The following is a 121896-nucleotide window of genomic DNA, read 5'->3' as shown; positions in this document are numbered from 1 at the left end:
TGACTGGATTTTGGCTTGATGCATGAGGCTGACAGTTTGTGACAGCTAAGGTTACAAGATAACTGTATTTTACCTCAGATTCAATGGTACAAATTTGGGCTTTTCTTCTACAAACCATTGTTTTCAACTGTGTAATTTCAGCTGGGTCAAATTTAGTGAACCAAGACTCCAACTCTCAGGGTTAAACAAAACTAAAATAAAGAACAGGAGCACTTTTAGTTGCTACGGGTAACCTAGTGACAGCCAATATTTTGTAGGTCTTGCTTAAAGACAGCTTTAGCTGTTGATATCAAACACCTGTTGTGAAAAATATGCACATAGAGTTGGCTTTGGGTCAGCCACTTATGAATGAATGAATGAATGTATCTCAGTTTTCTGCTCCTGACTCGTTGGCTTTTCTCCCTAGTCTTGTGTTTGTCTCACCCCAAAAAATGGTAATTCTCCCCACCACCCGGTTAGTGCTTTGAGCACCGCCAGCTGCTGCTGTCAGTGGGCACCATCTCAGTATGTTTTTGTTGTTGTTTTGTTTATGGTTTTCACCAATATAGTATATACATGTGAATAGTTACGCCCCGCCCCCCGCCCCCTCCAAACAAGCTCTGTTACAGCCAGCATTCAATATGGGCCCTGAACCAACATCCCCTCCACCCTTCCTGAGTGTTCCTACTTTTCAATTCTGCTCTTATATGCCTATAAAAACGACCACGGTTACTCTTTCTCCTCTTCTTTACCGCCCACCTCAAGGCAGTCTGTTTTTTAGGTGGGCCAAAACTTCTGGTCTCTGATCATTCAGCCAAATGTTCTGGCACCTTCTCATCTTATTGGATCATTTTAATCTGCTATTCATCAGCCAGTGCACAATCTTGGACATCCGTTTTCCATTTACTAAGCTCTGGGGGTCTTGTGGAAGCCCAATGAATCGCTATTCACCTTTTTGCCAACATCATCTTGTTTTTTTAACCTAAGATAGCTGTCCATATCCGCGGGTTTTCTTACTCTCTAAGAAAATTCGTTTGAAGATGGCCCCCGCGGATATGTATGCAGTTATCTTTGCAGGGATTTTCCTATACTTTGAGAAAATGTATTCCAAGATGTCTGCCATGGATGTGCTAACATCAGCGAGGGTCATCTTTTTTGGGATTTTCTTAAAGCATTATACAATTCATTCAAAGATGTGCGTGCACCTACAGCAGACGTCTAGAAGCGTAGTACTCACAAAGCCAATAGGTTTCAGGGGCGAGGCATACTGACTTTGACAATTCTTGTTAAATCTTTGCACCTTCATGACACCACAAGGCAGGTAGGTATGTAGGTAGCTGTCTATTAATAAACATTTTTTAAGTTGCCCTTTAATTTAAACCAAGTGAATACACAAGCATGTACTAACAAAAGCTCCTCATCGGAATTAGCATGGGTTTGCTTGATCTTTTAATGTGCCACTTGTGTTTGTTAAGTGTTCTATTGTAACAAAAAGCAAGAGCATCTCTTGTTTTAATCTGCTGAAGTGCAGAAAACATGCACAGACTAGAAAGGCTGACCACATTATACATTAAAAGATGTGTTGCATTTAGAGTCCCCTTAGAGAGCTGGTCATTTACATCATTGATACAATCTGAATAGATGTCCCAATCAAAGTACTTTCCAGACTAGTCAGCACGCTGTGAGACTGAGCTTAAGGAAGAAAGTGCAGATATATGTAAAATATGTCTCAGTACAACAAGGTCATTTTCTGGGTCTAACTAGGATTTCCAGATCAATAAATTATAAAATGTACAAAGATAAAACGGAAAGACATTTCCATGAGTACACACACATTTCTATCCAAGAGATGATGATGCTCTCCATCCTTTGGACTCTACAAGCTTCTCGCACATGTCATAGAACTTGTTGGCACGCGCTGTTCTTCAAATCATGAACATGCCAAAGTAGGTGTACCCGGCCATGTAACGAACGTGAGTTGAGTCTGTCACATTCACGAATATTGCCTCACCCTTCTGGAAATCAAATATCCCGCCTAGATAGATAGACTGCTGAGTGCAGTCAGAGGTTCTTAGTCCATTGTGTGCACTCGTGCCCCTGAGTAAAAGCTTGTCGCTCTCGTGTGGATGCTTCAAGAACATGTAGTGGACGAAGGGGGCTGCTGGTGTGCTGCTTCCATTGATGCAGAAGGTCACTTGAGAGTAGACATAGTAAAGCCCTGGCCTTTCCACCTTCAGGGCATCCTTCTCATAGGTCAGATGGCTCACAGTTGAAGAGCCGACCTTTGCCCACTGTAAGGCTATAAATAGAAAAGCATTATTCAGTTTCACAAATCATAACAAGCTCTATGTTACTGTAATTACTGAAAAGAGACATTATAATGTAGGAATAAACAGAATCAAATACTTTTTCCACAACCAAAGTCCCAAATCAACTACATCAGGCAAAATCCTCCCACAATCAAGAAGAATAATAATTTCTTGCAAAATTCCAAACATTTTAAAGACTACATCATACAACCAAGCATCCAAGAGATTGGGTTGGGGATTAAGGGGCTCGTTTGCCCACTATTTGCACCATCCATTTCAGGTGAGATACTCCTCTGGGCCACCGGTATCATTATCCCCATGTGCATTGAAACTAAGTACTATAACTAAGATATATATGCAGTATGGAGGTTTATTTCCAAGGGGCATATCAAAAAGGGCTTTATCTCTGCTTTTTTGGCTTTAAAAGCCAAAAAAGCAGAGATAAAACTAGCGCCCTATCAGCAACACGGTGCTAACACGCAAATTCTCATGTTAGCACCCTTTTACTCTACGCTTCCCCTTGCATCTCTAATGAGATGCAAAGGGGCATTCCAGAGTGAAATAATAGGAGAAATGTCGCTAAGTGACATTTCTCCTATTATCAAGGATATCGCTAACCCTGTTAGAGATAAAAAAAAAGCAGCGCTAACCGCGGTTAACGCTGCTTTTTTACGTCTGGTATTTTTCTGACTTAGCCATGATATTCTATGTAAGGTGGATATCATGGCTAAGTATGTCTATCCCTATCAGCAAGCTATCGCCAAACCTTGTGGGATTATCGCTGTATTTCCAGCGATAATCTCACAATTGGCAGCTTGCGCTCTGAATTTTATCGCTTTGGAGATAAGCGTTGCTGATAGCACGCTATCTCCGCGATAAAATTCAGAGTTGGCCGGCGATAATTATCCTCACGCTAAGAGCGCTGAGCGATAATTATCGCCGGCCCTTGCTGCTATGCCCCCAAGTTATTAAAGCAGCATGCTTCCACCACTGGCTGAGAAGGGGGGGCTCAGTTTGTAAAGGTTATTGACCACCAAAATGTGTAGCAGTTGCTTTTACTAATTAAATTAAATTAATTTTAAAAAGTCCTATTTGGGAAATGCTGGCAACATGCTGATGACTTACAAATCTTGTCTAATGTAATCCGTTGTGTCTACATAGGAACATTACCATATAACTAAAGTTCTTTCTTGATGTGGAGGCCATGTCGCCATGCATCACATTGTACATATCAGGGAAGGGATCCGTAAACTCTTGAGAAGATGATGACAGCAGGTTGTCCAGCTTAAAGGTCCTGATGCCAATTGATCTTGGTGTGTACTAGATATTTTCCATAACAGTTCAGATATGACATTTTCTCAAAATGTTAACTATTTTTCTTCATCTCTCAGATTCGTAGGGAGCCCAATCTTGAACAATGGGCTGTATTTCGTGTCAGTATGGCCACTAGCTTTCACTCTCTACGAACCAGCCTGTGGCTATCCGTGATACACTTGAAGGAGCTACTTGGATTGGATCTTCAAAAGGCCCCATGAAGTTGAAACGACACATTTTGAGCTATGGATAGCACATTGAACTGGATGTGGTTGACCCTGAAAAGTCAGTGCACCTTCTTCACTTTGGGGACATCTCTAAATTCGGAGCGCAGTTACTCCATCAGTGGGATGGAGTATTATACTGCATCATTCTGAAGGAGTAACTATTGACTCAGGACTGTAAAGCCGGCCCTTAGTTGTTTCGTTTGTCTAGATCACATTGATTTAATTGTGTTTTTTAAGGCATTGCATTGATTTAATATATGCCTATTTACTTATTTTATTAAGCTACTTTATAAAAAAAATCTGATTTAATCTGGCAAATATCACCAAACACATGCTGCTTTATGTGCTCCTTACTGTGTGTCGAGATAATGCTTGTATTTCTACAAAAAGTCTCAAATAGGCAAACGTCCCACAGACTTTTCAGGAGACACGTATGCTCCTAACTTCTTCATGTCCAGTAAACAGGCTTTGTAACAATACCATGACTGACGGTCTTTTCCTTGACAGGATAGCTCGTACAACACACATTATGAAGCTAAGTGATAAATTTAACGGTGTTCCGAAATATCATTCTTTCAGTTAACTTGTGCAAAATTCCCAGGGGCATATTTTCAAGAACGGCGTTAAAATTATCGCTGCTTTAGCGGCCGGAGACTGATAATGGGCTTGTTAGTATGCCACAGAGAATTCCAATAGAAGCCCATGTTGACACCAGAACATGGGCTTCTATTGGAATTCTCAAGGGTATATTATCAAGCCCATTATCGCCGCTTTAGCGGCAGTTTCCTGCCGCTAAAGCGGCGATAATTTGAACGCCGTTCTTGATAATATGCCCCCCAATGTCTTGTGCAAGTTGAGAAGTTTGAGAACTTTGCACAACTTCGTCTGTGAGTGATTTTTCCTGCTTATGTGACAATTTTCCTGCAGACACTATTTTTGTGAGAAAATTCACCATCTAAAAGTATTTGTTGCGTAGATTTGGAATGTTTTCCACGCGTTTTTTTTGCTTTGCAAATTTTATGACGTTCATGAAATTTGTAAACCTAAAGAAATATGTATAATACAATCAAGCCTGATTAATAGCAAAGGAAAAGTGAAAACCTGGGGTTGTTTTTTGATGAGTGACTTTCTATTGGCAGTCAGGTGAAAATGTTATCTGGAACTCCAGTTAGCATCTTATTTTTTGCTTGAAACCAGATGCCTCCTTCGCAGAAAAATAAGTCTACCATTGCAAGAGCCATTATTGGCTCAAACGTTAACTATGACAATGTTTTTTAGTAGGCTCATCCAAAAACAATGTGAATAAATTGCAAATGGTGCAAAACGCAGCTGCAAGGGCAGTTTTCAATGATACCTATTTCCCTTTATTATCCCACTGTCGGGAACTTGCACTGACTTCCAGTTTTTGCTAGGATTCAGTTTAAACCTTTTTAAGAGTGCGTCTGTATATTTTAAACAGTGTTTTAGGCCTCGCTGCTTTAGTCTTCCTTTTTGGTTTGTAAGTAAACACAATCTCGATCCTGTTGTTTTAAGGAGAGTATTTGACCTCTAATTGTTACGCGGCCGTGCAGCGCAGGCCTGGCGGCAGCAGCGCTAAATGACGGAGACCACACCAGCTTGCTGTGTCGGTGCGCGAATGCCCAAACGGGGCACGCCCCCTTTATTTATCCTTCGCGCGTACGCCACCGTCGTGGCGTACGCACGTCGTGGGTGACAAGGGCGCACTAGCGGCAAACGCTAGAGCGCTGACTGTAACATCCCTATCCAACTTAGATAATGAAACTTGGACCAGGAGTCCCTCTTTTCAGTCACTTACTTGGCAGGCAAAGTCTTTGAGACGGCTGCTTGGCGGAGGGTTCCGTCGCAGCTCATACCTGGCCGTCGCTCGGGTGTTGGTAGTCGCCGGGCCGTCACGTTCCGCCTCCTCAGCTTCGGAGCTGGGCCCGCCCCGGGCTGCCGTCTCTTCGGGCTGGTCGGGCGGTGGTGATTGTTCTCTCACGGGGGCCCGGACGTCCTCCTCTTCCTCTCCCCCGGACTCTAGTCGGTGTCTTGTGGCTGTGGGGATGCGTTTGAACCACGAGATGTTTCGGGTGGCTGATTCGTTTCCCCGGCGAGCCGTGACCATTGTCCCCCGGCGGCGTTCTACCGTCCAACTTCCCGGCTCGTATCGTGGCTTGAACTTTCCCCCCGGTCGTCGGTCCCTGATGAGGACATTGTCCCCCGGCCCAAGGGCGCGCTCCCGACACCCTCTCGCCCGGCTCACTTGCTGGTTTCGGTGTGCTCGTCGTCGCAGCGCTTGTTCCGCCTCAAATGGTGGGGGGGCTCATCCTGGGTCTGTGGGTAGACCATCCCGGCGGGTCCCCTTCAGCATGAGGGCCCAGGGGGCTTGCTTGGTGGAGCAGTGGGGTGTGCTTCGATACTCTCCGAGAAAGCGCTGAACTTCTTGCTCAGGGTCCAGCTGCTCGGCACTGGCAATGCGGAGGATCTTGTTCAGTGTCCTCATAAAGCGTTCGACCTCGCCGTTTGCCTGAGGCCACTGTGGGGTGATCCGCCGGTGTCGTATTCCTTGGAGGGCGAGGAACTCCTTAAACTCGTGGCCTTGAAACGGCGGCCCATTGTCACTTTTTAGTTCCGACGGGCGTCCGAACATGTGGAATATCTTTTCCAGTGCTGGCCCTACAAATGTGAACGCGGTGGATGGCAGCGCCTCCACCAGGGGGTACTTGGAGAAATTGTCCATCACTACTAGCGTTACTCTTCCATCGGGGAGGGTCCCAAAGTCAACGCTGATTTTGTCCCAGGGGTGTCTTCCTGGCTCTTCAGTTGCGATGGGGGCTGGATGTTCCGGTACGCTAGTCATCTGACACGCTGGACAGCTCCTTACGATATCACCCACCAGGACGTCCAGTCCTGGGAACCACACCTTTTCTCGCATCCTGGCCTTCATTTTCTCCGTCCCTTGATGTCCCTTGTGGGCAAGAAGGGTGGCTTGACGGCGCTGCACTGTTGGCACGACGATCCTGGCTCCTCTCAGGACTATTCCGTCTCTGGTGGTGCTGAGCTCGTTCCGTACTCGCCAGATCTGCTGCAGGTCCGCCCTTTCTTCCTGTGTCCACGTGTTGGCAGACTGTAGGAAGTTGGCCCACGACCCTCGCTGTAGGGCTTCCTTGGTCTTGGTCATCACGGGGTCTTGTTCCGCGGCTTGCATAATCTCCTGTAACGTCAGTACTTGTGGGCATGTTAGTGCCGCGATGAAATCGAGGTGTGCTTCGGCATCGTCTTCCTCCGTTTGTCCCCGCCGGGATGTGTTCGCGATGGCCCGGGTGCCTGGACAGGAAATCGGCTGGGTTCTTGGCGCCAGGCCGGTACGTTATGTCCATGTGGTACTGTTGCAGTCCGATGGCCCACCGTTCTATTCGCCGCGGGGGGTGTGGAGCTGTTCCTCTGAACAGGGGTACCAGCGGTTGATGGTCCGTCACGACCGTGAACGGATGTCCACATTCGTACAGGTGGAAATGTCGACAGCCCCATCTTATGGCTAGTGCCTCCCGCTCAATCTGGGAATATCTCCGTTCGGTCGCTGTGAGGGCCTTGCTTGCGTAGGCCAACGTGGCCCACCGGCCTGGTTCTTGCTCTTGGGTGAGGACTGCCCCAAGTCCTACTGGGCTGGCGTCAACTATCAGCTCTGTCTTCCTTGCCGGGTCGAAATATACTAAGGTGGTCTGGTCGAGGAGCGCTGTCTTGACGGATTGGAACGCCGAATCTTCTTGGGGCCCCCATTGCCATGGGGCGTCCTTTTTCGTGAGTTGTCGGAGTGGCTCTGAAATCGTTGCTAGGTTCGGAATGAACCTTCCACAGTACGTGGCCATCCCCAGAAAGCTGTGCACCTCTGCGGCGGATGTGGGTGCAGGAGCGTCCTTGATGGCTTGGGATTTCCGGGGGTCCACTTGGATGCCGTCGTTTGTAAACGTGTATCCGAAGAACTCTATCCGCTGCTGAAACAGCTGGCACTTGTCTTTGTGAAGTGTAACTCCGTACTCTCTGAGGCGTGTCAGTGTGGCTCTGACCCGCCGATAGTGTTCGTCTACGGTTGTAGAGTGAATCAGGATGTCATCACTCACATTCATGACCCCAGGCAGGCCTTGTAAGATGTCTCTGATAGTGTTCTGGAAGATCTCCGCCGCTGACGATATCCCGAAGTTGAGTCTCCGGTATCGTCTCAGTCCTAGGTGTGTGCTGAAAGTGGTGATGTACCTACTCTCCTTGGCCAACGTTAGCTGGTGGTAGCCTGCGTTTAGGTCCAATTTGGAGAACCACCGCGCGCCGTTAAGGTCTGCAATGATGTCATCCATGGTAGGCGTGATGTGCCTCTCCCTCTTGATGGCTTTGTTGGGGAGCCTCATATCGATACACACCTGGATCTTGCCTGGTTGACGAGGTTTTTCCGCGATTACCATCGGGGACACCCACGGAGTGGGGCCGGTGACTGTCTCTATGACCCCTTGTTCTTCGAGTTTCTTGAGTTCTTCCTCTACCAGAGGCCGTAGACAGAACGGAATTCGCCTGTGCTTCAGGGCTGTGGGCGTGACGGAGCGGTCGATGTCGAGTTTGACCGGTGGGCGTTTGATGTTCCCTAGGCCGGTGAATAGTTCGGGGAACTGATCCAGAAGGTCGGCCGTTTGCGTGTCTTGAACTTTCCGGAGGAACATCAGGAGCCCCAGGTCTTCAGCGGCATGCCCACTCAGGAGGGTGTCTACCTCTTGATTGATGATATGCACCTCAATGGTGATTTCGGCATCCTCCGTCCCCACCGGCACTGTCATTTTCCCAAGGAGGGGCAAAGGAACATCGCTGCCGTAGGCATAGATCCGGGCCTTCGAGGTTTTGAGTTCTGGCTTTGGTCGGAGGCGGTTGTACTGCTGCACTCCCATAACAGTGACGGATGCTCCCGTGTCGATCACGGCGTTCACCTTTGATCCAGCGACCATGATGTCGCACCGAGGCTGAGGACGTCTCGTGCTTTTTAAGGCCCTGGTGAACGAGACCACGTATGTCTCTTCTTCGTCGTCGGACTCCGAGTCGTCTTCTTGTAGGGCTTGCGTGTGTCGAGGCCCTGTGTCGGTTCTGGAGGAGAGGGATAGTTGGGATAGTTGCCTCACCATGCCTCTTGTGGGCCTCTTCCCTCGAGCATCCTTCCTTGTGGCGCGCTTCCTGCAGACGGAGGAGAAATGGTTCAGTGTGCCACAGTTGGTGCACGTCTTCCCTTTCGCTGGGTAGGTTTTCCCTTGATGTTCTTCATACCCGCAGTAGTCTAGCTGCTGGTCTGCGTTTCTTCTCGTGCGTCCGCACTGCGTCTGCGCGCTCCGTTTTGATGGTCACGCTTGGCCCCGCGCCTCGCGTGAGTGCTTGTTCCATCTCTTCCGCCCGCGCGTCGGATAGATCGTGGGAGCGGGCTAGCACCAGGATGTCAGCCATTGGAATGTTCGGTTGGCGGAGGATGAGGCTCCGCAACTTCTTACTACGGATGCCGTAGATGAGCTGCGCTCTGATTTCCTCCTTCGCGCGGTCGCCGACCAGGTGGGTGTCTGCAAGCACCCTCAGCCGTGCATGAAATGCGTCCACCGACTCCCCTTCTTTTTGCTTTGCCTGACGCATTTTGAATACCTCGAAATCCGGATTCATCTGGGGGTCAAAGTGCATGTTGAGGGCCGTCACGGCCGCGTCGTAGTCGTCTGCGCCGCCAGTGTTAGGGAGGTGCTTGAATAGCAGGTAGACCTCCTCCCCCGCGTAGTGAAGAAGGAGTGACCGCTTCACCGCGCCATCCGTCTCCCTGGAGCCGATGAAATAGTTGTTTAGCCGCCCAATCCACGTCTGCCAGCGCGGTGCGGCTGTCGCAGGGTCAGCAGTCTCACTGAAGGGTGGCAGGACGCCTGTAGGCCGGTGGAATGGGTGGTTAGGCGGCGGGGGGTTGTCATCTCCCATGGCACTGCAGTGGAGGGTGGCTCCGGGCGGTGGATTGGGTGTACCAACGCCGGACGACGGGCAGCACAGCCGGGGCCCCAGGCAATGGCTGGCACGTGAGCCTGGTTAAAATCAGTGGCGTGAGGATGCAGGCCTGAGGCAGGGCTGGAGGGTGGGAATCTTCATCCGCTAAGTATTGTAGGCCGTGGTTGGTGCACACGTGCTCACCTCGAGGAGCAGGCCTTGGCAGTGCTGTGACAGCTGGTGCGGCCGCAGGGCAGGCTCGAGGGGGGTCCAGTAGAATCAGGTGCGCGATCGCGGGGCTGCGGGGCTGCCGCGATGCGCTCAGCGGGAGGTGGCGCTGTCACTGGGTCACGCGGCAGGTCCGGCCGCCTCGTCGCCAGTGTTACGTGGTCGTGCAGCGCGGGCCTGGCAGCAGCAGCGCTAAATAACGGAGACCACACCAGCTTGCTGTGTCGGTGCGCGAATGCCCAAACGGGGCACGCCCCCTTTATTTATTCTTCGCGCGTACGCCACCGTCGTGGCGTACGCACGTCGTGGGTGACAAGGGCGCTCTAGCGGCAAACGCTAGAGCGCTGACTGTAACACTAATAACCCGACATATTCTGTATGTCTTCTCTTACATTCCCACGAGGCAAATCAACAACGAGGCGATAGAAAATTATCGCTGCTTTTGCGGCCGTTTTCGGCCAAAAAGCGGCGATAATTTTATCGCCTAATTAGCAAGGTCACGCTAACGCGTGAAACCTTGCTTTAGCGTACGAAATCTTAACGCCCAGCTTTGCATCTCTAATGAGATGCATAGTGGCTGTTCCTGACCTGACATGACAGGAGAAATGTCGCTAAGCGACATTTCTCCTATCATCAAGCCCCACGCTATGAAGCATGGCGGCAAGAAAAGTAGCGATAACCCCTGTTATCGCTACTTTCCTTACGCCTGCTTCAGGACTGACTTAGCCATGATATTCTATGGAAGGAGGATATCATGGCTAAGTTTGTGAGTCCCTATCAACAAGTTAACGCCCCATTTCGTGAGATTATCGCTGGGTTTCCAGCGATAATCTCACGTTAGGCAGTTAGCGCTAGGATTTTTATCGCTTTTGAGATAAGCGTTGCTAATAGCACTCTATCTCAGCGATAAAAATCCACGCTAGCCGGCGATAATTATCCTAGCGCTAAGTGCGCTTAGCGATAATTATCGCCGGTTATTGTTGATATGCCCCCACATCTTTTGGTTTAGCGCATCGTCATCTAGTGTAGTGTACATACATGTATGCACAAATAATTCCTAAGCATAATTTACATATATATCACTCATTAATTTCAACTATGTGAGTAGGCCATGATCTAGACTGCTAGAGAAATGCTGAAACATTCTTTTGGAAATACCTTTACGTTATATAAAAAAGTATTTCACAACGGCCACCAAGTTGTCCTTGAGTGACTTCGTAATTGCATTTTCCTTGTAGCTGCTTCCACTGCATATTTTCCACTCGTTTCTTGAGCTGACATTTCACTTCACCCGACCGACCTCCGACAAAAACACAGAGGACGCGCAGACCGGGCCTCAGACGCTCACCGCGCGCGCCTGCCAGCTAGGAGCGCCTCCCACTTCCAATAACTTTTACATCTATAAAAATACATGCGCAGCTTGACCGGGCCACTGGTTCTCGTGCAGCTCAAAAGATTCATTCGTGCAAAGGCATCACAGTCATATAACGAAACCAGAAATGTTTGTGGAATTTTCCTGCTCCGAGATGAGGCGCTCAATCTTACTTGTTGTGGTTTTGCTCACAAGCTGTGGCATTCGCTTTCAGATGAGATTCTTGTCAGATTGACAAAGCTCGACAGAAAGTACAACGAACAGCGTGAACAATAAGATGAACCAGTCTGGTCATTGGCTGGAGACATAATGGACTTCTCTTACCAGCAATACTGAAGTTTACACAAAAAAGTGATGGATGGAATGCTTGAATTAATCTCAGTGGCTGGTAAATACGCGGAGCCACATCCTAGCCAATGTTATTTTGAGCACCATGCAACCTCAGTTTAGACCCAGCCATATAAAAATCAGTTTTGACCCTGCTCCAATAGGAACAGTCCAGCCCGAACTGCCAGGCCAAGTGCTCTCTAAACCTGAACAAAAACAACCCAAGACTGCTTTCACTCTTATTAGGGTTCATCGTTTGGGCATACCTTAGTTCCAGTAAGACAGTGTGCAAGGGGCCCACATCTGGGCATACCCATCGCACTTAGGGCTCCCCGATGAAGTACGCAAAAAAGGAATGGAGTGTATGCTTGAATTATTCTAAGACACTGGTAATTACTCAGGGCCACATCCCAGTCCTTGATATTGTTCCAGTTTATGCCCCAAGTGGGATGTGGGTCCCATTCCCACTATGTCATAGGACTCAAGCTGTACCTCATTGATGAGACCTATGTAGGTCAACACCAGTCTAGGGTTGCTTGTGGTCCCTTCTGGAGGGTTGTCTTATCTAGCAGTTCGGTACAAACTATTCCTATGAGGAGCAGAGCAGTACTGAATTGCATACGGCAGGGTTTTTTCTAGAGTGGCACGGTGAGGGCGAGAAGCGGTGGACTAGAATGTGGCCTGAGCGATTGCTATTGGCTTATATTAATTCAAGCATTCCATCAATCGCCTTGCTGTTGTTGCAGCTTATGCCCTAAGGCCAATGGGTATGCCTACATGTGGGTCCTGTGTTCACTATAAGACTCAACCTATATCTCACTGATGAGACCTAAATAGGACGAAACTGGATTGGGGTTGCTTGTGGTCCCTTCTGGAGGGGGTCTTGCCTGGCAATTTGAGACAGACTGTTCCCCTGAGGAGAAGGGTTGGTACTAATTTGCAAAAGGTGGGCCTTTGTCTAGAGTGCCATGGTGCTCGAGAAACGACGAAATGGAATGTGGCCCAATGGTTGCCAATGGTTGAGATTAATTCAAGTATTCCATCCATCACCTTGTTGTTGTTGGATTTCATACAAGAAATGCTGCATTTATAGTACTTGGGCTTCCTCATTACTTTAATCGAGGAGCTACTATCATCTGTTGTGCATGAACTACACATAGACTTAGTTAAAAGAAGATACTGCAGTATTGTATTATTTGGCATTGGTAGAAGTGAAGTGAATGGTTGCTTCCACCAAAAAGTTTGGCCTCTGCTGCACTCTGATCTCCGCAAATCTGGATTCTGCAGTGGCCACTAACAACAAGCATTTTTAAAGCCAATAGATCTGGCATTAATGTGCTAACCTGTGCAAATTCCTCTGTTTATGTCATTTGTTTAGTGCTGTTTTGATGAGAAATTTTGAGTAGAGAGGGGGAAATCTTATGCAAATTTCCACTAGCAGAATATTGTGCCTTTGGTTCAAGAAATTTGAAGGATGATGGACGCACAACATATTTGTTTAATTTATTGTGCTGCCTCCCGTTCCGATACTTTTCTTGGTTAGGATATTTTATGGCCGTGAAGACTTCTTTTTTATTTGTCCTTCTTAGTGCCAAGAAATCTATTGCACTATTGCTCGTGTATCATACAAGATTGGTTCCACATTGTTTGTGTGAGAAGTTGAGTGTGGCAGCTACTTTCATTAGTTTAGTTTGCTGTGTTGAAACATTTGAATAATAAAACGCTTTTGTATACGTTTGCCAACCATCTCCAAATTGGAAAAAAGTTATAAGAAAGTGCTTAGGAAAAGACTGCACATGGCACTGATGTCACAGCCCTGTGCTTTCTGCCACATCAGGAAGAACATTGTGTTTCCTGAGGGTCATGAACTGTCAACTTCATAATTAATGCTAACTAGCATCAACAGGGAGCGTTACTCTGTTGGGTGAGACACATCGACTTGTGCTGCATGGTTTAAGGACTGAGACACTTTAGGGACATTGTCAGATCTAGAGGGTGGCTGTGCTGAGGATAATATTAGTTTGTATAAGAGTCTCAAACATTTAAACGTTTTATTTGAATATAGTAAAATTGCTTAACAACTATGTGGCAAGACTGAGGAGGTTACAAATGTTAAGCAAATGTGTTGTAATATTCAAGGTAAGCAATGGCAATCCCAGAGCCCTCCATCAGTAGTTAGTTTATCCATAGCCAGGAGGTGGCAAGGTAGTGTATAGGTCTGATTTAAAAACTAAAGTGAAGTAAGAATAGTTGGTCATAAAGTTGAGGAAGACTACCAAATAGTGGGGTCAGCGACACATAGACATGAGTGGCAGTTTGTCGAATGGACGTAGAATGTCAAAATAGAAGGAGTAGGCATTAGCTTACAGATCAATCAACCATACAACAGAAGTTAAAGAGTGCCAAGCGAGCAAAGGCATTTGTACGAAAAGCAGCAAAATCATCTGTCATTATACCAGATGCACTTGTAAATGAACCATCAAGAGTGGTAGCGCACAACGGAGTGGAGTAATTTATGTTGAAGAAGGGGGTATAGATGCATCTGTGTGGTAAGTATTGTATATTTCATCAGATGAGGTTGAAGAACAGCAATCAAAAGCCTCAAGGGAAAGGTAGTTGATGACTATTTGTAAGATATTCTATTAGTGGACTCATGATCAAGCGATACCATTATCAAACACAATTGTCGACGTAGGTGGGATGGTAAGATCAGAAATATCGCTGTATCTAGCAGTAGTGGTGCAGTTGGTGTGAGATATATCTTAACCAGAATGGTGTAAGAAACTGGATTATTTGTTGAAAGGGGTGAGAACCCACTTTTATCATTACAATCCTTGTCAGAGTCGACCAAAAAAGTCACCAAATAAACTGTTGCTTAAGCCTCTGATAGCTTGGAACAAAGTAGAAGCACAACAGAAGAAAAATCCTGAACCTATTTTGAAAAATAGAGGATAATTGAATAAATAAAACAACATTAAAACAACAGAAATCCAATCAGTAGAACTGGGTGACATGAATTTTAAAGTTTAAGGATATATATAGCATAAAAAGTGCCTACTTCAGTTATCTTTTCGTGCTAGACCGGGTTGAAAGCTTTACCTTCAGACTAAGTCTCTAGGATGGGAGTCACAAATACTCAGTGAGGCAAACCAGCAGGCTGTGGCCAAAGAGGGCTCCAGATTGTTGGATTGCTGCAGGATGATGTCTCTGTGAAGCCATTTTCATTTCACAGGAAAGCTAAGAGTGGGAGAAATTAAAAGTTTGCGCCAGGGAAGGTCCCTTGCCGACCGGATACTTTTTGTGCGATCGCCTGGTGAAGCTTTCTACCTTCAGCTTAGTCACATTTTTAGAGCTCAGATTCTTCCTGTGTGGCAAGGCTGCAGGCTGTAGCAGACAAGGGCTCCACAAGGCCAGATACCTTCTCTGCGAAGTCCTGCTGGATTAAATTGGCTGCTGAAGAGAAGAACATAGTGGGAGCAACTTCAATCTTTGTCCTAGTGGAGATGAACCTTCGTCAGATCGGCTTGGCAGCTTGGTCCAGGTCCCCTGTTGCTTCTAAGAGCAAAAAGTTGGCAAAAAGTATCTAAGTCCCAGGTTTCAGGAAACATTAGGAGGAGTACACTTTGACACCAGCCCAGTGTCCAGGACTTTGGGGACAGCACTTCCAGAGTATCACTCCAGCGGAGTCCAGCAGCAAGGTCCAGGGCTGGCCCAGTTGGAACTGGTCAGCTGAGCAGTTGCAGGAAAATGCCTCCCGCAGCTTACTGTGTCCCAGTAGCTCAAACAGGAGGTCAGCCAACTGGCCTGGGGAGTCTCTTATGGTGTCCTGGTTTCATTCAAGGCAGGCAGTTCTAGTCTTCCTTCCAGATTGAGACATCAGTGCAGTCCTTCTTCTGATCGTCAGAGGTCCAAGAAGTAAGTGGGGTACTGGGGGATGCCACAATTATGGGCAGTGACACCCTGTGGGTGAGGGAAACACCTGGTTCTTCCCTGACCAATGGGGTAAAAGTTCTCGGGCGACCCTACCCACCTTTGCAGCATTTCCTGTGTGTTTTACTGTAAGCTATCCCACAGTGCCACTTTCTTCACAAACCCAACTATCAGAACCTTTCCTCTCCTAGTCAGAGCTCCCTGTACCCACCCAGAGGTGTGGCTATGATAATGGGGAAACCAATATTTTTGGTCAATCTAAACCAGTTCTGGGACAGCCTACATCCACCCAGGCTTGGAGCCAAGCAGACTTGAAAGGCAAAGGGAGGCAGGCCTTGGTGTGAGCTACATCTGCCAGTGATGGGGTAGACACTTATTAAAGTTCAGGAAGGGCTAGCAAAATCCCCCAGGCCATTCTGCATGAGGGATAAAAACACCTCTCCCCACCCAAGCCTATTGTCCACTGTCTGGGAGCAATACACATAACACCTCATGAGAGCTATTATCAGTCAGATGACCTGGACACAGACAGAAAATCACATTAAGCTTAGACAGGAAAATACAACTTTCTAAAAGTGTAATTTTTAAAATAGTAATATAAAATGCCATTTTACCATTACGTTGGATTTTAAATGACTATTAAAATAAATCCTTGAATAATATTTCTATCTGCTTCCTAAGCACTGTAAGAAATGATGATACTACCTAGTATTTCCCTATGAAAGAGCCAGCCTTGCTACAGTAAAGAACAGCTTTTGGAGAGTTTTACTGCTAGGACATGTAAAGCTTTCACTATACTTGTCCTACTTTTTAAATACCACACACCCTGGCCTATGGACATAAAGGGACCACCTTCAGGGTGACCTATACACATTAGAAAAGGGAGGTTTAGGCCTAGCAAAAGGTTTCTTTTAACATGTCGAAATTGCAGTTTAAATTACCCACCCAGGCTACACAATGGCAGACCTCGAGGCATGTTTTACAGTGCTACTTTGAGAATGGCAAAATACGTGCTGCAGTCCACTAGTGACATTTAATTTACAGGCCCTGGGTACATGCTGCATGCTAGGGAAGTAAATTAAATGTGTCAATCAGGTGTATGCCAATGTCATCATGTTTAAAAGGGAGAGCAGAAACTCTTTAAAACTGGTTAGCAGGAGAAAAGTGTGCAGAGTACTATGGACAACAAATACTGGTTCAGCTACAGAAGGCAACAAATCTGGGGTAATACTTTCGCAAAAGATAGGCACTTCTAACAGATGTTGAATGTTTGTTAATTTCAGATTTGATATTAGTCTTTGGAATAAAGGCTGAGGAACACAGTGCCAGGGTGCACAAGGCATTTATGAGTTTGGAGAACAACGGTCCCACTTTCAAGAGTGAGAAATGTAATCTGAAGACGAAAAGGATAACATACCTTGGATACACCATTGACCAGGATGGCATACAACTATGAGAGAAGTTGGTCAACACTATTATGAAAGTAATTTGTCTGAATGATAACACTGAGTTATCCCTGTATCTAGGTTTGGTGTATTGCTACTCCATAATTGTGGTAGACTTTGCTAATAGGATGAGAAACTAGAAGAGGAACAACAGTTTAAGTGGACTATGGATTTCAGAAGGAGTTCATGAACATTAAGGCAGATATTAACAGGGAACATCAAATAGATGTAACATTTTATATCTATTTGATATTCAGAGCTCTCTAGTTCACATTATTGAAGTTTGTAATCGATTTGGGGGAAGTGTTGAGACAAGTTCAAAAGGGACAGGAAGTAATCATATAGTTTGTGCCAAGTGCACTCAAGAAGGCACAGAAAAAGTATTTTTGGATTGCTCTGGCCATGAACAAGGCATCAGTGCATTTCTGCACACAAATGTAGGCTGTACGATACAAGGTGAAGACTGACTACAACCCATAGTTCATTCATCGTTTCAGTGCCTGGGTTTCTGGAATGACCACATGCAGAAATGCTTGATGGTTCTTTAAATGCAAGAGTATTATTTTGTGGCAGACAGATGTGCCAGGAAAGAACTACAATATCTTAGGCAGCTGGTAAGCTGTTTAAGTCATCTGCAAGGTAAGTCAAATATGGGTGACAGTGGTACAGTCTGGTGGAACGCCCATTAGTGAAGGAGAGTGGAAGGACACTATGGAAATAACAAATGTCAGAAAATGGATGGCCAAGCTTTGAAAGTGAAGAGAGATGAAGGGTAATGCTATTGGGAAAGATCTGTTTAATTAGTGGTGCTAAATTAATTTCACTGACTAAAATGAGGTTAATGTCATTAACTTTAGCTCATCATAAACTCCTAGGTCATAGTATCATGAAGAAAACTCTACAGGAATTATATTGTGACCATCAATTAATGCCGATGTGAAACTGGTGGTGAATGAGTGTATACTGTATGAACAAAGTGATAACGATCATAAAGCAGTCTACCGGTTTTTGGAACATATAGAAGCCTTGCAGGAACATCACACTGGATGATATTGGTCTGGTGGAAACCTTGGGGAAAAGAGGTCAGTTTGTCCTAATTTTTTTGTATTATCACTGCATTTGAGCCTAGGATTAGTTGGTTGGGAAGGTTAATTTTGTTAAAAGATTTTCATAGAGGGTTATCAGCAGCAGTCTTTAAACCAGAACTCCACATCAATTTTGCCTGTGACATCACAGATGTAAATACACCTCTCATCATTAACACCAGCACTTTCAACCTCATCTGAGACCTTAACTTTCACCTAAAAGACCTACCCAAACTCTATGGCCCTTCTAAAAAATGTTGGAAACCTTAGCCTCACTCAGCCTGGTACTAAATTTAACCACACTGCCAGACACCTATTTGACCTGATTTTCTCCGCAATCGGCAACATCACATTCGACCTGGAAAGACCACGCCCTCAGCAGTTTCAGCATACTCACCCTGCACCAGTACAGATCTACCACCACAGACACACCCGCTGCAACTGGAAAAGAATTACAGAATAGGACTGGGGTACCACCATCTTCGCACACAGTCCCTAGCACACCAGCAACTTGCCAAAAGCTATCAAGAACTTGGGTCTCTAGTTGGCAGAGGTTTGCACCCTGTTCAAGTAGGGACCGCAATCCTAGTCAGGGTAAGCTAAATACACACTTTAAATTAACCTGTGCTCATCCTCAGGTAACTTGGCACAGAGCAGCCAGTCTCACCTTAAGAGGCAATGTGTTAAGTATTTGTGCAACCAAAAAAAAAACCCACACTCACTCTAACACAATCAAAACACCAAAAGAAGGCTCTGCACAGGTTTAGAAAAATAGAGATTATCTGAGGAAAATAAGACCAAAACAACAAAAATCCAATCAGTAGAAGTCGAGATATGAATTTTTTAAGAATAAATGCAAAAACAGTGCTTAGAAGTCACTACCGGTCAAAAGGTTGCTTGAGGTCACTAGGGACCGGTACTAATCCAAAGTTCTGGCCAAAGCAATGGAGGGAAGGCCAGCTACAAGACTCACACCAGTACCGTTGGAAAAGTACCCTGGGTGGAGAAAGTGGCAAGGTCTAGATAACAATGCTTTGGTTCCGATTCAGGCAGTGGGTACCTGCTTCGTCATCCAGCTCTGTAGAGATGAATGCACTGCATCGTCGTTGAGCTGCACAGAGCGTCGTTGTGGGACACGCAGGCTGTGGAACCCCTGTTGTTGAACAGCCTCTGCGTCACGTCCAAGGGCGATGTGTCAATTCTGACCAGGGCAGTGGTGATGATGTGTTGGTTTTGTAGAAAAACAGCTGCATTACCCACTTCTGAGGCCCAGGACTGGGGATGGGGCATCTCAGGCACGGGTAGGACACACAGATGGCAGAGTCCAGTAGCAACAGTAGGATTTCAGGAAGTATTTTGTGTCCATGAGACCTCAGAAAAGAGGAGGCAAGCCAGCAAGTTCTTGGAGTGACCCTGGGTTCAAGCACGATGTGTCCAATCCTGAGATTCTACCCTCAGCGGATGTGGAACACCAACCACACAGCTCTTGCGGACCACATCAATGCTGGCACAAACAACAGCAAGGAAATCTTCTTCATCATCAAAGATTTTGCCACACCTTCTGCCACCTCCAGCAACATCAACCCCTCACAAGACATTTGCAATAAGTTTTCTGAATTCTCCTGTAAAAATTCACTTCCATATACTGCAACTTCGACCCTCAACTGAACCCCATCATCATCGCAACTCAACTTCGCAACACTGCCAAAGAACGAACCATGAACTTGTGACCCGCCGTCACCATTGTCAATACCGCTACTACCATGAATACAATTCACTAGGGGGCCCTATCTGACCCTTGCCTAACCATGCCTTCACTAAAGCACACTTACCGATCCGTAAAGCACCAACGCAAATCCTTAATGCCTTCATCGACTCAGCCCCATTTCATGGACACCTACCAGGAAACATGCCACCATCATGCTCCTCCTCAAGAAACCATCAGTTGACCCAACCATGCTCTCTCCCTCCTACCATAACCGGCCAAGGTCTTAGTGAAACTGATCAACCAAAGACTCACAGACTGCATCAGCAACCACCAGCTTCTCAACGTCATGCATTCTGGATTCAGGCCCAACCAAAGTACAGAAACAGCACTTATTTCTGCCACAGACGCATGATCCTTGACAGATGAGACAGCGCAGCCCACATTCTTCTGGACCTCTCTCCAGAATTTGACAAAGTCTCACTTTCCATCCTCATCAGGTGCCTGTACGAGATTGGCACCCAAAGACCTACTTGCTGCTGGATCTGATCCTTTTTAAAGGATAGAACTCAAGCTGTCAAGCTGGCACTTCACTCCTTGGAAGCCTGCAAACGTAGCTACGGAGTGCCACAACATTCGTTGCTCAGCCTCAACTTCTTCAATAAATACATGATCCCTCTAGCCAAAATCATCTACACATATGACATCAATATCCTCTCCTACACACAATTCATGCGCTCTCTCTTACACAAGACCCCCAACACAAGAAACAAGTTCACTGCCTGCATAACTGAAGTCACAACACCGACAAGATAGAAGTAGTGATCTTTGTCAAGAACTCCTCGCCATGGGACTCTAACTGGTGACTGGCTGAACTCAGACACACACCAGGAACCCACATCAGGAACCTCGGACTCATCGTCAACAAAAAACTGGACATGACAGCACAAATTAATGCAGTCACTCCATCCTGATTACACTCGCTGAAAATGCTGAGAAATATCTTCAAATGTCTTGCAAGCAACACCAGAAACACCATCACTTACACCCTAGTCACCAACTGGATGGACTATGAGAACACCTTTTATGCTGGCATCACCAAGCAACTCGCCTGAAGACTACAAACCAAGTAGAATTCTGCAGCCATATTCATCTTCAACCTCCGAGACAAACTTCAAAAGACATCACACCTCAGGGAGCTCCACTGATTTCCCATACACAAATGTGTGCATTTCAAACTCCTCACTTACACATTCAAGGCACAATACAACTTAGGCCCCACATACCTGAAAAGTCGTATCTCCTTCCACCAACCACCAAGACACCTCCGCTCCGAAGGACTTCATGCTGGGCACATCCCAAACATACAGACAACCACATCATGGCTTTCTGAAGACCTGCATTTTCAATCAATCAACCTACCCTAGGCAAGGCTAGTCACACACACCTGCTCAGTGCCAGGACAGCAACGCAGGAAACAGTGGCCTTAACAAATACACATAGCACAACACATGATTACTTCAGCTTTTCTCAGTAGAGATGCATGAGTACTAGAGAGAGAGTGATAACATGCCCACTGGCTAATCAATTGGTTGACCAAATGAATTGAGTTATCAATGCAGTTTGCAATTAGCAAAGGCCACACTGCTAACAGAACAGGATTTGATTGAGAAATCGTTGCAAGCTTCCAGGACCACAGAGTGCTCCACCATTTTGTCAGTCCTTCTATTGTCATGAAGAAATAAAGACAAGAACAACATTGAGTTTTCAGCAGATAGGTGGGGATAGTTGTAGGTAGCTTGTTAACATGGATGCAGTGAGAAATTATCTAAACAGCAAAAGTATAGGATACATAAAGGTGTACAAATGGGTGTGAAAGAGGTTGAATTCTAACTAAGAGTATGTGTGAGGGTGAGCATATTGAAATATTTTAGAGGAAACACAAAGTAACTTCATCATCTTCAGAAGCGCAGATGATATGAAGTGAGGAATCATAGTCTCACCCTCGATGATGGTTCATGGTGGAACAGGGGAAGGTTCTAATAAGTAAGCGTGTGTGCTGAAAACTATGCAGAAGAGGAGAGAAGTGGGAGAGGTATTCAGGGTATTGAAGAGGGTTCAATAAGGAGAAGGTTGAAACATATAAACTTAGCTGGCTATATTTTAGGATGGTCTTCTTAGGTTTCTATCACCCTTCAGCCTTCTTTTTGCAACCTCGTGTGTACATGTTTTGTGACTGCTTTTGCTTTTTCCCATTTATATCAGTTCAATTTGTAATTTGTGCTTTTGATAAGCAATGAGGGAGATAAGTTTTAATTGGACACCTAATTCCCTATGAAGTAGAATATGAGGTCATAGTATTACACCCTGACTTTTGTTGTGTTTAATGGCTCATTGCTTTAACCTCTGAGACAACTTACCAGAGGCAGCTGAGTGTGCAAAAACATCTGTTAAACTACACAAGAACCACAATTAATTGTTAATCTGCACAAAATGGCCAGTTAGGACTAAATGCACACGAGGAAGGAATTCCAAGGGAGCCATGTGCCATTCTAGCAGAGAAACAATCTCAGAGGCATTATGTAGACATCAGTCAAGATGTCACAAACGATATATAAAAAATTAGGAGTTCTCACAGTAAACAAGTAAATGACAGCAGGTAGCTGAGTCACCATGCAGCTTCATTGCAATTAAACAACAACCCACATTCCTTTGGGCCCAATTTGGTGTGTGGAGAGTGAGGAGTAACAGCACCTTATCAAGGAACACAAGCAAACACCAGTGGAGCGAAGAGGCAAATCAAGCCAAAGAAAGCACAAAGCAACGCTGGGTACTGCCTGATCCTTCCCCTTGGGGTCAGTCGACTTTCTAAATAAGATGTGACCATCCTGAAGAGTTAATGGTTGCTTTCCTTCTTTTTTACAGTCAGGATCTTGAACCATAATGTCATTATTCTCCCAGAAGTCCAAACTCTGTAAGTAAATAAGTGACTGTCCTTTCCTCAGAATATTTTTCCTTCAAATTAAATTAGTAACATGCAGTTTTATATTGTTCAATAAGTAAAATAAAAACATAAACAGATTCAACATTAATGTTTTACATTAACCCCTTCAGCGCGGCGCGGATTACCGCGCCGTGCTGAAGGTTCGTTGCACGGGCGGGGCCGTGACGGAGCGGTTCCGTCATCCGCACAGCACGACCGATGCGCTTGACGGAACCGCTCCGTCATGCGTATCGAAAGGGTTAAAATACTTAAACATTTTGTTCTTTTTATTATAAAGAAAAGTTGAATAAACATTTAAACTTTCCCTATACTTTAGCATACACAGATATCTCACCTGGTGGGAGAAACCTCTGCCTGCATCTGGAAAGTTACTAGTAGTAAAGTTAAATTGTTACCTTATTTTGTAAATAATGATTACATTAATTTAAATATATTGAATAAAACATACATTTTTTAACAAGTTAAGATAAATTATTTATATTTAACATTATTTCCTACGGGGTTCTACTTTATATCCCTACCTTCATTATATTCTATGGGAAGGTGTTGCAGTTTCCGTGGTTGGCCATGTGTGGTGCTTTACTCATTGCTGCACTTGTTTGGCTATAGAAATGTAACCTTGTAAATTTGGCTCCACTCCCTGTTTCTGGAGGTGGAGACATGTTTGTCTATACTTTTGAGTAACTTTACACTCATAAATGGTGAATAGACAAAAGTAGTAATTTACTCAAAAGTTTAAGAGTAAACTTATACATCTAGATTTACTCATGTGTAAGTTTGCCTTTGTGAACTGGTCCCTTAATTCCCACAGCACTTAGAGATGTGACAGGATTTTACATAAACATATCCTACAGAAGTCTGGAGAATTTCTTGTTCCAGTATTTCTGGGTTGCTGAGACGAATCAGCAGCTTCACTTTCACACTGAGATTGGCATGAGGTACTGTATTAACATGCTAACTTGTCTATATTTATGTTTGATTGAAATGATTTTTTCAGAAAGTGCGACTAGTGCAGCCGCACCAGGCGTTGACCTCAGGGGCACTGTGTTTAAAAATTACTTATGAATTGAAAAGCACTTACTGCAAGTTCCATTTGGGCCTAGCAGTTTTCCGGCAACAATAAAAACGTCAGAATTACTCTGGTGATTAATGTTCCTGGTGAAGAGAGATCGGAGTTTTCGCTTAGGCAGTTTTGACTCATCCTAAAGTAGCGGAGAGAGTTAATGTGCCTGCTGCAAAGAATGTGTTCCATACAGATCACAGAACTGAGTGAACGATGAGTAGCACTATATATAAAATGAAAGGTATGTCAGAGGGGAGCTATAGAGAGATGAGGGGCACTGTTAGAAGGTGGTAGCGCGGGAATTCGTCGAGAAGGAGGCCATGTTGTGGGGGTGAGGGGGAGCCAAAAAAATGAATGCACTTGTGCCACCAGTGCTATAGCTAGCCATGTTTTTTTCAGACATTTGAGACACATATCTATATAGTTATACAGAGAATGTTAGCTGAAGCCATGGTGACGGTATGACTAGTTATATGTTATTGACTATAGCAAATTTTCTTACTACTTGTCATGACCAGACCAGGGGCACTAGGACCCTGGGGCAAAGGGCAGAGGCCAGAGGACACTGGACACCAGGTCCGGTGAGGGGAGGGGACAAGGGGGACAGGGGACAGTCGAGGGCAGGACCTCAGGGCGCGAGGTCAGGGACGAGGAACGGAACAAACCCACGTGAAATAAAGAGTACCTGAACGATCCTGTGCCTCTCGTGTCGTCTGTGGGATCGGGAACACGACAACTGGCGACTAAGGTGCGTGATCGTATGCCCAGCAGAGGAAAGAAGAGCGGCGGTCCGTCGCGTTGAAGGACACCGTCATTGAGACCAGGAGCCCACCCTGGCTTGTGTGCGCGGCCACACAAGGAGACACGGCCCGGGAGCCCACCCCGACCGTCATCGAGCAGAAAAAAGACCGTCCTGCACCACCCGGTAAGGAGACTGGAAAGCCGAGTGAACTCGCGCTGTGAGCAGTTTGAAGCGCAAAATATCACGAGAAGAGGGGCAGCCACTTTGGAGTCAGGCAGAAGGAAAGACAATAAGCATTAAAAACAGCGGGCGGCCATTTTTAAGTCAGGCAGCACCCCGATTGGAGAAAAAGTACCACGAGACCACCGGCGGCCATTTTGAGGGCAGGCTAAACAGACCAATAAGAAGACAGAACAGCGCGACGGCCATTTTGAGGCCAGGCAAAGGAAAAAGTGCCAAATAAACCACCGAAAGGAGAAAACAAGCATTGGCAAAGACAAAAAAAAATTATAAATAAAGAGGGCCAGAAGTGACAAAACAAGCATTGGCAAAGACAAACAAAAGGGCCAGAAGTGAAAAACAAGCATTGGCAAAGACAAAAAAAATAAAAAAATAAAAAATAAAGAGGGCCAGAAGTGACAAAACAAGCATTGGCAAAGACAAATAAAGAAACACCAGAAGTAGAAAACAAGCTTTGGCAAAGGCAAATAAAGAGGCAGCAATAAAAGAAAAGGATGGCAGAAAGGCAAAGTGCGCAATATCGGAGACCATTTTCAGGCGTGGAATTCAAAAGGTTCATGGACTACCTCGGGATCAATCATCGACGAATAACTCCCCTATGGCCACCAGCAAATGGGATGGCAGAACGGTTCATGGGGACAATCAAAAAGGCAATACAAAGAGCAAAGTTGACGCAGATCTCAATAGGACAAGCTCTGTGCCAGGTCCTAAGGGACTATCGAAACACCCCTCACAGCTCCACAGGAAGGTGCCCCGCAGGACTGGTGTTGGGGCGATCGAGCAGGACGAGGTTGCCACAAGTGAAAGAAGAGGAAAGCACAGAGCGACAAGACATAGCAACGAGAGACACCGAAGCGAAAGAAAAGATGAAGGCATATGCTGATCGAAGAAGACACGCGGCAAGCTCAAATATGGAAGAAGGGGACACCGTGGTAGTACGGCAGAAACAAGTGCGAAAATCAGACAGTGTTTTCTTAAGGGACTCATTGACAGTGACAGGAGTGAAAGGGCCAATGATAACGGCTTCAGCAGGGCCATACCTCATTACTCGCAACAGCTCGCACTTCAGAGAATTGAAATCAAAAGAAGAGGAGCTGCCAATACATGGGCTGAAGGAAGAGACACACGAGGAGACAGCTCCAGCAGATATCAGAACGCAACGACCAAGAAGAGAATGCAAGAAAACAAAAAGACTAATTGAAGAAATGTGAGGAGACAGAAGTCTGTAAAAACTATCTCTCTCTCTCGCTCTCTCTCTCTCTCTCTATCTCTCTAACTACAAAAAAAAAAAAAAATTGTTTGCAACAAGGGGGGAGATGTCATGACCAGACCAGGGGCACTTGGACCCTGGGGCAAAGGGCAGAGGCCAGAGGACACTGGACACCAGGTCCGGTGAGGGGAGGGGACAAGGGGGACAGGGGACAGTCGAGGGCAGGACCTCAGGGCGCGAGGTCAGGGACGAGGAAAGGAATAAACCCATGTGAAATAAAGAGTACCTGAACGATCCTCTGCCTCTCGTGTCGTCTGTGGGATCGGGAACACGACACTACTCTTGTCAATTACTTACTAAAATATCCTCTTACTGTCAGAGGGATTCTTCTCCTCCCCACTTATACCACATCACAACTCAGAAGAAGATGATCCTGCCTAACCGGGGTTGTGTTTAGCAGTATTTCTCAGCCAATTCTCCTTCCCCTGGGTTTCTGTGGGAGTTCTGTTGTTACATTGAACACCAGAGATTTCAGTAGGCCACTCAGTGTATTATCTACCTCCAGGGCATCCCTGCAGAGATACTTAAAATTTGTCACAGAGCAGCATGTTCCTCGTTGAGACTCTTTGCCACATTACACTTGCTGCTTCATTTCAAGGTTTTTCTTGAGTTTAGAATATTGAGTGCTGTCTCATTTGTTAAGAAGGCTGCAAGGGCTTCCGCCCAAGATGGCCATCTTGGAAGTTGGAAGTCACCACGCAAGACACAGGGCAGTGAGCTCTATCGGCCCACAAGACAGCAACCAGTCTTGGACATTGATGATGTTAGCTGCATGATAAAGTACCAATCGAAGGCAACTATAATAGTGCTAGCAGGACCTCAGAGGAACACAGTGGTGTAGGTGCGGTAGATGTGGTACTGTCTGAGAGTGTCAAGGCACTAGGCAAGCTAGCATTGTAATGTAGTGATGGACAAGCTTTGCGCGCTGAGCCACCTTTGTGGATTGAAGATTGGCAGGTAAGCTGCCCGTGGAAGAAGTTTGCATCCTGCCAGTGACGGAATGGTAACTATAGTGCTGAGAGGCAGAAAAAGATGGGCCCAGGATAATGCAAAGGGATTCGGTGGAAGACCACAAACACCAGTGGAGGGGTATTGTGAGTGGAGGCCCTAGAGGGACTGCTCCACCGAGAACATTAGGCACCCCAAAAAGTCAAAAATCAGGTGATAGTTGTGTTGTAAACTGTCTAGCTGTAAAGGAGCGAGTGGCACAGGTAGAAGACCTGATCTGCTCCACTGGGTGCAGAGTGCAGGTGAAAAAGGCAAGGTATATGCTGAAATGTGCAAAGTAGGCAAGATACGACCTATAGATCACTTCCTGAAAAACAGCAACAGCAAGACTGAGAAGCTAGCGCCATTGCCATACCCAGAGGACATGTCAACGAGAGTCCCACCCTCCCTCACAAAAGACGACCTGAAGGATTGGCTGACCGCCTGGATGAGATTGAAAATCGTGTAAGGGACGCATCAGTGTAGCTCATACACGTCTCTTTAGCACTCATAGAAACAGGCACAACACTAATATTGGAGGACTAAGAGGACTCAGAAAAGAGGTCTCAGAGTTTGAAGGAGGACGCTGAGGATGATGGACAAATATATCTTTCGGGTTTAATGAAAACAAACCAAGAGATACCAATCAGAGTAGCAAGAGCACAGAGTGGGAAAACTCACATTTGAGCCTGGAGGGAGACTGAGAGATATACAGGTCAAAATGTCAGACTTTACTCTGAAAGAAAAGATAATATCGTAGGCCAGGAAAATTACTTGTCTCAACTATGGAAAGGGAAAAGTGCTCCTATACCAAGAAATGTCAGCAATGAAACTGCATTGCAGAACAGAGCTCAAGATACTCGAGAGCTCCGCAAAGGGCAAAGAAGCAGGGGCGGCTCCTACCTTAGGGTGGATGAGCGTCACCCCACTGCTCTCTCGTAGTGTGAGAAGCAGAAACATAAAATGGTATTTTGAATACCATTTTATGTTTCTGCTTCTTGCGCTGCGAGAAAGCAGAATGGTATGCCTGGTTGGGGGCGGGCGGGAGTGTATGCCTGGTCGGGGACGGGCGGGTAGGCGGGTTGGAGAGGAATGGCTTGCCCACTATTGTGGGCCCTGACTGTATTGTCAGCCCTCTGGGGCTGACCAAACCAGTCATGCCCATACTACATTTTCTCTATGTAGGCTGCCTGCAGCCTACATAGAGAAAATGGCCTCCCTACAGGCGCCCGGCTGGGCGCCGTCTGCACCAATCACCACGCCATTGCAGCATTGTGATTGGCTGAGGGGAGGAAGGATGCCTGCTTCCTATTCTCCTGAAGCAGCAGGAAAATGTGGGACCCGGCCAGCAGCGGAGGTGGCGCGGGACCCTGTGAGGTAAGTTTTTTCTTTTTTAATTAATCCCCCCACCCCCGCGTGAACCACTGCGCGACCCACCTACCCGCAAGTCATGCGAGCTGCTACTGCTAAGAAGATATAAGTGGACGTTCCCAATAGAAGTGCATTTCTCATGACAGGGGAAAGAAAGGACATGTAGTGATATGAAGATGGTCAGTGCTTGCCGAACCCAACATAATATACATGGGGATCCGATGCACCTATGGGAGAAGTAGATTCTGGAGTGGAAACCCCCTAAACCTCAAAGAGACAAATCAGTTGAATAAAAAGCTGACATGCATGACAGCTTTAAAGGAGACTATCACCAATGGGCTGGAACAAATGGCACCAGGCTTGTGGTGTCGCCCTGAGAGTGAAGGTGGGTGTATTCTGAAGACACCCTTACTTCAACGCTACAAAGGGCAGTCAGTGAGTTCAAGCATAATAGTGGAGGTGAGATCCTGGGGGAAGGGAGTGCTGATGGAGAGAAGTCATATCTAAGCTGAAGCGTTGGTATTGCAAGTATTGTTAGTGCTCTGTAGGTCACCTGGAGCTGGGGAGATCCGTGGCCCCCTGAGGGCACCCCAGTGTGCAATGTCCTGAGAGAGTGCCAATGGCCCAGGTGACCATGGGTAATTTTGTTCTACAGGGTTTAATGGGTTCATCTAGGCCAGGAACTGGTAGGAGTAGGGTGAGTAAGATGGTTGACACGTTGTTACTCCACACAGTGCACCAATACCCTTCCAAATAATATCTCTTAAATCATGAACTCGTCCAATAAGAGGCCTGAACTCTTCCAATAAAAGACAAAGAATATGGCACTATTTGCATGAACACAACTCAGATGTATTATTCCCAGTGGAAACACATCTGTTAAGGGCGCACCACTTTAGGGTGGGACAAAGGGCCCAGCTCCTTGAATGCTAGGTTTTCAGGCCCCATGAAGCGGTGTGAGTAGCCGTCTTATGTACAAACGTGTTATCAGGAGACAGGTCGAGAATCTACGGTGAGTCCCGGTGGGATATTTTTAAAGGTGCAATTTAAGTGAAGGCAAATTCAGTTCACCCTCATAAACCTTTACACCCTGAACGTGGTACAGGAGGAGTTCCTGAAAGACACTATGAAGGTGACTAATCAAAGATGTTGTAGGCGCGTTGGTTCTCCAAAGCAATTTTAGTCTAGTCTGGGACGGGCAAATGGACATGTCAGGCAGGATGGACGGGTGTCCAGCGGTAGTAGCAAAAGGTCGGTAAACAAAATTTAAAGAGACAGACATTGAAGATGCTTGGAGTAGATTATTTCACAATGAAAGGGACTTTTCCTTTTTTCTCACGTCCTCAGAGATCTAGAGAAATAGGACAAGCAAGAGAGCACTAGGGAAGGCCTTCACAGGTTGGCCAAGCTCAAGGACTAGCTGAACATAATGAGAATTAACTAGAGAAAACTCATTGTGTTGCAACTGGGACAATCCTTCTATGAGGGGAAACAAGGTGGGTACACTTTTAGTAAGAAAACTGAGATCCCAGACCATGGGAGTTGCGACAACACTCCACGTGTAATACTGAAAATGTCATCTATCTACTCATGTGCCCCTGTGAGATGCAATATGTGGGCATGACGACTCGAAAAATAAAAACCCGCATATTGGAACACATGAGTACGATACGATGTGGAAAGACTAATACAAAACTGACTGCTCACTTCTATGAACATAAACATAAGGAAAACGAGTTGAGGTAGTTGGTGCTAGATAAACCCTTTATTCCGCCAAACACGGGCGATATTTCAAACTACCTTCTGGTGAGAGAACAAAGATGGGTTGAAAGACTTAGAAGCAATGTAAAGGGGTTGAATGATGGTATACCCTGGTTCCAATTACATGGTATAATGAAAAAATGAACCATATATGCAAGTAGAAATGAAGCTGGTCAACAAAAAATATTTTTCTCTGCAAGATCGATTATATCAGGCCTTTGAATATGATTGCCATGATCGTCACGTATACAAGATGAAAAAAGACGTGCCCTAAGTATAATCTAGTAAAAACATATACTGACTAGGACAGATTGCGGGTTTGCCCTCCTAAAAGGAGAAGTGTTCCCGTGGGTCTGTACTGATAGAACAAGATTGGTTCTTTTCAAAAACGTTTGTTTCTTTAGCATATTTATACAACTGGGGATTTAAATTTTGCAATTATAATCGAAGATAAATATATACATAAACAACCTTGCGAGTATGTCCGAAGAGAAATACACACATGAATATCGTTTCTCTGTTGGCAAGACGATATAAGACCTGTGCCTAATAAGGAAAAGATCTGTGAGAAATGGCCGCCATAATAGTCACTTTCTGGAGATGCTCTAGACGGAGTATCCCTTCTCTATGTCGGCGAGTTGCTAGGAAACATGGGAACTGACGTAACGCCCCAGGAAAGGAAGGTAGGACTTAGCCTTCCTGCCCCGTTATAGGGAGATTCGAGATACCATGACCGGCGTCGACGGAGGACGCGTGAGGGGCTACCAGAGACAGTGCTTCTTTGGAGTTGTGAGTAGTATCGCATTTAAATTTAGTCTTGAACTAAGCAGTGATTGGGTGTGTCTTAAGAGTATCCCGAACTCGCACCACAGAGGGACCCTAATGTGTTTGAGAAATGGAGATTAGGTGGAGGATGAAGGATACGAAGGTTGAATTTCAACCTAGATAAAAGAGTTTCTAGAGGTAGAATAGGCGGGGGCACATAAGGATCTGTGTTTGCTTAGCATTATAGTAACGCTACTGTCCTGGTCTCTCTTACCTTTTTTTATTATTTTTTGTATGTCTCTTGGTAAATCCGATGAATCATACATTTACAGAGTGTGACAACAAGAGCACCTCCCCTACCGTCCCGGGTTTAGAATATAAATCCGTAAACTCTTGTAAGTAACTATGAATATGGATTACGATGTGGTGCACAATTTTAACCCACTGGGATTGGTGTTTTGGGGTTTTCTAAGCCATAAAGTATAGATGTAAAGAATATACATAAAGGCTTGAAGCCGACCATTTGATCCACGGTGTGTTGGAGCTATTAAGCTCACGTATTGTTTGGTGTGCTCACGGTGAGGGGTTTAGGTGTGTGCTTAAATATATTGGCTGCGATAAAATCTTTTTTAATAATGCATGGGAATTTTGGTGTGAGGAAAGGCAATGAAAACTAATGATGAGTATGAAAATCAAGGTTGTTTTTTTTCTTTTTTGTCTCTCTTTCATTTTAGAATAGAGATTCCTCCTGGTATTTTCCAGAGAAAAAAGACGTTGGGACAAAGCCCACGTTTACAGAGTAATAAGGTAAAAAATACCCGAATAGGGGTTCAGACCGCAAAAATAAGGACCAACACCCTGACGAATGCCAGTGCGACCTTGTTTGGCGCATAAAAAGCTGGCAGAAACATGTTGGTAATTGCAGTGGGGATAGAAGGGTCGTTACCTTCCCTGATTACCCCATATTGATAATTTTAACTCTGTCAGAGGTTGACACAGAATAAATAGGTACGGGTTAACCCCTAGGTAGTTTTAGAAGTATATCTGCACCTATCTTGGTCCCCCTTCTTTCTAGGAGAAAACTTATTTTCCTTTATAATTTGAGTGACACTTTTTGTGTTTTTGTCTTTCTTTATCACACTCTACCTTCACCACTGCTCTTCATCTTCTTTCTTTGAAAAAAATCGCGCTCCACCCGGTGTGTTGGTCTGCACCTGGGTGTATGATGCGGCCCAATGATGAAGCATGACACTACCAAGTGTGTGAGGGCAGTAATAAATTTTTTTTTTGATTTTCCCGTCTCTATTGTATAGGATTTCTATTTGTACCGTGAAGTCTTTCTCTGTTGTGTGAGATTTACATATTGCTAAGGGAGTCAGAGAAGACTCAATCCCTTGTCTCTTCTTTGCTGTGATATTTAGTCCCAACAATTTGTGACTACCTGCGATTATATTCTTAAATACTGTGAGGTTTCATCACCAGTGCTAAGACGCCTGTTTAATAATTGTGTTTATTCACATCCAAACCTGGTTAGTTAGGCGAGTGAAAACAAGTAGAATCGCCTTTTTCCGTCACGAGTGTTGGTATGCAGCTGCAGCATGCCCTGTCCTATCCAATTCAAAGGGACTCTTGCAGAAAGTCTACAATGCAAAGTGTTCCTTCTTGAGAAGGTCTAATGTCTGAGGTCGGAAGTGTGGGCAGCTGTAGTCAGTGGCTGGGACGGAGAGTTATATTATAATGCATCAGTTTCTCTTGAAGCGCAAGAACCACAATTGCCAATCAGGTAACTGCAAATGTATATATGGGAACTATCATAGACAAATATATTCACAAAATACACAATTCACACAGCCCATACACAAGCATACGCAACACACAAAGATACAAGCATTCGTTCCACATGCAGTACACAGACCACCTGCCTCTGCACATCAGGTTCAGGTACCATGAACTGCTGTAGATTTATGAAGAACTGACAACTATCTAATAATTAGATGCCTCTTCCAAACTATGTTGTTGCTGGTCTTTTCACCAGCTTTTTACAGTCACACATTGTAGATCTATTTGGCGTTATCATTGTTTTTTTTAAAGATTTTGTATGGCTGCGGCGACTGTCCAACATAGCTTAAAGTAAATAAAAACAAAGCGCTGTGGCACGGCCAGAGTTGCCCGCGCAAAACTACTTCGTTTTTATTTACATTGAGCCATGATGCACAGCAGTCTGCGCTGCTGTGCAACACTTTTAAAAACATTGACAGCGCCAATAGGTCTTGCATTGGTAAAACCTGCTGGCTTTGCCAATGCTTGTTGGTTTTGACCATCTTCTTCCAAGCAGGGTATCACCATGGACAGAGAGCTATAGCCTGTGGCTCAATTTAAGTTATCTCCTCACTCGTATCCTTTCTGAAATGCACGCAGGGACTTCACCTTACTTCATCTTTCTGAAAGAGATGATGGAGCATTTCCTTCACTTCACTTAATGTCAATTCTGCAAATGGAATCTACATGGACATGCCTAATTACCTGTTGCCCTGATATAGTGCCTGTAATGAGCACTGCTATGTTCTTTAGAGGAACTGAATGTCACGTCTACATAAACTTGATTCTAGATCAGCTTTACTGGCTTTCTGCTGACGAGAAAAGCGTTAACAATTGATGCCTCCTTTTCAGACTTTGAAAGTTTCATCGCTCTGTTCCAATTTTTCAGCTTGGAAATTTGCTCGCACTGTAAAGGCATGTTGTGGGAACATGCATTGTCAATTAGAGAGGATGCGCCATAACAATCAGAGCTTCTGACTTTGGAACTAGGGAACCGGGTTCGAGTCTCGGCATCGGTTCAACACCCTGTGATTCTGGGCAATTTACTTAATCTTCCCGCTCCTATAAAAACTTGAATGTGTCTTTGTGTAACGTAACTGGTACTCATGTAAAGCGCTCCAATGCCGCCGTGTCAAGTTAGCCCTATATAAAAACGGCAAAAATAAAATCACTGCTGCATTGCTGTGGGATTGACTTTGATTGATGAACAGAGCGGCAGAAAAGCATCCTGCTTTTAACATGCTTATAAGACAAAGCTGATTCTGCCAACCTATGTAGTCATCCAAGCTTTGGTTCTGCTTATAGGGCAGCACTCTCACTCTGGGCATTGTGGGTGTGGCCTCTCCATCGACGAGCCAGTAGGGTGCTGTTTGAAGATGGAGGAGTAGGTAGTTCCAGGTCTTGGCAGCAATATAGCAGAAAGAGTGGCTCCCCCTGCGGCTGCAATAGAGGCGGGGGATGTGCGCAGGGGCCAGTGAGGAGGAGCGCAGGTGTATTGCGGTTAGGTGGAAGTTCAGTCATTGGTTGATGTAGGCTGCTCCTTAATCATGCAGAGCTTTGTAGGCGTGCATGAGGATCTTGAACTGGCATCTCTTCTGGATGGGGAGGCAGTGGAGGTTTCTGATGTGAGGGATGATGTGAGCCCATTTGGGGAAGTTCAGGATGAGTCTGGCTGCAGCATTCTGTATGGTCTGGAGTCTTTTGAGGAGCTGGGTGGAGATGCCAGCGTAAAGAGCGTTGCCGTAGTTGAGGTGGCTGGTAACGAGCGCCTGAGTGACGGTCTTTCTGGTGTTGACTAATCTATCTGAAGATTTGGAGAAACTTGATAAGGGTGTGGAAGCAGGAGGATATAACTCATTCCCTTAACTTCTGAAACTATGGAAGCATCTTCCTCATCCGAAGCTCATGTAATTGTCTGTTAGAAAGGCTAAGAGGCAAGCAGACACTTGATGGTGAGAGCTCACTTCGACAAAAATAAAAAATTACAGCAGCTTAGCCACATATCTGGCAACATTATTCAAAATCATATTAGATGGACTTATTTATAAATTAATTGACGGGGCCTGAGGAATCATACCAAAGACCTTTGCGCTACCTCCATACTGTTGGGTCTGACACTACAGTTCTGGAAAGCACTAGCTGTGCTTCTAGTCATTAGTGTACTATTTTTAAAGGTGTAGCATGAAATGGCTACCAGTTAATGCGGGTGGTGCACTTGAGCTGAAACCTTGAATTGAGAATTCTGAAATCAGGGACAGGTTTGAGTTATATCCTTATTGATTTAAAAGTGTATGGTGCAGGAATGCAATATATGTAAATATTATTTCAATATTTACCCATAATACACAGACAAAATACATTTATATCTGAAAAAGATGAGCTAGTAGATAGATATCTATACATAAAACCAGCAATGTTCAGAACATTCTCTAAAAGACTGAGATCAAGAGCTGTAGTAGAAGTAAAGTTCTAAGAGTGGGTTCCATGAGCAACACTTAGTGGTTTACTGAAACCACATTAAAATCAGTCCTCTGAGTGAGAATCTCACTATCTCTGTATCTTATACAGCTGTAGGATATAAATTGCACATTACATAAAACATCACAAGCTGTGGGCCTCAATCACACATTGCACTTTGTAATATGTCAAGTAGTACTACAGTATTACTACTACTTACTACAAAATGCAATTCATAGACTTACAAGTGGAAATCTGCATGCCCAGCTCTCCTATCGTTTTATGGGGAGACCTGCACACATGTAAGTTTTACTATTTGTTATGAAATGAAGGACGGATCTGAAGGAGTGGTGGGAAAATGAGGAATAACTACTAAAAAATGGAGGGGTTCAGGGAAAAGCAATGAGAGTTTTATGGAGGGATAGGTTGCTACAAACTCACACCTGCAAAATAGTAAGACGATTGCTATTCACAAACTACACATCTTAAGTTTCTACAGCTTAACGGTGAAAACATATTAGTAAAGGTACTCCAGCGCAGCCTTTGTGTGAGTCGAGAACCATATTTGGCCAATCACAGGTACTGCTACACACTCCCAAAGAAAATAATTGTACGCCGGCACTAAAATACCACCCCATAGTACATTTTAAATAAATCAAATTTATTAGATGTTAAATAGATATGTATAAATATAAATATATATATTTATATATATATTCACTGAAAAAACCATAGGTTTCACACACGTTATATTTAGGAATTAGCATTTTAAAAACCTTGCAAATTCACTTAAAAAACCATAGGTTTCACACATGTTATAGTTAGCTGGATATTTCACTCGTGAAAAACCATTGAAATTCCCCCGTTATAGTTAGTGCAGGCAACTATAACTCACGCGACCGCAGTCCTCTGCTGATGACGTCAGATATTACATCACTGTATTTAGACACTTATTTACCCATGTCTTCTTCCATTAATTTTTAGCTATACATATATTACAAATATTTTTTTTTCAGAAAGACACATATGTCATCAGTGATGTAATATCTGACGTCATCAGCAGAGGATTGCGGTCGCGTGAGTTATAGTTGCCTGCACTAACTATAACGGGGGAATTTCAATGGTTTTTCACGAGTGAAATGTCCAGCTAACTATAACATGTGTGAAACCTATGGTTTTTTAAGTGAATTTGCAAGGTTTTTTAAATGCTAATTCCTAACTATAACGTGTGTGAAACCTATGGTTTTTTAAGTGAATTTGTATGGTTTTTTAAATGCTAAGTTATGTATTTTTTTTGTTTTTTTTAAGGTTTTTCACCGTGCGCGTACCGTACGCGCACGGTGCGCTTCGCGCACCGTGCGCGCGCTGTGGCCCACGTTACGCATTTCGCGGAATTTTTCCGTTTCTACCGTACGCGCACGCTACGCGCACCCCGCGATTTTTCGAAAAAAAATTTAAAGAAATTTTGGCACTTGGGGGTGCTTCTGGAACCTCCTGACAAAGGCTAGGGGGTCAGGAATTGTCCACCCTGCCCCATTTTCACGTTCTCCACCTTTGTTTTTCACCCCCTCCGACTGCGAGAGACAAAATGGCGGCCGACACTTCCTGGTTTCGACCGATTCGAATGTTTACTAAGATCTAACAACCAATCAGAATCGCACTCGCGCACGGCAGCGTGCGCGTACGGTAAGCTTGCCGTACGCGCTCGGAGCGTGCCTATAGATATATATATTGATTTAAATGCTATTTTCTCAGGAACTACTTAACAGATTTACACCAGACCTGCAAAAGGCACATCCCTGACCTGAGGACTACCTCTCTGCCAAATTTCTAGTAATTCTGTTCAGCCGTTCGGTCTGTAGCTTGGACTAAAGGTCCTATGGAAAAATGCATGGGGAAAATGCGTTTTTGGACCCCCCCTTTTTCTCAGCCCCCGCTTGACGAATCCTCCCGAGACTTTCAGGGAAGGAGCGGAGCGGAGCGCCCCACCTATTTTGAAAATTTCGCGAGGATTTGACAATCGGCGCCAAAGTTATTCAAAATAGAATGTTGCGGATTTCCTATGGAAACACGGTCCTAACTATAACTATCTACTGGCGACCGCCAGTAGATAATGTGTGTATATATATATATATATATGTGTATATATATATATATATATATATATATATATATATATATATATATATATATATATATATATATATATATATATATATATATATATATATATATATATATATATATATATATATATATATATATATATATATATATATATATATATATATATATATATGTGTGTGTAAATATATATATATATATTTTTTTAAATATTCTCAAAACACCATCAAAACAATCAAAAATTAAGTACAGGCACTCCGGAGCGCGTGATAATTCAATTTCTTTATGACTCCGGCATTGAAAAGTATTAATACTTTTCAATGCTGGAGCAATAAGGAAATTGCATTATCACAATACTTTCCGATGCTGTAGCATAAAGAAATCGCATTATCACATGCTCCAGAGTGCCCATACAAATTTCTAACATGCACTATATATATATATATATATATATATATATATATATATATATATATATATATATATATAGTGCATGTTAGAAATATGTATTATTATTAAACAATGATTTTATTTCAAAATGAAATACATGTAAATTAAAAATAACATGAAATTTGTAAACATTTGATAAAAAATATTTTAATTCAACACAACCTTTATCAAAATATAATACATATTAAATAAAAATGTAATAAGGGTAGGATTGTTTTTAGTTATTATTTAAGAAATATTATTTCTAAATTAAATAACTATTTAAATGAATGATTTAATACTAATTTAGTTTGATTAGTTATTGTGCTGTCTGATTTCCTTACATTAGATCTTTGTTACTAATACATATTTTAAAATGTTACATCCATATTTTATATGGAAATATTTGTAACATTGTTTTTTAAGAAAATAATAGTAACCTTTAATAATTTTCCCTATATTTCCCCATAGGGAGATGTACACCACAGTGGTGGTGATCTCCACCTACTTGTGAAAACTAGTAACTTTGCAATTATATATTTACCTGTAGGTACACTAATATATTTACTCATAGGTGTCTCCATCCCCAGGTGCCAGAGGGTCAAGACATGCAAGTCTAAACTTAGGTGTAAATCTACATTTGGATATGGTTAATAGCAAAAAGTGTAGACTTATACTTCAGAGTAAATTTACATGTGAGCAAATCTAGATGTTTGAATTTGTCTTTGTGATTTTACCTTTGTTATAACCATCATCATCAAAGAAGCTTTATTCGACTGTAGAAGTCATAAAAGCACATACAAATAAAAACATGTAAGTTATCAACAATACAAGAATTAAGAGCTGAGTTGAAATCTAAGTTTAAAACATTTGTGCAAAAAGCAGACAGTGCCATCATTTCCAAGAGTTACATATAAAACAATGTTAGAAAAATGTTCATTGCGAGCTGTCAGATGCACCATATTAGACATTGGAGAGCCCCACTTGGCCAGATAGACCCCCGAATACATGTTAGATGTTTTCATTGTAGGCAGTTGTTAGCCTTGGTTGATTTAGAGCAAATCTGCCACATCCATCTCAAAAACCTAGCCACAGGAATTGCGTACCTTGGTGATGGGTCGGAGCATAGAATTCGCATAGCTGTATTATGTGATCGTGAGCTCAGATTCTTACAGAGCAGGGCCAGCCAAACTTTCCGTGGACTCACATAAGTAGGGCCGGCAAAAAAGACATGCAAATATGATTCTACTTGTTTAGTGCAAACATGACATTTGTTATCCTCGGAGGAAGACCATTTAGATGAGAAAGACTTTAAGGGAAAAGATCCAGATCTAAATTTGAAGTACAGTTTCTGATCCAAAGGCTTTTTAATTATATCCCAGTTTGGCTCAAGGCTCGGGCATAGTTTGAATTGAAAAAAGATCCCCGTAAGTGAGGTAGGCTCATGGAGTCTAAATTCTTCGTGTGCGACCATTTCCCAGTAGGTTTCCTTAAGGATATTTTTTGAAGGGAATGTCGAGGTAGAGTGCAAATCCCACAAGTGTGATACGCCCATTTTATAAAGCACGCCTCTCAAATCTCGCAACCAGCTAATTTTGTGGAATTGATCCAAATTAATGACATCATCTGTATATACCGCTAGTTCCTGCATACTCCATAGTCTTCGCCAGAATAGAATTGGGCAAAGCCTAGCTAAATCTTTTAAGGATGATATCTCCTTGATATTTTCATATCAGAAATATTATCTTATGACATTACATGTGAAAGAAATGTTGTGGACTAAAATACTATGTTAATTCGATACCTGTTTTTTGCCCATTAGATTGTTGTCCATATACGTGAGCAGCAATGGTGTGCTTCATATCCTCTGAAAAACAAAGATGATTACACTAGATATTATGTATATTATTTTAAAACCTGGGTGATTTCCTAATACATAATCATTAAGAAGTAATTTAGTAGAGAGTATCTTATATCTGGAATGATTTATTATCAACAATAATTAAGATTAAAAACATTTTGAAACACCTTTACCTTAAGAATCAGACTAATTTTGAACTGGAAACAAAATATATAGTAATTCTTCTAAAGTTAAGCTACTCATAGTTAAGATTTCTTTGATTTTTTTGACTTGCTTCTCAATATGTCAAGGAGACTGGCAAGTGTTGCAAAATAATCACTCTTTCATTCATTCAATAAACACATCAAATACAAATAGCCTTAACATCAAATATATTGACCTTTAGTAGCCTTAAACATCTGTTTTGTTTCAATTACTTTTGTTGCAGTTAGAAGCGTCCATTTTTTAATACAGGAACCTTCCTCATTCTGGAGAAATTAAGAAAAATGAAACCCACAGTTGTTTCCGCACAGTTGCCAGTGGAAAATGTGACTTAGACCTGGTGGAAAGACTGCAACCAAATAGAAATGAGTGAAAATCTTATGCCTCTGACTTGTGAATATTTAAGTCTACTTTTGCTCCTATGTGGGTGCAGGGCTTCATTTGCATTTGCTTTCACCACTACAGAACTCCTCCCTTAGCTATGCCTCAGAATTTTCATTTGCCTGTTTTCATCTCAATACCATCCTATTGTATGGCCTGGCTTGACAGCCCAACTGTAGCCAGACAATTATGTGAGAATCTCAAGGAGAGGGGCTTTGACTCCTTCCACGTGATTTAGAAATACATGTTTCAATTGAGAAGAAGTTGTGTACTTACATGAAACAGTGCTTACTCTCCATGCCTCTGTGATCATTTTGTTTATTTATCCAGATGCCTGAGCTTGAACGTTCAAGAGGACAGACATGACATTGTAATGTTATTAAAGTATCTTAGAGAACTAGATAATTTATGGTGTTTTTCTCTGGCAGCAGCACAGATGGGAATGGGACACAAATTAACCTACATGGATTTTAGGTCTAGAATGACAGTGTAACTGTCACCTAACCTTGACGGATTGACAAAAATGAGTTTTCAGAGTACTATTGAGAGAAAAGCTTAGGCTCTACCCACATGTTGATGCCTCTAAGTACAGTATTTAATTGGGTAAAATGTGTGTGCTTCTTCCAAATAGACTGAATGTATTGCACTTTTTGACTTGTGGCAATGTTTGTACTTGATGCAACAGGACAGAATTGGTTATGATAGGACGCCAATGTTCATGGCTATGTGCCTGATCTGTATTTTATGAAATGTTATGATCAAGGAACTAGGCCCGATATATTTATTGTGAAAAGCATATGTTAAAGTTAATAGGCGAGTAAATGTGTATTGTTAACACTCTATATTAAAGCCTACAGATAGGTATTTTGTTGCATGGAATCTCTTACACTACCACAGTAGGCAAGCATTTTGAGGTTTGCCACCAAAGACAAAGCCTGGGCGTTTCACTGTGCTGATCCTTGTTAGGCCCTGTTGAGAAGGGTTGAATATTGTTTTGCAAGTTGTATTTTTATACAAGCTTGTAATTTTAAAATTGTATGCATGTTGGTTTCTAGTTTATGTGCACTTGAATAGTACTGTGTTGCGTAAAGAGAATGTTACGAGGTAAAGGCTTCATTAGTTCATTAGGAAAAGCATTTCAGATTTCCTAGGTTTTATCTGTTTATTATATTATAGTAAACCACAACACGTACAGCAAATCATGTATTCCTACAATGATTTTAGAACATTAAGACTATGATTTAAGGCAAACAAGAACCAAAAAAATGAGATTTGGATGGAAAGGTCTAATTCACTCTTTGTGGTACGCTTCGTCAGCCAGTCCCCCCCCCCCCCCCCATGTCACGATGATACCAATATGGCGGTCTCAAACTCATTAGGGAGGGAGGTCAGAATAAATGTTTTCCATGCATGTATTGTCCAGATATTTGTATAAAACAACTTCAGTGTAAACCCAAGTATTTCCTTTATTCTTGGGTGCTGGATTAAAAATACATGTGAGGATGTTACCGGTATTTATGTCTCAATCATCTTCTCAACTTATCATCTACCAACATGTTTCAGCCTCCATTAGATCCTTCATACGAGGGTCTAGGGCCTTCATCAGGGCAGTCAAAGGAACCCTACTGTCTGTCCTTTCTGTACTATTTTGCACATACAGGTAATAATAAGTCTTACCTGGCATCCTCCGCTTCTCACTGTGGGTAAACATCATAAATATTATAAATGTCTGTCTTGTGCGTTAGCAAGTAACTTTTCTTTACCTTTTCTTACTTGTTCTCGATGCAAACAGTGTAGTTTATTGTTTCATTTTTGAGAATGTACAGCAAGTAGACCTCTAGCTCTCTTGTTGTGTGAGCCACTCTTTATCTGTTTACTATCAAATGTTATGACAATGCCAGTGGGCCTGACCTACTTATTGTGAAGAGCATGTGTTAAAGACAATAGACTTTTATGGATGGACTGTTATTACACTGTGCTAAAGCCTGGAGGCAGGTACTTTGTTATATAGAATTTCACAGATTACTGTAGTAGGCAAGGGTCTTGGAGATAAAAGATATACACTACAATATTCCTTATTAGTCTCTCTTAGGAGAGCTAGTATTTTGCTTTGCCAGGTCTAATTTTGTATACATATGTACTATTATGACTGTATGCCAGATGGTTACTTTTTGGAAAGTTTACACAATGTGTTTACGGAGGTTATGCTGACAAGCCAACGATAAAGGATATATGCCTGCTTGTTTATTATAAAAAAGTTAAGATAAAAGCAGTAGGCCCGACGTGTCGATCGTGAAAAGCATAAGGTTAAATCAATAGACATTTAAGGGGGTATTGTTAATACTCTGACTTAAAGGTTACTGATAGGTTTTATGTTACATGGAATCTCATAGATTACCTTAGGCGTTAAGGGTTTTGGTGGTGGTTTCTCCTCTAACAAACCATAAGTGTAGAAGATTTGCCTGTGAGAATCTATTTTAAGCCCTGTTAGGAGACATGCTCTTTTTCTTTACCAACTGTAATTTTGTATATATTTACAATTTTATGACTGAACACCTCATGGCTGCCTTGTGCAAAAGTTTATGTTCAGTATATGCTGAATTGAGCATGAGTTGGTTATGGTGGCAAGCTAATGATAACAGCTATAGTATTGATGATATCAGCTATAGTATTGATTGGTGTGCAGAGAAATGTTATGCCCGATGCCATAGGTCTGGTCCAATGGTGCTGGTGTGCCGTTAAGTCAGGAAGGTCTGAGATATCGTGCACAAATGCAAGGTGTGGGGTAGGAGAGAGTGGGAAGGGGCTGTGGCGACAGAGCAGGGACCACATATCTGCCCAGTATCCTCTAAGCACTGAGCATGACCAAAAGATATGAAACAGGTTGCAGCAGTCCATAGCGCAATTCCAGCAGTGTTCATATAGCAAGAGGTTGGCCCGTTAAGCTTCCAGAGCAACCAATACCAGTAATGGAGAATTTTGAAGAGGAAGAATTTAAGATGGGTTTCTCCAAGGGCTCTGTTGTGCACAGTCAGCAGGATCACCCACTCCTCGGGTAAATAGGTTTTGCCTAGCATCAATTACCATGCCAGTCTAGTTGCATTGCTTGAGGGTCCTGAATGAGAGGATTTGATGAGTACGCCATATAGGGCGGAGACCCCTCCCCTATAGAGTCCCATACCAGGCAAATATTGAAGGATGGGGAAGGTGGGGAGCTCCACTGGAAGCTGTCCTAGCACTGCCCGTAGTCAGTGGGTACATTGGCAAAATCACCAGTGATCTATCAGCCAAAGCACAAATTCCATCCATGTTGCCAGGAATGTGTTAAGAAGGCCATTATTGTACTCTTGATCCACTCGCTACAACCTTCTTGTGCCAGGGTGACCAGGAAAATGGCACCCTTCCGATGTAGAGAGCTACGTTGTGCTGTAACGCTGCCTTTTGAAGTAACAACAGGGGGGCACCCACCAGCCTGTGGTCCGCCTTGTTGATTTTGATGCCCAGGTAGCTGAGTCCCGCTGAGGCTCATCGCATGTGATAACCATGGATCCAACCTTCTGTTGTGGAGCAGGACAGAGTGAGTGCCTCTCACATTGAACAACTGATTTTATAGTCTGAAAGCCGAGAGAAGTCGTCAATGAGGGACAAGGCCACGGCGAAAGGCACAAGGATGAGATAGGAGGAGCAGAATATCTGCAGAAAGCGAGGCTTTGGCCACCCCGGCCACATTAGGGATACCCAATAGCTCCGGAATTACTTTGAGCACCACTGAAAGGGGCTTGAGGGGGAGAAAGAAAAGAAGTTGGCACAAAGAGAATCCCTACTGGGTTCCATACAGAACCACAAATGGGCCCGAAAGGAACTTACTGCAGGAAGCTTAGTTTCATCCGCTGGGGTATCGTACAAAAGGCATACCTTGAAAATGAAATTGTCTAAAGCAAACACGAGGAGATGATGGACAGAGCGCTGAAACTTTTCAGACACTCACCCCCAGTCACAGATCTTGGTTGAATCCATCATCGTTCTTTAGCTCACTTCGCCACCTCAGTTCAGACCTAGCTATATGTCTAAAAAGTTTCAGCGCTCCATCCATCATCTCCTTGTGTTTGCTTTGCTCGCGCTAAGTTGACAGGGTATGCCCAGACGTGGGTCCCTTGCTCACTTTGCCACTGGATTCAAGCTTGCCTGGCTGGTGAGGGCTGTTAGTCAGCAACCAGTCCCAGGATGCTTGTTTCTGGTCCAGGGAAGACATGGCTTGGCAGTTCAGGCTGGACTGTTCCCATGAGGCACAGGGTCAAAACTGATTTGCATATAGCTGTGTCTGAACTGGGGTGGCGAAGTGTACTAAGGAATGATGATGGATTCAACCCAGATCTGTGACTGGGGGTGAGTGTCTGAAAAGTTTCAGCTCTCAGTCCATCATCTCCTTGTGTTTGCAAATTAAATTGTCTCCCAGGCCCATGTGGGTCATGATATCTCCAGTCCAAGGCCTTCTCAGCATCTAGAAAAAGTGCAAAGAGTTAGGATGTGTCATCCTTTGTTAGCCACAGAAGTTGTGCCAATGCCCAAAGATTGACTCAGGAGCTGTGGCCTGGGACAAAGCCCTCTTGGGACGCTCAGATCAGAAGGGGATCACTTTACCCAGTGTAATTGCCAACACCTTGGCCATGATTGTTAAGTACACACTAAGCAAGGATATCAGGGGGTAGCTAGCACACTCTAAGGGGTCTTTATCAGCCTTGGGGAGGAGAGTGATAGTGACTTTATTGGAGATGGCACCCAGGGAGCACATCGCTTTTGTCTCTTGAAATTGCCTTGTCAAGTTGGGTACCAGTATGTCCTTCCCTGCTTTGTAGTACTCGCCCATATATACTAACGTCTCTCTGCTGGTGTTGGCAGCATTCACCCCCTGCTTCATGTGCGATCTGTATTTGTTTCTGTCTCTCTCCTTATGCGACACTTCCACAATCTGATGGAGACCTGCGCAGTCCGATTTCCACAGCAGCAGTGTCCCCATGAATACATGTTTAGACTTCCGTAGGGGGAGCCGATCTTCCAGGGCAGCGGCTGTGTCTGTGACGGGGTCCACTCGGACCCGTCAACCGTCACCACCATGCATGTGGGTTCCATGAGGCCATACTTAATGTCTTTGTGCTTCAGGTCGGTGCGTAGGGCCAGAAATCGCTTTTGTTTAGCATTGATAGCTGTGGAAAAGTCTACTGAGAAATAATTGCTGGTTACCATCAATGTACAAGGGTTCGTGAGGCTTTTGGCTGCTGAGAGGATGGCCCTCATATGTTGGTGGCACAGGGTACAGGCAATATTTGGATGTTGAGAATTGGACTGGGAGCCTATATGAGACAGAACACGATGAGTTTGTTGGAATTCCAGGGGTTCACGCAATTGAAGGTGCAGGAGTTCTGTCAGCAGGGATGTGAGACAGCTTACCATAGGACACTTCCTGCCAAACAGATTAATCTCGGTCGTCAGGTCTGTCATCATGGCATTCATTGTGGTGTGAGTGGAGCCAATGGCATAGATTTCTTTAAGAAAGGCTGCCATGTTGGCAACAAGGGAGTCCAAGGGGGGGGGGGATTTTCAGTTGCTATGAGCGATGGACGCCTTCAGAGAACAAGAGCAGACAGGCTTGCCGCCTCCTGGTTGACATGCATTTCAGGCGAGATCCATAGGGTACAGTTGTTACTCCCATGGATGGCAAAAAACCTTCAGAAGCTCAAGCAGGAAATGAGTGGTAGGAGGAAGACCAGTGGTCACTGTGGGCAGGAAGTGAGAGAGACATAGTGAGTGCATCCAATCCTGCATGGCCGTGACCTCGCCCATGCCTAGAGCCGCCAGTAGCCGACAGCAACCAGTTCCCCGGACGGTCTCCCGGGGGTGGGGGGCGCAGGCATAGGAGTCATGGTGTTGGGTTCACAAGGGACAACCGGTTTCATACACCTGGGGAGGGGTGGCCGTCGTATTAGAAGTGGGGGCTCTTGCAGACCTAGGGGGCCCCCTGTGGCAATAACAGGCTACACGCTCCCAGCAGGTCTGATGACGAGTGGCTGGATTTGATGGCTCCGGCAACCTCTGGGCTCCCTATTACATATGTAGACGTCCTGAGGTGGAGGTATGGGAACAGAGGCTGTCCAAGAGGTCCTCAGCACTGGTTCCATGAAGATATTGGGGCGGGGGCAGCAGCTGCTGAAGGAAGCAGGGGGGGAGGAGGCAGTGGTCTGCCCAAAAGCTGCGGCCCGTGCAGGTAAGAGTGGTGGGGCTGCGGGGCTGTCTGGGGGGATTTTGACGGATGATTTTCCCTCGTTGTCTGTCGAAACCCCCTCCTACCCGGCCCCACTGCTCTTACCGGCACGGGCCGTGGCTGCTGCCGAAGTGTCACACCCCCTGAGCGGTCCCTCTGGGGATGGAGTGTGCCAAATAGGTAATCCCGAGGCATTGCTGGGCCTAATTGACTCCACAGGCCCCCGTAGGGGCAGTCAGAGCATTTGATAGCAGTGCGCACCGCAGGCCGCAGACAGGTTTCCCGCTGCAGGTCACCTAGCTGCTGCAGGCTCTTGTCTGGTGAAGGGCACATCAGCTTGCAACCCTGCCCAGACAACGCAGGGGGTGCATCATGGGACAGCAGGGTCGATGATGGTGTGAGCGAGCCCTCCATGCAGCTAGGTGAGAGCCTCACTCCAGTGCCCACGTGGAACTTTAACAGAGAGCAGCCATCTTGATCGTCTCCAAGCTTCGCATCCTTGCTTGCAATTTTAATGATTGGGTTTTCTGTATTTCAGAGATACTGATTCAACTTGAATTTTGAAGGATCAGGTCAGGGTGGTTTTTGGACAAAACGAGGGCCAAACCGTTCACATAAATGTGAACTGACAACTAATCACCACAGTGCAATGCAGCCACCCAGCAAGTCAAAATATCACAAATTCACTCCCTGCTGACCATAGAGGAGTCTCACCATCTGCATATTAGCGCTGCCAAATCTGACAACAGATCTAGCTTAACCTTTGATGCAGGTATAGATCAACAACACTACAGGCACATATGCATGCACAGAGAACATACCCAAAGGCAATAATTCCGATCACACAGTCTGACCTGTTTTTCCAGGTCTAGAAGCCAATACACAGGCCACAACTATCAGCTCTTGAGTCACAAAGATAGTTTATTACTCACTATCCACTGGCACAGTACTGGCCAGCCTTAAGAAATCTTTACCAACCCCATTGATCCAAAACGGCATCACTTCACCCAGAAATGTATATGCTGGTTAAAAATGATGGAAAAGATAGTGGTGTTTTAGCTTTAGGGTTTCATGGATCTCTATCAGTTGTTGGTTGGATCCCTGTCAACTGGGGTTTAGGCCTAACCAGAGAACTGAGATAGTGCTTCTATCATTGCTTGACAATTTATTGATTGCTACTGATGAAGATGATCTATCACTTCTTGTTTTGTTGGACCTATCAGCAGCTTTCAACACAGTAGACTATAAGCTGTTGCATGGCAGACCCAGATTAGAAGCTGACAGGTCGAAAGATGCTATCAAGTGGTTTGTCTCATTTTGTTCAGACTGGATGCAAAGTGTCAAACGTGGTCCCTTTCAATTATCAGACTCAAAGGTCAATTGTGGAGTAACACAGGGCTCTTCACCATCACTGTTCTATCACTTCTCCTGTTTAATATATTAATTAAGATTTGTTTTCAGCTGTGAAAGCCGGGGCTCACTCATATAATTATGATTTATTTGATGGGCCGAGGAGTCAACTGGACAAACTCTTTAAAAGGACAAGATTGCTTCATGAATAAACAGAAGTGGCCTAAAATTGAATGGTGCTAAAGCAGCGATTCTCTTGTTGGGATTCAAATCTGAAGAGACGGAAGGTTAGGGTAGATGAGTTGCCTAATGGCTAGGGCGGTCGACCTCGAATCTGGGGAACTGGGTTCGAGTTTCGGCAACGATGCTGAACATCCTGTGATTCTGGGCAAATCACTTAATCTCCCCGTGCCTAACAAAACAAACAAAAAAAAATGAATGTGCCCTCATGTAATGCAACTGTTGCTGTGTGAAGCACTCTGACACCAGATTCGGGTCAAGTTCCCACTATATAAAACTCTGTAAAAAAAATATAAAAACCTAAACGCCCACTGAATTAGTCTTCCATCAGATCTGCAAAAAGAGCAAAACATATAGGAGTTATTTGGGAGACATAACTCAATGTTTAACACCCACGTGTATACTGTGATCTGTTCTGCTTTCTTCTACCTTAAAGTAACGTAACCATAGGGAAAACACCCAATACACCCTTGAGGACTTGGGCAAACTGAATAATGACAGGTAAAGGTGCCTACAAGGGATTTTACTTCAGAAAAATTCTCTAGTATTTAATTTTAGAATTTACTTTGCGGGTGAGTTTACTCAAAACACCAACCCCGATATCAATTAATTGAAACAATATTTCAATATATAGAAAACACACATACACGGGAATATCTTATTGTAGAAAAAATACAAATATTTTTATGTATCAATCGAATTAAAAAGAGTACAAATGAACAGTTAATTGAGCAATACATCATGAAGGAGGAAAACCTAAGTTTTGTCCACAATTCATGAAAACAACATCTATTCCAGTGAGGTTAACAGAAACATATCTCCTTATGAGAATAATGTTCAACTGAAAATGGTAAATATTGCGGAAATGGATGATAAAGTCGACGTTTCAGTCTTGATTGGCATCAGTCCGTCAGACCATCTTCAGGACAGTAGATATTGCATATAAAAAGACTCTTCGTTGATTAGACTCAACACGAATAATCTTTAACGTGGAGGTGTAGATCTCGCTGCTTCTATGAAATAGGCGAGCTATCTCAGATCAAAGGATCAAGGTTAGTCCGAATTACTCATGAAATTTTCAAAGGAGGATCGTAATCCCTCAGTTTCTGACGCAGCTAAGAAATCACAAACTGAAGGATTACGATCCTCCTTTGAAAATGTCATCAGTAATTCGGAAACGTCGACTTTATCATCTATTTCCGCAATATTTACCATTTTCAGTTGAACGTTATTCTCATAAGGAGATATGTTTCTGTTAACCTCACTGGAATAGATGTTGTTTTCATGAATTGTGGACAAAACGTAGGTTTTCCTTCTTCATGATCTATTGCTCAATTAACTGTTCATTTGTACTCTTTTTAATTCGATTGAGACATAAAAATATTTTTATCTTTTCTACAATAAGATATTCCCGTGTATGTGTGTTTTCTATATATTTAAATATTGTTTCAATTAATTAATATCGCGGTTGGTGTTTTGAGTAAACTCACCCGCAAAGTAAATTCTAAAGTTAAATACTAGAGAATTTTTCTGAAGTAAAATCCCTTGTAGGCACCTTTACCTGTCATTCTTCTACCTTAGGCACAAAAAGCAGAGTCTACCCTACATAGATAAATCACATCATAAACGTGTACTATGTTCCCATATTAACTCTAAATCAGACTATGCAACTTTCCTGCTCGAAAGACCACCAAATACCGGATGGTATGCCATCAGCATGTACAAAATGCAGCAGTCAAATTAGTGAGGTATTTAGGAAAATTTGACAGCGTCAGAACAGGACTTGATTAGCTTCATTGGTTACCATCAGCAACATGCATTTTCCTTAAGTAGCCTGTCATGCCTAAACTAGATTCGCTGTTACATATCTTCATGAACATACATCTGTCCCTGAGGTCAGGTAATTAGAGGTACTCCTAAAACGTGAAAAGTAATAGGTTAACCCCAATTGGCTAATTTCATTCTTATATAACATTACAGTATGCAGGTACAAAATTGAACCAGTGGCATAAAAAACATATATCGCATGTGGGCATCAATGTTGTTTTGCGCCCTCTCCAACTCTCCTTGGGGGCTGTAGGCCAAGTTGCAATTCCCACATGTCTTTGGATGCATTGACTGCACGCATGTCCCCATCTGTCCCCCGTCAGCCAACGAGTACATCTTCCGAAACAGGAAGTCTTACCACTGAATCAATGTCCAGGTTGTGTGCAATGCTAAGCATATAATAACGGACATCATAGCACAATTTCCCGTAAGCACACATGACTTGTATATATTCCGCCACAGTGGCATCCACAGGCATCTGCTCGGCGGTGAATTTGGAGAGGGACACCTACTTGGTACATACATATACCTATTTGTTACATTATTATACCAAATGTGATTGCATTACTGCGGCTAACCCTTTGCTTCCCACCCTGTAGGTGACAGCACATATGCCTTGTGCGAATACATCCTGACCCCTTACCTCAACCCAGCAACACCACAGGAACAGCGCTACAACGCGGCACACATTAGCACAAGAAATGTGGTCGAAAGGACATTCGGAATACTAAAAAGTCGCTTCAGGATCCTTCATAAGACTGGTGGTGCTCTACAGTACAACCCCGAAACCTGCTGCAGGATTGTGGCAGTATGTGCCATGCTTCACAACATTGCCACATGAAGACGAGGCATACCAATCGAGAATGACAATGATGGTGACGACCAACCACACGCACAACACCGACAGGCACATGTGGCAAACACAGCCGAAGGTCAGAGGACACGTGCACACATCACACAACATCATATCTGAGGTAGGTAAGAATGAGCCATCACAAGATATCGTGGATTGAGAATGTTTTATTGACATGAGCACATGTCAAACAAAAGATTTATGTATTGAAAATTGTGACGGTGATTGCATAGGTTGATTAAGTCAAAATAAAGTATTCAACAGCACTGGAGGGCAATCACAATGTTGAAATGGCCAATGGTTATGCCACCATGGACAAATAGGTGGATATACATGAGTAGCGCCTCTTGCCACGTACCCCCAGCCTCCTGTCGCATGACTCTGCAACATCAGCCTGATGTGTGCTTGTGGATGTTGAGCTGGGCGAAGTGCGCCTCCTGTTAGTGGTCACTGGCACAGACACACTACTCAGGCTCAATGCCTCCTCACTACCCTCCTCCCCTTCCAAGTTGCTGGCAATCACAGTCCCAGACTGGAGGTGTTCCGCGGCAGTGGTCACTAGGCCTAAGGCCCTTGCAACGTTCCCACAGAAATGGCCCAGATTAATCTGTAAAGACACAGAGCGCCGTGCCAAAACTGCAGTGGTGTTGCTCAGCTTGGTTATGGCCCTCGTATTAGCTGACGTGCGTAGCAAACTCTGCCGATGCCTCCGACGCTTAGAGCGTTGTCCTGCAAGAACGGCACGGGTGAGCTCCTGTAGGCTATGGTTTGTCTGTCGGTTTCCCTCTGCAACAACTGTAGTGAGGTCACGCACACAGTCCGACATAGTGCTAATGTTTTTGGCTAGCTTGGAGATCTGCATATTGATGGTGCCCATGTGTCTCCCCTGCAGGCGCTGCACACAAAGCATCTGCGACTCAACGCCGCCATATACATTTGGAGCCTGTTGTACATCGGCAGCAATGCGGGTCCTGGGACTGCGCCGTTGTCCTAGTCGGAGCTGTGCTGGTGTTGGAGCTGGTGAAGGGACATGTGGCTGGCTGGGGATTGTTGTGGGTGCTGGAGTCGGCTCTGATTCCATTTCTGGCAGTGTAGGTACATGTGCCCTGCGTTTTGGTGGTGGGGGTGGTGTACATTCAGGCTCCACAGGGTCTCTACATCCGTCCCTGCAGGTGTCTCAGAGATGAATAGCCGGTCACTGTCCTCGGAGTCCACCTGAGCTGCATCTGTGTGTGAAACAGTGCAGTGTTAGTATTGTTTGCTCCTAAATATGTTTTCTCACATGGCCTACTTCTTACATAACAAATCACTGATCTAAACTAACTGTCTGACGTAAAGTGTTGTTATGTTTAATTGAGCATTGATGATTATCCATTGCCACTTGGCTCGCATGACTACAACTCCCATGATGCTTCATGTGTATGAGGCAAAATCTGGAATGGACTTCTCCCTGCACACTGTGATTTGCCTGGAGGTATGTGCATGGATATATAGTACGCATAGTATTAGCGCTTGCATGCATCTTACCTTGTTGTGTACTCGCTGCGCCGGAAGTGTCCAATTGGGTGACTTCCACGACTGCCTTGGGCTCGATCGTCCCCTCAACAAGGTCCTCCAGGGTTGTGTTGGCGGGTGCTGTTGATGGTCCCCCTCCTGTGCCACCTACTTCCTTCACCCTTTCGGCAATGCTCTCCTTGGCACGCTTCCTGAGGTCGTACCACCTCTTCTTCAGGTCTTCTATGCTGCGGTGGGTGACTCCAACAGCATTCACTCTCTCCTTGATGCGCAGCAATATTCTGCGCTTCTCCGCCTCTGGCACCTTCAGGGACAACTTGCCAAACAGTTTGTCGTGGCTGCTGCTCACCCCCTCTATCAGGTGTTCGAGTTCCCTGTCCGAGACCTTCATCTTTCTCTTCCTTTGTGTGGCACTGTTCCCTGCAGCATTTTTGTCCATCCTGGCTATGTGAACTGTAGCTGGATTGTGAAGGTGATGTGCCTTTGCTCAGCTTCAGTGCTCTGCCTTCTCCTCTGAGCTCCTCAGGGCACTGATTGAAGCATGGACTGAATGACTTCCTGGTTGTGATGTCATCAGCCTGCTTCTAAAGCGACCGGCTTTTTGCGAAATCGCTAATACCGAAATCGCAATCTGCGAAATCGCAAATACAGAAATCGCAAATTGCTAGTTTGTGGGTTAGCGACTAGCAATCATGTTTTTGGTATTTTTTTTGCGATTTTTAAAGGATCGCTAAAGTTTACCGATCCGGTACATGCATCTCATTTTGAGATTTTTTTAATTGCGATTCCTTATATTTCGCTAATAAGGAATCGCTTTAGCGAATTTTGATGCATGTGCACCTTAATTGCTTCCATCAGGCATTCATTGACCCAAATATTCCCAACATCTGTCGTAGATGCAAAGAGGTGGGAGCGACGTTCTTCCACAAGGCATGGTCATGTAAGCTAGAGTACGACTGGAAGTTAATATCACAACAACACTGTCAGAGGTGTCTTGTATGGCCCACCTATATGACCCCCATGCTTTCTGGGGGACAAACCATGGCCCAAAAAGATTAGGACTGAAAATAAATTTACTGATCTGTAGCTATTCCTGGCCAAACGCCAGAGAAGGAGATACTTGGAATAGGATGAACCTGCAAGGGAGATGAGCTGGATAGCACACATGGCAAAATGGGCTAAAACAGAGACAGCGCGATCAGAAGGTTTAGTAAAATCATTGGGGCAACTGATACAGTGCAAACATGGTACGCGTTCCTTATTCGATGTACCAGGTGGGATCAACTACCACATTGAAAACTGAGTAGACAATAACAGCTATGATAAAGTAGGAAAAAGGTATGATATATCGCACAACCTGGGGGTGTAGGTCGAATTGTACGAGGGATTGGGACAGAGGATGTGGCCTGTGTTCTAGATGAGTTACAATGAACTAGATGAAATGGCATTAGAGTTGAAGCATAATCATGGGCTCAAGGGAAAAACTGATATATCGGTTTAGATGGCCTAAACATAGAGCCTTTTCACTACGGAGAGGTTCTAAACAATATGGGTTGTAGTTTGAGACAATTTAGCTGCACTCCTGTATGTTATAAATATTTTATAACAGAAAACAATGTATTGGCCCTATGAATCTACCTACTGGTTAACAAAAGCAAACACAAATATTTTCAAACAGATTATGGTTATTAGCATTAGAAATCTTCGACCTTTGAACATATATAAGAGATGCGTCAAACACATACAGGGATGTGCACACCATATTTATAACAACAGAAGGTATAATATTAAATTAAGTGAACATACCTTTTAACATTGAATGCGTAAATGTATCTGTTGTCTTTATTGCAGTCACCTACAAAAAAGGAAAATAGTGGATTTGTTTGTTGTTGTGCACATCACTCAAGTTTCAAACACTTCCAATTTCTGCATTTCAGGCTTGATTTACAAAGTAACTCCTGGCTCCCTGGATGCACCGAAGCATCGCAGAGAGTCACACTAGCTTCTAACGTTCCTAAAACTCTCGGGGGCATGCAGGATTTGTATCGTGTTTCTCTAGATTTCTGAAAGAAATCTGTGTTCACCAACGTCCGTGCAAGTTGAAACACTGAGGAAAGTGCGCATGCTTATTATCAGGAAATGTGAGACATTTTAAAAATCTTTCAATTCTATTGTTCCTTTTAATGCAAATATATATTTAACAAGAAATAGTTCAACTTCTTTCAGACCTTCATTGAAAAATGATATGTAGGCACACTTCACCACACACTTCTTGCACAACTAAACCCAAATCAGACATATGGACGTTTGGACGTTTGGTAGTACATGTGTTCAAAATGCAGAACAAATATGTGTGAATGCCTACAGATTTACAAATGTTTGGATGTTTACCCCATTTCATTTCTTTTTTCTAGCCTCTTGACACACCCCTTGGAACAGCAACCAGCATCGCACCACCATAGTGATTGTGCAAGTTCTGAGTCCGTTTGCACACTTTGCACGCATTGATGATACTTCCACTTGCAAACCGAGTTTTGTGAATCAGCAATGAGTTTCACGTTTTCCATTAGCATAAAAAAAAACAATACTCACAAACTGGACTAGGAGTGCAGACAGCTGATATGGGATTTAGAATTAAGCTCTTTTTTCTGCAACGTTAATAACAGTAAGAAGCGTAAGCCATCTTTACACCAAACTGAGCAGTGGATGCAACTCACTAGATCGCAGGGTATGGCTTAACTCCAGGCACCTTTAAGGTGCTCATTGACAGGCTGCAAAGGTTACAAAATCAGGCAGCCAGACTGTACCTACATTTTTAGAAGCATGACCATATCAGACCAGCTCAAGGCCCTCCACTGGTGCCTGGTGGGCAGTAGGATCCAGTGCAAGGTCCTCTGTACCATTCACAAAGCCATCAATAGCAATGGGCCAGAATACCTACAGAAACTGGCTCCCATAAATGCACGCGCTAGGAATGGGCAGCGGCACATTCCATCAACAAGGCCACTACAAGCTGGAAGATGGAGGCAGCTGCCCGGCGTTCCCAGTGCCAAATAGTTGAACACCAAACAAGTACCCTACTTTTAATGTTAGTTCATTGAAGTAAAAAACATTGAGTACTCTAGTGTTCCATGTTATCTAATCAGCAGGTGACAATCTAAAATTAGTTGATGAATTTATGGAACTCATAGCAGAAAAATAAGTCTTCCTTGGGACTTCAGCTTCCGCTGGAGTGACAAAACAGACACAGACCTCACAAAAGTTTGCTCAACTGCCACACATCTAGGGATCAATCCTTGACCTTTTAGTTTCCAACAAAGGCATTATTGAGGATGACAGCTCACTACCCGTGGAGTGGTATCTCTGCATCCTGTTACCTTTTACACTCCTGTGCAAAACATCCCCCACACAGGGCTAAGCAAAGAAACCAAAGTAATGGATCTGAGAATTCATTGGTGTCAATCTAACCATCATGGAAAACATGTCCTTGCAGAAGTTTATTAACACCTCAGTGGCTCATGAATTGGTCTTGATTACGATGTTTGACCTCCGTAACAAAGCCATGGCTGTGGTTGCTAATGAATTGCCCTGCTAAAACTAAAATATAGTCACAAAGGTTCTCGAAAGATCTACAGGAAGATTTCATCTGCACAGAAAGTGATATCACTGCATTTCCCATCACTCATCTGCACAGCAAGTGTCATCAATCGTTTTCCACCAAAACCGTTTTTAAAAGAAGAAGCCAAGCAAGAGTATTTCATTCCCCATCATCTATTTGCACAGGAATTGACATCACTGGTTTTCCACCAAAAACGTCTTTAAAAGGAGTGACAAAGCAAAAGGACTTAATTTCCCACTATCCATCGATCACCCAGATGTAGGCAACCCAGACACTTGCATAATATCGCACAATACATAGAACCAACCTCATAGACATCCCACAAACTACCAAACACCCTCAGACTACAGAACACACATTCTAACTCATGATCATTAATGCTCGCTCTGCGGTACTCAATGCACCAGACATGACATACCTTATCACCCATCACAAGTTTGACACCCTCTTCATCACAGAAACACCGTTCACCACCACAACTCTGCACATCCTATATGACCTTTGTCCCACAGGCTACAGCCTTCATCGTGTGGTCGTAGCACATAAGAAGGAAGGATTCCTTGCTGTCATCCATATGTTCTTTTGGTCTTATACACTAGGCAAGCAAGTAACACAGCTGCAGACAAGGGGACAGATTTACAAGGCCCTTGCGCCACTTTTGTGTCACTTTTCCCATGTTAAAAGTGATGCAAAAGTGGCGCAAGGGGCTTGTAAATCTGCCCCAAGGTCTTTCCCTCTCTCTGCAACTTAGACTGCCACCTTCCATCTCATTTATAGATAGTCAGAACAAGTACTTCATTGATGAATTCTCGGATCTCCTCACTATCTCATTCATCCAACATGCCCACACAACCCTCTTCGGTAATCCAACATCCCAGACAACACAAGCTAAAAAAAAACAAGAAACACTCGCTTCATCCTTATTGATACATGGTAAAGCATATCACACAAACAACAGACCCCAAAAGCCACATCTTCTCATCATCACCAGTAATCCAATGCAAACCACCAATACCCTCGGATTGGACTGACCACTTTGCCGTCTCTATCTCCTTGCTCAGTATACTATCAACAAACCAAGGTCAACACAAAAGAGAAGACCAAATCTTCAGATCCTTGAAAGACTTCTCCATAGACAACCAAATCTGTCACCCCATCAACTCCACGTCTGATGCCAACACCCTTCGAAACAATTTCAACACTTTGTTTGAAAGCTATGTGAATATCCACGTTCCAATTACAGCACACAAGTGCAAGCCAAAGACTTCAGCACCCTGGTATTCTGAAGAGTATGCTGACAATAAAGGATCCATCCTCAGAAAGGAAAGAATATGGAAGAAAAAAAGAACTCCTAAAGACCTCTGGATACTGAAGGCCCTTCACAAAAGATGCAGACATCTCATCTGATCAGCCAACACAAAGTACTTTATCATCACCATCATTGCAGTCACCAACAGAAGCAGGGCCTTTTCAAGACAACCAAGCACTGTATCAACCCCTGTCAAATCCACGTTACTCCAGAGGAAAGTGCAATGCCATCAACTTCTTCTCCAGTGAAAAAATACTCCAGCTCCGACAGCACATCAACAATACCAAGCGTGCATCATCTCTCACGCCCACATCTTCCCATAGAATCCCGCAATGGTCAGCTTTCAAAGCCCTGTTTCTACCAGATCTGGCACACATACTCATACCCCTCAAAGTCAAGACTAGCCAGATCCTCACACTCCTAAAGAAACCTAGAATAGACTCTGGGGACCTTGCTAACTACCGGCCCATCACTTCACTACCATTTATCGAAAAGATCATTGACAAAGCAGTCGATGTTCAACTCCAAGATCACATCAGTACTAACCTTCTCCTGCGCGACTACCAGTCTGGCTTCAGATCATTCTGCAGCATGCAGATCATCACCTTGTATATCATAGACAATGCCCTTTTGACAATAAATGAAGATGACCCGTCTTCTGACATTGATGGACCTCTCAGCTGCCTTTGACATAGTCAGCCATCCCACCCTCATACACATCCTCAAGTGATGAATGAGATTCACAGGCAATGTCCTTCACTGGTATCTTCCTACCTTTCCAACCAATGCCAGTTTGTTCACATGGACACTTCTAGGTCACAAAAGACCCCTATATCATGTAGAGTCCACCTGGGTTCCATACTGTCTCCTGTCATCTTTAACCTTTACGTGGAGCAGCTATGTGCTCTACTTAGAGATGACAGCATCAAGATTTACCAATATATCGGTCTCCTCTGTTTCAGGCTTCCAACATCTCAAACACTGTCCAGCGCCTACCTGGAGCTCAACCCAACAAAGGAAGTATTCCTATCATTTGCCAAGAACAAGAAACAAGATACAGTAGAAACCTGGCTTAAAGACATGAACCTTGACAGCTTCAAACCCCAGCTCTCAACGAATGCCAAATCACTTGGATTTACTCTGGACACCACCTCTCCCTGAAGAAACACACTGTCAAAAACAAAGACAGCCAAGTAACAGCTCTCTGTTCTAAAGAAAGTCAAACCATTTTACCAGAAAGCGACTTCAGAACTGCTGTTCAAGCCCTTGTACTCTCACATTTGGATGGTGGTAACGCCCTACTGTAGAAAAGTAGGATCTGCTTTTATGGTTACCCCAACTTTTTGCTGGTGTCATTCTGTTTTCTGACTAATCTGACTGGGATCCTGCTAATCAGGAACCGAGTCACTGTGCTGCTCTCTGCCTAAATTGGGCTATGTTAAGTACTTTTGTACCTTCCTAATTGGCTACTGGTGTACCAGTAGCCAATTCTCTATATAGGTACTAAGGTAACCAGGGCATAGTTACACCAGAGGTCTCCCAGGGGCTGCAGCAGGTATTATGCCACGCATGAGAGACCCCTCAAACTGTGACTACAGGCCAGCCATTGTAGCCTGTGTGAGCTGGTGCTAGCATCACTCGCCACAGATATGTTTCCTTATATCTGAGGTCACTGCACTTAAAACCTATAAGTCACCCCTTGGGTAGGCCTTGCAATCCTGAAGGCAGGGTGCTAGGTTATATGTGTAAGGGTGACCTGCATGCGAAGGGCACCCCATACAAACCCAGGAGTCGATTCTCCAGGCTATGTAAGTGCTTTCAGCCATTTTATACATATAGTGGGCATCAAATAAAATATGAGATGTTGAACTATATATTGGCTGCACCGAAACCAGTCATGTTTGGTATCAAACATGTTGGAATCCTACCCTAACACCGATTCCAGTGTTGGATGCAGGCTCTCATATACTGTGGGGCTCCCCTAGGAAGCTCCCCTGTATTCCTGGTACCAGCCTTTTGGGGTCTAACAGCAAGCTAGTGCTGCTGCCGACCACATACACGATTCTGCCCTCCTGCTGTTGAGCCAGGCTCGAGCAGGGGAAGGTAGAACAATAGTTTTCCTGTCACAGGGAGGTGTGACCACAACCCAGACAGGACTTAGTGTATTGGGCTGGGGTGTGGGCACTTGCCAGCACCATCAGACTGCTTTGAAGGGCACATTTGGTGCCCTCCTTGCATACTCCAGTTGAAACCAGTTCAGGGAGCCATTGGCTCCTGCTCTGGTGCTAAACTGGACAAAAGACATGGGAGTAGCTTCCCCACTATCCAGCCCCTCCTCTGGGAGGGACCACTTAATCATCCCAACCCTTTCCTGTGGGAACCTAAGGGCTTACCTGTGGGTGGCTCTTCAGATTCGTCGTGGGACAAGATTCAGAGCCGATACCATTTCTACTTCTACCGTCTAGGCACTTTGGACTTCGTTGGACTTCACTTTGGGAACCGAGACTGCATCTGGGAAGACTCCTGCTGCTCCTGGTCTCCTGGTCTTGTCGTCCTGCCAGTATTCTACCTCATGGGTGCCTGTGCTTTATCCAGGTTCTTCTCCAGGCCTATGGGCATCAAAGACACCCTAAGGAATCTCTCTTGGAGTGAAGGAGGTTATCCCATGTGGGGTCCTAATGGTTGGCAGGTGGTTATTTGTCACTCATTCGCAAGCTGTACTTATTTTGTATCAGAAACTCTACATACGATTCAATAGCCACCTGGATAATATTTGTAGTGTATTATGGGTCGCGTATGAGTATATAAAAGATCTACAATGCCAAGTAGAACACTTGCCAGGCACACATTGGCAGTAGACACCGGTTCCTATATATTGTGTATATGATGTTTCACGCATGCCGTTTACACTTAGGATATGCTAGTACTAACAATTGGTTCATTAAACTACTAATGATGATCTAGATTATGGGGCTTGATCAGATAACTAAGCATTTGAGCCATGAATTAGGACATTGATCAACATGTTTCACAACGGAGCTGGTGGGTTGCGTGACCACAGAAATGTAAAATGAAATGTAGAGATGTGGACCTAAATTGGCTATAGGCAGTCTTATGATTGTTGATGTATTTAAGATAGTTGATGCGGGACATAAGGTAAAGAGCCGGCCATCAGACCACGTTGTATATTATGTACAATAGATGTATTTTGGGTAGTACATTTTATAATACACAATATTTTCTGCAGATTATCTATTTTAATATTGATAACCCTTACTTCAATGTAATATCAATCCATTTCGATTGATTTAGTGAGTATGAGCCTTTCACTCTCCCACCGTCTACGGTCCATTAATATTAGATGACACTGTATGCTGTTTATTTTCATGCTCAAATAGTGCACGGTATTGGGACTATGAAACCTGGACACAATTGAAACTGTTTTGTGATTAACAATAATTAACTGCCAAGCATACATTGTTTCATCAATACCAATATCACTCTTTGGTGAGGTTTCAAGGTCATATGATACGGATGACGGTTACTGTAATCTGATAAGAGATAACTCCTCCTGACTCTGTAATACGCTTATATTCTCGATGCATTGCCCTGATGAAGTCTGCTGTGACTAAAACAGTTGTAGATGAAACACGTGTTGGAATATGGGCATCAACAAAGATATTGGAATAAAAGACTTCTGAAACCGCGACCTCAGCCTGCATTTCTATGTACTTGGAGAAATTGCTTCAACTTCATCATTTACAAACCCATCACAACCAGCTGATCTTGCAGACAAACTCACCACCTTGGGTGGTTCTTGGCATATTAGCAGCCAGGACACCATCAGACTGAAGATTAAGAAGTGTGAAAAAGAAACAACAAGACAACAGGCTTTTTTCATCTATACATCCGGGTTCTGGAAGAACATCCCCGTATCCATCAGAACTGCCAGAATGATGCTCCATTTTATGAAAGCGTTGAAGACTCACCTCTTTAAAGAACACTAACCTCACACTGCATTACCGTTCCACAGCTCAGCTTCTTCTCCTATTAATCACTGGCTCTAAGCTTGCCTTTGAGCATGTACATTGTTCTGCTGTCTTTTGGCTAGGTTCGCCCTAAAGAAGTTACACACATACATACATGAAGAGAGGAAACTTCTAAGAGTAACTGAAGTCAATGTCTGCCTGAAATGTGGACTGGTCACACCCCTTCTCACTGGAATTCATACCTACATTGATGCTGTAGCAAAAGTAGCTCAATTTCATACCAGGAGGCTTTGAATGAAATCCCTAATACCAGCAGATGAATTAAAAAATGTGATCCAATTGCTAGTCCTCCCAAGACTTGATTATAGCATTTCCCTACTTACTTGCATCACCCAAAAATCATCCTACACCACACTGTTTCCTGTGCGATGTAGAATTATAGACCTTGGCCTTTGTATACCCTGATTACTTAGTGGCAAATTTAATTTTCAAGCTTTTCCACCTTCTGAGGATGAATGAAGTTATTTACATTTTATAAGCCTTTTGCATGTGTGATTGCTGGGACCAGATTACATTGATCGCACCCACATTTCTCTATTGCATTCCACTTGTGTTGGAGTAAAAGGAAACAGGTGCCAGCACCAAGAGACTCCTTAGGAGTTATAATTGTGGTGGCGTGCAGGGTGGGGGGCGGTCTAGCTAAGCCACTGTATAATTGCACTGCATATAAATTCCCAACAAAATTATATACTTTGTAGTGACATTACAATCACCTAGCAAAGAAAACAATTAACATTTGAACCATCTGATCATCAGGGCAGCAAAAATTTGACTGATGAGTCAATCCAATCACTGGTTCACACATTGCTGGTACAAGTGCACTGGGTTAAGTGAAATTCCTGCAATCTTATATGTAAGGTAAAAGGTGCAACCTATGTGTCCGAAAACCAAAACTCTTCATGTCAGTAGTTGTTTCTTTTTCCTGACTTCGGTGTGGACTACTCCTGAATATTCTTATGTAAGACACTCTTCCTCCAGGAAGAGAGCTTTGTGAGTAGGGACCTATGTAAACTGGCTCCCGACTGCAGAGACCAGGGTGAAATCCTCTTTGCTTTCAATGTAGCCTTGTAGGACCATGGAGGTGGCTAAAATATTCTTTGTAAGGTAGCATGTTGTGTTTACATTTTGGGCGCCCTCTTGAAAGGTTTACAAAAAAAATATCTGTCATGTAAATGAGATAGGGATTTCATAACAATTTATCCAAAATATGCTGCAAATTTGATAAGGCCTTTATTTAATATTGACACTTGTTGATGTTGACATCGCTCAGAGATGTTCAGCGCTGACTGCAACCTATTTGTAGTGTAGCTAGAACAATTTGATTTGTTCATTTCAAGCCTCTTAACCATTGCTCATGCCCTTAACCACATTTCTGGTAAATAAGTGAGTCTTGTACCACAGAGAGTGAAGTGGCTTTATTTTTTAGAACATGTCCTAGCATGTCTGCAAATCAAAATTACATATATATGACTTATCACGTTACAGTCTCCTCATCAGTGGTTATGGCGGTACAGAAAATCCCATCAGAAGACCATTGGTACGTAGTGCAGAGAAGCCTTTTATTTCAAAAATTTAAAATAAACTGAAACAAGGGTCTAAAAAGGGAAAAAATAACAGCCGACGTGTTTTGGCAAAATGCCTTTGACTGGGCCTAATATATATATTTATACATTCTGAGCAAATTGAAGGTTAAAGTGACAGAATAGCTGCTAAAATAAGATAAAAACGAATGTTCAAAAAACTAAAAAATCACATGCTATAGTTTACTGAACTAACTATAACTTGCGCCCCTGCCATGCCCTGCTTATGACCTCACATGCTACATCCCTCATTACACGTCAAATGACTTCACGGATGACATCTCAAATGGCATTACTGATGACATCATTGATAACACTATAATTACATACAGCCCAGAGTTACTGAGTGTACACGTATCGGTGCATAGCATTAAAAATAGTGTAAGCCCTAGGGGCAAGTGTGGTTGTGCATGTTGAAAGTTATGTGGTGCACCATTTACAGATCACTAAAGTCTGTGGTACAAATAGTACTCCATGTTAAACAAGTGAAAGACTGAGCGCCCCTGATTTGGGTTGGAGAAGCATGTTTCAAAGTAGGTTATGGCTTAAAACCAAAGCCTATTGTAAAAAATCTGTGAATAAGGCCAAAGCTTCTGTTGAAAATAATGTATCTGTACCTGTGTTAAAGAGTTGTAATACAGTGCTATAGATAAATTCTAGGTAACAAAGATGTTTGTAAGGTATGGATGTTTATTTCCAGAACTTGTTGCATAAAGTATAATAAAGGGATGTCCCACTCAGAGTTAGTTTATCTCACACTGGTGTTGTAAGCATCACACTAAGGTTGTAGGCCTTTTTTCCAGTTTCAAGAATTTCAGTAGTATATTTAATCAAACTACGCAGGGTGGTCCAAAGGGTAAATGCATACCTGTCAACCTCTTGATTGCAGGTCATGTGAAATCCCCTTAAGGAGAATAAAGTACAAACCCATTTTGGAGGGTATTCAAGGTTTAAATGAGGGCAACCTCACTGATGTCTATGGAGTGAATTCCTTTGCTAGGTAGGTGAATTCTAATAAACGGAGAGTAATATCCACTACATGTGGGTTCTTTGACAGATATGCTTTCTGTCCGCTACCGTTCCTCTAGTACCGAAATGGCAGACTGGAGAAAAAGCTCCCTAGGCCAATCAAAAGACCCTACCTTTTTCAAATTTTCTGTACTCTGGGACTCATTGTCTGTCCATGCACGCCCTTCATTTGTTCCCTGCAACCCACTGCAGGCACAGTCCCACAAGACGCTTGTGGGAGGCAGCGCAGCCCCTGTGTCCCTTGGAACTCCCGAAGGAGTCCAGGGGGCTGTGCTGGCTCCAGTGGAACACACACGCCTCCCACATTTTTTTTTTAATTTCCCATTACCCCTACCTTGACCCCTTATTATTTTTCATTTTCAGGACTCGGGAAACCAGTCTCTGTGTTCTGAAATGCCAACCAAAACATTTCTTTTCACATTGCGGCTGACCAATCTTTGGGCGGGCTTCCACTGGAGCCTTTTGCTCCTGTGGATGGGAAAAACGCCCCCTCCGCCATTCAGGTAGCTCTATTATGTTAAGTTGCTTGATTGCAGGAGTCTCACGAGCTATCTGCAAATCCAACCATCTAGATATACAACATGTTTTAACCTTCATTTGTTGAAAGCTACTGAGCGTATTTATACCAAATTATAAAAAAACACTCTTTCCTGACCAAGATCTAGCTTTCTGCCAAATTTGGTGAAAATCCGTACAACTGTTTTTGCGCTATTGCTTTTCAATTTTCCTATAGAAAATTGCATGGGGAAATTGTGTTTTGGGATCCCTTTTTTCTTGTCTGCTGCTTGAGGGATTACCCCAAAACTTTCCAGTAGGGAATTAAGGTTGATAACTCTTTTTTTGTGTGGAAAGTTTAGTCTAGATTCGTCAAACTGTGCCAGAGTTATTACCAAAGTAAAAACTATGCTAGTCCTCACTATAACTACACAGCGGCAACCACCAGCGCGTAATATAGAAATAGAAATATATTTTTTTATTAAATAAAGCTAAGGTAAAAGTGACTTTATAGTCTGGTGAAAATGTCAGTTAAAAAATACTATTTTAAACTAAAAATAACACTGAAATTCATTGGTTATAGTTAACTAAGTAACTAACTTGCGCACTTGCCATGCACAGTGATGTCTTTAATGATGTCATTTCAGATGTCATCAGTGATGTTATCAATGATATCATATAACATGTCATAAGAGATGTAATATATGAGGTCCTAAGCAGTGCGTTGGCAGGTGAGCAAGTTATTGTTACTTCAGATTGCAGTTACCAATGCCACTCTTTAACAATGGCAACCCTCGTTACCCTCAGATATTTTCTCGTCCTCATGAACAATCCAAATTCTCACACCCAGTGTTAATTTGGGTCATTCACGGATGTCCAAATTCTGTAGTAACCAGTAACCCTAATTATGCTAACTTTACACTTCTTCATTCCATTATTTATCCTTGAGGTACACCAGTTTCTTCAGGCAGGCACTAGATGCCCCTAGAATAGAGTTTTTCGTGTCCTATCTGTTAAATCATTCCTTCTGCTCAGCCCACAAATAGAAGCCATACGCATGAGGCTTTCTGTATATTTAAAAAACAAGTTTACTTTCCGGTCAGAGGGCAGACTGGAAGAAATACAAAGAGTAAGATTGGACTTGCCATAATGAGGATCACACCATGCCTAAGGTAATGTCAAACAGATGGAATAAGTTATGGCTATATGTAAAAGAAATAAGGAGCGTAACATGAAAAAGACCGTGGCACCAGCTTCTCTACTCAAGACACAGCAGTATCTTACATCAGTGAAAAGGGATGCATGCATAGCTGCTCTGTAAATATCCACCAAGGCACTCCTACTGTTTCTGCCCAGAATTCCACTATTCCTTGTCCCTGAATGAGAGATGGAATTTTAACCTTACAAATTGTCTGTTCCAATTAACCCCTCAATCTGGACATCAGAGGATTTTCACCCTTCCTCTGTGAAAAAATGTACATGCAGGGATGCAAACTCCCAGAACTCTGCTGTATGTTGACCAGTAGTGTCTGATAAACCTCCAGTCACAATATGACCCGCCTTTCCTAAGGCTTTGTGCTTGCACAGATTGATGCAAAGCAGGGCATGATATTTACTATCCAACACAGAAGTGTTTTATGATGGGGAGGTGTCCAGTTCCCACTGTAACTACTGCTTTCCGTCACGGAGGCCTGATACCCAAACCGGGTTGTGTAAAAAACTAATGCCTTCTTGACACGCACATAAGCAAAGGGACACAAATTTATTTCTCAAAAAAATACAAACTGCTTGTGTGCTGAATTGCACAGCACACATCCAATGTGTGGGATTCTTCTGATTTTGTCTAGGTTAAGGAATTTGTACAGGAAAGTTATGATTTAGTATTAATCCTGTGCGTGCTAGTCAGTGCACATTCACATCTGCACCATTATGCAAGTCTAAATAAAGAACAACTCCTCTCAGACCTATATTACTTTTACCTAGAAATATATCTACGCATGCGAGAGTTATATATATATGATGCAGGTCAAAGTTTATAGAAATTTGTAGATGGCTGACTTGGACAGCAGTTGGAGGACAACGACCAAGAACACTGCAGCGGCTGTGAAAACGAAGAGGAGCACAGCTCCAATCGGGGGAGGCTTCGGCCCGGAGGGCACGCAACAATCCATACCATTATCTGCCATCTACAAATTTCTATAAACTTTGACCTGCATAATATATAAATAACTCTCGCATTGATGTACAGAAAATTGTCCTTCCTTTGAATTAGCGCCACAGAAGTGCAATTAATTATTTCGCGCTATTAGAATTTACATTTGTTCTTGACGAAAAAGAATCAGCGTGCTTAATTCGTCGTATTAAAAGTTGGATCACGAGTATTTCATTCAAACCTAAATAGTACCCCTACTTTGTACAATTTCGATGACACTATACCCTAGTTGGGCGAGGTCCTGATGAAGGTGGTCCATAGTTGTGTTATTCCATCGAAAAGCGCTTAGACCACGTGCACCCTGACCGGTTTAGGTTGTTGTCATTTAACCCAAACATTGGAGATGTCTTTACATCTAGATGCTCCTTGAACCCATTGAGTATATGTGTTTTGTGTGATTGAGAGTGAGTTAGAGTTGTGAATGTGTCTGAGAATTGATTGCGTTCATGAGTAGGGTGTTGCTATTTGTGTATATTAGATATAAAAAACCTTTTCTACAAAAAAAATGTGTTTTTTGAATATGATATGATTTGTACTGTTTTATAAAATAATGGAGACTGATTTATAACAGTTATATAATGATATTAATTGGAAATTAACAAACAAAATAAAAAGAACATTTTTATAAAAAACAAAAAGACTATGTACTGATGTATTTAATTGTGCAAACCATGTATGCGGTATAAGTAGTGATCAACCCATGCGTAGATATATTTCTAGGTAAAAGTAATATAGGTCTGAGAGGAGTTGTTCTTTATTTAGTTGTTTAGCTTTCCCCTCTTACTCCTAGACCTTATACGCTTTCAGAGGGGGTCCCTTTATTTACAAGTCCATTATGCAAGTCTATGCTGCGTAAGATGGCCTGGTTGAGTACCAGCGCAGGGTATAACAGCAGTAACAGACCAGACTAAGTAGATATGGCTCTGTGAGGTGTTTTCCCCTTGCACAATGCAGCACAGCAAATTTGTCTTCTGTGCTGCACTGCGTGGAAAATTTGTAAATCAGGGCTTATATCTCCTACATTCCCCAAATAAACACCTTCTGGTCCAGGTAAAAGCTTGAACATACTTAAGGGGGAACAGGTAGGAGTATTCTAAAAAAAAAAAAACTGTGCAAGGAGGCCAAATTTCATTATTTGTTTTGGGAAATTCCTTGTGACTAAAACACATTTTTGAACAATATACAATATCTAAATTCATTGGGATCTCCCTCAAAGGTTTTATTGGAGGCACCTGTAGTTTATAGAGGATCACTTTGGTAACTCAAGGGGGCAATATCATCTTAATGGAAGAATTCAACAATAGGAAAGCCTAGGGATTCAACATTTCCATTTCCTCCAGCCCCCAAGGAAGATGACAACCAGACTAGTGGACCACAGTAGCTAAGATTTGCCCCTGCCAGGCCTTTTCTAAATGCTTGCAAATCATAGTCTGGGTAGGTGGCAATTGTTTCTTAAAACCCCACTATGATGGGTGTATTATTGCCACTTTGGCTGTTGCTGCACTGCCTCTTTTACATCTCTCAATTCCATCTGTTGTAAGTCTACCCTCTGAACCTCCATACAAAAATCTTGAGAATCTGGCATTAGCTCGTAGACAGATTGGAATGACTCTGAGGAGGGAGGACTACTTCTAGAAAACATGAATTGGGCTGTAACCATGGTGCTTAGTAATAGCAACTCTGACCTTCCCAACAAAAGCAGCACTTTCTACCAGCAGCAACTTTGCCTTGTAGTTTTGAAATCATTGACATCAGATGTACAGCAGCACAATGTACAATAGAACCAGGGGTCAGGGAATTAAGACAGCATCCCCACAGTCAGGTTTCAAGGTCAATGGCACAGGAGCAGAACATAAAGAAGCACAAACATGTCCAAGGTGGGGCTCTGCAACCCCCAATAATTATCTCCGAACAGTGCTTGTGAAGTGGCAAAGTCACAAGAGGAAAGAAGCCCTCAAATGAATTAGCTCTGATTCTGGTTGTCAAACTCATATGTATGAAACACCTTCAATGAAACCAATTTCAGCTCTTCCCACTGAAGGAGGAATGCTTTACTTGGTCATTTCACCTTACATAGCCCTTGAAACGTTGCCTAAATGAATCAGCACTGCCTGATTCTTGATGTGATCTGCGAAGGTCCAGAGCTTAATTTGAGCCGTTGGGCCTACCGGCACTCATTTTTGGGGGCCAGCACTTATTTCTCTTCATCAGATATTGGCCATGAGCAAGAGAGAAAAAAAACACAAATAAGGAAGAGAAAACAGAAAAACTGGCCCAAAGGGGGAAAGGAGGTACTGGCAAGAATGAGATAAAGGCGCACTAGAGTCAGGGAGTGGATCGGTGGGCCGATTTTAAATAGAACTGCCACAGAAGTGCTTTGGCCTCCGGCACTCATTTTTTTGCACACTAAGCAATGCAAAGGTCTGAAAACCATACTGAATTGTTTCCAGATACCTACACAAGGATTTTCGTTGGTACTATTGACACATGAACAGGGAACAATTCTCCCAGTCCTAACAATAGACTGCATAATTCTGGACATAGGAGGATTTTAGCTCTGTGATAACTGCAGGAATGAGAAAAAAGATATCAAGAACCAAAGTGAGTTACTTTTGGAGTACAAACTATGACAGCGGCACCCTGCAAGTCCCTGTTTATTAGTTTAAGTGGTTACCATAGACCAAGAAGCAATGAAAATGGTAGATGTTTCTCTGTTAGCATTGTCCGACATTGCATACCATGCCACAACTCTGAGTTTAGCTTTGATTGAGATTGCAGCTCTGTTTAGCTTAGAACTCGTTATATTAGATGCAGTCTTTAGGTCTAGCCAAGCGTTGCAGCGCATGCGCTGCTCGCTTGCGAGATCTATTGTCGTTGGTTTTCTGTCTGGCTTCTTTGGAAGTGGGGTTGGTGCAAGCCCTGTCTCCCTTAGGCCCCGCCCACCCATCGTCTGTTGCTCATCATGCGTGCGTTGTGTCCTTGCCTCACGCTCGCGCCCCCCTTCTCTGAGAGGCTTCCATCGTGTCCCACCACTGCAAACCGGTGCTTGTTTATCTGCAAAGAGTTTTCTGCCAGGTGTAGTGTTTAAGGGTGGCACGCAGGTGTAGGGGAGGCCTAGGGCATGGGGGACTGCAGGGACAAACAGGACACGACAGCCAGGGTCACTGTGGTGGGCCGAAGACCCCGAGCGGTCTCGCGCCCGTTTATTTATACCGTCGGGCGTGCCCGCCCTCCGGGTGCGTGGGTGCGTGACCAGCGTGCTGGAACGGGCCGGGTGGCTCCGTTACCACATCCCTCCAATCTTTCAGATACAGAGATCATTTCTCGCTGAACAGTTCGGTTCTTGCGCACACCACGCAAAGTCTCTGAGTCTCTTACTTGGGGCCGGGTTTGGCCGAAGTCCATACGGCCGACTCCGTGGAACATCTCCTCGGCCTGTTCCTCCTGCCCCTCGGCCACTGGGCGCCTCGGCCTCGGCGGAGGGCCCGCCTTCTCGATCGCCCGCCCCGGGCAGTGGGGGATGCGCTCCGCGATGGACTCGCCGGCACTCCTGGTGAGCCGCACCCTTCCGGGGCCTCAAACTCTTCCTCCTCCTGGTCGGTCTCGGGGACGCCAGATGTTATTCGTTTAAACCAAGACGCATTTTGCGTTACCGTCCGCGTCCCTCTCCTGGCGGACACCATGGTGCCCTGCACTCCGGTCACTTCCCACACCTCCGGTTCGAATGGGGTGCGATACTTCCAATTCGGGTACCGGTCTTTCAGGATAACCCCGTCCCCCACCTGGAGACTCCTCGCCCGGGCTTTTCTCTTCAGACTGGCCTTCTCGTTGGAGGTCCGCCTTCTCCCTTGCGCCGCCTCTTGGTCTAGCGGCGTGGGCTGCCACACATGACTCGCCGGGATATTGTCCCTGGGGGCCTTCTTGAACAGAAGGTGCCCTGGCGCACACCTGGTCGTACAGTGGGGGGTCCGTCGGTAAGCACTCAGGAACTGCGAGAGGCACTGATCCGCGTCTTCTCCTTGCTCGACTCCGATTCTCAGCGCCCGGTTCATCGTGCGCATGAAACGCTCCACCTCCCCATTCGCCTGGGGCCACTGCGGGGTAATCTTCCTGTGTCTGACCCCTCGAGCCGCGAGGTATTCCTGGAACTCTCGCCCTTGGAACGGGGGCCCGTTGTCCGACCGGACTTCCTCAGGTAGGCCCATCATGGCAAATATGCGATCCAGCGCCGCTCGCACCTGGTTGAATGCCGTCGATGACACCACTTCCACCACCGGGAACTTGGAGTGTGAATCCACCACCACTAAGGTGTGTCGCCCATCCGGGAACGAACCAAAGTCTACACTCAACTTGGACCAGGGTTCCAGACAGGGGTCCTCCGTGATCACTGGGTGAGGCGTCGGCTCCCCCCCCGTGATGCTGCAGGAGTGACAGTTGCGGATGGCTTCCTCAACCAGCGCGTCCATCCGAGGGAACCACACCTTGCTCCGCAGCCTTGCCTTGGTCTTAGAGATGCCTTGATGCCCTTGATGCGCCAACCTAACCACCTCTCCTTGGAGACTCCTCGGAATGACGAGTGTTGCTCCTCGCAGGACCACGCCATGCGGCCCCTCGCTGAGTTCACTCCGCGCGTTCCACACCTGCTGTCGATACACTTTCTCCTCTTCTGTGAGGGCTTGCACTCCATCCAGGAAGTTCCGCCAGTGGTGGGTCGCCAGCGTGCGCTTCACTTTCGCGAGGCACTCGTCCAGCTCCGTGGCCTTGCCGATGTCTTCCAACGTGAGTGCCACCGGGCATGCCGCTTGCGACACCAGTCGGACGAACTCCTCCGTTTCCGCCTCATCCGCCTGATCAGGGTGCATCGGCTCCGGGTGGCGGGACAGGAAGTCCGCTGGGTTGCTGGCCCCTGGTCGGAACACGACCTCAAATCGGTACGCTTGTAACTGGACCGCCCATCTCTCGATCCTTGGGGGCCCTAGCCTCGCCGTGCCGGCAAAGAGCGGAACCAGGGGCTTGTGGTCGGTGACCACCCGGAAGTCGTGACCATAGAGGTAGAGATGGAAATGTTGACAGGCCCACTTGATGGCCAGCGCCTCCCGCTCAATCTGCGCGTACCTCATCTCCGTAGCCGTCAGAGCCCTGCTGGCATACGCGGTCGGGACCCATTCTTTCGCCTCCGTCTCCTGCATCAGGACCGCGCCCAGCCCCACGGGGCTCGCGTCCACCACCACCTCTGTCCGCCGGTGGGGTCTGAAGTACGCCATCACCTTGTCATCTATCAGCGCGTCCTTGACCGCTTGGAACGCCATATCTTCCTTAGCCGCCCAAGTCCAGGGATGACCACTCTTCGTGAGAAGCCGGAGCGGCTCCGACAGGGACGCCAGATTGGGAATAAACCTCCCGCAGTAGGTTGCCATCCCTAGGAAACTCCTGACCTCGGTGGCAGATGTGGGCCTCGGGGCAGCGCGGATCGCTACCGCTTTCTTCGGATCCACTCTCAGGCCTTCCCTCGAGAAGATGTAGCCGAAGAATTCGACCGACTCCTGGTAGAAGGAGCACTTGGCTTCGTGCAGGGTGAGGCCACTATCCGCTAGCCGCTGCAGCGTGTCTCGCAGATGCCGATGGTGTTCTTCCAGAGTTCGTGAGAACACCAGAATGTCGTCACTTAAGTTGATGACTCCCTGGAGACCCGAGAGAGTCTCCCTTATGGCGTTTTGGAACCCTTCGGCCGCTGACGATATTCCGAAGCTCAAACGCTTATATCTCCGCAGGCCAACGTGGGTGGAGAAGGTGGTTATATTGCGGCTGTCGGGGTGGAGTTCAAGCTGGTGGTACCCCGCGTTGAGATCCAGTTTCGTGAACCACTGCGCGCCGTTGAGGTCGGCCACAATATCGTCCATGGTGGGCGTGAGGTGCCTTTTGCGCTTGACTGCCTTGTTTGGGAGGCGCATGTCTACACACAGTCGGATGGCGCCGGGCTGCTTGGGTTTGGGCGCCACAACCAGGGGGGACACCCACGGGGTCGGACCCGATACCTTCTCAATCACCCCCAAGTCTTCCAATTTTTGTAACTCCTCCTCTACCCGTGGTCGCAGGAGGAATGGTATTCTCCGGTGACGCAGCGCCGTGGGCCGGACTGTCGGGTCCACGTGTAGTTTGAACTGCTTCCCGCGTAGGCATCCTAGACCTTGAAACAACATCGGAAAGTCCTTCAGTATCTCCCTTGCATGCAGGTAGTGCACCTGATTCGCGAAGAATACCAGCGCCAGATCTTCGGCGGTGTGGCAGCTCAGCAGGGTGCCCCTCTTGCCTTCTGCCACGTGGAATGTCCTGGCCAGCTGCCGGCCTTCGCTGACGACTTCAACGTCGATCACCCCTCGCAGGGCCAGTGGCCGGTCACTGTCATACGTGAAGATTTGGGCTTTGGAGGGTCTCAGGGGTGGGCGTGGCGACAACCTCTCATACTGGCAGCTGTCCATGACGTTCACCGACGCCCCCGTGTCGATGAGAGCACTCACCGGGGACCCGGCCACCATGATGTCACACATGGGCGGCGGTCTTCTCCTCGTGCCTTCCCGGCCTACGAACGACACGAAGAATACTTCCTCTTCTTCCCCCTCTTCATCGAACTTTGGCTTGGAGTTTTCGCGCAGGGCGGCGGATTCCTCCACTGTCAGTTGGTGTACGCGCGCCGCGGCTCCACGTGGGCCGGACGCACCTCCGCGCCCCCTTCGGCCACCTCTGCAGACCTTTGCAAAATGGTTCGCTCGGCCGCACTTCAGACATGTCTGTCCCATTGCGACGCACCGGCCGCCAGGTGGGTGACCTAGGCCGCAGTTGCCACATGTGCTACCCTGTGGAGCCCTCGCGGCTCCTCGCTGTTGGTTCGGTCGCTTCTGCAGCGCGTCCACTCTCTCTTCCTTGATTGCTGGCGGTTTCGGGGCAGCCGCTGGCCGATTGAGGGCCGCCTCCATCGCATCCGCTCGAGCATTGGACAGCTCGTGAGACCGGCCCAGGACCAGGATGTTGTCGAGGGAGATGCCTGGCTCCCGTAGGATGAGACGCCGCAACGGGACCGACCTGCACCCTTGTATGAGTTGAGCCCGAATCTCTGCCCTCTGGTCCGGCAGCTCACAGGACAGCGAGAGTTTCCGCAGGCGTGCATAGAAGACGTCGATGCTTTCATTTTCTTCTTGTCGCGCCTGGCGAAGCTTAAACCACTCAAAATCGGGGTTCGTTTGGGGGTCAAAATGGCGGTTCAGGGCCCTTATGGCGCCCGCATAGTCGTCGTCGTTCCCCCGGTCCGGTAGAGTTTCGAAGAGGTCGTACAGTTCTTCACCACCGTAGCACATGAGGAGAGATCTCTTGACCGTGTTGTCCGTCTCCCGCACTCCGACAAAGTAGTGCTCCAGCCGTCCGATCCATGATCGCCACCGCACGGCCGCTGTGGAGGGGTCCGACAATTCACTGAACGGCGGCAGCGGGGCCACCGCGCTGTGTCCAGGCGCGGCGGCCGCGGGCTGCGCGGCGGCTACTGGCTGAGGCTGCTGCGCCGTGCCACTTCCGCTGGAGGCAGGGGTCGTCATACTCGTCACCCCTCACTGCTCACCTCCCCGACCGTGGCTGCTTGGCTGGTGTCCAGGCGAGACCACCGTTGCACTCCTCCCTTAATTGGACCGCTGCAGGCCACCTGCCTGTCGCAGCGCGCAGGCGAGACCTTTTCTTCTGCTGGTGCTGCGCGTGGGCGAGACCTGTGCTGCTGTTGGTGCTGCGCGTAGGCGAGACCTGCTCATTCACCGAGTGTTTTTTTTTTTTTTTTTGAATGCTTTATTGTCCGCTCTCCCCCCTCAGGCACCGCTGAGGACGCCCTCTGCTGCAACCGGCTGTCGGGGCCTTCACCGGCAGAGCCAAAGCCAGCTACGACCTCCCGGACGCTCACGCAGCACACGAGGGCCGACTTCCCCCTCCGACGGAGCTCACCTGCAGAGCGTCCGCTTCGAGACCTCCAGCGCGAGGACGCGCACAGCGAGGTCCTCCTCGTTCCGCCTCCGCGGAGAGCGCCGGGCACCTTCAGGCCAGTTTGTAGAGCGCCGGAGAGGCGAGGCGCGGGTAGGATCCCACCCTCGTCGCCAATGTAGTGTTTAGGGGTGGCACGCAGGTGTAGGGGAGGCCTAGGGCATGGGGGACTGCAGGGACAAACAGGACACGACAGCCAGGGTCACTGTGGTGGGCCGAAGACCCCGAGCGGTCTCGCGCCCGTTTATTTATACCGTCGGGCGTGCCCGCCCTCCGGGTGCGTGGGTGCGTGACCAGCGTGCTGGAACGGGCCGGGTGGCTCCGTTACCACATCAGGGTCACTTTTCCAGACCGGCAGGGATCGCGCAAGGCTTTTGCGATCCTTTTGAGACTCCTTCTTTTTAATGAGTCTGAAATTCCTTTGTTTTAATCCGGTTGAAATGTGTGGGTTTTCATCCAAGCGGAATCCCCAAAGATGTGCTGGTATCCTTGTAGAGCTTCGAAGGCTTTTCCTGCCACGGCTCTTCCAGGGATTAATTCTTTAATATCCGAGGCCTGGAGATGCATTTTTTCCCCATTTTTTTGGGAGGAAAAAGGAAGTGGTAGTTCTCCGCTCGCGATCTGTTTTAAGACTCGAAGACTCCAGCCCGAGCACCTCGAGTGACTGCCAGAGTGGTACGAGCTTGCGAGGTCCGGGAGTTCCAAAACCGGGGCCCCCGTGACGTTGTTCGACCTGAGACCCTCGTATTCTTTTGTCACCCCCATAAATAGTTCACTCTGGGGGTCCCGGGTTTTTATATCTCCTACCATTATTTATTTCTTCTACTTTCTGAACTATGGAGCTCTTGGTGTGTATGCTCCTGCGCGAGATTCTGTCTCATTAAATTACGTTGCGGGTTAATGTGCCTACTACAAAAATCTGTGTAGCCCGCACCTCGTATTCCGGTGAAAACGGATTGGCTCAGAGGAGTTATGCCTTTGTTGCCGCTAACACTATTTTACCAGTCGTGGTGAGGTAGCTTAGGTGGTTAACGCGCGTTACGCTCTGATCTGTGTAAGCTGGAGGGTGGTAGGTTATAGTTCAGTTTAAATAGATATCTCAGATGATAATCAGTTCATCCTCTGTCGATATTTGGATTACTTTCACATGTCTGTCGATTTTGAAGCTGGGGTTCCCGGTTCGAGTCTCGATGCCAGTGAAAACCTCCTGTGAATTTGGGCAAATCACTTAAACTCCCGGTCCCTGCCCCCCCTCACCCAAATGAATGTGTCCTTCTGTAACATAACGGTGCTTATGTAAAGCGCGCCAATACCTTCGGGTCGAGTTTGTGCTACATAAAACTCCCCAAAAAAAGAAATAGCTTTGGAGGGTTAGCTGGTCCGGAGCAACTAATTGTGGGTGACCCGCCTGGCGCTGTTGGCAGTCTTGGTAAGCAAGCACAAAGGAACGTGGTTCCTCCTTTAAATTGTGTGTGACCCACAGGTAACTGCGGCCCCCGGTAAAATAACTCAAGACACAAATTAATGTTCTATTCCCATCATCAAAATTCAAGGGGTTTCTGCCCCTAATACATAATGTTTGGGGTACGGTTGTTGCGATAAAAGGAGCACTTATTTTCATCTAAGGACTCGCGAAATGTCGATGAAATGGGTACAACCCACCGTGGTGCGGGGGTTTCCGTGCGCGGGCTGGGCCGCGTCGACCAACGGACGTGCACTGCACTATGGAGATAGTGCTCGCGACGGCCATTGGCCAACAAACACATCAAACGGGTTAAAAATCAAACAAGAAAGAGGTGGCAGACTAGTGTTTTTTTGTTTGCCTTTAACTTTCGGGTCCCCTCCCCCAGTCTCCCTTGCAGCCCGTCTTCCTTGCTATCCGGCACCTGGTTGGAATTATATGGTGGTGTGATAGCTGAACCAGGCAGAGGCCCAACGTTGAAGAATTGGCTCAGCTTTCTTATTTCCACGTAGCTTTCTAATTTCCACGTTTTTCTTTTTCATGAAGAGTCACTAAAGTCGGCAACGTTCCATTATTATTATTATTATTTGAAGATCACAAATTATTTTTATAAATATTAGACGCGAGGTTGTGTCGAGAAAAGGAGCCCAGCGCATTTGGTGGCTTTGTAGAATGTAAATTTGTCAAGCTCGGCTAGTTGGCTAAAGAAATAGGTCTCGTACTTGTTAAAGTTATTGAGGGGTGAAGTTATAAACATGGAGCGGTCTAACAACGTGCGTCACTAAGATAATAACATTTTCCGTAATAGACAGAGCAGCCCAGAGCAGCAGAAAAAGAACAGAGGGTTAGGGAGGGCAGTGCTAGGATTGGAATAAACTCCACTTGGCACCCCAAGGGTGTAATTTGTGTAATGCTTCTGAAATGTACTTCCCCTTTAAAAAAACATAAATCCACTTGTCCCAATTGGTGGCATGCAGTGATGTGACAAATTATGAGAGCCTCTCTGATTATACCGATATTATATAAACGTTTGGATTGTAGCAGGTCTCAGATTTTCACACATTATTGCAACTCTACATACTGTAGCTAAAAGAAGGTGTGAAAGCGTAGTTGTAGGGTTCGGATGACATTTGAGTTTGTGCACACCCACTAACTTATATGTTGAACAGTATTCACTGTGTCCTCTCCACTCTCTTCACATACTAAACAAGCATTTGCAATGCAATAGGTCTCCCATTTTAGAAACTTTGACCTATTGGTATTGTAAACGGCAATGCCTTTTATTATTGCGTTTTTTTTAAACACATAAGTAAAAGGCATTGCCAATAGCTCAATCTCGCATTTACGAGACCTACTGCATTGCAAATGCTTGTTTGTCTTCTTGATGGTCTTCAGAAAACCCCATTCTCCCTTTACCTGCTCATTCTATTCCATGAACTCAAAGATACTCTAAGTATTGTAAGGTCTTAAGTGAAGGCCTGTGAGTCCACACTACAGAATATTAAGGAACATCATATTCCTACTCAATGTGCTTGTTGAATTACTGTATCTAAACCAATTTGCAGATATGAGGGTAAATAAGTCTCTGTTAACAGATTCTCAATGTGTTACCTTATTTCAGTATTTCCTTCCTTTTCTTCAAGGACTATTTAAAACTGTTTTTCTGTGACATATTCGGCGCTCTTTCTATATATTCTGTAAATGTTTGAGAAATTGGCAATGCTAAATCTACATTGTTTTCATTTCATTAAAATATCACAAGTAACCATTTCATGTATTCTTTCAATTGTAATTAATAAATGTAATAAATGTACTACATATTTTTAATTTTTCCACCTGTGCAAATCAATCCTTCATATTTTTCTAAGGTTTACAATAACAAAATATGTACTCCTAGCCTGCTGGAGGTGCCTGTGTCAATGCTATGTTTCTTCTTATTGAGTGTATAGACTTGTTTCTAAATCTTTAGAGGGCCTCCATGCACTCAGGATTTCCTAATGCAGCTATTTTCAAAAGGCAGTTAGGAAAGGCATGCCCCAAAATGCAGACAGCAATTAATTCAAGGTTTTTAGAAGCATTAATTGCTGAGACTCTTAACACTTTTGAAACCCAATTTACACTTTGTTTGTTTTTTCAAGCTGAGATCTATAAACATTAAGGCTTGCTTTGGTACAAAACGGGGCTGATTTAACCCCTTGAGTGCCCATGACGAGATGGTCTCGTCATGAGCCGCGGTTGCGCTGTGCCCCTGACGAGACTATCTCGTCATGAGCCCCGCCCGCTAATGAAACGCCCGGCACAGGGCGTGGAAAGGGCGGGGCACTCAAGGGGTTAAAGTAAATCTAGCAGCTCTAGGTAATGCAAGCATTTAAGTGTCAAACAAGATATTTTGACATTTAAACTACCCTCATTCAGAAGACCGGTTTCAAGCCTTACAAGGAGCAATGATATGGATTCTCCTTCTAACACCAGCAATACGTTGATCCAAAAGGTTCTATATCATCTGAAGTTTGCTTGATACTTTTGGGAGGGGGTCACCATTGCAAGAGTCTAATTCTTCTCTGCATGCTAGTTATTTGTTTTATTGCCTTCCTACATCTCTTCCCTTTCTTAGGATGTTGCCACAATTATTATATTAAGGGTAGGTAAGCATCAAAAGTGTTGATTGTATTCTCTTTTTAGCTTTCTTCTATCTTTTCACTATCAAATCCTCTTTTTTCTTTCAGCTGTAGCATTATATAATAGCAGATCAATGTTTGCAGCATTATTCGCCTATACTCCCTCTACTGTTACCAACCCACGCACTTCTTCCTAATCCTACATGTTCTCTACTGTTTCACTTTGAATACTCTATTTTTTCAAAAATATTCTGTAGTTGGAAGATGTATCATTTTCAGTTTTGTACCTTCTTATAAAGAGAAAGTACTGAAATTCCACTGCTCAATTCAAGTTGAATTAAGTTTAGGCTGAATGTCTTTCAGATTTATTTTGGTTACTGTGAGAAAGTGGTTTAGTAACTGGTGTGGATTGGTGTCCACCACAAGTAATAAAGACACTTTTTAGGTCCAGTCAAAGGTTTCAATAATGTCAAAGCTGAGCTCTACTCCTGGCAGCTATGAAAATATGCAAAGCATTCAGAAGTACCAAAACAGTTAAAAAATCAAAAAATTCAACACAATAAAAATCCCACTCCAATTTTTAAAAATAGTTGAATACCTAAGAAGCAAAATGACACAAAAACAACAAAAATCTAAGGGGCATATTATCAAGCACAGCGTTAAAATTATCGCCGCTTTAGCGGCAGAAAGCTGATGGGGTCCAAACTCCTAAAACCCTCTAGGCCGCTCACCACCCTCAACCATGTGCCATGCCATAAGGGAATTTGCTGTGTCAATTTGCCTTTATATTGCGTGTGTGGCAGGAAAGTATTCTATGCTGACAGGATTACGCGAGTCACCGTGGGGAGATCTCGGGGAATGGGTGATCCGTAAATCATGGCTTGAATGCGTGAGAAATCCAAGTCTTTTAGTTTGGTTCTGTATGCGGGATCACACGACCCCCCATTAAACCAATCATGCAGGACCAGTAGGTGGGTTGCAAGATAGTAGAGGTGGAGGTTGGTTAGTCCCATTCCACCTTCAGAGGGCGCGATCTGGCAGCACAAGAGTGCCAAGCGCGGTCGTGAGCCGCTCCAGAGGAATTTTGTGATGAGGCTGTCTATTCCTCTAAACCATGTTCGCGGGAAGTGAAGTGGAGTATTCTGAATAATGTAGAGGAATCGAGGGAGGTTCATCATTTTAAATAGTGCTATCCTCCCTAGCGGTTTAAGTGGTATTTGTTGCCATTTCTGAAAGTCCAGCTTAGTTTTGGTGACTAGGGGAGTCACATTGAAAACCCAGGCTAGGTCATGGAGGAGGAAAATCCAAATATCTAAGTATTTGAAGGATTACCTCCTAATGGGGATGATGGACTGCCAGTCGAAGCACTCCCGTGAGAGATGGAGAGGCATTAGGGTCGACTTGGCCGAGTTCAGGTGTAAACCTGAAACTCGTTCAAAGGAGTGTAGTATTTGCAGGCATCTGGGACCGGATCAGGCCGGGTCTGCGAGATACAGCAGAACGTCATCAGTGTAGAGGGCAATTTTGTCCTTGTGCGATCCCACCCAGTTCCAGCCTTGGACTTGGTTATCCGATCGGATGAGGTTAGCCAGCGGTTCCATCCCTAAGGCGAAAAGGAGGGGAAGAGCAGGCAGCCCTGCCGCGTTCCCCTTCTGATTGGGAAGGACTGCGAGAGGGTTCTGTTAACCAGCACCCATGCAGTTGGATTGGAGTAAAGAATGTGAACCATATGACAAAATTTAGGGCCCAAACCCATGATCAGCAAGACGTCCTCCAGGTAACCCCAGTCAACCGAATCAAATGCTTTCTCGAAGTCGACTAGGAGGGGCGTCAAGTATGGGGTAAGCCACTGACGATTGGCTAAGGCCAAATGCAACCACCTCAAACAGTGTGTGGTGCTGCGTGCGGGCATGAAGCCATATTGGTCGGGGTGGACTAGCCTATTGAGGTGTGGCTTGAGCCATTGTGCCAGGATTGTGGCATATATTTTGACTTCTGTGTTAATTGAGGATATGGATCGGTAGTCAGCACAAGCTGATGAGGGTGGTTGCGTTTTGGGAATTATGACAATTGTGGCCGTATCAGTCTCCGGGGAAAAGGAACCTTTTTCTATGGCTTCTTCGTACAGAGTCGCAAGATGAGGGACAAGTGTGTCGCGATATGCCGAATAATATTCTTGCGGGAAGCCGTCTGGGCTGGGAGTTTTACCATCTGCAACCAGCGACAGGGCGCCCTGTATTTCCTCACATGTGATCGGGCTTTCCATACCGTCCGATTCCTTCCTGGTGAGCCGGGGAAGATGAAGATCTCCAAGAGCGACCATCTCCGTCAGTGAGGACTCTGGTTTCCTAGCGGAGTATATGTTGGAATAGTAGTATGCAAAGGTTTTGGCCATCGCTTGGGGAGAGCGGTGGGTGTTGCCTCCTGGATCATGGATCTCCGGGATGATTCAGTTTGTTAGGGGGGTCTGACACCAATCTATGTAACATTTTCCGGTCCTTATCACCCCAACCGCATACCTGAGCGATGGAGGAACGTCATAGGAGTTTCACAGAATCAAGAGACACTTGCCTCAGTTCGTCACGCACCAGTGTCAGTTGGTGCCGCTGAGATTCGTCGGTTGATCCATCAATTTTTCTCTCAAGCTGGTAGGCCTGGGATTCGAGAAGGACAAGTCTTTGGTCTCGTGCCTCCCTTTGTGCTTTGAGGCGGCTTTTGGCGAGGTCACAAATTGTGGCCTTACCTGCCTCCCATACGGTGCCCTGGGCTGAGACGTAGCCTTGGTTCATGAGGAAGTATTGCTTGACTTCATTGCTGAGTGCTTCTTTGAAGTCCTTTTCTTGGAGAAACCAGGCGTTCATCCTCCATATTGGACGGAGAGCAGTAGCTGGGTCGCCTAGGGTCTAGGGGACCGGCGAGTGGTCCGAGATGCCCCAGGGGAGGATTTGTATGTCTCTGACTTTATGACATTCTGGCACTGGCATGAATAGCATGTCGATGTGAGAGTGGTTACCATGTGCAGCTGAGGTATGTGTGTATTGGGTTGCCCGTGGATTCCAGGTGCGTCATACGCCACAGATTCCCATGGCTTCGGCCCAAGTTATCAGTTGTTTGGCTTGTGAGATACATGAGATGGAGGGGACCCCTGTGGCGTCACGATCGGCCTGCATGAAAGCGTTGAAGTCACCCCCTTCCACTGTTGTACCACGAGGAAGAGATGAGAGTATGTTACCTAGATGGCCTAGAGTTTGTATGCGGGTGGCAGCAGGAATGTAAATGGAGAGGACATTAAGGGTTTCTTTGCCCAGTGTGCCAGAAAGGGCTACAAAGCGGCCAATGGGGTCTTTGACAGTGTGGGTCAGTACGAAGGGAAGGTTACGCTTCACAAGAATTGCAACCCCTCGTGAACCTCTCGTGAACCCGAGTGCCAGGTTCTATCAAATCCATATCTGGCAAGGAAGGGGCAGATATTGCCCATAATGTGAGTCTCTTGGAGCATGAGGATGTCGGGGGCCCATCTTTGGGCCTGTCTCAGGACCGCGGTCCTTTTAATTTTGTCTAACAGGCCATTCACGTTCCATGACATAATGAGGAGTGAGCTCTCCTTAGAAGTCATTATGTCTGGGGTGGAATAGTAGGCCTGGTGTGGCCCAGAGGGCCGTTGTGCAGTGGAACCCCAAAGTTCGAGGCACAAGAAACGTGATTGTCATCTGTTAAAGTGTGTTTGCGTCGTCATGTCGTAATATGAAGGAGCTGAGATGCTGTGGATCTTTGATAGTTGAACAACTAGAAACTCGGGGCAACGGCCCAAACCCTCTCTCCACCCTGCCCTCCACCCTATACTTCAGAAATGGAAGCATCTGTCGTCCCTTAACTCTTAAGATAGATTAAACTATAACGTTTAGAGTCAATGAAGCGTGGTGGACGCCTCTTGTTACAGGATCAGAATGCGCATCAGCAGAATTATCTGAATACTGGTGCGTTCGCCAGTGCACGGTTGGACTTTGACTGGTGTGATCGCTCTGTCTGCAGCGTTCCATTGGATGATCAGCTTGGGAGAGCTGGACTGCAGGAGAGATCGGAGTCCGTGGAGTCCGTAGCCATGGCTCTGAAGGGAATGTCCACAGCAGGCGAGCGATCGTGGGATCCAGAGCTCCTTCGAGGGCGAGGCTCAGGCGACAAGGCCCGGTGTTGGAAGGGTGAACTTGTGGACCTTGGTGAGCCAGACTTGGTCCTACCCATCTTCCGACCTCTGCGGGACTGCATGTACCTCCTTCGTGGAACCGGGTCTTGAATAGAAGAAGATTGGGCGCCTGGAATCGAGGTCGTGGATTGGAGCCAGAGAGGACGCTCCTCCGTCAGCCACAGCAAAATCGACTCGGGACTATCGAAGAAAAGTGTTTTTTCCTCAAAGACTACCCGCAGCCTCGATGGAAAGAGTAACCTGTACAGTAGGTAGAGAGCGCAGAGTTTTGTTTCACCTCCGTGTAGGAATGCCTGGGAGCTTGAACCTCCCTAGTATAATCTAGGAATATCATGATGGTGTGGTTTTGATATGTGACAATTTTCAGGGCACGGGCTTCTTGTAGGATGAGGACCCTGTCTCTGAAATTGAGGATCCGTGCTATGATGGGTCGGCACCAGGGGAGGGGGTTTGGGGCTAGGGAGCGGTGTGCTTGTTCCACCGCAAACCAGGTCGAGAGCTTGTCTTTGGGTAGCCACAAATTGATCCAGTTCTCGATAAAAGACTCCATCGGACCTTGCTCTGTGCCTCCTGTGAAGCTCCCTGGCCTGAGTCTGCAGTTAGGTCATTTGTTCCTTCAAGCATGATACGTCATCTTCAACGGAAGAGATGCGGGATTCGGTTTCGGCGTTCCTGGCCGTTGCATTGCGGCGGTCTTGGCGGAGCAGGGCCATATTGACACAAACCTACCCAATATTTTTCTCAATGGAGGCTTGAGAGGCGGAGATGGCTTGCAGGATCGTGTTGAGGTCTCCACCCACTGGAGTGCTTCTCTCTACGGCCTCGGACCGAGAACCGGTCTCATTGACAGTGTATTGATCCATTTTGGTTTGTGTTGTGGGTGGTTTTGCAGTCTGGTCCTTCCCCATAGCTGGGAGGTGTGGGGTAGATCACGGGTCGGTTGTGGTTAGCCCAGCCGTTAGATGGAGCCACTGGGAAGGTAGTGGTCGATGCGCATGGATAGTTGTTGCACTTCTGTGGGCTCCTTGTGGCTCCATGAGAAGCGGGCCACTTTGTGCGGTTTGTCTGGATTTACCGCAGCAGTTTGGTGATCTTATCACGGGTGAAGAGGGCGATCCTTCCCTGAGCCGGCATGTCGCGACCAGGACCCGATGCGGTCTGCTCCACCCAACAGCTGATCTCAGCAGAGGGCTGAGCGCTACTGAGTGGTAATTATAGATGTGGATGTGTTACAGGAACTGGAAGGAGGATGCGGCCTTTGGCGGATCCATACTCACACTGCAGAAGGGGAATCAGTGATTGCTGTTTACGGAGACTGAGTCACACTTGAGGCTGTTGGAGCCAAGCAGTGCAAGAGAGGGGGGGAGGTGGGCCACAGGGATCACAGCTGGGCCTCCCGGCCCGAGGGGTGCTGACAAAAAGCGTTTATTAGGCCCTCTGGGGTAGGCAGATCGTACCTCCACCGCTAATGGGTCGTGTCGTAGTTTTGGGATGCGGTGGGTAGTATCGGCAATTGCTCTGTGACCTGCATCAAGTCTGCACACCGCCCACTCAAATGAGGTAGACAGGGGGAAGCGGGTTCTTCCACTGAGTGGACTGAGATCTGTTTCTCAAAAGGGAGGAACCATGAGCTTTTAACTAGGTCCTGCACAAATGCTCCTAATTAAAGGTATGGGCAAATGTTAGTGTGCAGTTCCTAAGGTGAAAGAGTGTTCATGTCTCTTATGGATTGCCCTCCACACCCTGAAGGATGTTATGCTTCATCATAGGGCTTGTGCTCCTCGTCGGGCTGGCGCTGCAATGCCTGACGGGCACCCGCGAAGGGGCTCTTTGCCGGAGATCTTATAGAGGAAGCCGTTTGGCGTGTGAGGGTATGTGGTCAGGGTAGTGAGGTGAGTGTGCGCTGTGATTTCAAATAGTTCTAGTACTTCCCTATGTAAAAACTGTTTTGATTCTGAGGGTGCACTAACCTAGCTAAAATGGGTGAGCCCTGTCTGGAGACAATGATCCTACAGGGTCTGATTGGTGTAAATGGTCGACATGTTTCTTGCCTACAGCCCCTAACGGGTCTAGCGGCAATTCATCAGGACCGGTGTCTAAAAGGAAGAGAAGGTGATCCTAACACTTTTAGATAGGGCAGTACTAGACCTATTTTAAATCACAGCGTACACTCACCTCACTACCCTGACCACATACCCTCACACACCAAACGGCTTCCTCTAAAAGATCTCTGGCAAAGAGCCCCTTCACGGGTGGCCGTCGGGCATTGCAGCGCCGGCCTGATGAGGAGCACAAGCCCTATGATGAAGCATGACATCCTTCGGGGTGTGTGAGGGCAATCCATAAGAGACCTGAACACTCCTTCACCTTAGGAACTGTACACTAACATTTTATCATGGACTGAGATCTGGGCACTGGGGGTCTAGCCGGGCAAGGGGGATGGGAGGGCCTGCATCCCATCGCGCGGTCTCGCGGTCTATTCCCCTACCACAGCTACTTGAGCTTGGCTGCGCCAGTTCGCTTAGGGGGTCGGGTCAGATCCCTCTCGTTGAGCAACGTTTTATGCCCCCACTACCAGCCCGTTCACCGCTGGGCCGAGCCTGGCACACTGCTGTAATTAGGGTAGGAGATTTCTGTAGGTGGTGAGGGGGCTGGAAGGGGGATAAAAGGCTTAGCCTGGGGTCCCCGCTGTCCGACTATGACAGCCGATCCCCCTCTTGGTGATCCTCAGTTCGTGGTGGGATTGAGCACTGGCAGGACTGGGAACCACCCCAACGCGCCCAATTGCAGTGGTGGAGGGGGGGCCCCCAGGGCCCCGTTGCCCGGGACAGCAGCTGGTACCCTGACCTTCGCTCCGGCCAGGCACAGCCCCGCAGGCTCCAGCTCATACCCAGGACTCAGAGGTCCGAGAGGGGCGGATTGGGGATCCCGCCCTGGGTTTCTCTTCTCCCGGTTGCTGGGGGCTCGGATTCCCACGTCGGCCCGCAGCAACGGAGATCACTCACCCTCAGCAGGGTGGTTGGTGCCTGAGGTGCGGCTACAGAGCATGGCAGAGGGGCCAACCGCCGTCATGGATTATCCGGTTGCTGGGTCCTGCTTCCAGGCCTTACTCACGGCCTGGGAGGCACCGCCATTCTGTCCGTAGGCGGCTTAGGGATCGGGGGCAGTATCACCGCAGCAGTGGTCCCTGCTTCAGATCCCCACGTCGGCCCACAGCTCTGGAGATCACTCACCCCCAGCAGGGTGGTCGATGCCTTGGTCCAGCTGCAGGGCTCGGCAGAGGGGCCAATTGCCGTGAAGGATTATCCGGTTGCTGGGTCTGGCTTCCAGGCCTGGCTTACATCACCGGCAGGCATCGCCATTTTGTCTGTAGGCGGCTTAGGGATCAGGGGCAGTATTGCCGCTGCTGTGGTCCCTGCTTCAGTTTCTCGGCACCGGCAGAGAGTCAGGATGTTGTTCAGGCACTGGTGATAGGCTAGGGGCAGAGGTGGTTGCCGATGACGCTGGATGTTGGAGCGGATGACGGAGGGGTCCGGAGCACTCTTAGAGTGCGACCGCCATATTGACGCTCCAAGCTACGCCTACTAATATTTTAAAGGAAGGTTTTTACCTGTCAAGAAAGCTTAGTATAACAGGCTGTACTGCAAGTTTAATAACAAGTGCTGTGGTACACAGGCAACATTTCACTTTCCATGCCATAGGTGTAGATTCTACACCATATACTATTTCCTTATAGAAGAGTTAAATACGCCAAGCGGGGATTAGCCAATTTCTTCATCTTTGTGGAGTCGAAGCTCATACACTGGGTACTGGCCAACATTGCCACAGTTTGCAGAGTCTTAAAACCAGCAATAAAATCCAGATTTATGTTTTATGCGGGTGACCACTGAAAATGAGGCATTTTCTCACAGTTACTTAACTAACAGTCCTGTATGTAGGCTAATCAGAGAAATTTCAGCTTCCCAAACAGTCTGTGATGCTTATAACAGAATGATCTGGTCAAAGCTATTAGCATTATCTACTTGCAAAGTGTGGCCCCTTATACCTGTTGTGCTATTTACCTCTGCATCTAACTATGCTTCCTCTCTTGCCTTCAAAAGTATCATTCTGTCCTGGTGCCTTATATGAGTATTTTAGGATACTCCATGTTATGTTATGTTATGTCATGTTATGATATGTTATGTGTTATGTTATGTCATATATAAAGCACAACTGTTACTTTTGAGGGTGTCAAGCCAATAAAAAATTATAACACATCAAAAATTAAAAGGAGCAGGTACTATTTAGAGAACAAGAAAGACTTCAGGATTTTTCTGAAGGCCAAATAATAAGTTTCAAATCTAAGAGAAACAGGAAGCGCTCCATTCCTTCACGGCTTGAAGTGAGAAACAACACTCATCTAATCTTTCCAAGGAATAAAATGTTGTGTAACTGATAAAGAATAAATGTATCTATTTGTTATATAATGTTGGAATTTGGCTTGCTAATAAATTGGTCCAAGTTGATAAAAATGCCTGATGACAGAGAGAAAGGCCTTTGAAAAGATCTATTTTGCCCAAAGGCAACCAGTGTAGCTTGGCTAGGAAAGGCGAGATATGTGTAAGTCTCTGCAGCCCTAGCATCACAAGTACTGCCAGACTATGGATTGGTGGCATCCTAAATAACAAACCTTTTAGAGAGCCCAAATGAGACATTTGCAGTTTTCTATTCTGGATATGACCATAACATGGTTGATTTCGGACAAAGAAGGGACCGATTTTTCTGAGCTTTTGTTTGCAAAAGAAGCAGAACGAGGTAACCTTATTAACTTGAGATCTAATAGTCAATAAACTGTCTGGAATGATCCTTGGTTTTTTTTGGTTTTTTTTACCATCGTGGCAGGCTCAGCAGCTGGATCTAAATTTGAGGGCCACAAGTTGTGAGACCAAAAATCCTGGGAACTGACCAGGAGGTGAATTTCTGTTTCATCCATATTTAACTTCAGAGCGTTATACATTTTTTGAATTATCGCTAATGCAGCATGAAGTATCATTCAGACAGGTGATCAATTGCATACCACCCACATAGGTCCCAAAAAAATCCCAAGGGATTAAACCAAATGGGTCAGGGGGCCACATAGATGTGAAATATTGTGGGACTTTATTTCATGCATTAAAGAGCCAGACATGCATTCATCTTTTTATAAATGAAGCTCATCTCCTATTTAAGATGAGCTTCCATTATCTCTTGACCTTATTCCCTCTATTCTTGCACATACTGGATTCTACTTTGCCTTTTGTTGGATTGAACTCAAGCAAGACATTGTTGTGACAATTGGTGGCAAAAGGAACATTTTGAAGCCAACTGAGCCAAAAGATAATACTAACAAGTGTTTTAGCTTAATATCAAGATGTTTTCGCAATTGATACATATTGGTTTTAATGTACCATAAATCCACAGAAACAGTGCCAATACAATTCAGCAACAACATAGGACCTCTGTCAAGACATAACAGCCATACTTCTGATCACTTTTTCCAAGCACATAATAACCAAAATGTCAATACACAATCCATATCCTCAGCACAAGTCTATTCGCCAACACATACCTGCCTCTTGCAATTAGAGCCTATAATACAGCAACCATCCAAAATCATATCACATACGCTCATGCTCATTAAACTTCATTCGGATAAACATCGTATCCATGAAAGTACATGATAAAATATAAATAACAGGAGAAGAGTAACAATAGGAACAATAAAAATTGACAATTTGTAGGACACAATGTTGCACATTCAGAAATAAAAACGATAAATTCATTAACAACAATTGTAAAATGTATCCATTCGTACTTCAAAGCCTCAGGGGTTAAACATTGACTTGCGTGCCCGAGTAGCAACCCTCAGAAATGTACTAATATGAAAAATAAGCTCTTCATCAGTCAGGGCGAGCATACTCGAAAAGGCAGAGTCCAGGCTAATGGGCCTGCTCCTGCTGAAGAAAGGGTAAAGGAGCCCCTTGCTATGCTTTGTGTAATATTTGCAGAAAAACAGAAAGTGAATGATAGATTGGCCACTCACCCCATCACATGGGCAGGGTATCAAATCAAGTTTCGGGTGGTGGCCAAGGGGGAAACACAATGCAAATTTAACAGTCCCTGATCTAAGGGGGAATAAGACTCATAGGTAGCATTAAATAATTTGATAGGGGGAGGCAGCACCGCTCACGGGACATATAGCTGGAAACAGATGATTTCTTCGATTCCAGCGCCAGTCTTTCTTTATTATATGACAAATAAAGGGCACTTCTGAGTTCTTTTTTGTGCAGGGTGTCAGTTTCACTAGGGTTTAAAAAGATACGACCTTTATTAATGCTACTTAGGCTCTGATAGACTCCAGAGAGCCAGGGGATATCCATCTCCTTCTCACACTTCATGCAGTCAGTAATAATATCTCTGGTTAAAGTCGCTGCCTCGTTCTTCCAGACCGATAACCAGAACAGAGCTGGGCGAGCACATATAAAATCAATTATGTAATTTAAATTCAGTTCCTTGTGGCAAATGTATTGCAAAGTGGAGATTGGGATACTCAACAGTTTCCTGCAGAATCTATTTTCTTCCTCCTGGATGCAGGAACTATTTGCGGTACCCCAAATCTCAGCTCCATATGTAGCCACTGGGACACATTGGGATTTAAAATTTTTTAAGATAGCTAAAATGACACCTGAATTCTTTGGACGGGGAAGACTAAAAATCGAGTTGATGGTCTTTGAGAACTTGCTCCTGGAATAGGTAAGATGCTCAGTCCAGGAGCCGTTCGCAGCAAAGACCACCCCAAGATAGGGATATCACATACTATTCACCATAACAGCATATAATAGTCTCATTTGGGAGAGGATGTAGCCTTACGACTAGAGCGGTCGACCTCGGAGCTGGGGAACCGGGTTCGAGTCTCGGCAATGACGCTCAACATCCTGTGATTCTGGGCAAATCACTTAATCTCTCCGTGCCTAACAAAAATTAATGTGTCCTCATGTAACGAAACTGGTGCTCATGTAAAGCTCTCTGATACCCGATGTCTCAGGTCTAGTTTGGGCTATATAAAACTCTTTAAGAAAAAATATATCATCACATTACTGTTATATTCCCATATAACCAAACGTTGTACATATTTTCTCAGAACCTAAAATGCTTCTGGATTACACATTTGTCCGCTTTATTCAATGCCCCATTAATTCACATATTTCACAGTTTCCACAATGTTGTAGTATTCCAAATACTATCCAAGTATCCTCAGTACAGCAGAAATGCACATTCCTGCCCAGTTCCCTCAGTGGCATGATAATGCACATGCTCCTTTTCCACAAATCAAAACTCATTGCTTATTAGTGGTCAGGTTACCCAAATCATCAGTAACTTACATTGCAAACTTCCAGAGTGCTGCAGTAATGTACATTTTTCCAAGTTTCCAAAATGCAGCAAAGCACATATTTAATGCACACCTGAACGCTAGTTTGATTGCTTTTACAAGTCTACTGAGATTGATATCACTGTGATTTAAAAAAAAAACATTTTTTAATTATTTTTATTGCTGTGTATTCGAACAACAGAAATACAGAATACAAGTGAACACATCTTCGGATTTACTTTAATTTACATTTAGGAGGTTTCGATAATATATGAATAATCCACATAGATAGGCAACAGATTTGCTCCACCCTCTCACAGCCCTCTATAGCCCTGCCAATTACCCCAGATCTTTTCCCATTTCTTCGGACATCCTCTGCTCAAATACATTGTACATTCTGCTTGCCTGCACCAGTTAAGATCGTTTTCCTAGTCTAACACTTAAGGCAAGGTTGGGACCCCCAGTAACATGCAATGTTTCCGTTTTGCCACTACTGCAGCCAGAGCCAGCCAGAGCTGTGTATGTTTAGGCCAGGCCTCGTCTCCCGTGATCAACAGCAGGAGCCACTTCAGCTCTATCGGGACCTACACCCCTGCAACCTCCGCCATAATTCTCCCTACTGCCTTCCAATAGTCTTGTATTGCCGGGCATTCCCATAACAGGTTCCCACCTGCCTGCACCCTTGCTGACACAGCGCATTACCAACATGACCTAATCGATGTAATAATATTTGGGGGTAATATATTAGGTGAAATATTTTTTGTTGAATTAGATGGAATTGAGACCGAATCGCTACTTCTCCGGGCCCCTGCATGGAGTCTATCCACTCATCATCTTCAATGTGGCCTACATCATTTTCCCACGCTGCCCTCGGAGGAGCCAGGAGATCCGGGCCATTGTTTGCTAATTTCCTATATATTAGCGATATTGTCTTTTCCTCAAGGGGTTCTGTCAATAGCCGGTCTTCCAGTGGAGACGCCTCTGCCAGTTCCTCCCCCACCCGGATATAATTACATAATGCATGCCCTAACTGCATATATGTCAGCTACTCATCTTTCCCCATCCTGTATTCCCTCTGTAGGGTGTCTAACATGACATATGCCTGCTCTCTCCAGATGTCACCTAGGGCCTCCAATCCAATAAGCTCCCATTTACTAGTGATACGCAACCCATCCACTTTGTTGAGTATATCACTGTCCCAGAGTGAGGTCATAACCGTTAATTTATCTTCCCAGCCCAGGTATTTTGGGGCCACTCTTCATGCTCCTATCACTGATTTTGTATATATTGGAAGGTCTTTCTCCTTTTTCCTGTTGTATAGCTGTGGTAGGTGGTCTCTGGCTCCCATGACGGCTCTATCAACTCTGTATGTTGGCTCCCCTCTGTCTTCGAACATCCACCCATTCACAGTAACTAGATGGGAGGCCCAGTAATATAGTCTGACATTGGGTGTCGCCAGTCCCCATCCTATACCCCTCTCTGAAACTTATGCAGGGCAATACGCTGCGCTCCTCCACTCTTAGTCAGGGTTCGCAATTTGGCATCTAATTTCTGAAAGAAAATTGGTGGGACCTGATAAGGTGTGTTCTGCAAAACATATAACATGCGGGGCAGAGTCATCATTTTGAACAGGACCACGCAGCCCATCAATATGAGTGGGAGCAACCGCCAACGCTGGGCGTCACTTATACATTTCTCTTGGTGCGTCGCCAAATTCCGTTCAATGAACTCTTGCGGGTTTCTTGATACGTACATCCCCAGGTATTTGAACCTCTTTATCTCTAATGGGACGTTACACCTATATGTTAATCTTGAGGGGGGTCGCCAACCAGCGGAAACAACAGGAATCTTTTCCAATTAATTCGATACCATGAGTGTTCTCTGAAAATACGGGAGATTTGTAGTATTGAGTCAATAGATTGCCTCGGCTTCCTTACATATAGCAAAATGTCGTCTGCATTCAGTGAGATGCGCTCTTCCCACTCACCCCCAAACGGGATACCCCAGATCAGAGGGTCTTGTCAGACCCACGCCGCCAGGGGCTCCAGTGCCAGATTGTATAGTAATTGGGACAGTGGGCACCCATGCCTTGTCCTTTTTTATAGGGGAAACACTTGGGATACCATAGTGTTTACTCCCACCCAAACTAGTGGCTGTTCATATGACAGCTTTACCCACCCAATAAATTTCAGTCCAAATCCTTGGCGGCTCAGAACAGCCCATAAGTAAGGCCACTCTATGCTATCGTAGGCAATCCGGGCATCCAGTGATGGGAAGTCTGCGGGATCTGCCGTGTCAACCCCAGTGACATGCAGAATCCCAAATAGTCTGCGTATGGTCAGCCTGGTCCCCCGTGTGGCATAAAGCCGGACTGGTCTGGGTGAATGAGAGAGGAGATCACTGTGCATAGGCGTGTAGACAAAGCCTCTGCCAACACCTTCACTTCATAGTTGAGGCGGGAGATCGGTCTATACAACCCATAATCCCCTGGTGGCTTCCCATCTTTTGGTATCACCACAATCACTGCTGTTCTCTGGTCTGGAGGTAACACCCCTACTGATTTGGCCTCTTTAAACATGTCTAGGAGGTGTGGTTTTGTTTTGTCCAGCATGCACTTGAACAGTTGTACTGGCAGACCGTTTGGCCCCGATGCCTTCCCCCGACTGTAGAGCCCTTGATGCTGAGCTGATCTCCGCCACAGTAAGATCGCCGTCTAGTCTGCCAATCTCCTCTGTGGAGAGCTGCGGTAAGTCTTTGTCTTGTACAAAGTCGCCACAGTCTGTTTCAGAGATATCTGTGGAGGACGAGTATAGTGCTTTGTAGTATGTTGTAAATGCCTCTGCTATCTGTGCCCCTGTTTGGAGTCACATCCCCTCTTTGTCTATTGTCCCAGGGACCCATTTATTTGTTGACACTTTTTTCTCTAACCACGCTAACAATTTGTTGGCTTTGTCTCCCACTTTATATAATCTGTGTTGGGTGTCCACCGCCTGTGCCCTAGCTCTATTTTCATGTAGCTCCCGTAATTCCCGCTGGTGTAGTCTTAGATGGTGCTCCACCCCTGTGAGAACTCCTTCCCCCTTCCCACTTGGTATTCTAGTTCCCATATGGTCTGTTCAATGCAGTGGCATTGCAGTGCTCACTCCTTTTTCTGTGCTCCTATTTGAGCCTGTGGATTACGGCTTTGAACGCCTCCCAGATCGTTACCCTGGAATCTTCTGACCCCAAGTTTTCTACGAAGGACTGTTTCGCTCTATGTCTTATATTTTCCTTAAACTGTGCGTCTTTTAAGTAGCATGGGTCTGTCCTTGGGGGTAATACATGGTCCCTCTCTGGACCTATCAGCTGAGCCTCTACTGGAGAATGAACAGATATGCCCCGAACACCATGTGTGATGCCCCTAAAATGTCCCAGGTAACTAAACTGCATGATCAGGTAGTCTAGTCTGGAGAACCCTCAGTGAGCCACCGGCATATGTGTATATTGTTTAAGAGTCATGTGGTGATGGCGCCATACATCACCCAAACCAATAGCATCTAATAAGTCCCCCAGGGCTCCCACCCTTCGTCCTGAGAATCCCCCCAATACGTCCATGTTCGCTGAGATCACGTCTTTCATGTCTCCCACTATTACCAATTGTCCCTCCAGGAGATCCAGCACCAAGTTCATTCAGCATTGATGCCTGCAGCTTAGGTGGGACATAAACCGAACAGAGGTTGAGAGACCGTCCCTCCTAGTGACTGCCCACCACCACAAATCTCCCCCTTTGATCTGTCCGGGTTCCCTTTGGCACAAAGGGGAGTGACTTCTTGCATAATATCCCCACCCGTCTGGAGCCTGTTGTGTATCCTGCATGTGCTAATAGCGTGTATCCCAACCTATCAAGCACTTTGCATTGGTTGCCTTTTTTAAATGTTTTTCCTGAAGTAGGACAATATCTGGGGCATGTTTTTCTATGAAGTGCATTACTATTTAGCGCTTAATTTTGCCGTTGAGGCCATTAACATTCCAGGACCAAACTTTCAGCCCTTGCATCAGTGGGTCAACCACAGTAGCCCCTACCTACCTCCCCCCTCCCGTTTTACCTGCATGTCGGCTAGAGACTGCTCCTTCCACCTACCCCCATTGACTCTACCCTGACCTCTCATTCTAATATGTGTCCAAACACTGCATTTGACAACAAAAACCATTATAGAACCAATCCCCTTTTCCCAAAACTGAACCCCAACCCCCCACACCAGGCACTACAGGTCTCTCAGCGGTTATTTAACCCTTTTCAATCCCTGTCAATAAACAATTCTTGTGTGTAGTCAAAATGTTCCAGGCCAGTAATATCTAGACCGGGTGACTTGACTCTTTCTTTACAATTCCCATATGTCTGTTTGGGTCACCCCTACCAGTCCCCTATTGGTCCAACGGATCAGCCTGTGTTGTGTGCCCCACCTTCGATTCAATTATCTCTGATCTCTACTCTCGGCCTTCACGGCTTCATCTTGGTCTTTTGGGTCGCTTCCTGCCCACCGTACACCACCCCTCCAGCCACTCCCAGGCTTCCTCTGGTGATGTGAAGTGCCAAGTTTTGTCTTCTGCGATTACTCTGAGCTTTGCCGTGAAATGCATCATATATTTGATTTCCCTCTCTCTCAGTTCTCTCTTTACCACTTCGAAACTCCTCTGTTGATGCTGAACTTCTAATGTGAAGTCGGAGAAAAAATGGATCCGTGCATTCTCATACAGTATGTCACCTTTTGATCGTGCCGCTTGGAGGACTGCATTTTGGTCCCAGTAGTTAAAGATGTTTGCTATTATCGTGCGTGGTGGAGCCCCTGGCTTAGGCCTTGGTATCGGGGCTCTGCGTGCCCTTTGCACTGAAATTTTTTTTAATAGTCTTTTGGGCTTTAGTGTGTTCATAATGATATCTTCCACAAATAGGTCCACACTGTGACCTTATGCCTCCTCTGGGACCCCCACCACCCTAATGTTGATCCTCCAGCTTTGCCACCTTTGTCGAAGTCTGTTGTGTCAGCATCTTCACCTACGCCTACTTTGTCGTGGACTGCAGTTGGGGTATGTGCGTTTCTGCTTCTGAGACCTTATCCCTTAACTTGTGAAGGTCTGCCTTGATCAGGTTGACTTCCACCATCACTGCGTTAGTTTTAGGCTCCAGAGTACCTTTGACATCTTTAATCGCCGCCATATTTGTCCTTAGTGAGGGTTCTCCTGCCCAATGCCCCTCCGCCTGTTGAGTTGGCCTATGGATGACCTAGTTCTCCATCTTATCGGATTGTGGTGCTCCTGTGCCCTTCGGCTTCACCATAATTGAATTTTTGGGGGGGCCCGGTTGTATACCCCTTCGCTCAGTACCCCTTCCTTCAGGGCTTACGCACTGGGTGCCGTCTGTCTGTTGGTCTGCCCTCCCTTGTCCCCAATATAGGCCTCTCAGACGACTCAGCCACCTACTGCTCTCAAATTATGACTCCCTGGTGGTTCCGCTGTCATTCTCTGTCACCCCGCCACTGAGTGTAGACTGGCTACTTGTCCACTTCAGCCCATGTGCCTCTGGTGGTGTTTACCAGGGCTTGCCCCCGCCCAGGGAGGGCTGTGCTCCTAGTCCATACTGTAAATGTATCTGTGCACCACAACTCCAATTGGCACCCTTCCTGCGCTTCTGGCTTGATATTTTACTTTACAGGTGGTGGGGGCTGGGATACCGTCTACACGCACCCCCCACCACTGGTTCAGGACCCCCCTCCTCTGCGGGAGCCACTGGTCCCCGTGGAGCGGTGCTTGATTTTGCTGTCACCTGGCCGCAGTTTAGTTTACTCAAGCCTGTGTTCCGGGCTGTATCCTGACTCCGTAAGGCCCCCTCAGTATTTGCGGGCCCGCCGCTGTCTCCGCCTTCACTTTTGTCAGGCTGCCGACCGGCCTCACCAGTTCACTGTCAGAGGGGGCTCGGAGTCTCTAAGGCAGTCCTCCACCACTTCTCCTTCTGGGTCGCTCCTCCGGGCCTCAGGACTTAGGCCCCGAATGTTCTCGGCCGCCGCAGCCCAAACCTCCACGGGTTGCCCCTGGGGAGAGAGGGGGCTTCAGAGCAGGATCAGCGATCTCACCTTCGGGGTATGAACAATGGCCCCCCTTCTCCCCAGGCACCGCGATCACCAGCGGCGGGCCTCTTCTCCGTCCCAACACGTCCTTCTTAATGCATCACTTTGATGGTGGTTGTTGAGGTCCTCGCTGCCGCAGATTAACGTTCTGAGTTCTAATGCGGTGGTTCTCAATGTGGTCCATCACACTTTCCAGCTCGGATAGCACCTGGGGGTAACAGATGTTAGGCGGATGCTGGGGTTTAACGAGTGTTAGCTCCGAGCTCCGCTAGAGTGCGGCCATTCCTGTTCGTGGGCAGGCCACACACCCCCAATGTTGTGTTTTTAAGCCCACTATTGAGCGACAAATGAACCAGGTATCAGTGGCTCTTGATTACTTGTGTGTGTTGCCTACGCTGTCACTGGAGCCTCAAATCTTTTCCCACGCTACAGGAGTAGCTCAACTAACTGATCCCATGCAGGAAGCGCATCGCGTGGCGCAAGAGGAGGGTGAGGCGCTGGCCCCGGGACTGCGAGGACCAGCATTCAACAGCTCCAGCTGGTCCTCTTCCCGTGAGAGCCGCGCCCCCTCACAGAACCACGCCCACACAATTTACCATACTTTAAAGGCGCTCACCGGTCCGCGCACCGCGGGACGCGCGCGGGTCGCAGCCCGGGGCGAAGACCGGGCAAAGAGCGGGCCGTTTGAGGCCGTTCGAGAACGTGAGAGTCCGGTCCGGCCCACCCTCCCAAGCCCTACACCAAGGACATCCAAGCACAGGTATTTACCATTACTTTCGACCTGTCTTAATAATTAATAGCTGCCATACAAAATTCCCCTTGGAATCAATCCTAGGAAAATGAATACGAGATCTAGCAAGCACAAAAAACTCAAAAAAAATGGGATAGGCGAAATTGCTAGGCCCAATGGATGACTTTCTCGCAAAAGCTAATACTTTTATTGACCAAAGCCTAAGCCTAATCGAGGGGAGGGTTTCAACTGAACTTGCAATAGCACGCCGATCCTCAATGGGACTATTAGCAACCGCAAGATCTCCAGCCATACAGCCATTGCTACCTCAAAGGGACACAGCTGTAAACAGACCCAGCCTCCCAAACAATGTAGACCTCTCAGCCTCCCAACTTAGTGCAACCTCCACAGAAAGCGACCTAGAAAGAACCCCAAACATTTTTCCAGATACAACCTCTGAAGAATTAAGGCAAAAGAGAGGGAGGCGGGAGGGGGCCATAAAGAAAAGGAATGTTAGGAAAACACGAAACCAAACTGAAAATATTAAATCAACTGAGAACACAGTTTTGGTTGGTGATACAGACCTATCTGTATTGCCCCATCACTCTGTCCCTCCAAAAAACAACGTGATAGAATTACATCAGCCATCATTTGCTCTCCAAGATATCTCTACACCAGATACCTTAAGGCTTCAACAACTAGGCAAAGATAGAGAACTATCACGACTAACTAAAGAAATAGCTTCTCTCCTAAATTCTCATATTCGCCCTCTAGAAATTAGACTTACTAACATCGAGAGACAACTAACAAAAATCTCTGCGTCTATTAAACCTATATCCTCTCAAGCTCTTCCAAAACTAGCCCCAAACCCCACGATTACTCTTCCTACTTCTAAGCAACTTGCAACCTTACCGCTTTCACGCACTAAAAAACAATCCTCTTCAAAATCCTTGACAGTACCAAACACTCTCACTGCACAAAATACAATTCCTAATCCCCAGATTATTCCCTCACAATCTAACCCCCAACTTATACCACTAGAAATTACCCCAATCACCGGCACATCAGCCCCTAAAAACCTAGCTACAATAAACACGCATCCACCAAAAACAAAAGGACCCCTGAAAGGGACCACTGAGCAAAGACCTCCCCTAAACATGCCACCTGAGGCATGCCCATACGTGGCAGTCTTGACGGGGGTTCCGGATCTTACATCAGAGGGGACGGAACCAAACTGGTCACTGAAGAATAAAGTTCGGTATTGGCTGAACACAAACCGACCGGTTCCGCCACCCTGTATAACCAGAATAGTATCAGTCAGCAGGACCCCGTGGGTGGGCCATAGGGAAAAAACTATTCGGGGAGATTGCGTCGTAATCACTTTTGAGGACCCCACAATCGCTGAGTATATCTGCTCCTGGGAACATAACAACACCACAGGGGGGATCGCTACTAGACCACTGTCATATTTTTACCCAAAAAGATTCAGTAACAATAACACCCTATACGACACTGATAACTTTTGGCGGAAATCTATCCCACAGCCGTGGGAGCTAGATGTGGTTGGCTCAAAACCACCGCTACGACACAGTGACCTCTATAACCCCTGGCGCCCTGTAAATCAGAACTACCAGCAAAGAGAACTTCCATGGGAGATTATGGGTCCACAAAATAGACCTAGAAATTGGGAGCAATGGGAGCGACCATCCTACCAACCATATGAAGTCAATCATAGAGATACCATCAAAGGGCTAAATTGGTCAGGCATACCGACTATGAATCGGTTCAGTGGCCTGGAAATGGTCGATTGACTAACAACTAAATCCCCGGAGCCCCCACAGACAACCTTGGCCCCATTCATCCTCATTCCACCCGCTGTACAAACAAAAACCATAGCTGTAGACCACACTTCCTTACATCTTTCCGTGATCTTTTGGAATGTGGCAGGTCTTCGAAACAAAATAGTGGATGGTTCTGTAGCCGACTTTTTGAAGGAGGCTCAAATCATCTGCCTACAAGAAACCTGGTCAACGACGCCCCTACACTTCGAGGGATATAGAACATTTACATCTCCTGCCCTCCCTAGTACTTCAGGTAGACCAAAGGGGGGATTGGCTATCTACCTAGCAAACACAATCTCCGACATGAAGATCATTAAGGTAGACCTCCTGCCCAATTTCCAAATTTTTACGCTCAAATTAGGAAAAAAACTCTTCATCACATTAATTAACATCTATAATAACTTAGCGGATGAGACTTTCCTGAACGTTCTTTATCTAATACAAGAAAAAATAAATGAACACGGGCACCCTAAGCAAAAAATCGAAAACGCCAACATAATTTGGGGTGGAGATTTCAATCTTCATCCCTGCCCCAAAAATGACATCTGTGGAATGGTGGACGAATACGAGAATCCTTTAGTCCACTTTATCCATTCTAGCGTGGGCCCAGCCATGAACAAAGTACTTGCTGATTTGGATCTGCAAATCGTAAACCCCATCCAAAAACCTAATAACAAACCAGAATTCACCTACAGAGGAAGGGGCCACAAGACCACCGTTGACTACATAATAATTACAGAAGGCCTTAAAGATAAAATTACCAACTTTAAAATTCTGGAAAACAACTTGAGCGATCATTCTGCCCTACAAGTAAACCTCCAAACAGACCACCCAAGAACACACATGGCAACCACAGCAAAAACCTTAGCACAGAACAGGATAGAATTGGGGAAAAACAACGGATACACCATAAAATGGGAAAAACTGGACCCCAACATTCTTACTAAGCAGCTAGTAGACTCTACCTATGATAACATCTTGATCTGTCTCGACCCTCATGCAGAGACGAATCAAATCGTGGAAAATTACAAGAAAATAATAGAGCAAGTCAGAAAACTTTTAACTAAAACACCAAAACAAAATAATCTAAGTTCCACAGGTTGGTTTAATCAAGATTGCACTAAGGCACATTCTAATCTGAAAAAAGCTCTCGGAAATCCAAACAGAGATAAAACAAATATCCAATCTCTTCGACGAGAGTATAACACCGCCAGAAACACAAGGAAAAAAGAACTGAAAGAATCTTTGTGGAAGGCCTTGCACAAAAGTGCACTCCAGAAAAATAGCCAGGCATTCTGGAAAATAGTCAAATCACCTCTGCTAACGGACCACACTGGCCCAAAAATAGATGTGGCCATCGATGAGGATACGTGGGTGAATCACTTTTCAAAAATCTTTAAACTAACAGCTACGAGCGAAGAACATCACCTCAATACCAATCCAGTACCTTCCCAATCCTATTGGAGATCGACCTGCAGGATTTCAATACGGCGTTATCATTAAGCAAGAGTGGGAAAGCTCCAGGTCCTGACGGGGTCCCAGTCGACCTATTCAAACATCTCCCAGACCTATGGGTACCAATACTCACCAGAGTCTGCCTAGCAACAATGAAACTTGGGCTGTTAGAATCATGGTCATCCTCAATCATGGTCCCAATCTTCAAGAAGGGGGACCGACAAGACACCAAGTGTTACAGACCAATTTCGCTTCTCGACTCCCTGGGTAAACTTGTTGGTAGAGTCCTCCTCGAAAAGCTACAGCAATGGGTAGAAGACAAAAACATCCTATCAGATTTACAGTTCGGATTTAGGGAGGGATTCGGAACTGTTGAACAGGCCCTAAATCTAAGTCTGTTAATTTCAAAATATACCCATGCAAAACCTGGCTCCATTTACATGGTTTATGTAGATCTGTCCTCTGCATTCGACTGCGTTTCGCATGCAAGACTCTGGTCACTGTTGAGTGCAATGGGGGTAGATCCCCCTCTTTTGGACTTTCTGAGGGAGCTATACAGTGAAGCCACGGCGAGAGTGAGGTATGGGACAAAAGGAGAACTGACATCGCCATTCAGGGTAGAGCGGGGAGTGAGGCAAGGTTGTGTCCTTGCCCCCTTCCTCTTCTCTTTGTACACCAACGGCCTAGAAAAGACTATGCTGAGAGGAGGGAGAGACCTTCCAAGAGCAAACGGTCGCTTGATCCCCGCTCTCCTCTATGCGGACGATGCAGTCATCCTAGCCCGCACCCCCATTGAACTGCAGAAATCTCTATCTAAATACGCAGACTTCATGGGCGCTCTGGACCTCCACATAAACATCAAAAAAACCTACGTTATGGTAGCCGGCGGATCAAGAAAGACATCCAAGTCCATTTTTCTGAAACAACAAAACGTCGAAACGACCTCACAGTATCCCTACCTAAGCATTATGATTGACGATGCCCTGAATTGGAAAGCGGCAGTCGAGGCTAGGAGACAGCTCTTCAGACGAGCTACTATGGCACTGATGAAATTCTCCAATAAACTCGGCAAAAGACCACCAGTAGAACTACTACAGATTTATGCCGCGAAATGCCAAGCCATCGCTTTATATGGTGCAGGGATCTGGGGTCACACACCGATCGACTCCATTCAAAAAGAGGAAAATATCTTCACGAGGTTCCTTTTATCAACCCCAAGAGGCACTTCCATCTACGCCTCACATATAGAACTAGGAATCACATATATTGAAGATTTAATAAAAATCCAACCTCTTTTGCTTTGGAGGCGAGTATGGGTATCAGAAAAAAACACCTTGACTAAAACCATCCTTCGCGACACCATGGATCTGGACCATGCCCACAAAATATCCTGGCTCTCTTATGTAAGACATTTCTTCTCTGACCTGGGCCTAGAAAAATATTACCACATGCCAGAAGAATTGAAGGAAATATCTAAAAAGGAACTGAAACTAGTTGCCTTGAGCCACCTGGAATCCCTTAGACTGGCATCACTGAGTGCGAAAAAATCGGTCATCCACGCAATTATGACGCAGCAGTCCCTGAATATCCAGCCATATTTGACACTGGAGCTTACAACCTATGAAAAGATGCTCCTAACAAGGTTCAGAATGAACCTCTTTTTTAGACTAGTGTCATTTCCCCAAAAAAATAACTGGAAAACTCAGATGGAACTGTGCCCATGTGATGATCGCTCACAACAGTCCAACATGCACACAGTATTGTTCTGTAAGTTCTTCCATACCCATCGTAAAGTCTGGCTAATCCCTTTATTAAAAAAATGGGGCCACAGACAATGTCGTCCAGCCATGCTGGCACTTCAAACTTTGGACTCCGAATGGACAGTGTATCATGTATTGAATTTTTTAAAGTGTATTATGAGGCATAGAAACAATTTGTAATATAGTGAATCAATTTCCGTATTACCTAAACTACGTACACTTTTTGTTTTTTAACTGTATATTTAATCACATTTTTAAGCAAATTTTATCATGAACATGTGTATGTTATGATATCTTTTATGGTTTTACATTGTTAAAAACCGAATAAAGATTACTATTATTATTATTATTATTACTTGAATTTCAAGCATGCCCGACATATTGTCCTCATCATAGAATGCTGTTGCCAGGCACATTTCCAGACTGGTCAGGCAGAAGCACTGGCTATATAGTTAGTATGTATGTTTGGTAGAGTGTATATAGTTTGTTTTGAAGGATGAGTCAGAGTAACAAATGCAGACTTTTGTGGGAAGGAAATGCCATCTCAGAGGGACAGAGATGATCCACTTCTTTATTATGTTAATTGGAAAAGCTAAAAAATTAGACAAGGGATAATTGAAATGCCTGATGGTGATTTGGGAAATATTACAGAACCCTAAGGGGATGATACCAATTGCCACGAGATTTGCTGCCAATAATTTGGCCCTGCGGAACTATCAATAACACATAGGGGCATATCAGCAACAACCGGCGATAATTATCGCTAAACGCACTTAGCGCTTGGATAATTATCGCTGGCTAGCGTGGATTTTTATCGCTGAGATAGCGTGCTATTAGCAACGCTTATCTCAAAAGCGATAAAAATCCTAGCGCTAACTGCCTAACGTGAGATTATCGCTGGAAACCCAGCGATAATCTCACACAATGTGGCGTTAGCTTGATGATAGGGTCTCACAAACTTAGCCATGATATCCACCTTCCATAGGATATCATGGCTAAGTCAGTCCTGAAGCAGGCGTAAGGAAAGTAGCGATAACAGGGGTTATCGCTACTTTTCTTGCCGCTATGCTTCATAGCGTGGGGCTTGATGACAGGAGAAAAGTCGCTTAGCGACATTTCTCCTGTCATGTCAGGTCAGGAATTCCTACGCTAACGCAAGTTTTCACGCTAACGCGTGAACTTGCTAATTAAGCGATAAAATTATCGCCGCTTTTCGGCCGAAAGCGGCCGCAAAAGCGGCGATAATTCTATCGCCTCGCCTTGCTGATATGCCCCATAGTTTGATACTTTTTTCAGTCAAAATCACCAATCTATTCTAAATTTCACATTTGGAAATGGGAGATAACATCGGATGTGGATTTGCCATATGTGAATACTGTATATTTTCCCCATTCTGAAATGCAAATTTTGGAAATAATCTCATCCTATTCAGTGCTTTGAAGTTGCTCACTGCTCAGATGATTTCTATCATTTAGATGCACTTTATATAAGTGACTAATGAGCAAATAAGTTTTTTCCCCCCGATGTAAACAAAATGTCATGTCCTGAGAGGTTTATCCTGGTAAAGTTCAGTAGGCCAATGTTGGAATTGGACCCCTTTGCAGGGCACCCCAAACCTTTCCCCTTACCCATCCTGTCTTCCAAATGTCGTTCTTGTTGGCATTAGGACTCTGTGCACTTTACCAGTGCTGAAGTGCTTGTGCCTACTCATAAACACATTGTAAAGTTGGGCTACACCTAATTGGTCCATTTAATTTACTTAGGAGTCCTTGATAAACTTAAATTGGTACAGGATGTACCCAGGGCCTGTACATTAAATGGTACTAGTAAGCCTGCAGCACGTATTGTGCCACCCACTTAAGTAGCCCTTCAAAACATGTCTCAGGCCTGCCATTGTGTCTGAGTGCGTCCTGTGTGCAGTTTTAAACTGTCAGTTCGACCAGGTAAAAAACAACTTTTTCCAGGCCTAAAACTCTCTTTTTAATACATATAAGTCACCCTAGGGTAGGCTGCAGTGTATTGTATTTAAAAAGTTGGGCATGTACTTTGTGTCCTGGTAGTAAAATCCTCATAAATTCCTTTTTCACTACTGTGAGGCCTACCACTCTTATTGGATAATATGGGATTAAATTATCACAGTTAATAAGTGCTAACTTTTGATTAGGAACAGGTTAAAAAGTCATGTTTGGTCTCTAATGAATTGTAATGTACAACCTTCTTTAATGGTAAACTTGTATTTTAAGCCCCAATTTTCAAATTGCTACTTTTAGAAACTTTGCATTTTCTTGTCCTAACTATTTTCTGCCTGCAGCCTGTGTCCTGGGTCAAATGATTGTGAAAAGTTGGCAGTTACCCTTTGTGTATTCTCACAGACAGTGAGGCTAAGGGGGACGAGGTGTTGACAGGATGGGAGGGGCAGAGCTGTTTCCTGCCCCACTTACATTTCAAAGGAGCTGCCTCCTGCAGAACTACATACCCTTCCTTTGTCACCCTCGCCCTCTTGGAGCGTGGGCAGGGAAAGATTGAAATTCCAGAACCAGATGGGGAAGATCTGGCCTTGTGGCGCCCTTGGCAGCAACAGCCTGCACCTTTACCCTGCTGGAGATTTTCGTCTTTCAAAAAGTAACTTAGGCCGAAAATAGAAATCTTGTCTGTGACTCCATCCAGCGGCTACTCCATGATGAAGCCTCCTCCTCAGACACAGACAGCTGCCTTTCTCTGCTGGACTTTACCTTCTCAGACATTCATCTTCATACATTTTTCTAAGTCTGAGACCGGGCACAATCCACTTTGTGTATCTGAACCACGTTCCATTGTGGTCAGCCATACCTTTCGACTTTGCCCCAGTTTCATGTGACTAGATGTTTTAGGCGCTAATTTTCGATAACAGTTTTAAACATTCGTAACTCCGGTTCTACTGATTGGATTGAATTCATTTTGGTGTCATTTAAAAACAAATATTGGTGCAGGATATTTCTTGTGTTGTATTTTCACGTTATTACTGTTTGAGTGTTGCTTAAATGCTTAACACATTGCCTCAAAGTTAAACCTGAATGTTTTTGGGACAAGCTACCAGAGGGTTGAGAGCAGGTTAATTTAGTGACTTTTTGTGATTTACCCTGCCAAGGATTGTGTTTGTTGAATGAGGAGAGTTACCACCCCTCAAACAAAAGCTCAATTTCCTACAGTAAAACAAGCAGTGATGTAAGAGCTTTATTTGAATCATATCTTAAAGAGCCTTGATTTCAAGATCCAGATTTTACTCAAGCCACTCATTCCTTCAGTTTTTAATGCTGAATTTCTGAGTCAAAGTTTCATAAAACAAAGAATTATAGAACGTGACGTACAATACAGACTGCCAGGAGCCTGCAGCACACCAGTCTCATTTGTCCACTCTTTATTATTGTTCCTTTGCAAACTGAATATGCTTAAACTCGAATCCCATTAAGGTTCGACAATCTAATTCGAAATGTAAGATTTGCCATTCATCTTCAGGTCATCTTGCCTCATTAGAGCTATGTTACCTGTGTTAATACTGCACAACAAGAGAAGGGTACCTGGTTATCTATTTAACCGCTATTTATTTTATGCGGAGAAAAAACAATGACCATTAGGTTCATCTGTTCTTGCCATGTGATTTAAAAAACATTCTTGGCATATCTAAACATATTTATGAAGGACATTCAAATCATGCCTGAGAAGTGATACAATTCAACATACAGCATTTTGCTGTTTGGATACATCAACCATGTGAATATAAATAAAACCAAAACAGTGCAAACAATATAAATTAGACAAAGTGCACAAAATTACACCAGCATAACATGTTCATTGAAAAGGTCCCCTCATTCGCCTCTCAATAGGCGTTTTTTGTGGTTATACAGCATGTTCATGGATGAGATGAGTGCCAGTGAAGGAGACCTGCTGTCTGACCAGTCATGGTGAATGTGCTGAGTACCATCCAGATTGATGTGACTCTGAGCTCCTTCTGATGGGAGGGTAGTCAGATTTTGTTGAGAGTCTGTTTGAGCAATGCAGTACATATTTTCACTTTGGGGGCCTGGTGCAGTTATGTAAATTGTGCTGTTGATTTTCTGTGAACGTGAAAAGTGAACGAGTTTACATATATCTCTAATTGTACCACATCATGGGGGAGCAGATAATCTGAATTTATTTTGCATTGTGGGTGTTGTAGCACAGTATTTGTCTTGAAAAAAGCAAAACTGCTTGCAGTAAAAGGCTAATTATAAAGCCAAAATTAAAAAGCCCACATACACGTGATATCAAAAGCCACTGCTTATTGGCCAATAACCCTTCATCTGCTGTCAGTTTCGAAATCATACCTCTGATACATCCTGCACGACTAAAAGGCTGAGAACACAAAGTGCAAATCCAGTAGTTGAAAGTGACACACATGACATGTGAGCCTTAAAAGCACACATTTAGCAGTGTGTGGCATGGAATTTGTACTGATATTCAAACATTTGGATTTCTAGCCGATGCTATAGTTTTAGCTTATTTGACTAAGACAGAAATCACCTTGGTTCACCTGCATGTCTTTAGGGTTGAGTTTTATATTATTTGTACTTTCCTGCAACTGTTCATTTACCAAATGCTAAGCATTAAGGACGGTTTACATTGCTTTCAAATCTGACTTGTCACGAAAGTCAAACAGCAAATTGCAGCAAAGTACTTAAGGGCAGACATCGAATCACTGGTCATCTTGCATGTTGAAGGCTGAAGATTCCAATAAACAGAGCATCATCAACATGTTTACTAAACTGCTCAACTCAAATCATAGCTCCAAATATTGAACCATTGTTCGAATCAAGTTAATGGTCAAACCATTGCTTCTATACTATTTATTTGGAAAGGAAGCATCCTTTCAAATCCTTTCACAAATGATACGCATTTCAAATAAGATACACAGAAAAATACAGGAGATCTCTTCTTTAACTATTTTACAGTTATCATCCGTCACAAACACATCCACAAACACATCTACAGTCTCATGTCTCCACCATTCACTGTGTAGTAGGGTCATCATAACTCTTGTGATTGTGATGACATAAAAGATGTCATAAATGATGTCATAGAACATGTCAAAAGTGATTTCATATATGATGTCATAAGCAGTAAATGGAGGAGGGCAAGTTAAAGTTAGTGCTGCTAACTATAATTGGTGAAGTTCTGTGTTTTTTTAATTAATGTTGACATTGACAAATTTACCTAACTATGACTTTACATTATCCTTTGGTTTATTACTTGAATTTCTAAGGGTTTAAAAAAAACCTGTTTTTTCATCACACCTAAATATAATTATACTTTAACCTTTGGATTATTCTGTTAATTATTATTATTTTTTTTAACATAAAGCAATACTTAATTACCATATGTGAATGCAACACCCCCGCCATGCACGGCAAAGTTGCCCTGCAGCCAACCCCCTTCCATAGAGCCAACCCCACGTTATGCATGGCCTTCTACCATGCGCAGTAGCCTGGGGATCCCACCCCCCAGAGCCATTTCAAAAGTTAAAGGGGAGGTGGACCCCACAGCTGTTCTCCCCAACCCTCTTTAGGCCCTGGGGACCTCATCCCCCAGGGCTGTGTAATTTTTAAGGGGAGGAGGTGCCCGCAGCTCCCCTCCCCAAGCCGTTATTGGCCCTAGGGACCCCATCCCCTGGAGCCACTTATTTAAATAAAGAGCCCCCCTCCTAAAACCTTGTTAGGCCCTGGGGACCCATCCCTCAGAGTCACTCTTTTAAATACAGGGAAGGAGGGTGTAGGTAGCCATCCCTCAGTGGGCTGAATTTGGCCCTGGCCAAATTGGCCCAAGGGATCCCATCCACTGGGGCCCAGTGTTATTTTCAGGGAGAAGGGGGCATGTGGCCCCCCTCCCTGGGCCAACCTCGGTCCCGGGTACCCCATCCCCTCGGGCCATGCATTATGTTTAGGCAGAGAGGGGGCCGTAGCCTCCCTTCCTAGGCACAATTCGGCCCTGGCCACCCCATCCCCCAGGGCCCAGCATCATTTATTAAAGGAAGGGGGGCACTCTGCCCCTCTCCCTGTGCCGATATTTTCCCTAGGGACTGCATTCCCCCGGCGCCCAGCATCCTTTATTAAGGGTAGAGGGCATACCATTTTTATGGAGAGGGGTCACACGGCGGCCTCCCGTGGCCCACTTCATCATTGGGTGCTCCATCCCCCAGGGCCCGGCGCAATAAAAGGTGGGTGCCCTGGTACCCACCCAGAACACCCACCATAGTCTCGGTTTTGGCCACGGGGGGAGCCCCAAGGTGCCCACTGCCCCATCTGGCTTCCCACATACAGCGGGTGGGAGACCAAAATCTGCTCCCAGTGGGCAGGAGCATTTTTGAATCACTCACCCACTGGGAGCGGACTTGGTGTTTGTTCCTGCTTGGCGGGAGTTTGAAAATGCTCCTGCCACTCGAGAGCAAACACAGGTTTTCCTGCCTGCGTAGCTGGACATTGCATCTGAGCCGGCCCTGGGGGATTGGGTTGCTGGGGTCTTTGAGGCTTGGTGAGTGAGGCTGCATGGTCAATTTCTAAAATTTCCTTCCATTCTTTCTTGCATTCTTTACTTTCCTGCTATCTATTCTTCTTTCCTTCCTTCTTTCTTTCTTGCCTTCTTCCGTGACTTTTCTTTCCTTCTTCAGAAGCGGTTGCAGCAGGATGTTGCAAACATTGGTTAGCTAATTGTGAGGTCTGTCTAACTTTACATACACCTATGTAGACAATGCAAGGATGGTACTCTATTCTGTACACATTTATTTCTGATGGATGATGTTGAAAAGCACAGTTCGAGCTCACTCAAAAGTGATATATGCTATTGGTTAGTCATGCAATTGTGTGGTAAACTAATTAATCACTTTATTAACAGCATGACACATTGCCCAAGGGATGGGAGATTTCAAACGTTTTTATGGCATGACCTTCAACTGTGGGCTTGAGTAAACAATCCTTGCCCACTAGCTAAACGTGTCAAGGGATGGATGCAAAGCTCTTATTGGTTTCTGCATCTCTGAGGTACAGTGACTCCTCTCAGTAGCCACCTTAATCCCACACAAAGACGTGTGAAAGGATAAGGGGCCATATTATCCATAATACCCTGGTGTCCAATGGTCTAGAGCCCCTGCTTTGTATGTCCCTGGGGCACTATGGCATTACAGAAGGGGCCACAGATGCTTGAGCAATCCCTTTTGCAATAGTGATAGAGCTGGCACACATGTATCACCAACGCTATCTTGCAAGTGAGGAAATCCCTTTACCTCTGGGTCTGTACTCTATTACGGATGCGGGTGCTGAGGCAAACAGGCCCTTGGGAAGTGCAATGACAGTGCACCACAAAAAGGTGGTGTACAGTCAGAACGCCTCCTGAAGTCAGCCCTCTGGAAAGGTTAAAGCGATCCCATGGACCACCCAGACATACCCATGCAGGTGGATGCAATCACTCACTGCAAAGAGACAGTACAGGTAGCTCCTGCCCCCAATGTGAAACATGAAGCAGCTTGTAAAAAGCTGTTTCATGTTCCACTAAATGCACAGCCCCAGGGCAGCCGTGAGTTTAGGGCATTGCATTCATAATATTAGGAGGCCCTGTTTTGGTCTCCCCCAGGTGTTCCTTTTGAAAGGTGTACTTGGCACAAACCAGGACAGTGCAACCATTCCTTAACCTGGGTCCAGATGTCTTTAGAGAGAATATGCTTCTTCTGGAGGAAAAAGCCTTCATCCACGATCACTGGATTTACGCGGCAGGAGAAAACCAAATTAAGGGCCTGATTATGAGTTTGGTGGTGCGGGGCGGCACGCCACCGCTCTGCTCCAGCACCACTTAACTTGACCACTGGCTGCCCGCCAGATTATGAGTTTCCTCATAGTCAGGCGGGTGGTACTATGGCGTTACCACAGCAGTGCCTTTCAAAAAGACACGGCAATGGGAACTCCAAAGCAAGTTCCTGCATGGCATGGACTGTTAAGTCCATGCCGTGCAAGAACTGGGAGTGTATGCCCACAGGTGGGCACACCATGTGCCCCCCTGCATGCATCCCATGGGCCATTCAGCACTAGGGAGCCCTGTAGGGCCCCCTTTGTTACCTCACAGCCACCCTAACAAATGCGGTCTCACCACTGTGGTTAGGGTCACAGTGAGGAAACTTATAATATGCTTGGCGGTGCTAAAGCGACACCACCGAGCATATTGCTGCCTCAAGATCGCACGCCAGTGCCATGGATCGCAGATCCCTGGTGGTTGCGGCAGTCCACTCCCGGTCCAACTGCTGTACTCGTAATACGGTGGTCAGACCACTTGTGGGATGGTCCCCGAACCACCACTGCACCCCCACCACAGGTTTGGTGGCCCGATGGACCACCGAACTCGTAATCAGGCTCTAAATATTGACTAAATTATGTGGCAAGAAAAGGCAAATTATGCGGTGTAATGAGGCACATTTTGTGACAGTGGAACTTCATCACTTTGTCATTTTTACCCATATTACTGTTGTAACAAATATTTCACCTTTGTTAACATTTTAGCACTCAAATACAGCAATAAGCTATGGAAAAGTGACTAGTCCACCTTCGTGAAGGGCCTTCTACTGTCTCCAACACATTTCGCGGCATTTTTAGTAATCATTGATCCGTTTGAGCTAGAAACATTCGTTTTTGTTAAAAGCTGTAAATTATGCAACAGATGATTGTTTATGTGGCAAATTCTTAATTATGTGAAAAATGCAGTGGCTGCAGAATCACTAGCACTGGTCTTTGGCATAATAAACCTCCACAGGATAAATATTGGATACTGGTTTGAGGGAGAACCAGGCTAAAGAAAACTAGCAGCGCACACCTGGAAACAGGGCTGAAGCACTTATGCTGATCTGGAGTAGAAACTAGTGAAGAGCAGATAAAGGAACTCTGACTGCAGGTCCTTTCTAAAGACATCTGGTACTTTCACCTGGCTTTGTGTGGAATCTAGATGGCTACTGAGGGGTATTGCCCTTACCTCAGCAGCAACCAAGCTACCAGTAAGACTTTCACATCCAGCCCTTGACCGGTCGTGATGCCTCAGCCAGTGCCATGTTGGTGTCAATGAGACACAAAGATGAAGGCTAACTTGCGAGGTATTTTAGAAACAATTGGGCTATTCACAAAAGGTAACTTATACTTGTGAATAATTTACTCATGTAATTTACTCTTGCACTTTTGAGAAACTTAACAACTTTGCTTGCTCCCAAAAGTGCAAATGCACTCAAAAGTGTAGACTTGCACGTCTCCACCTCCTGAAAAGGGGTACTGGAGCCAGATGTACAAGTGAAAGTTACTACTGTGCAAAAGAAACAGTAGTAAGTCCAGCATCACACATGGCCAATCACTGATACCGCAAAACCCTCCCATATTAATAATGGAGCCAGAGATTTTAATTAAAACTCTATAGGAATAATGTTACATTAAATTCAATTATTTACATAGATTAAAATAAAAATAAGTATAATTTAATTAAAAAAACTATATAAACATATAACATATTTATTTAATTATAAAATATTTTAACAAACTTGGAATTTATAAATTAATGTAACACTATTTTTAATTACAATAACATTAAACTGCTGTTAATGAATTCTATACATCACCTTTAATAATTAATAATAAATATTAACAAATATTGTGTTTACTTTATGTGGAAATTATTTTTTCAATTTAAAATTCAGAAAAATAATTGTAATCTAATGTATTTAAAATAATTAAATATTCAATTCAAAATTAACAGTGTTGCAGTATTTTACTTTTGCTATACTTTTAAAATAAATATATGAAATTAATGTACAATAATATTAAAAATATAAACATATTTTACTAACGCAATTATAATGCTTAATAAGCTTTTACAATTTTACCTACACTTTACCATAGTGAACTCTCCACCCCTGCTATGGATTCTCCACATGGTAAAAAATAGGGATAAGCAAAAATGTTTATTTAACTTGAAAAAAGACCAGTAAAAATATTTTTCTGTAACATATTAATGTAAAATACTTGTATATATTTATTTTAAATGTAGACCAAAAACAATACAGAACTATACCCTTATTTTGAATTAAATGTAAATATTACATTAATTTAAATAAATTCTATGAAATGAAAACTATAATTATTTTGAAGTTTAAATTAAAGGGTAAATTCCCACTTAAATAAAAAAACACACGTTTTAATAGGTATTATTAATTATTAAAAGTAATGTATAGAATTAACAACACATAATTTCATTATATTTTAATAAAAATAAATATCACCTTTATTAATAAATTCAAAAACATTTGTTAAAATATTTTACAATTAAACAATAAATATGTTTTATTTTTAGATATTTTAGATGTTTCGAACATTACAATATATTTGATTATATTTGTAACTATTTCAAATAATTTAATTTAATTAACCTTTTTTTCCTATAGGGTTTTTATTTTAAGGGCCTTCGTCCATTATTTTCTATGAGAAGGGTGTTGCAGTACCAGTGGTTGACCATGCGTGGTGCAGAACTTGCTCCTGTTCTGAGTTGGAATGATTTACTACTGCTTTGGGCCTCTTTTTGGCTGTGATAACATTATAAGTGCAGTTTGTGTATAGCAATGGGGTTTCTCTTTTCTGGAAAGGTGCATGCCCCCTAACCCGCTCTCTAGACGTCATTAAACTCCCTCTTAACTCTCTTTCCAAACCTCCTTACTCCTCCATAAAACTCTCCTATTATGGGGCCGATTCCAATCCGGGTCGGAAAGCACTCCGACCGAGCCGGATCTGGAGCGTTTTCCGACCGAGCCGGAGTCCTGCAGTCCGAACGAGCGAGTACGATGCGGCCGTATGCTGTCGGACTCAGTTTGGTCGGACTCCCATAGAAGTCAATGGGAGCCGGTCGCGGACAAGTGCGCCCCCTACAGTGAGTACGCATCAGTACCATCCGCACCGTACATGCCTGTGTTGGGGGGACCCTTGGGTCTCCCCCTGTGTCCGAGTCGTAGGGCTGCGGGTGACAGGGGGTCCGACGCGAACCCCCAAAGGCAACCACCCGGACGATTTGCGAGCCGGACACTCCGGCTCGCACAGGCTGTCCGACGCTTGCATCGTACTGGCTCGGTCGTAAAATCGCATCCATTGCATGCCACGGTTAGCTTACGACCAAGACGTACAGAGCGGTTTGGACCCGGAAACGACTCGGTCGGGGAATTTCATGTAGCTCGCATCGTACTTGCTCGCTCGAACAGCTGTACGAGTCGGGTGGAAAACACGCATACGGCTCGTAGTTTTTCCGGCTGGATCGCGTTCAATGCCCTTCTGACCCGGATCAGAATCGGCCCCTGAGTAGTATGTATGACCCTTTTATCAGCTACTGCCGGGCCCTCCCCCCTTTACTGCTAAGGGCCCGATTCCGATCCGGTTAGGAAATCTTCCCGATCGAATCGGTTTGGAAATGGTTTCCGACCCACTCGGATCGGGAGAGTCCAACCAACCGAGAATGACGCATACAGATGCTTCCAGATACGATTTGGTTGGACTCCCATTTACTTCAATGGGAGCCTATGTTCCTAACCGCATCGTAATCAGGCCCTCGGTCGGGAAGACACGTTCCCAATCCGATTCGGAAGGAGCAAATGCCGTTAGGAGACCTTCCTAACCGCATCATAATCAGGCGCTAGGTGGGAATGCTTTCCTAACCGCATCGGAATAAGGCCTTATGTAGTAAATTTACACATGCAAGGATCTCCCCATAGGAAAAATGGAAAGGTGGAGATTCACACTTGTAGGTTTGTGAATAGCAATGGGCTTACTCTATTGTGAGTGACTGCATGCTCCACCAACCCGCTCTATAGACCTCTCTAAACTCCTCCCTAACCATCTCTAAAACACTACTTTCGTATACAGAAACACATTCCATTTACTAGTCAGCATGGCCCTTTTTCCAGCCACTCCCCTTGATCCCACCCACAGTTACTGCTAAGTGATAAGCTTACACATGTGAAGATCTCCCCTTACAAAAGATGAAGAGGTAGAGATTTACCTTTGTAGAGTTTTTTAATGCCATTTTGAGTACTACTAAACATTCTACAAAATGCAGTTTGTGAGTAGGCCCCTATGTTTTCAAACTTTCCTATCTTACTCCCTTAGATTAATATCTGTAACACAAATTTGAAAGAAAGAGTTCAGTAGCCTTAAAATTAGTCTTTTAAAATGTTATTAACCATGGAGATTAGCACATAGTAAGTGGGAAGATCAGAGGGAAGTTTCCATGACGCAGATACAACGCAAGCACATCTTTATGCACCAGCAACACTAGGTAAACCCTAGGTTAGCTCCAATGCTAACTCAGCATTTAATGACATTATAGAGGATAGTTTTGAACTTGTAGAAAGATTACATAGCTGACAAAGGCCTTTAAAAGGTCATTCCTCATGAACCTGAACCAGCCACTGATGACCTGTTTCACACAATTCAGATGCACTGCTAAAAAAAACTTTACTATGAACAGTGGTAAACATAATAAACACAGAGAATTCTGTTCTTTTGTGACTCAGCTCAGTGAGTTACCCAGGACGCCTAATAACATGGCTGCTTACAAATGTACAACTCAACTTCTCGAAGCAGAATGATTCTGTGAATGAAGATTGTTGCTACCTTTCAGAGGAGCGGATTTTTTGGCTCATCAACATATGCCACTGTTTCCCTTACTACCTAACCCACCCCAGCCAACCAATTTCTCTCATTTATATAATTTACAAAGTGCTTTACAAAGTAATCAAAATGGTCCAATGAAGTGTCAGTATATACAATAAAGTAACATTACTGAATGTCATATTGTTCCTAACAATCATTGACAAAACAATAGTTAAATAAACAAAATGCTAGAGACAGGAAGGGTTTTTAAGTAGTGTTGTAAATTTTGTTATACATATGTGACAGACAACCAGTAGTAGTTAAAATTTTTCATACCATGCGGACAAGAAACAGGGCAGAATCTGGATACGCCCCCATGGCCAGTCGCTATTCAGAAGTACAATAGAGTAAGGGAACTGTGGCTAAAACAATTCAATTGCTAGTAGTCTTGTGAAACACTGTACTTTATTTGATTATCAATAAGCGTAAATTATAGTGCAGCTTCATTTGAAAATGTGTGTTTGATAGATTTGTTTTTCTTTAATAATTGATTTGAAACTAATTTCTTCGCAAATAATAAGTGGTTCTTTTTTCTTTCCACAGTATTTTCCATTAATAACAATCCTAACTGTAGATATCACAAGCTGTGTGAATATTATTGCCTCAAAAAATGACGTGTGACTGCGTGGCGATACATTTTGAGATTGATATCAGTGGGGCTAACCTGCATTTAAATTAGATACATTTTGTACATGGAATTGAATTACTCCACAAAACAGACTCATGTAGCATTGTACTTATTAGAATTGGGCTTGCCTTGCATCATTTATAACCATACCTCAGGTTTAAAGTCTGTGGCACCCACTAACAATTTAGACATAGGGCTGCAGTTATTAATTCATGGAACTGATATTGCTTGCAAAAGGATGAAATACCAAGCTGACCTTTTGGGAATGGAAGCTTTGACATTAGGACTTCCTCAGGTTCATAGTTCTGACAGACAGCTTCCTAGGCATAGTTTCTTTCAAGACGTTATCTCATCTTTGAAATCTCACCACAATTATATAAAATTGGCGGCAGGCAATTAAAATATATTATCATCAACTGCTAATTCTGAAACTTTATGACCTTCCCGACCACTGGAATATCCCGTAATATTTTTCATATTTATTTTTTATTTGACCTATCACATACTCCTCAGCTAACTGTTTATTTGTAGAATCACCTAGCAGAAAGATCAAAATTCCAAATGCATCTTAAAGTTCCACCATCCGACTCAAAGCAAGCTGATAAAAAAAATTCCCAGAGAGATCAGGATAATGAAAAAGCTTTGCAATCTATTAAAATAAGGAACTTTTAAAAACATTAGATGATTGGTCAGATTAGGCAAATGGACAACACTTTTCCAATTATGTGGCAACATTCACAGAACACAATCCAGTTTGCCATAAATGATCTGAAAACCTGAGTCTCATAGGCTCACAATCAGGGCCTCTTGCATACTGTTGAATGATAGATAGTTAGGAATTGAGAGAGAGATTAACTCTTTAATGCACAATAAGTAAGTTGCAAAATTAGTTTACCTCAAGTAAGAGCTTCTGAAACTGTGATACGATCTCCTTACAGTTTAATAAGGTTCTTTCGTTGTCCCCTTTCATGCACTTCTTTAGTCTTCTTATGAACACGTAATCTTCATATAAACCCATATCCTCTTCTACCTGTTTTTAGACAGAAACATACTTCTTATTTTCTTACTTCTTATTTTGAAAGTCTAACATAAATTTTCACATTTTATTTCTAATATATCATTCAAGTACATCAACCTACCTTACACCAATTCTCTCACTTTTGTGAGTTGAGCCAAAGAATGAAGAAAACTGCAAATCATTAAATTAGAGTGGAGATTTACTAAGATTTTACGCTGCATTTGTGTCACATAAGTGACACAAATCAGCGCAAAACGTTTTTCCTATTTACTTTCCAGTAAATAGCACTGCTTTGCATTACTTAGCACCAAAAGGGCATTCCATGGGTGGACCATAGGCGTTCCCATGCAACCACCCTAGGTTTCTGACGCTAAACCCAATTTACTAAATAAAGTAGACAGAGTTTAGCATCAGAAAACTGTGCCCTTTTAAGTAGGTGCAAGGAAGGAGAAATGCTTTAATTTCTCCTTCCTTTTCTGACTTTGTACATTTGCGGCACTGTACAGCACATATACAAAGAGGGAAAATGATTTAAATCACACTAGGCATAGTATTTTGTACAAAACGTATACTAGACACACAGAGATACCCTTGCACTATGGTGCATAGGAGTCTCCGTGGTGCACGGCAGCTGATTTTAGTGCGGCAGCTTGGTAGAGGAGAGGGACATATTTCAGTAAATGTGGCGCTCTCCTGCTCTCTCCTTTTCACACAGTGCAGAGCAGCATTTGAGGCTGCTGCACTGTGCTGTGTGAAAAAGTGGTTAATCTGTTCCCTAGATATCTAAAAATGTATTTATTTGCAAAATATCATAAAAAATAGTAGTTGAAACCTTGAGTCAGTAAGAGTTCTTATGTGTAAAATGATGTTCAATTGTGGCTTGCAATGTTCAACACTCCGTCCATCATTCCCTTTGGTTTTGCAATTGTGGCACACACCACAAAGCTTGTGTAGATGGTTTCTTAAACAACAATGTTTCCTTTTGCATTTGTATGTGAGGATTATGTGAATGAAGATGCTGGTTTGAAACCCCTGAAAAATGAAGTTCACCAAAAGCTGAAAGACCCAGTACACACTTCTCTAAGCTCCCGGCACAAGTCTTCCAATTTTGCCCTTGAATGATTCTTTAAACAATATTGTGGATTCTTCTTACAAATATGATCACTGCTTTCTATGTCATTGTGAGAAAGACAGTTGACCACCAAGATCATAATTTTTAAAAAGGCCTCTAAGCATGGTCATCTGGTGGTCTGAGTGCTTGGTCAAAATTCCACTGGCTCCAGGTTCAGTTAGTGAAATTAGAGTGCCTTCCTCCAGTTAAATATTTGTAGAAAAGTTGGTCTTTAATATTATTAATGAGCCATTACCTACATTTTGGCTCTAAGATACATGAATCCTGTTTGCCTTTCTTGTTTAGAAACACAAATGTTAAGTTACAGTGCTTGGTTAAGTCTGCTTTCTATAAACACTCACTTCCAAGAAGCACTGGTATTACATGAACAATATGCACAGTGGTGACTTCAGTGACTTTAAAGCCATTTCTTACATCTCTTTCTTTATGATAAACGTCTAGTATTGGTGCATTGTTAGCAATGTGGTCACTTGTTACCTTTCTCTTTCAGAATTTAACTTATATTAACATTTAGAAACATATATTTACACATTGTTGCACATATTTGATTGTATACATTTTACCTCATCAGTTGTTCAGTTTTACACTAACATTTTAGGCTTTTGAAACCACTTTATACTTAAAATGCATCTGGCATTGAAAAAACATTAATTCAAATTCCGCTTTAAACCTGGTAGAGCGGATTTAAGGCATCCCGAAGCTGGTAATATCTAATTTACCGAAAGAGAAACTGTACAATTACAAATCAATAAGTAAGACATCGTGTTAACACAACAAATGATAGTTTTACCTTATCCAACTTCATGTGAAGGTAGATCCCGTAAAGTATGGTGCCAATCAGTTGTGCTATGAGGAAGATGGCTAGTAAGAAGATGTGGGGTTTCATTGTTGCTGTATTGATTGGTTTGGGTGCCGTTTGCTGGTAAGGGTCGTTCATTCTTCGTTAACCTGCAGACGAGGTCTTCTGAGCTCTTGTTCTGCTGTGTAAAAGCACCATTTAGTCTGTCAGGCTACGGCACAATTCAGGAAAGTAAAGAAGCGCACGGGTGCAGCAACCCACATTTCCTGGAAAATGTACCTCTAGTGAGAAGGTTTGCTCGTTGTCATGGCTTACCACTAAAATCACAGGGGCGTTTCGCATGCTATGACCTTCCATCACTGTTTCACGGTTAGTTTCCTTTTGTGTCATTTTTTTAGGTGGCCAACATGTGTATGCTGATGAGAGTGTAAAAGAAGGTTGAAGGCAGTCTCAGCACAAATGTGTTTAACCAGGTGTGCCTGAATAAAAGGTACTCACTGGCACATGCATCAACAAAGACTTTTGCGATTCCTTAATTGTGATTTTTAAGGAATCGCAATTAAGGAATTGCAAAAGCCTATGCATGTAGGAATTGCTATAAAAATAGCGATTCCTACAAATTCCTTAATTGCGACTCGCAAATTGCGAGTCGCAATTAAGGAATGCCGTTCCATTCATTCCTACGGGCGTCCAGGCCCATAGGAATGAATTGGAGATTGCATGAGCAATTTGCGAGTACCAGTAGGTACTCGCAAATTGCTCAAATTGCTCAATGCTCATGCAATTTCAAGGGTGCAAGGGTGTCAAAATGACACCCTATTACACCCTTGAAATTGATCTGTGCACATATGTTGCACACACACATGCTCTAAGGGCATGTGTGTGCGCAACATGAAACTTTGAAAAATGCACAAAAATGCATTTTTCAAAGTTTTTGCAAATTACCAAGATCAACTTCATGGAAATTTGCTCCCCCTATTAGCGAAATCGGTAATTTTTTCACTTTCATGCATTGCATTTAAGGAATCTCAATTTGGGATTCCTTAAATGCAATCGCAATTTAAGGAATCGCTATTTAAGGATTCCTTAAATTGCGATTTTTGCATTTGGGATGATGCATCCCAAATGCAAAAATACCGGTCGCAGAGGGGCAGATTCTGAGAATCTGCCCGTTTGCGACCGGTTTTTACATTGATGCATGTGCCTGTCAGTTCACAGTTGTGCTCATGAGCGGTAACACAGATAGGTAAGGGTTTATAGTCTGTCAGCAACTTTATATAGAGAGGAGATGGAAAGCTATTATTATTTGCTTCCGTTTTACTTAGAGCTATTCGAGCGAAGGTGCTCTGTGAATGAAAGTCTCACTTGACCTGTATAGAGCAGCTCTGCTGATTGAATGACCTCAAGGCACCAAGAGTTTGTAACAGGTAGGGGTTGAGTTTCTTTTCAAATGGGAGGTGATCAGCCTCACTGCGGATGTTCACAGGAAAGGCATTCCATAGCGGAACTACTTAGATTGCCAAATCTAGGGCTCCAGAGTATGTACATACTAGGGTTGTAGAATTTTATTCATTTGCTGACCCTTTGCAGCGGATGGCAATGAGGCCGTAAGAAGTTTTGAAGGTCACCTGAGTACTGATAGGGAGAGAGTGGGGAAAAGCAATGTTGGTTGAAGCAGGCAGGAACCCCAGAGTACCTATGTTTCTTAGTAGCCTGGCTACAGGGTTCTGGATCTTTTTTTTGGGGGGGAGGGGGGCTGGGGGCTGATGTGATATTCCGCTACCTGGTACAGGAAGTTTCTGTAGTTCAGGTGGGTAACACAGTATATGAAAGATATGATAATATCACACCCACCATCACGGATGCTTGCCGGTATTACACATCTGCAACATGTCATAGTGATTTTTCACATCTGGAGTGTGGAATATTATAAGGAGAGGGGTATTACCACCCTTTTCAAAATTTCCGTCCTGTTTCTGCACACATATCGCCTTTACATTTTGCAGGTGAATATGCTAAGCCCGGGCAAAGGGCGGGCCCTCTTAGGCCCTCAGAGGCCTGAGGAGACTGGGCTGGGCCCAAAACCCTGCTCCTCTGAGACTGTGGCCGACACTGAGAAATAATTCGTGAGCTGTGGCACATGATATTGGGTCTGTGAGTTATTTGTTGGTCTCATTAGTTTATATTTTCTTTATTTTGTTGTAAAACACCACTAGTATATGGTATATTAAGTTGTTCAATTCAGTAAGCTTTGGCGGGGTATGATGCGTACCAATGGCATGTCGAAACAGAAGGCTCCCTCTGGCCCACGTACATTGGATAATTATTTAGTGCAGAAGGTGAGCAAAATAATTTCCGAAAGACGACAGTCATTGGGGATAAGTACCTCTCCACCACCTGTATCCCCTATTCAGGGTTCGCCAGTTCTTATATCATCGGATATGAGCAGTCAACTTAACATCATTAATGTAGAGGTTTCGGACGAGGGACAGCTTGATCCTGAGCAGACTACCCCCAATCAGGCGGATCTAGATGACTGCCCTGACAAGGTACTACTATGTTCTCCAATCCCCGTAACCCGAGCAGTTAGAACATGTAGGAAAATTCAAAGTAAGAAGGGGGGAGTACGCACTGCGAAGAAACGAGCAGCCTCACCTTTAAAACAAACTGTAATAGATGTGACTGCTAAGTCAAATAATGCTAGTCTAGATGTTGATATAACTAAGAATCTGGCAGATATTATTGAATCAAAGATCAGAGGTATTATATACCCTCTGGTGTCCAAAATTGAGGAATTAACGGTTGAAATCGCTAGACTGGGCGATCTTTTTGATAAGACCAGGGAAAATCCAGGAAGAGCAACTATGGCCATCAATAATAACCAATGTAGATGTAATACACAGGGCGATTCTTCTACTAAGGCTATAGGCAGCGTAGATAAAGTTGTAGCTAACCCCATAATACCTTACGTGCCAACTCATTTCGATAGGCAGGTTACAACAGCTCCAAAAAATAGTGACGGTTGGGTAGAAATTGATAGAAGGCATGTTACTAATCTTCCACCTGAATGTGCACCATATGTGGTGGTATTAACAAATGTACCCCCACTAGAAAATAGGGGTTATCATGAAACGCATGATTCTTTAAAAAATAAAAGTCTATCTTGGTTGAATAGGCAATGTGGTTTCCCGTTAAATTTCTTTGACCAAATTCTGTCCACCAGAAGAGTTAAATGGATAGGGAGCTCTAAGAAAAGCTCGCGGGGGGATTGTGTGATTGTTAATTTTAAACAACCGCAAC

General features: G+C 44.7%; 1 protein-coding gene across 1 annotated transcript; it reads right to left on the bottom strand.

The window, feature by feature from the left end:
- Positions 1–1412: 1412 nt before the first annotated feature.
- On the bottom strand, positions 1413–118886 carry CD40LG (CD40 ligand). The gene is made up of 5 exons (XM_085607963.1): positions 118588–118886; positions 116543–116677; positions 54231–54279; positions 39742–39804; positions 1413–2278 (listed from the first exon to the last, which is right to left on the bottom strand). The coding sequence occupies exons 1-5, from the start codon at positions 118732–118734 to the stop codon at positions 1905–1907; spliced, it is 768 nt and encodes a 255-aa protein (XP_085464089.1). The 5' UTR covers positions 118735–118886; the 3' UTR covers positions 1413–1904.
- Positions 118887–121896: the final 3010 nt, after the last annotated feature.

This window comes from Triturus cristatus, chromosome 5_2, assembly GCF_964204655.1.
Source record: "Triturus cristatus chromosome 5_2, aTriCri1.1, whole genome shotgun sequence".
NCBI classification, from domain to species: domain Eukaryota; kingdom Metazoa; phylum Chordata; class Amphibia; order Caudata; family Salamandridae; genus Triturus; species Triturus cristatus.
The sequence above is the reverse complement of the archived record's forward strand: the minus strand, read 5'-3'. Positions and strand labels throughout refer to the sequence as shown.

Bases quoted from the DNA above. Each gene is read 5' to 3' on its own strand.
- CD40LG (XM_085607963.1), bottom strand. From the start codon at position 118,734: ATGAACGACCCTTACCAGCAAACGGCACCCAAACCAATCAATACAGCA. The intron at 116,678-118,587 runs GTAAAACTATCA...GTCTAAAAACAG, and splicing joins TTCACATGAAGTTGGATAAG to GTAGAAGAGGATATGGGTTT. The intron at 2,279-39,741 runs GTATCGAATTAA...TTCTATTTATAG, and splicing joins ATCTAATGGGCAAAAAACAG to CCTTACAGTGGGCAAAGGTC.